Source organism: Jaculus jaculus, chromosome 1 (assembly GCF_020740685.1).
Source record: "Jaculus jaculus isolate mJacJac1 chromosome 1, mJacJac1.mat.Y.cur, whole genome shotgun sequence".
Taxonomy (NCBI): domain Eukaryota; kingdom Metazoa; phylum Chordata; class Mammalia; order Rodentia; family Dipodidae; genus Jaculus; species Jaculus jaculus.
This window is the reverse complement of record NC_059102.1, coordinates 258,321,664-258,444,573: the sequence shown is the minus strand read 5'-3', so window position 1 is coordinate 258,444,573 and position 122,910 is coordinate 258,321,664. Positions and strand designations below refer to the sequence as shown.

General features: G+C 49.3%; 3 protein-coding genes across 7 annotated transcripts; 2 read left to right on the top strand and 1 right to left on the bottom strand.

Annotated features, from left to right (window-relative positions):
- Nucleotides 1–6,912: 6,912 nt before the first annotated feature.
- Meak7 (MTOR associated protein, eak-7 homolog) lies at nt 6,913–26,626 on the top strand. Of its 4 annotated transcripts, none has more exons than XM_004663448.2 (8): nt 6,913–6,984; nt 11,305–11,475; nt 13,052–13,282; nt 13,943–14,087; nt 17,669–18,097; nt 22,217–22,335; nt 24,718–24,897; nt 25,377–26,626. In XM_004663448.2, exons 2-8 carry the CDS (start codon nt 11,326–11,328, stop codon nt 25,500–25,502), a joined length of 1,380 nt encoding a protein of 459 aa, XP_004663505.2. In that variant the 5' UTR covers nt 6,913–6,984; nt 11,305–11,325; the 3' UTR covers nt 25,503–26,626. The 4 variants fall into 4 exon arrangements, with proteins under 4 accessions (XP_004663505.2, XP_044998074.1, XP_044998073.1 ...); XM_045142139.1 differs by having other exon boundaries at nt 6,982–7,000; XM_045142138.1 differs by lacking the exon at nt 6,913–6,984 and adding an exon at nt 7,563–7,582.
- A 38,070-nt stretch (nt 26,627–64,696) lies between these two features.
- Nucleotides 64,697–82,050, bottom strand: Ccdc102a (coiled-coil domain containing 102A). 2 transcript variants are annotated; one of them, XM_045141539.1, is made up of 9 exons: nt 81,973–82,050; nt 76,488–77,198; nt 73,910–74,136; nt 72,235–72,343; nt 70,291–70,407; nt 69,759–69,968; nt 68,529–68,699; nt 67,792–67,895; nt 64,697–65,225 (listed from the first exon to the last, which is right to left on the bottom strand). In XM_045141539.1, the coding sequence occupies exons 2-9, from the start codon at nt 77,058–77,060 to the stop codon at nt 65,096–65,098; spliced, it is 1,641 nt and encodes a 546-aa protein (XP_044997474.1). In that variant the 5' UTR covers nt 77,061–77,198; nt 81,973–82,050; the 3' UTR covers nt 64,697–65,095. The 2 variants fall into 2 exon arrangements, with proteins under 2 accessions (XP_044997474.1, XP_044997473.1); XM_045141538.1 differs by lacking the exon at nt 81,973–82,050 and adding an exon at nt 79,560–79,751.
- A 6,190-nt stretch (nt 82,051–88,240) lies between these two features.
- Nucleotides 88,241–112,715, top strand: Adgrg5 (adhesion G protein-coupled receptor G5). The gene is made up of 12 exons (XM_045141540.1): nt 88,241–88,282; nt 102,633–102,735; nt 102,806–102,890; nt 103,262–103,424; nt 103,935–104,054; nt 104,381–104,497; nt 105,899–106,051; nt 106,731–106,852; nt 107,044–107,315; nt 109,418–109,535; nt 110,961–111,238; nt 111,515–112,715. Exons 2-12 carry the CDS (start codon nt 102,672–102,674, stop codon nt 111,601–111,603), a joined length of 1,581 nt encoding a protein of 526 aa, XP_044997475.1. The 5' UTR covers nt 88,241–88,282; nt 102,633–102,671; the 3' UTR covers nt 111,604–112,715.
- The last annotated feature ends 10,195 nt before the right edge of the window (nt 112,716–122,910 follow it).

Here is a 122,910-nt window from a genome sequence, read left to right as displayed (position 1 = left end):
TTTGCAAGAGAGGGAGGGAGGGAGAGAGAGAGAGAGAGAGAATGAGCACTCCAGGGCCTCCAGCCACTGCAAACAAACTCCAGATGCATGCGCCACCTTGCGCATCTTGCTTACGTGTATCTTGGGGAATTGAACCTGGTTCCTTTGGTGTTGCAGGCAAGCACCTTAACCGCTAAGTCATCCCTCCAGCCCAGGAGGTATCATTTTTAAAAAGAGGTGTCTTACGTATCCTGAAGCTAAAATGTCAGGACTTACTTTCAGATACTCACAGGACACATGGAATCAGGCAAACAAGAGGGTTGCTTTTATTTGTCTCCATCTACACTTAAAACACTTTTCATAATTTTTAAAAAAATATTTTCATTTACTTATGAGAATGAGAGAATGGGTATGTCAGAGCTACAAATCAACTCCAGACACATGTGCCACTTTGTGCATCTGGCTATACAAGGGTACTAGGGTTATCAAACCCAGGCAATCAGACTTTGCAAGCCAGCAGTTTTAACTGCTGAGCAATCTCTCTGGCCCCACATTTTTTCATAATTTTGTTTGAGATAAGGTCTCATGTAGCTCAAGTTGGCTTTGAGTTCAGTATGTAGCCAAGGATGACCTTGAACTCATGATCATTCTGCATCTACTTTCTGAGTGCTGGGATTACAAGTATGCTCCACCACACACAGTTTATATGGTGCTGGAGACCGAACACAGGACATTGCGCATTCTAGGCAAGCACTCTACCAGGTGAGCTACATTCCCAGCCATTCCATAATTCACTTCTCCGAGTGATCGGAGGGTGAATTGGGGCGGAATTTCCAGGAAAGGGGCTGGAGTCAGGCATCGGGGCGTCAGGGGGTTTGGGGAGGTGTTATAAGATGGAGGGCAAATTGCCAGGGCATGCTCTCTATCCCACCCTAGCCCACTGCCCCCAGTGGTCCTTGCCGGGTTTGGCTGCTCAACCTGCCATGTGCCATCTGAAAGAAACCTCAGTGCTCTCTGCCCCACCCCCTTCTTCATCCTGGGGCCATGGCTGGCAAGTGGAGAGAGGTCATGAAGGTCTTAAGGGACACTGGAGCCAAGGCCTGAGGGGTGACAGTGAAAAATAAAAGATAGAAACTAGCTAGGCAGCATAGGGTAACAGGACCCCAAAGTGTACATAGCTTTCTTTCTCCTTGACTAAATGCAGGAAGTGTCATCGGGCCTGCAAGGAGAATCCGTTTTTCTTTCCTTATTTTGTTTCTGGAAAGTTACACCCTCCGGCAAAGATTTCTAAAGTATTAAACTTGCACCCTTCCTAGAGAACTAGGATTTCTGGGAAAATTGCTCTACCCAGAAACCCTGTTCCCTACCTAGATGACTTAAGATTTCTGGGAATGCCGCTCCTGTCCTAGAAACCCTACCTAGAAACCTACGAAGCCTGGTCTTTCTTCCCTAAAGCAGTTCCCCTTCCCATGAAACTTCAGCCAGAGTCACCTGATGCATTTGTCTCCTGTCTCATTGGAGTCCCTCCCTTCTATCAAGTTCTAATACACTCCTAAATTCTACATTTCACCCTCCCATGGTCTAGGAAGTTCATTAGTTGAATTCACAAGAACCCAAAAAGGCCATTCACTCTATTGAAGCTCTGTGTGACCATTGAGTGTCTGACATCACCTCCTGAGTTACTGCCCACCTGAGAACTGAGATAAGGCAACATTGCTGTCAAGGATAGCACCCCCAAACTCCCATATTAACAAAGGCATAAAGGTATGGTAAGGTATTCTAGGCAGAACTGAAGGCTCAGGCCTGGGGGAGAGATGGGGGGCCATAGTTGGGGTCCGCTGAGGTGGAGGGTAGTCAGGAATGACAAGAGCAGGAGAGAGATGAGATCTTGTCTGGTGGACTCGAGATAATGTGACAGATCTGGGAGAGCCACCAACTAAGCATTCCATCAACAGTCACCTCTTTTTTTTAACTTTTCATTAATGCCTTCTACACATATAAACAATATACCACGCTCATAATCCCCTCCCACTACCACCTCTTTCTCCCTCCAAAATCTGCCCTCCACTGAATCCCTTCTTCTTTTTGTTCAGTCTCTTCTATCTTGATGCCATCATTTTTCCCCTCTTGTGTAGCTAGTGTCAGCTGCCATGAGGTCATGAGGATCAGCAGCACTTTGTATCTGCAGGTCCCAGCCAGGTACGGGTCGGGCAGTGTCCCTTGCTCTCTGGCCCTTGGGCCTTGGTGGTCCTAGAGTCATACTGTTTTCCTTGATGTTGTATGGCATTTTTCCTCCAGATATAAAATGATACCTGTTGCAGTCAGGTTCACAATGCTGGCAGAAATCATTCAGCCAAGAGCAGCTTGTGGGAAAAAATGGGGGTTCATTTTTGGCCTACAGGCTTGAGGGGAAGCTCCATGACAGCAGGGGAAAACAGTGGCATGAGCAGAGGGTGGACATAACCTCCTGGCCAACATCAGGTGGCCAACAGCAAGAGGAAAGTGTGCCAAATACTGCCAAGGGGACACTGGCTATAACACCCATATGCCCACCCCCAACAATACACTGCCTCCAGGAGGCATTAATTCCCAAATCTCCATCAGCTGGGAACCTAGCATCCAGAACACCTTAGTTCATGGGGGACACCTGACTCAAACCATCCCAATGCCATTGGAGTAGAGAACACTTTGGTCATGTAAACTTTGGAACAGAGCAGCCAGGCCAGTGGTTATGGTGGTGAGCTATTGACATGAGACTCACATGACCCTCACCTGGAATTCCAGCTACTCTACTCTCCTGCCCTCCCCCAAGCTACAAGTGATCCTAGGACTTGATGATGCAGTCTCCATGAGGTTGTCATCCAGAATGGGGTGGCACTTTGCCGTGATACAGAGTCACCCACACTCCTGGAAGGGACCCCTCACTTGTGCTCTATAAGTAACACCAATAAACTCATTGGTGCAATCATGCTCTGGTCTGTCACCTGAATCCTAATCTAGGGCTTGAATTTATAATCCTCCTGCCTTAGCCTCCTAAATATAGCTGGAGTTTCAGGCCTGACACTAAGCCTGACTAGAATGCAGTCTTTAGCTACTAAATAACACATCGGTACCAGCTTGTAAATGGTGACAATGTACCAAAGCAATGTAAGATGTGGTATCCAATGATTTGAGGTGTGGGAATGCTCTATTGACAACGACCTTGAAGATGTAAGACTATGAAACTCTTTTGAAAAATATTTTAATGCATTTATTTAACATTATATTATAATATTATTATTTTGGTTATCTGAGACAGGGTTTTCTTGTAGCTCAGGCTACCCTCAAACTTTCAATGTTGCCTAGGCCAGCCTCAAATTCTCTGTGTTATGGGAAGCTAGCCTTGAACTCCTGATCCTCTTGCCTCCACCTCATTAGTGCTGAGACTGCAGGCATGTGCCTCACATCCTGTAAAACCACTGTACTCTGAAATCAAGTTTTATTTATAATGCGCTCATGGCTATTTATTTTGCAGCAATCATGAGCGCGCCTTGTGGCCGAGATGGGTCATGTCCACCATAGTGGGAGTTCCCAGGGCAGTGCTGGCGCTCCTCCCTGGGGGTTTCCTGTACTGCTGCTGCCCAGTGGTATCTGTGGAGGGGGCATTGAGATGCAGCCCTGCCCTGCCGCCAGCAGCCCTGGGAGTTCCCTTCCCCCCTTGGTGACTTCCATTCTGGTAAAGTCAGGTCCTTGACGACTGTGCAGAAAAGAATTTCAGCTCGAGTCAGAGTTAAGTAGAGATAAGAGATAGTGTATACACACTTCAGATTGAAGTGCACAGGGTGGAGGAGAAGAGAGGAAGAGAGAGAAATGGAAGAAAAGGATAAGAGTGGGCTGAGGAGATATCTCAGTTGGTAAAGTGCTTGCCCCGTACGCAGAGGAATCTAGGTTCGAGCCTTAGAACCCACATGAAATGCCAGGCATGCTGTCATGTGCCTGTAATCTTAGCACTGGAGAGGTGGAGACAGGCCAGCTCGTCTGTCCTAACTGATGAGTGCTGGGCCAATGAGAGACCCTGTCAAAACAGGTAGCTGACCTTTCTGAGGAAGGACATCCGAGGTTGTCCTCTGGCCTCCTCACATGCACATACATCACATGTGCACGCTCACACACAACACACATTCCCAGAGGACAATAACAAGATGCTTCGGTGTGGGCTTTGTGGTGTGCCCTAAGAAGAGCTCTCTGGGATTCCGTGGCTTTTGAAGTTGGGTTGCTCAAGGACTGTAATTTATAAGCAGGTTCAAAGTTTGAAAGTTAGGGGCATGAGGCTGGGGAGACAGTGTGCAGTTAAAGGTGTTTGCTCCACAGCTGACCTGATTCAATGCTCCAGCACCCACGAAAGCCAGTTACCGACTGGCACACATGCCTGTGATCCCAGCCACATCTACGATAATGGGAGGCAGAGTCAGGAGAACCCCAAAACTCCCAGCGCCAGCTAGACTGCATTCCCAGCAACAAACAACACCACCGTGCCTCACAAAAGATGGAAGTGACTAAGGTGCTTGCCTGCAAAGCCAAGAACCCAGGTTCCCTTTCCCAGGACCCACATAAGCCAGATGCACAAAGTGGCACATGAGTCTGGAGTTCCTTTGCAGCAGCCGTGTGCCCATTCTCTCTCTCTCCCTTTCTCCTCTCTCACTCGATAGATAGATAGATAGATAGATAGATAGATAGATAGATAGATAGATATAGTATATATGCATTTCTCTCTTTCTCAATTAAATACAAATAAAATCATTCTTTTGAAAAAAGATAGAAGACTGACCCCTTTGATGTTGTTCTCTGACCTCTACAAACACATCCTAATGTCATCCTCTGACCTCCACAGTGCACCATGGCACACACATGCCCATGCCCATACTCACACAAACATGCATACACACAGTCATACACACACAGCTAGGTGAGGTGAAGAACAGCCCCATTCTCCTGTGTCATCAGTGTATGCAGGGTGGGGCTGGCCTGGCTTGGGGGTTACTCTTATCTCCTACTGGTATGTCAGCCATGAGGTAAGGCTGCTTTCTCCATGAAGGGCTGTGCCCTGTGAGTTGTCCCTGCTCAGGCATGTTGCTACCATCAGGAATGGTTCCATTTTTATTCTGACCTAAATAACTAGCCAAAAGGTACCTGATTGACAGGTATCATGGGTGCCAACCTCCAACAGCAGCTATGGGAGCGGAGGAACTTCCTAAAGGCGGGCTGAGTGAAGTGAGCAAAGACAGGTGTTCCCATCCTGCACTCTCAAGTCAGGCTGGACTGTCAGATTTTCCTGTCAGTCACTGGGGTGTATGACCATACTGATCGGCTGACTGCAAAGCTCTGGTCACAGGGGACCAATGTCACTGAGAATTGGAAGAATGGAGTGTAAGCCACCCCAAGATCAGGCTCCCTGGCTACACCCCTCCCCATATTCTGCAAGAGGACATGATGGGAGCAGGGTGAGTCCTGGGGTTATCACATGTGTGCTCTGAATGGCAGGTGCCACTCTCCTGCTTTCTTACCCGCGGGGTTTCTCCTTCCCCTGCCTCAGCTGCTCTGGGAGGCAGTGGGGCGGCTGGCAGAGGACTGGGGAAGACTGTGCTCTCATAGGATAAGGAGTAAACAGTAGTGAGGAGCAGTGGGGACCAATAAGTGGTGACCAGGGCCACAGGAAAGGGAGACAGGTGGACAGTGGCCTCCCAGTGATCAGGGTGCACACCACCCAGCAAAGTGCGAAGGTCTGAAGTAAGAAGTGTGGGGCTACTCCGCTCAGACAGGAGCCGGGCAAGGAAGGGCTGAGGCTGCTCTGAGCCCTGGCAGAGGGCTGGGAGAGGAGAGCAGCTACAGCTGCGATTCCAGCTGCGATCATAAATATGGTGCAAGTGAATCAGAAATAGAGCCTGGAGCAAGAGGGCTTTGAGGGACTTTCAGGAGCAGGGCGGCATGATGCATTTTCCTTTAGGGTGGCTCCGGTGGCTGAGCAGAAGCAGAATGAAGATGGCTCCCAGTTCTCAGGGGTCTTCAGTGATGACAGCTAGGAAATGTTGGGTTTAGAAACTCGCTATGGCTCTTCTGGGCTGGAACCCCAGGCAGGCTTCTGTGTGCCCATGTAACATCCTTCCTCCAGGGGGAGCCAGTGGTATCTTCTTTTTTTTTTTCTTCCCCTTTCCTTTTTCTTGTCTTTTCCTCTCTTTCTCCTTTTTCCTCTCCCCCTCCCCGGCGCTTTTTGTTTGTTTGTGTGTTTGTTTTCGTTTTTATTTTTGAAACAGGATCTCACTCTGTAGCCCACACTGGCCCGCAACTCACTATGTAGCCCAGGTTGTTCTAAAATTTGAAGCAATCCTGTCTCAACCTCCCAAGTACTGGGATTACAGTGAACGACAATATGCCCAGCTGGGCTGATGTCATTTTTACAGCTACAATTTCAAGCAGCAGAAACTGCCAATGGGTGACTTAGTGATCAGGGTTCACCGTAGGGGAGCAGCGCCCATTCACTACGAAGCATTGTAAGAATTCCTAGGCCTCTGTCTCCCCTGACATGGCTGTCTGTTTTTTTATCCCACACTCATAAAAAGGCCAAGGCAGATTTTTGCAGTCTGGGGTGACAGAATGCTATCTCATCATCCAGGGAAAAAAACATGACTGTACTGACTGCAGGAGTGTAGAGTCTCTGCAGCCCCTCTTGGACCCTTGCCCCAGCCCAGCGCCCTCCTAGGACCCTGCTAGCCAATGAGGCACCTACTCCTACTCTCCCAACAGCTCCTCCTTCATGACAGCAAGGCCCGCCCACATCCCGCCCACTCCTCACGAACTGCATTACCATTGGTTAACCGGATTCTTGGGCTCCGCCTCTTAGATTTCCCCTTCCTCTATTGGGCCACAAGACCACCCATCAACACCGTTGCTAAGGAACGGACCGGCTGGAGCGGTTCTGGGAAAGCCTGAAGCCGGGGCTTCCATAGCTCGGGAAGGCGGAGCACCAGGGTGAGCTAAACCGGAGGTGCGGCGTCGGCTGCGGTGCGCCCGCGAGGGGACGGGTCCTGAGGTTCCGGCGTTCCCCTTCCGCGCTGCCCTCCTCTCCTGGCCCTGGGGTGGGGACAGCCGGGAAGGAGAGAGGGAGCGGGTGACCTTTGCGAGGACAGCTCGGAAGTGGCCGGCGAGGCCTTGGGAGCACCGAGCACCTCGCCCACCGCCACCCGCGTGGTCGCGAGCTAAGTCCTCCGGTAGCCTTCCCGGGGTCACGGGCCAGCTGTCCCGAAGGGCACGTCAGCGGGAGATGGCGTGGGCTCTGTACTAAAGGGGGTCTTGCTTGTCTTCTGACCACAACCTGCTGGGCTCGGCAAGGGACCGTAGAGCTGCGCACTAACATCACAGCCCAGGGACAGGAAAAGACCGCGCTGGAAGCTGGCATCCCGAGAGTTTGAAGAAGGGCAACCAGCCTGAGGCGGCAGGAACTCCTTGCCCCTGTGCAGAAGGCCCACCAGGCTATGAGACACAAGCAGGATTTGAAGCAAGATTGTCTACGTGGGGTGGTTGGCATGTCCCCCAGAAAGAAGATAGCCCCAGGTTCATGGCCCTAAGGGTAATGAATCCTTGGAGGCAGAGGGTCATAGGCGGGCCAGGATGGAGAGCCTCCGGGATGCCTGGACACATCCCAAGGGTCCCTTAGGAGTCCTTGGAGCGTCCTACACCCCAGCAGGAGCCTGGGGACTACCCTTTCCCCAGTCGCAAGGAATAGCAAGCTTAGGAGAAGCCTGTTTCCTGTGTACCAAGATCAAATTTAAAGGTTGCCTTCTTTTGGTTTATTTGGCCTCCCGACAGCAGGATTAAATGGCTTGGATTACTTGATTCAGTCTGATAACCTCAGCTGGAAGAACTCACCTGGGCAAGAGAGATGGTTCTGTGGATAAAGTGTTTACTTAGCAAGCATAGGGACCTGAGTTCATTTCCCCAGTACCCTTGTAAAGTGGTAGGTTTGGCATGGCATGCCTGTAACCCCAGTACTGGAGAGGCAGTGTAAGACCCCCAAAACGAGGACCCCACGCTCTGCCCGGATATGGCGACACCCCAAATCACTCACGAGAAGCGGTCTTGATGCAAACTGCAAGAGGATTTTATTTCAAGCATGCTGGGGCCCACAGTCGTACACCGCACAGGGGTAGAGGACTGCAGAGCCCCAAATGCAGGAAGGGACAGTTTTTATAGGGTTTCTAACAAAGCCTGTGCATTAGACCAATCAGTCTCCTATGACCTTGGTGGTCAGCATTTGCGCAGGTCCTTAGGTGGGAGTAGCAGAGTGTGGTATCAGTCTCCTATGACCTTGGAGGTCAGCTTTTGCGCAGGTCCTTGGGTGGGGGTAGCAGAGTGTGGTATCAGTCTCCTATGACCTTGGTGGTCTGAGGCAGGCTGCTACAGCTTATGGTGCGGGCTATTTACAGAAACCAAATAAGTGGTTCACTTCATTATTTATTTCCCATCCTTGAGGGCTATCTCATGCCCTTTTTACCTAGTTTTATATTAGGAGCGGGCTCTGATATAATGAGAAGAGGGATTCTTTACTTGCTTTCAACAGAGAGTAAAGCCTGGAGTTTGAGGTATGCAGGGGCCCGCTTAAGCTCCCTTTGGAGCGTGATAGTATTTCTGGGCTTCTGAATTCTTGGCCTTTCAGCAGACAGGTGGATGGATCCCTAGGGCTTTCTGGCCAGCTTGTGTAGCCAAATTGGTAAGCTCTAGATTCTGTTGAGAGACCCAGTCTCAATAAATAAGATGGAGAACCATTAGAAGACACCTGACATTGACCTCTGGCCTCCACACACATGTATGAGCACATACAAGCTCATATATGCACACACATACATGAAAACTAGTTTGCTGGTGCTTGTGGAAGCATGGTAAGGCAGACTTCATTCAAGAGCATGTCCATAGGTGTAAGGACACAGCGAGGGAATTCTGTAGTGGGTGGGAGAAGCCAGGTCCTGCTTGGAATCCAAGATGGATCTATTTTAAGTTGCAGGTGGGGTTGGGAGCCTGGCTAAGGTTTGGTCAAAGAACCTTTGTTCTTTACTGTGGGCTCCTGGATCCTTTACATTGTATTAGGATTGGAAAAAAAAATGTGATAACTTGCCCATTGTTGTGAAACAAAAATCACTATGAGCTCAGATCTGCGCTCCTTTGCCTGTCTAAGAACTTTGGAGCCCAGGACGCTGTGTGAAGGGTGGTAGTGGCTGACTATGGTCCCCACTCTGAAGCTACATACTTCGTTGTGGGTTGCCTGTTGTCCTGTTTCCTGCAAGATATTTAGGAATGTCCCTGGCCTCTGCCCAGTGGACACCAACAGCGCCTCCCCCTGATACGGCAATCCAAGTGGCTCTGATCCTTGACAAAAATGCCCCCTGTTGGCCCCAACTGTGACAAATGTACTGTCATGCAATAACTCCGAGGGGTAGCTTCCTTAAGTGGGCTTGAGGTAGGTAAAGTGGGCAGGAAAGGGCTGTCACATATACCAAGGTGCCAAGATGTACCATGGAAGTCCCTTACAGAGACAGCACATGCCAAGAACTGAGTGATAATGGAGAAGTTGGACACACACCAGGCCTTCATTTCCTTCCAGAAGTTGATGGAAAAGATTTCTGGTCCAATTAAGGGGTTGAGGTCTGAAGGCCTCCATACCGTTGTTTGGGGAGATGAGGTACTGTGAAAGGGGACAGGCTGAGCGGGAAGCCTCAGTATCATTGCCAGGTTGGCCTTGAACTGTTCTGTGGTGGACCTTCTCACCAGCATCCTGCAGGGGCTGGGGTGGCACAGGAGGACAAGCTCTGTTCTAGGGGTAGGCAGTCCCCTCCCTACCTCTCCCTGACGTTACCTGGACTTGAGGCCTGTCTTCCAACCGCAGGCCACCACTTCACGCTCCCTCACCTTGCAGAACGCACATCACCACCAGGGCTTTGTGCTGCCTCTGTCTGCTGTTCTCCTGGCCCTACCCTGTGGCTGCCCCACATACTCTCTCTACCCAGCCCACACATTGCTGTCCTAACCTCCCTGGGACAGCTGGCCCAGCTCTGTGTCTTTCTCCTACACTGTGGGACCCTACTAAGGTCTGGCCAAGCCACATGGGCACTGAGCAGAGGAAGGTAGTGGTGGGATAAGCAGTGCTCACCCACAGGGCTCCTAAGCATGGGACTGAGATGAGGTGAAACCTTGGGGAATCCCAAGCCAATACCCAGGACCTTGTCAGCAATACTCAAAAGGAGCCCTAACAGTGTTAGGAGGAAGTGTTGTTTTTCTTGACTGCCAGGGAGGTCCTCAGAGCAGGTAACCTGGGAGCAGAGTGAAGAGACCACTTGGGGCAGTGCTGGAGTCAATGCAGTCAGGAACACAAGACCTGGGACTTCAGCACCATGAGCATCGAAGGGCTTGTGCTGCATTCCAGGGTGTCATGAACAGTCAGGCATGCTGAGCAGTGTTGGAGATCAAAGACAAGGGGATGGCCAGGGGTGAGGAGGAAGAAGGAAGCTTCCTAGAATAATGCAGTTCTCATGCCCCTAGTGGACCCCACGATGTTCTAGACCACAGGCCTAGAGCATTCAGCCTAACATCTGTGAACCTTTCCCCTGTGGGGCCTCAGGATTACCTGCAGTCACTTTAGTGAGATGTGTTTTCTGTTTTAGTCTTCAGATCTTCTGATACTGTGTGTGAATGAGTGTACACTTCTGGGTACACTTGTGTGTAGATAAGCGTGCATTAGAAGTTGGAAAACAACCATGGGTGTCATTCTGTGGTGGTTTGATTCAGGTGTCCCCCATAAACTTAGGTATTCTGAATGCTAGTCTCTCCAGTGATGGGAATTAACGCCTCCTGGAGGCAGTGTATTGTTGAGGGCAGGCTTATGGGTGTTGTAGCCAGTGTCCCCTTGCCAGTGTTTGGCACAGTCTTATGTTCCTGTTGTCCACCTGATGTTGGCCAGGAAGTGATGTCCACCCTCTGCTGATGCCATTGTTTTCCCTGCCATTGTGGAGCATCCCCTTGCACCTGTTAGCCAGAATAAACCTCTTTTTTCCCACAAGCTGCTCTTGGTTGTGTGATTTCTACCAACAGTGCAAACCTGACTACAACAGATGGAGTCCAGATTCTTTCAGTAGTCCCTGGGAATCTTCCTACTTTCTTTGTGGCTATTAACTTCCATATGGAAACAACATTATGTAGATAACTGCATTTTAGCTGTACTTCAGGGTATACACTTGATGGCAGGATGACAATGTCTGTACGTCTGATGTGTGACCATCTCTGTCTCTTTCCCATCTGCAGAGAGCTGTGAAGAACGGGAAGATGGGAAACAGCAAAAGCCTCTCGGAACAGAAGTTCTGTCCACAGTTCCTGCCCGAGGAGCAGACTGAGGTGGACAAGCTGTTTAACGTTCTGTCTTCGGGTAAAGGAGGCTCCACTGCATATGGGACTTTCTCTCTGGAGGCACTGAAGGCAAGAGTGACATGGCTTTGTGTGGAGTTGGGGGTAGGCGCTTGCCGCAAGTGTGCCATGCCTGGGAAACCTGGTTTTCTGTGAAGGGCCACATGCTTCCTGTTTCTGGCTTTGTGGGCTACGTGTATCCCTTACAAGTACACTACTCTGTCCTTACAGGAAGAAAGTAGTGTGGGTCATAGAACAAATCTCTACCTTTGTTTTCTTCTTTTGAAATGAACAGTTTGGTTGTGATATGGTCTAACCTGTAACTGAGTGTGTCCCAAAATGGAACTCACTTTATAGCCCAGGGTGGACTGAGCTCATGGCTGTCCTACTGCCTCAGCCTACTGAGTACTGAAGTGTCTTATCTGCACTAAAGAAAGGAGCCTGAGTCAGGTATAGTGGGGCACACCTATAACCCCAGCACTCAGGAGGCCCAAGCAGAAGGATTACCATGAACTTGAGGCCAGCCTAGACTACATAATGAGATCCTTTCTTAAAAAAAAAGAGGGAAAGGGCTGGAGAGATGGCTTAGCGGTTAAGCGCTTGCCTGTGAAGCCTAAGGACCCCGGTTCGAGGCTCAATTCCCCAGGACCCACGTTAGCCAGATGCACAAGGGGGCGCACGCGTCTGGAGTTCGTTTGCAGTGGCTGGAGGCCCTGGCGCGCCCACTCTCTCTCTATCTATCTGCCTTTCTCTCTCTCTCTCTCTCTCTGTTATTCTGAAATAAATAAATAAAAAATAAACAAAAAAAAAAGAGGGAAAGAGGGTAGTTACTGCTTGGTGTTGGAGGCAGTTCTAGTTTGAAGTGATACCCTTGATCCCCATGTCTCCTGCCTGCCCCACCAGAGACAGGCTGGCGGTCTAAAGCCAGGCCTGCCTCTGTGTCTCTCAGTGACCACAGCGTCTCAGGTGTCCCATTGAATTTGTGTCTGATGTCCAGGAATTTTCTGGTGCTCCTAACACAATGCTGAAGCCTCACCTTCAAGGAGTTAAAAAAAAACAACAACTGACCATTTCCCCATGGCTTTTGTCTTATTCCATTAACTCATGGTTTGTGTTCAGCTCATATCATGGGAGTAGGAGAGCTATAGTTTGTGAAGCCATTCTAAAACCTCCCCTTCTAGAACAGCAGCTGATAGCACCCCACCTCTCGCTGTAGAAGAGAAAAACAGCTGATGGCCATGTGTGTACCCGTGGTGTCTCCCTGAGATGCGATGGCCCAGTGGACCTAGTGCATGCCCCAGTACTGGCTCTGGGGATTGGCCAGCGCAGAGCCACCTGGGACTGCTACAGTAGGGACCTGTGACTCTGACGTCCTGAGCAGTGGGGAGCAGGTAGCAGCAGAGGCAGGAAGGACAAAACCAATCTGGGGTGGTGGAGGATGGAGGAGGTCAGCTGGGACTACTAGAAGTGTCTAATGATCAGATCAGCTTTGAGTACATGGGTCCTCAGGTGGGGAGAGGTCCTGTGGGAATGCTGTATGGTTTCTGGAGCCATCCAGGAAGCAGTGGCTTATCTTGGACCCTGGCTTGCTTTCCTGTGACTCCAAGCAGTTAGTCTTGAATCCTTTTCTTCCTCTTGTCCCCCAAAGAGCCACGTCAGGGAGGCTCTCCCCGCAGAAATGGTCACCAGACTTTATGACAGCATGCGGAGAGTCAAGCTGACTGGGAAGGCTCAGGGACCCAGCGAGCATGTCTCCCGGGAGCAGTTCACAGCAGCGCTGTCCTACCTGCTGAAAGGAAACTCGGAGGAGAAGAGCCTCGTGGTTCGGAAAATGATCTCTGCTGAGGAAGGTCCTGTGAAAGCCAGAGAGGTCCAAAAGGTAAAGTTCTCTTGGGTGACCTCAGCTGGGCTACTCAGGACAGAGACATAGCTGATGGAGGCATCGTGTCAACATCCAACCTCAGGAAGCCTGGATAGTGTAACTGTTTAGTTGATTACAGAACTCTTAGACCAAAACCTTGGCAAAAGATAAAGGCAAGGGCTGGAGAGATGGCTTAGCAGTTAAGGTAGTTGCCTGTGAAGCCAAAGGATCTAGGTTTGATTCTCCAGGACCCATGCAAGCCAGATGCACAAGGTGGCACATGCGTCTGAAGTTTGTTTGCAGTGGCTAGAGGCCCTGGCATGCCGATTGTCTCTCTAAATTTTTTTTTTTAAAGTTAAAGGCAAGCAACATGTATTATTAGAAGAATGAAAGCACGGCCTTGTGACGCAGGCCTGTCATCCTCGCTACCTGCAGGCTGTCACAAGACTGGTCTACAGAGAAAGGTTAAGGCCAGCTCGGGTAACCTAGCAAGACTCTGTCCCAAAATTAAAAATCAAGAAGAATGAACCCATGTGTAACTGTGCAGGGTATACAACCCCATCCCACACCATGGTCCATCCTGTTTGTCCCTGTAGAGAAAGAACATGGCCTTGACAGTGATGCCAAGCAGGGCTCCAGTCAGTGCACAGCTGGGTCTAACAGCGCATTGTCTTCAAGTTCACAGAGGACCTGGTGTGCTCAGTGGCACACGTGCTGACTCACCGACGGGAGCTGAGAGGCTGGACCCGGAGCCAGGCCACAGCGCCTCCTGCCAGCATGCAGGCGCTGGCTGCTCAGCTGCTCTCCGAGATGAAGTTCCAAGGCAAGTGCCCAGCCGTCCTCTCTGCGGCCGAGGTCCTGCTCTCCACGACCGTGACCTGGCAGTGGTGCTGCGCGGCGGGGAGGGCCTGTCAGCCTCCTGCCGCGGTGCTCCGGGGCTCGGCTGACGGCCCTCAGCGCGGCACGAGCAGTGGTGCTGTCCAGGCCTCCAATTCCGACTTCACAGCTGGAATCGTGCCTCCCTTCCTCTTGGTCAGCCTACCTAAAAGTTTCTCTGTTTTCTGGTATTTTTGAAAAGATGTCTGGTTCATTTTTCTCTACTATCTTTCTAACCTCTATTCCTATTGGATTTCTTTCTGCTTGTATTAGGTTTAGTTTTTAATCTTCTTTTCTTGCTTCTTAAGGTAAAAGTTTAGATTATTAATTTGATTATTTGATTAATTAGATTATCAATACAGATATATTAAAGTTTTAAATTTTCCCTAAATTCTTTTTTCTTTTTTGTTTGTCTGAAACAGGAAATTATATAGCTAAGGCTGACCTCAAACTCACTATGTAGACAAGGATGACCATGAACTTTGGATCCTTCTGCCTCCTCCCCATTCCCCCATTGGTGGAGTGATAGGCATGTGACACCATGATCAGTTTTATGAAGTGCTGAGGCTCGGACCCAGGCTTCATACATGCTACACAGCACTGGGCCGATGGAGCCACATCCCCAGCCTCTGAAATGCTTTTGGCTGCATCCCATGAGTTTTCATGGCTGTGCTTTTGTTATTATTCAACTGAGTATTTTGTTTATTTGTTTGTTATAAAGATCTATTTTTGTTTATTTATTAGAGACAGAGAGAGGGAAAGAGAGATAAAGAGTGAGTAAGAATGGTTACGCCAGGGCCTCTAGCCACTGCAAATGAACTCCAGATGCATGTGCCATGTGCATCCGGCTTATGTGGGACCTAGAGAATTGAACCTGGGTCCTTAGGCTTTGCAGGCATGTGCCTTAACTGCTAAGCCATCTCTCCAGCCCCAACTTAGCATTTTAAAAAATATTTATATATTTGGGGACCAGGGGAGAAGAGGGAGAGGGAAAGAATGAGCATGCCAGGGACTCCTTCTGCCGCACAGAACCTCCAGATGCATGGGCTACTTTGTGCATCTGGTTTTCCATGGGTACTGGGGAACCAAATCTGAGCCAGCAGGTCTTGCAAGCAAGCGCCTGAAACTGCCAAGCCATCTCTCCAGCCCCAGCTTAGTATTTTTTAAAGTCCTTTATGATACCTTCTTTGGTCTGCTGACTATTAAGAAGTACTATTTGGGGGCTAGAAAGATGGCTTAGCGGTTAAGGTGCTTGCCTACAAAGCCTAAGGACCCATGTCTGACTCTCCAGATCCCACGTAAGCCAGACACACAAGGTGATGCAAGTGTGCAAGGTCACACATGCCCACAAGGTGGTGCACATGTTAAAGTATTATTTGGTTATCACATGTTTGCAAATACTTGCCTTCTGCTGTCAACTTTTACCTTTATTCTTTTATGGGTAGAGAATGTACTAGGTTTTATCACAGGCCATGGAAAATGAATCAATAGCTTTTTTGTTTTGTTTTTTGAGATAGGGTCTCACTCTGGCCCAGGCTGACCTGGAATTCACTATGTAGTCTCAGGGTGGCCTTGAACTCACAGCTGTCCTCCTACCTCTTCTTCCTGAGTGCTAGGATTAAATGTGTGTGCCATTACGCACAGCTTTTTTTGTTGTTTTTTGAGGTAGGGTTTCACTCTAGCTCAGGCTGAACTGGAATTCACTATGTAGGGTGGCCTTGAATTCACACCACTCCTCCTACCTCTGCCTCCCAAGTACTGGGATTAAAGGCATGTACCACCACACCCAGCTCCTAAAACTAGATTTTTTAAAAGCAGTTTCAAAATAAGTTATTTTTCAAAAATTAACTTAGAGGGCTGGGAAGATGGCTCAGTGGTTAAAGAAGCTTGATTACAAAAATTAATTTAGGCAATGCATTTGAGACTGAGAAGAAACAAAATTTAAGTAACAATATTTTTATGGGTGATCTTTGTTAGCCTAAACTACAGTTAGTATTTTTTTAGTGTTTTTTTAAAGTTTTTTGTTGTTGTTGCTTTTGGGTTTTTTTGTTTGTTTTTATTTATTTGAGAATGACAGACACAAAGAGAATGAGGCAGAGAGAGAGTGAAAATAGGCACGCCAGGGCCTCCAGCTGCAAACGAACTCCATACGCGTGCGCCCCCTTGTGCATCTGGCTAACATGGGTCCTGGGGAATCAAGCCTCGAACCAGGGTCCTTAGGCTTCACAGGCAAGCGCTTCACCACTAAGCAATCTCTCCAGCCCATACAGTCAGTATTTTTTAAAAGATGTATGACATAAATACAAAGTGTAAGTTGTTGTTTAGGTAGAAAAAAGTTACAATGAATAATTAAAACTACCTGTCAGGCTTAAATTCACAGGTGAGAGACATGAAATATATTTAGTTGAATATTTGATTAGAAATTATAGGAATATTGAAACATTACAGTTGAGAAGTAGATTAAAAAGTCAAGTTTTTACATTTCCAGTAAATAAAATAGGCCTGAGTCAAAGGAGTTGAGTTCACATCTAGGTTTTCATACGTTGGGAATTATAGGTTGTGAGTAGAGCCTTTGCATGTGACAATGAGCTTATTTTTTTTTAACTTTCTCCTTTCCTTATTTATTTATTAGAGAAAGAACATGGTTACTCCAGGATGGACACTTGTACCACTTTGTGCATCTGGTTTTACATGGGTACTGGGGAATTGAACCCAGGCTTGCAGGCTTTGCAAGCAAGTGCCTTTAACCACTGAGCCATCTCCTCAGTCTATGTCAGTGAGTTTAAACTATAAAAGTTCCTCCCATGCCTGTAATAGCCACACAGCATGGGCTCTAGCATTACCTCTGTTTTACAATAGGGCAATGAGACCAAGTCCTAGGGTATCCTCCAATCCTCCAGTGTTACCCTGTCACCTCACTCTTTGGAGGTGGAAGATAAGGAAAGCACTGCAAATGTTGCTGGAAACAAGCACAGCTCATGCTGACAAAACCTACTTTTCCTAGATAGACTAGTGGGATGCCTGTGAGCCACCCCTGCCCTGCCTGGGGGATAGCACATCTCCAGCCCTTCCATTTGCCCTTGGCCAGAGCCCTCAGCCAAGTGATTGGTGAGTGGCCCTCTGACGTACTAAGTCTAATGTAAAGGCCTTGTAATCCCAGCACACAGAAGGTGGAGAGGCAGGAGCAACGGAAATTCAGGGTTATCCTCGGCTACATACCAAGCTCCAAGGATACATCAGACACTATGTCCAAAAAGAAAAAGTAGTACAAAGAAACATAGGAGACGGGTTTTAATAATGCATCCCAAAATGCACTTCGAGTATAAAAAATTTGGAGATCTTTTACTGTCTTTTCTCACACCTTGGGTGTACCCTTTACACTTAAGGCATGTCTCCATTTAGACAAGCCACATCCCAAGTTCCATTATATGTATGAGTCATAATTCCTGGATCAATCATCAGAGGCTCAGATAGCCTCTGAAAGATGACACAGAGGACCCAGTAATGACAATTTCTTCTTTCTCTTAGATGGCCAGAAGTTTCTGGGACCTCAGTGGCTAGGCCAGGACTGTGACCAAACTGTGATTGAGGACTGGCTATTCCGAGTCCCCCATGTGGCCACATTTCTGAGCATAGTCATCCACAAGGGCCTTCTCCTCCTCTGCTCCTCCCTCAACCTGGCCACGCTGATCCCAGAGCGCCAAGTGGACCAGGGGCAGCACTTTGAGAGCGTCCTGGATGTGCTCTCTGTCATCTACCTCAACTCCCATCTGGCCGCGGAACATCGGCAGCGCTGGCGCCTGCTCTTCTCCACGCAGCTGCATGGGCAGAGCTTCTCACAGCTCTGCGGGCGCATCACATACCAGGGGCCCTGCCTTGTTCTCCTGGAGGACAGTGACGGCCAGGTGTTTGGTGGCTTTTCCTCCTGCTCCTGGGAGGTCAAGCCTCAGTTTCAAGGTAAGACTTGGAGACTGGATTACTTACTTTTATTGTCACTGTGACCAAATACCTGTCAAGAAACAAATTAATGGAATAGAGATGTATCCTGGTTTGAAGGGATTTAGTCACTCAGGGTGGGGAAGGCACAGCAAGCAGCTCCCTGGAGGTGGGAGTGTGTGGCACTTGCTTACTCACATCTTTATGGATCAGGAGCTCGAGAAGGTGGGGCGTGTGCAAGAAGTGGGGCTGGGCCCTGGAGAGGGGGCTTAGCAATTAAGGGGTTTGCCTCTTGCCAATGACTCACCAGCTAGGCCCTGCCTGCTGTAGGTTCACAGCCTCTCCAGACAGCACCACAAGCTAGAGACCAAGTGTTCAAGGGATATCCCACATTCAAATCTTAGCAGAGACCTAAAGCCATAGAGATTTGCAGCCCTGTGGGGGGTGCTGGCCAGATGGCTAGTGCTTGCACAGAGCCGAGCAGCAACCCCCCGAGACGTTGCAAGGGCTCCTCTGGTTCCCTCCCAGTGTCCCCCAGGACACAGCTGGGGTGTAGCAAAGAGCGACACCACTCTAGCATCACAGGTCCTTCTCTGGTCCTGGCCGGAGGAAAGTAAGCAGGTGGGTTGACCCCCACCTCCACGGAATGTCACTAGATGTTCCTCTTCTTCAGAGGGATGTTTCTTCTCTCTGCCCCCACCCCATCCCGCAGATAAAGGGACACAAGTAGAGGCTGATAGGTGTCATGAGGTAGGGGAAAGTCCAAAGCATGGTGGAGGTAAGTGTGAGAAGGAGGCCTATGTCACCTCAGGTGCTCTTGTTACTGTCTTTTTGGCTGTCCAAGCCTCCTCCCAGAAGCAGGCTGCTTCCTGCGCTCACAAACATGCTGTGCGGTGCCCCATCTCTCCATGTACCTCTAGACTTGCTTATTCTTTATCACTGAGACAAAGCCCCTGACCACAAGCAGCAAGGGAAGGAGGAGCTTATCTCCACCTACATGGCAGCGGGAGCTTCGAGGCAGCTGCTCACGTCTGTCCACAGTGATGACACAGCAGAGCAAGCAGTACTGATGGCCAGCCAGCTCTCTCCTTTTTAAAAAGGTTTTCTTTTATATATTTGAGAAAGAACGAAAGAAGAAGGAAGGGAGAGAGAGAATGGGCATGCCAGGGCCTCCAGCCACTGCAGACAAACTCCAAATACATGCACCACCCTGTGCATCTGACTTAAATGGGTCTTGGGGAATTGAACCTGGATCCTTGGGCTTTGTAGGCAAGTGCCTTGACGATTAAGCCATCTCTCCAGCCCTTAAAAAGTATTTTCATTTATTTACCTGAGAGAGAGACAAAGAGTCCAGGCGCCAGCCCACTGGGGATGGGGCCATGCACAGTTAAGGTCCTCCCACCTTAACTACTCTAGTCTAGCAAATCCCTCACAGACATGACCAGAGGTTCATTTCCATGGTGATTCCAAATTCTCTTATGTGCACAACCAGAGGTTAACCTTTCCACTGTGAGCAAAGCACCAAGGGGATCCATGCTCAGGTGGGGATGTGGTTCTGAGATCCACCAGCCCGGCTGGTGGCCATATGCCTGGAAGAGCTGTTTTGTGAAGGGTTAGTGCCTCAGTTTCATAGGTCAGGCTTTTCTAGGATTTGATTTAGAATCTTCTGGATCTTTAATCTAGTTCTGGAAATGGCAAGAACCTTCTCCAAGCGCAAGGTCCCACATGCCATTAGCTTGCTAGGTGGGCCTGACTAGAAACAGCCATCTCAGAATCTTCTGCACCCTTGCCTACACCCTGCTCAAGGCTCTGGGGTAAGCTGCACTCATTGCCTCACTGCACCCTCCACAGGCTTTAGAGTTGAGTGAGCCCCAAGAGTCATAATGACAGAGAAGCTCCACTTCGCCCAGAGCCTCCATGTAAACTTCAGACCACGCTGCTGGGCCTCAGCCAACCAGGAAGACTTGCTACTCCTGCTGAAGGTGGCGCAAGCCTCCTTTTCACACTTACCTCCAACCTGCGCTGGATGTGAGAAGGGAGTTCCAGCAGAGGGCAGCTGTGCACCCCACACACCCCCCGCCCCCCCACACACCTCATGGCACTCACCAGCCTCTACTTGTGTCCCTTTACCTGCAGATAACCTGCAGGCTCTGAGAGGTCACATGGGTGAACAGCACTTGGTTTTGGTCTCTGCCCCGCCCTTGCACTCGCGTGCGCGCACACACACACTGAGGATGGAAGTCCAGGTTTGCTCATGCTAGGCAAGCACTCAGTGTGCGTTTTCTTGGTGTGGTCAAGTGGCTTTGGGCTGATCCAGCACTTTGGGTACTAGCTTTGGGCCTCCATTCCTCAGAGCTCATGTTATGGTGATGTGTGGCAAGCAACCGGGACACAGTTGCATGCAGGCTGGTGGTGTTTGCCTGTGATGAGAACTGTCATCTTGCTATTGTGGTTGAGTGTTGCTCTGGGGAGGATCAGGAAGGCACAGGCAGGAGTGGCCTTGTCACCTCGCCTAGCATTGTGGGGCCCCATACGCATGGGTCAAGCAACAGCCATAGGATGGCAGAGCAAATGACACTTCCTGAAGTCAAGTGCCTGGGAGACGGGAGAGGGAGGACATGGACTGAGACCATCCTCAGCCTTCTGGGAAGCCTGTCTTGTTCTAGATAAACACACACACACACACACACATACACACTCCATGCCTCTCCTCAACCTTCTGAGAAGGCCTTCCACTATCTGGTTCTAGATGACCACACACACACACACACTCCCTCTCTCTCTCTCTCTCTCTCTCTCTCTCTCTCTCTCTCTCTCCATGCCTCTCCTCAGGACTTCAGGCCCTGCTATTCCTACATGTCCCACAGCTTGTCCTTGCCTGATGTCCTTTTCCACGACACCTTTCTCAGGTGCCCTTCCCAACCTTGAAGGCTGTGGCAGCAATGGCTTGCAGCACCTCTGTGATCTGGGTTGAAGAGAGTCTCATGGGTTTGTCTGAATGGAGTTAGTATCTGCCCATCCTCTGCCTGCTCAGAACTACCTACCTTCCCAAGCTTCCAAGGCCTCAAGTGTCCCCCTCATGTACATCCTGTGTGTTTGGACTCCCAATTTTCTGCCCATGGCTTCCTTCTCACCAGCAAATAGCCTGGACCTAGGGCCCAATTATCCATAGACCTCAAAGTCTCCTGCTGGCAATCATAGGCATTTTGGGTACCAGGGCAAGATGGGCAGTCCCTCAGGCTCAGCACACTGTGGTGTCTTGTGTTCCTTCAAGGAAAGCTCCCTGAGATTACAGCTGGCCTTTATCCATTAATGTGCCTGTGGAATGCAGGAGTTTCTGCAACCAAGGACCTGCTCATGCCAGGAACTTGCTTGTCCCCTCCCCCTCTCCCTTCTTCCCCTTCATGTCCTTCCATCCCTTGGATTTTCTTTCCAAGACAAGATCGCACACTGTAGCCCAGGCTGGCTTCAAACTCAAGGCCAGCCCCCTGCCTCAGCCTCCTGAGTACTAGAATTACAGGTGCGCACCACCAAGCCCTGCTTGAGGTCTTTCTTTTAACGCCCCACCTGTGCTGTTTTTAGCTCCCGACCTGCACTGCTGGATGACCGTAGGCTGTCTTCTTGCTCTGTCTTTCCTTCCCCCACAGACTGCAGGCATCTCTCCCTGATGAGGATTCTTTATGTGGAGACAGCCCGACAGCACATGACATGTGTGGGCTTACACAGGCTGTGCTGGAGCCACCATTAGTGTCTATAGGACAGCCTCCCACCTGGTGCTCATAAGTTAGAAGGGGGTGCACTCAGGAATTCGATGTCTCTGGCCACCCTGAACAGGGATAGCTCCTACCTCAGCTCATATGTCCAGAGCTAAAGACAGCCTCAGACAGATGCTCCTGTCAAACAGATTCACTGTCATTCAAACCCCTGAACCCCCCAGCTTATCTACCTGGGTCTGGGCTCCCATGGAGCCTGGGGCCCACACACTGATCCCCAAAGCACCCAGCTCCCAGTGTATACACCTCCCCCAAAGGTGGTTGAGAAGGCCTTGCCTGCTGCTTCCTGGATGTGCTTGTGTTTGCAGCTCCCTGTGCCCAGCTCAGACTCAGTGATACTGTTTGCTTGGCTCTCTGTCTCTTCCAGGGGACAACACGTGCTTCCTGTTCTCCATTGCCCCCCGCATGGCTGTGTACACACACACGGGCTACAATAACCACTACATGTATCTGAACCATGGACAGCAGACCATGCCAAATGGACTGGTAAGGAGCTGCAGGGAGTGAGGGCCCCACCAGCCAGGAATGGGTGCTGTGTGGCCTTCGGCTTTACAGGTAGGCCTGACGGTCTGCTCTGTAGTCAGTGCGGGGAGCCTGACTGACCCCAGGGCAGGTCACCTTCAGGAGGGCTCTGACCTCCGCTGGGCTTTTCTGTAGTTTGTATGCCAGCAGTAGCTGGCCTCTTTCTTTGTCCCTCAAATGAAGGATTTGTGTCCTAACAGGGTATCAGTGGCAGATCTGTCATCGGATACTGCTGTCCTGTCTCACAGCCAAGACTGAGCCACTGGTAGAGGTCCCCGAGCTGAAAGCCCTGCACCATTAGGTCTGATGGGTGATAACTCACGGAATAGTGCTTGGGCTCCAGCAGGGTGAGCATGCTCATGCCTGGTCCCTGCTTCCACTTGGTGACCAGCCACAGGAAGGGGGAGAAGAGAGTAGATGCCAGTGTTGCAGAGACTGGATGGGCTGCAGGGAGCCCAGTGAGCTGGGAGGAGGAGCTCAGGGTGGGCACCCATGCAGATGCTTAGCATAGTGAGAGCTGCCTGAACTGCTGGCCCCTTTCTTTTCTCTGCCTCTTGTCAAAAGTCATCTAGAAAGTTCTAGCTCTGTGCGTGCTGAGCTGAGAGCCAAGTAGGTGGGCACCCTGAGCCTGCTAGAAAAGGCCAGGTCTCCTTTCCATACTGCCACCTCAGGGAGCAGGAGGGACCTGGGCAGGACACTGTCTCCCCTTCCGGAATGAGCCAGAGTATCAGGATGCCCAGGAACTGCTAGTCTCAGGCCTGAGGACTGGAAGCAGAGCACAGACACAGGCTCTGGTCCCTGGGGCCTCAAGTCAGAGCCAGGCCACAACACAAGCTCTGGGTCCCAGGGACAAGAGAAGGCATGATGGAGCTGGTGTCAGGACAAAGCTGTCAGAGGAGCAGGAGTAAAAAGTGGCTTAGAGCAGATGCACAAGGTGGTGTATGTGTCTGGAGTTCGTTTCCAGTGGCTGGAAGCCCTGGAGCACCTATATTCTCCCTCTCCCTCTCCCTCTCCCTCTCTCCCTCTCTCTCTCCTGTGCACACACTCTGCCTCTTTCCCTCTTTCAAATAAATAAATAAAAATAAAATATTTTTTAAATTATTTATTTGTTTATTTGAGAGTGACAGACAGAGAGAAAGACAGATGGAGGGAGAGAGAGAGAATGGGTGCGCCAGGGCTTCCAGCCTCTGCAAACGAACTCCAGATGCGTGCGCCCCCTTGTGCATCTGGCTAATGTGGGACCTGGGGAACTGAGCCTCGAACCGGGGTCCTTAGGCTTCACAGGCAAGCACTTAACCACTAAGCCATCTCTCCAGCCCAAATATTTTTTTTAAGTGTCTTAGAGCATGGCAACAGGACAGTGTGGCAGAAAGCTGACTGCATTTAATCACATGCACTGGAGGCAGTTTACTGCCTGACAGGGTAGGGACAAAGCACAGACAGGTCTCTAGTGCCCTGTTAACCATCTGGGTTAACCCTGAGGGACTGAGGATTTTATCGCTTGTGCTTCTATATGACCATATGGGATTCTTTTCCTTCCTTCCTTCTTTCCTTCTTTCTTTCTTTCTTTATTTATTTAATTTTTGAGAGAGAGGGAGAGAGAATGTATATGCAGGACCTCAGCCTGCTGCAAACGAACTCCAGATGCATGTGCCCCCTGTGGCACATGTGTGACATTGTGCACTTGCATCACTGTGTGTCTGGCTACATGGGACCTGAAGATTTGAACATGAGTTCTTAGGCATTGCAGGCAAGTACTTTAACTGCTAAACCATCTCTCCAGCCCCAAATGGGATTCTTAGATTCTTAATTAATTCATAGTAAAAAAAAAATTTTGACTGGGCATGGTGACGCATGCCTTTAATCCCAGCACTTGGGAGGCAGAGGTAGGTGGATCACTGTGCGTTCAAGGCCACCATGAGACTATGTAGTGAATTCCAGGTCAGTCTGGACTAGAGTGAGACCCTACCTCAAAAAAAAAAAAAAAATTGTTCTACTTCCCTGTTTTCCCTGCTATCTCTTATTTGTTCATTTGTTTGTTTCCCCTTTTATTTGAGACAGGGTGTCTCAAAGTAAAGCTGGCCTTAAAGTCAGCATCCTCCTACTTCAACCTTCCAAGTTCTGGGATTCTGGGTCTATATCACCACACCCAGCATTTAGCTAAAAATTTTTTGGAGACCAGGTATATCCCAGGCTGGCCTCAGACTCACAGATATTCTCCTGCCTCTGCCTTCTAATTGTTTGATCACAGGGGAGCATCAGCATACCTAGCTCCCTTCAGCACCTCAGGAGAGGTCAGGCCTGTAGCACCTGGCCCCTGAGGCTTATCTCTGACTCTCTCTACAGGGCATGGGGGGACAGCACAACTACTTTGGACTGTGGGTGGACGCTGACTTCGGGAAAGGACACAGCAAAGCCAAACCCACGTGCACCACATACAACAGCCCACAGCTGTCTGCCCAAGAGGACTTCCGTTTTGATAAGATGGAGGTGTGGGGGGTCGGCGTCCCCTCCGAGACACAGCTGGTGAGTGCAGTGCGGCAGGGACTCTGTGTCGGGCCAGGGTCTTCCTCCCTTTCCTTAGCTTTGCCCCACCTGCTCCTCCACCTAGAGATGGTTTGTCCAGTGATGCTGGGAGGTGCCCAACACAGCTAAATGGCTTATTAGAGCCATCCTGTGAAGCAGTGCACCTGGGCAAGCTGGGCAGTCCTATGCCCTCCCTGTCCATCTGTGAGACCAGAAGGTCTGAGTTCTTTTAGTTGCTTGGTTCTGCCATCCGTCGAATTGCTGCTATGACTCTAATACTATGGGACACCAGTGACTTCATCTCAGTGTGAGGCCACAGTATACCAGGGCCACCTTGTCCTCCTTGAAGCACTGGAAATGTTGGTTCCACTCTGATAAGCTAGATTCTGGCAGGACATCACTGTGTGGCCCAGGTTGGTGGAGCTGCTTATGTCCCTGCATGTTCTGAACATAGCCACTCTCCTCCCCTTTTTCCTAAGGCCAAGGGTAAGAAGAGCATCCTTGACTCAGATCCTGAGGCCCAGGCCCTACTGGAGGCCAGTGGGCGGACTCGACACAGTGAAGGGCTCCGGGAAGACCCCAGCAACTATGACACCAATGAATGAGGAGCTCCCATGCCCTGCAGGCTTCCTAAAGCTGGAACTCCTCCAAACAGCCCACAAATGTCCTTCCTACCAGGTTGGGCTGAGATCCTTGGACACTCTCCTCTAACTCTTGGGTAGCTTAAACATGGAGAGGTATGGTGGTCACATCCAACTCATCCTGGGCATGCTTAATCAGAACAGCCAAGAAAAGTCCCTCTGAAGCCATATGCTGATAGGGGTCGTCTCCAGAAACCCCATGTCAGATCAGCACCTTAATCTTACGTTGTGTTCACTTTGTATCAATGGAACCCAAAGACACAGAGATGTGTGGAACTCTGCTAGAATTCACAGATGTTGGGCACATGAATTCTTGCCTTGTGGGGGACTCTGCCTCCTGGGAGGTACTTGCTCTTTGGCTCAGGCATCCCAGTAAGTGCCTTCGTAGCCCATTGTGACTGGCAAAGGACAGATACATTTGGATAGGGATGTTGACACTTTGTGGGACAGCTTCTACTAGCACGACATTTCTGGGTTTATAAAAAGCCATGTCAACGATGGCAGTAGCTGAGGACTAAGGTGGCATGGTCCCTGGTGGTATGGGTCCTCAGCAGCAATCTGTAACTAGTTCTCCCACCTTAACTGACTTGGTCAGCTCTTTCTAAATGAGTCTGGTGAACGTATGGAAAGACTAGATCTATCTATATAGATGCCAAATTTCAATTGTATTGTTAACTCAAATGTGGAGGCATTCAGAGACCAAAATCTGGGAGGTTGTTTGATAAGTGCATGTGGTCTATCCCATAAGTTAGTGGAGAGTAGCATCCAGTTTTAGATGGGAGCATAAAACCTCCAGGCACTGTTAGTCCTGGTCACTGCTATTGCCTCTTGCTCAGGGCTCCTCCCAAGTGGATGGTGAGTAATCAGTGTAGGTTCACATTAAACAGATCCCAGTGATCATAACGTGCTGAGCACAGCTGCCATCCCTCTGTAACATGCACTGAATCATGGCTGTCGAGAATCCTCCACTAAAAGGATCTGTGAGCGCCTCTCTAAGACTTCTACCTCTTGTCTTTTGCTGTAACACAGACCCTTTGCAGATCTGATGAAAATGATTTCACCTCAATTAAAAGCCATACTAAGCTGAATTGCTTCCATTTTGTTGATTTTGTACTTTCTCCCAGAAGGCTCATCAATTCTCCACTTGGCAATCCTGACTAAGGTAAAAGGTCTTGGGACACTAGCCTTTAAAAGAAAAGTGCAATTTTCATGTGCAGGTGGTAGGGATGTGGTCATTTTAAGTTTCTTGATTAGAAGTCACTTTTCAATGGTAGGAGGGATAGAGGTACAAAATACTCAGTTCTTTAAACATTGGCACTGCAAGTTCAAAGTATTAGGTCACTGGTGGTCACTTTTGGAGATATATATATAGGTTTTTTTGAGGTAGGGTCTTGCTCTAGCCTAGGCTGACCTGGTAATGGAATTCACTCTGTAGCCTCAGGGTGGCCTCAAATCCATGGCAATCCTCCTGACTCTGCCTCCCGAGTGCTGCAATTAAAGGCACATGCAACCATGCCCAGCTTGTTCTTTTTGTATGTACGTGTGTGTGTGGATGTGTGTACATGCACATGGACATCGCAGGACAACCTTGGGTGTCATTCTCAGGAACACCATTCACTTTGTGAAACTAGATTCTCATTTGCCTTATCAATTATGCTAGAATGGCTGGTCCGTCAGTTCCAGGAATCTTCCTGTGTCTGCCTTCTCAGTGCTGAAAAACTACAGACATGTGCCACCACACCTGTTATAGGAGTTACCTTCTTCTTACTGGGACAGAACACCCAACCAGAAGCAGCATATGGAAGAAAAGGATTCTTTCATGCAGTTTTGGGGGAAAGGAATAGCATGAACAGACAGCTGGTGTCATATCTCATCAACAGAGAAAGAGTGAGCTGAGTGTGGTAGGTAAATGAGGTCGGGCTATAACACACAAAGGCCCACCTCCAGCAGTATACCTATAGCAAGGCTGCACCCTCCTAAAGGCAGTAGTGGAAGACATTTGACATCTGCCTCCAGCCTCCATACAGGGCATACTCATCTGCACGTGCACACATGCATACATACATTCTCCACATGCATACACACACTATACATACCCCACATGCAACAACAAAAAAGTGCTGAGTTTGAGAAACCCTGGTGTTGCAATTACCTTCTCACTGCTGGGACAAACACCCTACCAGAAGCAGCTTATGGGAGGGAAGGGATTATTTTGGGTTAGTCTCAAGGAGAAGTTCCATTATGGCAGGAGAAAACAAGGCATGAGCAGAGACAGGACATCACCTCCTTGCCACAGCAGTGGGAGAATGAGCCAAACACTGGCAAGGGGAAACTGGCTATAATACCCAAAAGCCTACCTCCAACAACATGCCTCCTTCAGCAAAGCTTCACCTCCCAAATTGCCATCAACTGAGAATCAAGCATTCACAATACCTGAGTTTATGGGGGACACTTAATTCATACCACCACATTCTACACCTGGCCCCCATAAACTGAGAACCATCCGTGATATAAAATACAATGCATTCAGTCCAATTTTAAGTCTCCATTGTCAGGCATGGTGGTGCATGCCTTTAATTCCAGCACTTGGGAGGCAGAGGTAGGAGGATCACCATGAGTTTGAGGCCACCTTGAGACTACAGAGTGAATTCCAGGTCAGCCTGGACTAGAGTGAAACCCTACTTCAAAAAAACAAAAAAAAGTTTCCATAGTTTTTATCAGTTCAACACTATTCAAATATCCCTACAGTCCAAAGTCTGTGAGCCTGTAAAACCAAAAAAAAAAAAAAAAAAAAGTAATGGTACAAAATAAACATCTGCACTGCAAAAGATGACATTACAAGGAAACGTTGAACCAATGCACAATCTGAAACAAGGCAAATGTCAGATCCTGCACCACTAAGCCCAACATCTCTTTGTTGGTCTTGGAGCTACACAAAGTCTCTGGAGTTCCAATTCTGTTCCTTCAGCTGGGTTACTTATAGCCACCAAATTTGTTTATCCAGGGGGGAATAAAACTGTCTTTGAAGAACAGAATACTCTTCAGCATTCAGGCCGTATACCCTCAAGAGTCAGAATTCTTCCTGCTGTCCCAATGCAGAACAACTGGCCCAATTTCAGTGATGTTAATCTCGCAAACATTTGCAGCTGAATGGGCAATAGTTTGGGCCCAAAGCTTTCAATTCTTTTTGGGGCACAGCATTCTGTTCATCCCAGTACATTTTTATGTAACATATCCCTACACAAGTTCTCAGGATATGGGAAGAAAGCAATAAGCCTCTTACACAAGCTGCCTCTAACCCAATCCTGGAAAAGCTTTCTTTCCCTCATTAGCCAAGCCTGCACAGTCCATATTTCTTTCTGCATCTAGGTCTCTCAACGCTGAGCCAAGTGGTCCATCAAACTCTGCACAGCACACTGGAAGGTATCTCTCAGGCCAGGGTTTCACATCTTTCCATATTCTTCCTGCACATCAGTTCCAAAAAGCCAAAAGCCACACAGTTAGGTTTCTAGCAGCAACAACCCCATTACACTGGTAACAATTTTTCTGTTGTAGTTACCTTCTCATTGCTGGGACAAACACCTGATCAGAAGCAGCTTATAAGAGGAAAGGGTTTACTTGTTGGCTTACAGTCTCAGGGGGAAGCTCCATGATGGTGGAGCAGAGGCTGGATATCACCTTGCCACAGCAGGTGGCAAAACAGCAGGAGGAGAATAAGCCAAACACTGGCAAGGAGAAACTGGCTATAACCTCTGTAAGTCTGCTCCCAACAACACACCACCTCCAGTAAAACTCCCAATTCCCAAATTGCCATATGCTGGGGATCCAGCATTCAGAACACTTGAGGTTATAGGTGACATTTGATTCAAACCACCACACCTGGCTTCAGCCAAACTTAATTTAACCAAACATTTGTCTGCTTGAAATTCAAATGTTTCCAGGACCATTCAGATAACCATCATAACCAATACTGTGTCACCATCTCATACCTGCCCCTCGCCCCACACTAGGGTTTAACCTCTTGGGGACTTCATGCACCCATTCCCACAATGCCTTCTCTTTTTTCCCCTCACTGGAAGGAATTTCAGTTCTTTCTCTGACTCCCTTGAGGACTGGGCTGCTCCAGGGCAGACAGCAAGCCTGACTTCTCAATGTCTCCATCACCAGCAGTATGAGGCCACCCACCTTCTCACCTTGGCATTCGCTCCTTAGTTGACAGTTCACTCCTATTCTCATGATGGTGGTCAAGCTCAACAACCATGAAGTTGGTTCTCACAGACACTTTAGAAACATGGACCCAAGGCTCAGTACAGCTGAGTGCCACCCAGTGGGTGGGTGGGACTCACCACAAAGCAGAACTAGCTCAGCTAGACTTGGTGCCTGTGGCTTTGGCTCAGGGACCACCTAGGCCACTAGCTGGCTGTGTGATTTCAGGGAACTTGTTTACCAGCTCTGAGGTTATATGTGTGATGCTGCAAAATGCAGACATTCACAGCCTCACTGTGAGTCTGAGGTTCACAAGAATCAGTTGGTGCTCTGTGCCAACTAACAAGGAATTCTAAGTATGCCATTCATCCAGCACTTAACGATACTCACCCTTCCTCTTAGAAACTCTGAAGGCAACAATAGTGTCTTGCCCAGAACTGGAACCCATAGTCTCTCCTCAGCATCTAGTATGTGTGCCCTGGAAGTTCAGAGCAAGTTCAGTCCAGACTCTGAATATCAGTGCAGGGCAGCCCACCATCAGGTCACCCCCCTGGGCCTTGAAGGCCAAGGGGTCAGCTTTAAGAGCCCTAGACTCTGCAGCAGGGATGTCCAACCTTTGAACATCATCATCTACAGAGTTCATGCTTGAGAACCAAGGAACTAAGTTTTTTTTTTTAAATCAAAATCTTTTAAGTTAGTTCATAATTTTTATGTTGAACATGTCTGAGAGCCAGATGGGAGGGTCTGACCTGCTGAGACCCTGGCTCAGGCACTTACTTAGGCTGTATGACTTGAGTGATCCCTTTGAGATGGTCTCCTGAGAGATATGCAGTTAGCATGGACACCCACTAACCTCTGCCCATTGAGATGATTTGCTGCTACTTTAAGTCCCTGGCCCTGAAGAGCTGACTGCCAGTAGAACCCCCAGGGCACCTACTAATCAGGCGCTGGACCCCAGTGAACAGAATCAGACCATCCAGGTCAAGTGTACTGCTGATTAGCATTGACCCTGCTCCATGTCCCCAACTTATACCACCCAAGTCCTAGAGGGTTCATGGCTTGAATCAACAGAAAGCTGGCTCTCCAGAACACAGCTTGTCCCTGTCTCCTATGGAATGAGCCATTCTTTCCATCCCCATGAAAGTCATACCCTCCCCTGGTGGTGTTAAATTACCCTATTTCACCTTCTACCCATGTCACCTGCTTTCTTGTTGTTTTACACACACACACACACACACAGAGGTTCACTGGCAAGCCATGAGGCTAAGAACTGCCCAGAAACAGCCATAGTCCTCACTTTCTCCTTGAACCTGAGTGGGAGCACCCCACCTCTCCAGGAGACACAATGTCAGAGGGAAGAAGGGTGCATGTGTGGGTGGGGACACAGAATATAGGGCCTCAGGTGAATCTCCATGCAGCCCATTTTGGAATGAAAAAGATTGACTACAGCTGGGAAGATGGTTTAATGGGTAAAGTGTCTGGGGTGCAAGCATGAGAACTGAGTTCAAATCCCAAGTACCCACATAAAAGCCAGGTATGATGGTGCATGACTGTAATATCAGTGCTGGGAAGGTGAAGACAGAAGGGTCCTTGAGAGTTGCTGGCAGCTAAGCAGATTTGAGCAAGATGCCCATCAAGGCTGTTTTATCCCCTTCTGCTCTACCTACCAGGAGCACCAGACAGACATGTTTCTGCAAAGATGAAATCCTCAACTACCTGAGAAGTCTGAGAAATTTTGTGGTGCCTCTGATTTAATTCCTGACACCAATCGCCATCATGCCCATTTATTATTAATTTATTCATTATTGCAAGCAGAGAGAGAGAAGAGAAAGAGACAGAGAGAATGAGTACTCCAGGGCCTCTATCTACTGCAAACGAACTCCAGATGTATGCACCACTTTGTGCATCTGTCTTTATGAGGATATTGGGGATTCGAACCTAGGTTGTTAGGCTTTGCAGGCAAGTGCCTTAACCACTGGGAAATCTCTCCAGCCCCATCATTATGCTCATTTTATGGAAGGGGAAACTGAAGCTTGGAGAGTTGGGTCATTTTTATAAGGCTACAAGGTGAGAGAGCAGGAATTGGGGGGGATGGGGGGTTGAGGTAGGGTCTAGCTCTAGCCCAGGTTGACCTGCAATTAATCTCAGGCTTGCCTTGAACTCACAATGATCCTCCTACCTTAACCTGAATCCTGGGATTAAAGGTATATGCCACCACACCTTGGAGAGAGAGAGAGAGAATGAGTGCACCAGGGCCTCCAGCCACTGCAAATGTGCTTCCAGACACAGGCACCACTTTGCGTCCGGCTTTAGGTGGGGACTGGAAAATCAAACTCAAGTCATTAGGCTTCATAAGAAAGCACCTTAGGCATCTCTCCAGCCCCCTAGAGCAGAAACTTGGAGCGAAGCCAAGCTTGCCCCACACTCTGTACTTCTACTCATCTCCAGCCAAAGACCTCACGCTGGTCCTTAACCCAGAATCCCCAGCTGAAAGTTGCTGCCTCAGTTGTACCAGGATACACTCCAGAGGTGGCGCCCACCATCTGCAGAAAGAAGACAGGCTGGCAACAGTTACTGTCCCTCTGGAATCTGCTGTTTCTCTTTAAGGTTTTCATGTGCCCCATGAACTGTCAATTTTGGGGGGGGCCCAAGAGGGTTCTTGGGATTGCAGGTGGGAACCCTTTGGTGGCTGCCACCCCACAGCCTCTCCACATGCCTGCACTGCATCCCTCTCAGCAGGCAGCCTCCTGTAGTTCCCCCAAGCAGAGATGTACCCTCCTTGGGAATCCTATTCAGTTCCTCTACCTGACACCATCCTCCAACTGCCTTCCCCCCGTGGTACCTTCTTGTCCTGGGATCTCAGCTTTTGTCTCAGTGTCCCTCCTCCCAGAACTCCCTGACATTGCCCCCAAGTGGCAGCACTTTGCATATCACTGGCCATTCCCTTCAGGTATTATATATCTATAATTTTTTATTGATCTATCTGATTGCTGGTTAGACTCCTGTCTTTTGGGCGCTCTGTAATATTGCTGACAGAAAGAGGGAAACAGGTAAGACTCACGGAGCATTGGAGGTGTTTTTGGCATAAGCTTGAGGCAGCCAAAAGAGACAGTCACCAGCCAGACTACTCTCAAATTTAGGTCACCAGAGACACAAACGTGGTTCCACTTCTGATGATACATGGAACTCAGGATACTCTGGAAATTGTGACTGTCACAGTCTTTTCATGCCCTCGTGCGGTCATTATGGGGATGGCAGCTATGTAGCTACCTGGCTACAAGCCCACTCTGTCCCTAACTTACCTGCCTTTATTGAAAGTGCCTTTGTGTCCCTTCCCAGGTTCTGCCCATTGTCGGACGTAGGCAGGGCCCTGGGTTAAAGCAAACCTAAGCTGTCTGACATGCAGGCCCCAGGCTAGGGAGGGGTCACAGCAGCCTGCACCACCAGTCTTGGGGACTGGACCCCAGGGGAGTGCTCCCCCCATTCTCAGGGGTTGTAGTGAGCCAGGATCCTACTCTTATTCTTGGAGGTCACAGTGAGCCTGGAGCCCTGGGCAAAATCTCAGACCCGTAGATTGGCAGGAAGTAAGGCCACTCCCTCTCCAAGCATGGGTTTGCCCATAACCTTGTAGCCTTTGGCCAGTTGCCTAGGAAACTTCTTATATGGTATCAGCCAGCACCTTTGCACAGCCCTTCCCCCCTGCCATTGCCTATGTGCTGGAATGAATGTTCTCATATGCTAATTAGGCATCAGCAAACAACTTTGTACATCCAATCCCCTTAGGACCCTCAAGTGCTTATAAACCCATTTCCCTGCCAATAAACCGAGAGCTGTTCACCAAAACTGTCTCCTAGAATGATTCTAACGTGCTCACCACGCCGGTTGCCTGAGTGCCTTCGGGGAACTGCAGCCGGCCCTGGAGGGAAGACCTAGGGACTCACATGCCATGATTTTTGTGTCAGCCTTTGCAACAAAAACACAATCTGTCAGCAGGTGATCTAGTGTTCAAATTCCTGCCTGGCTCCGATGACTACCAGAGGAAGTCTAGCAACTGGACTGGATCCCTTCCCCACATAAGGCCACTCAGTCTATGCCTGCAGGAACACCTGCATTTGTTTATTTTTAGTTTCCTTTTTACTGGGAATTGAACCAAGGGCCTTATGCATACTAAGCAAGTGCTTTACCACTGAACCACACCCCAGGCTCTCCTGTCTACACACCACACCAAACCAACCCCCCCCCATATACACACTCATGTTTTTTAAAGATATATTAGATGGCTGGGTGGAGAGGTAGGTAGATGGTAGATAAGCAGGTGGATGGATGGCTGATGGATGAGTCCAAGAACAAATGGATTATCAGATGGGTGGATGGTTAGACAGATGGGGAGAGAATAGCATCAGCTATCTTTTCCAGTTCCTAGAATGAAGGCAGGAAGCATGACCAGCCCCAGCTGCTAACACTCCTCCTGAGTGTGGCTCACACCCTCTCTCCAACCCCCAAACAATAGGGCTTTATTTCTCAAAACTAATTTTCACTTTGTCCTCTTTATCTCAACCCTGGACTTTTTTCTTCTTAAGAAATGGTAAGGGGCTAGACAGATAACTTAGTGGTTGAGGTGTTAGCCTGCAAAGCCAAAGGACCCAGGTTCAATTCCCCAGAACCCAGTAAGCCAGATGCACAAGGTGGCACATGTGTCTGGAGTTCATTTACAATGGCTGAAGGATCTGGTATGCCTATTCTCTCTCCCCCTCTCTCCCCCCCCTCAAATAAATAAAATAAAATAATGAAAAAAGAAACGCTCAGGCTGGAGAAATTGCTCAGTGGTTAAGGCACTTACCTGCAAAGACTGATGACCCAGGTTTAATTCCCCAGTACCCATGTAAAGCCAAATATACAAGGTGGGGCAGGCGTCTGGAATTTGTTCGCGGTGGCCAGAGGCCCTGGTGTGCTCATTCTCCCTCTCTGACTCCCACCCCTCCGTCTTTCCATACAAATAAATAAAGGTTTTAAAAAAAAAAAGAAGGAAAGAAACACTCACTTCTGGGTTGGGGAGATGGCTCAGTGGATCAGGCACCTGCCACTCAAGCTGGACTATCTGAATTTGATCCTCAGCCCCCATGTAAAAAGCTGAAAGCCCAGCTTCTGGAATCCCAGCATGCTGATGCTGATGGTGAAATGGAAGGTGGAGACAGGAGAATCTCCCCCAGAAGGGTGTAGCAAACCCAGAAAACGACAGCAAAGCAAGAATCTAGAGTAAGAAACTCTGCCCCAGATTGAGGTGGTCAGGCAAGGACTGACCCGAAAGTTGTCTTCTGATCTCCACACATGTGCCCACACTCACACCCGTGAATGCACACACATAGATAAATAATAAAATAATTTTAAATATTTTATGTATTTATTTATTTGAGAGAAAGAGGGAGAGAGACAGACAGAGAATAGGGATGCTAGAGCCTCTAACCACCACAAATGAACTCCAGACAAATGTGCCACTTTGTGCACCTGGCTTACATGGGTACTGGAAAATCAAATCTGGGTCCTTTGGTTTTGCCGACAAGCGCCTGCCTGTGAAGCCTAAGGACCCATGTTCCACTCTCCAGATCCCATGTAAGCCAGACATACAAAGGTGAGGCAAGTGCAAGGTCACACATGCCCACTAGGTGGCACAAGCATCTGGATTGCAGTAGTTGAGGCCCTGGTGTGCCAATTCTCTAAAAGTAAAAAAAATTAAGATAAAAAATTAAATATTAATTGAAGAAATGCCCACTTTCCTTCATGACTTCTGTGAAGATAGAATGCCTTTTCTCTCACCTGGTATCATAGTCAGCTTTATGTCACTGGGATGAACTTCCAAACCAAACACAGTTTAAGGGAGGAATGGGATTTCTTTGAAGGTTACAGATCCAGGGGAGGTTCCATAATGGCAGAAAAAACCCCCTCTACACAGATCCACACAGAAAAAAAAAAAAAAGCAACCACCACCCAAAAGTAAGCACATGCCAAGAACCCCAGGCAGAGCTCAAGCACTCTGCAAACCTCAGGCTAGAATTCTAGATCAGTCCCCAGTAACACCTTAGGGCTGGACCACAGGATCCGTCCACAGTGACACCTCCAGGTCTAGAGGGCTAGAGATCTAAATTACAAACTTTAATAAACTGCTAAATCTATTGAGGGGCATCCATTCAAACTACCACACCTGGATATTCCTTGTGAAATTTGTATGGCAAGAGTTTCCCATCTGGAGAACAAGTGAGGAGAGGAAACATTCAGGAGGGTATGAGGCTTAGTCAGCATCTGCTCTCTGACTGAGCCCTGAGAGAGCGGCTACAGGGAGGAAGGACTGGTGTGGGCTCAGGCTTTCAGGGGCTTAGTCTGAGGTCCGTCAGCTGCTCTTCTTTTGGGCCCTAGGCAAGGGTGCAGAGAGGAGAACCAAGAAGGGGCCAGGCTCAAGAGAGACCCTTCAAAGGAATGCCCCAGTGGTCCACTTCACACAGTCAGATCCTTCATTCCACAGCTGCAATGCTTCCAGCAGTCTATTCAAATTTTGAGTCTACCAGGGGCTCGAAGCATTGATTCAAATGATCAGAGCTTTCCTGATCCATTCATCTCTGGTAAAGCCCTCACAGGCATACCTAGAAGTGCACGTTACTAATCTCCAGGCATCTGTCAATCCAACAAAACTGACCATCAAGATCACCCATGGCTGAGGCTGGGGAGATGGGTCAGCAGTTAAAGGCACTTGTGGGCAAAGCCTGACAGCTTGGGGTTGAGCTCTGGGTACCTGTGTGAAGCCAGACACACAAAGTGATGCACACATCTGAAGTTCATTTACAGTGGCAAGAGACCCTGGCACACCCATAATCACTCTCTCTTTCTCTAAAATAAATAAATAAATATTTTTAAAAGATAAATCATTACTGAGGCCACAGTGTTCTCATAACAACAAGGCATTGTATGTCTTTCTTGTTTTCTCTCATGGGTGTACAGTAGAATCTTCCAGAGGTTAGATGATGAGTGATATTAGTTCATGCTGCATGGAAACAGAATTCCATGAATAAAGAGAACTGCAAAATAATAACAATATGATGCCGCTATTCCATTATAGTTTGGTTTAGGAAATATAATTCTTTAAGAAATGTCATGTATAATGGATGTGTCATGGCTATTTTGTTTTATTTGTTTGCTTGAGAGAGAGGGGGAGAGGAAGACAGAGAGAGAGCATAGGTGTGCCAGGTACTCTTGCCACTGCAAAAGAACTCCAGACATATGTGCCACTTTGTGCATCTAGCTTTATGAGGATACTGGGGAAATGAACCTGGGCCATCAGGCTTGACAAGCACATTTAACCATTGAGGCATCTCTCTAGCCCCTATTAGGGCTATTTTAAATGAAAGATGCATGCAATTTTATTAATTTATTTATCTTTATTTTATTTCTTTTCTTATTTATTTGTTTGGGTTTTTCAAGGTAGGGTCTCACTCTAGCCCAGACTGATCTGGAATTCACTATGGAGTCTCAGGGTGGCCTCGAGCTCACGGCGATTAAAGGCGTGCACCACCATACCTCACTTTGGGAACCCACGTGTCAATAGCCATCCATTGTCAGGCAGCTGTGTACAAATGCTTCAACATTAGTGTGAGGGCCAAAGAGGTCCTGGGACTAAAAAGTGTGGGACGCACAGTTTTAGCAGATGAACTGGAAACTAAATGTCTATCCAGCAAATGTCACCAAAAACTACACTCACATGGGGAGCAAACGGTGCTTTTTATTTGAGTCTGTTGAAGAGACTGAAATGTCACTACTGCAAATCACAGAATCACTCAGGTGAGACTCTTCACCGCTCTGCCTCACACCCGTAGGGCCTTAGTTTTCTTACTCAGAATTGATTGGAGCCTTCTACGGTTATTACAAAAATTAAAAGAACTAATTTCAGGACCTGGTAGATAGCTCCATGGATAACAAACATGCTTGCCGTGCCACTGTGAAGAACTGAGTTCAGATCCCAGAACTCCTGTAAAAGCTAGAAGCAGTAGCCTGGGTGTCCCAGCGTGCCCATAGTGAGAGGGGAGGTGGAAACAGAACCCCAAGAAGCTCTCAGGCCAGCAGTCCTGGGGGTCGGTGGGGCAAGACGCCCTGCTCACGCACGGTTGAAGGCAAGACACCTGAGGCTGTTTCCCGGCCTCCTCCACATGTGCACAGAGAGAGGGTGGGAGAAGGAGGACTAAAAGAACCAATTTCAGGGCTGGAGAGATGGCTTAGCTGTTAAGGTGCTTGCCTACAAAGTCAGAGGACCCAGCTTCAGTTCCCCAGGACCCACATAAAGCCAGATGCACAAGGGGGCACACGCATCTGGAGTTTGCAGTGGCTGGAGGTGCTGGCACACCTATTTTCTCTCTATATAAGCCTTTCTCTCTCTCTCTTTCAAATTGATAATAAACAAAACATTTAAAGAAAACTAATTTCATGTCAGACATTTACATGCAAATGTGAGGAGCCATATGCAAATGAATTTCCCATATGCAAATGTGGCCAAGTGATGGCAGCTCCGTGTCCCTGCTGTCCAGTCCCCGCTGCTGTCCATTCTGGATTCTTCCTCCTCTCTCAGCCCCACCTTACTGCCCTGCTTTGAACTCATGTCATCATCTTGGTGATCAATGCTATTTTCTCTGCTTTCATGTTTATTCATTTTAAGACAATGTTTCATTATATATACTCAGCTGGTCTTGAATTTGCAGTAATCTTCCTGCTCAGCTGTCTCCGTGCTGGGACCACAGGCATATACCGCCTTGCTTGCTCCGCTACAGTGGTAATAAGTCATATTCTGTGTTAGCCAGCATTATTTCTCTGGTTTTGTGACCACATATAAAGAGCACCAGGGTGTCTGGGTCCAGGGCTGACATTTGACAACATCCCAATATGTGTGGAGCTGGTCTACGTTCTCAAGTGAACAGCTTATCAGCCACAATGGCTGTGTCCTTCCCAAGCTCATGCTGGGGACTTTGCAGACTCTGGGTTCTCAGAAACACTTCCTGTTTTTGCCTTAGGGATGAATTCTGATCCTTAAGACCACAAGACAGAGGTCTGTGTGGATACTAGATACAATGTTGATGCCAAACATAATTTATTAACAGAAGTGATGGCATCAGGGCTGGGGAGATGGCTCAGTGGATAAAGTGCTTACTGTGCATGCATGAGGACCTGAGTTTGATCCCCAGAACCCATGTAAAAATGCTCAGCGTGGCTGGGGACAAAGGGATGGGAGGAGCCCTGGGGCTCAGTGGCCAGCCAGGCTAGACCACTTGGTGAGAAGCCCAGGCCAGTGACAGAATCATGTGTTCGGGACACCTGAGTTTATGGGGGAAGGGACAGACACCTCATTCAAATCATACAGTCATCCTCAGCTACACAGGAATTTGAGGCTCTATTTTTTTTTTAAGTTGAAAATGTCAAGCGGAACCTTCCTGTTACAATCAGGTTTACATTGCTGGTAGAAATCACCCAACCAAGAGCAGCTTGTGGGAAAAAGAGGATTTATTTTGGCTTACAGGTTCAAGAGGAAACTCCATGATGGCAGGGAAAATGATGGCATGAGCAAAGGGAGGACATCACCCCCTGGCCAACATAAGGTGGACAATAGCAACAGGGACTGGGCCAAACGCTGACAAGGGGAAACTGGCTATAACACCCATAAGCCCACCCCCAACAATACACTGCCTCCAGGAGTCGTTAATTCCCAAATCTCCATCAGCTGGGAACCTAGCATTCAGAACACCTAACTTTATGGGGATCACCTGAATCAAACCACCACACTTCCTAAGTTGGGGACTTTAGTTACACAATCAGCACTTCCAGAGTGCTAAAACTAATAACATGTTAGTATTGTGTCCAGAATCCTAGATGCTGGAAGATCACCTGAAAAAGGATTTGAACCAAGTGGCCATCTTTGTAATTCTCACCATTTTCTATTATTTGTAAGACTTTGTAAGGATGGCAGGGTGAGGTCTCCAGGCAGATGGCTGGGTTCCCAGGCTATATGGCCTTTTGCTTCTGCCTTTTGGAGCCTCATTTTCTTCATCTGTAAGATGGGCTGATAACAGTGGAGCTACCTGTCCAGGCTCTTTGAGGAACAATAGCACAGAATGGTAATAAATGTGAACCACCTCCAGCACTGAGACAGGAAGAGAGAGGAGTGAAGGTCAGGAGCCAGCAGATGATGCACACAGCTGATGTACAGAGTTGGAATCCCAACCTGTCTGGCTGTGCATCGGTACGTGTGCAGGCAATTAAAGGACACTTTGTGGAGCTGTCTCATTCCCAGAGAAACACACCCTCCACGCCCTGCACCCTCACATTTCACACAGTCCCATTCAGGTAGGCTCCCCACTTGCAAGTGAGGGGGTGAACCCGCAGAAATTGCTCAATTTCAATAAGAACGACTCGGGCTGGCCCATGGCCATGTGTCAGCCATCTTTGTGAATTATAGAAATCTGACCCTTTTTCTGAAGAGAGCCGATTCTCTAACCTAGGGTGAGAGCGAACATTCGCTCTCACCCTAGGTTAGAGAATTGGGAGCTTTTAGGCCAGAGAGAAGGCCACGAAGAGGCAGGGGATCTCCGTGTGCTAGAGAAAGGAGGCCTGTGACAGACATGTGACTCAAATGGTCACATCCGCATGGGACATGCAGAACTTCCAGGTGAAGTGAGAAGCTAACAGGGAGTCCTGTGCCCCTTTCTAGCAATAGGACCGACGTTTTTTGAGGCAGTAGACACACAGGAGTCTCTTGAAAATATGACTGACATCAAACCCATAGGCAGGTATCCACATTCTTTATGCCTTTGAGGCCCAGGGCAAAATTGCTGAACCCATTCCAGAATGAATGAGGTGTGTCGGGGTCCAAATGTGTGTTCGGAGGGTTTGGATGCCCACTCACAGGCTCTGGAGGACCATCCTGACCAGACAATGGAAGCAGGTGGAATGAAGGAGCAGAAGGGTAAGTATTGGATAATCACGGACGTGCCCCTCGTTCATTGAGTCACATTCACAGATATCAAGGGAAAGACAGTAAGTACGTAACAAACGGTCCACTGTGAACACAGTTAGAATCTGTTGTGGCCTTCCATGCTCCTCACATCATGAGACGTTCCCATGTGACGTGGAAGAAAAAGAGCAGGCATGACTATGCTTTATGGTGACATTGCAGAGGACACTGCACACCAGCGTCTCCAGTTTTGCAAACAGGTTCCTGTCTTTGGCACTGGAATGATATCTTTACTTGCCAGAAATTGACAGCAATGTCTTTGGGTCAAATGGAAGTCACGTACATATTTCTCTCTAGGATATCCCTGTTGAAGGACAAACGTTTAGGCCTGTTGGTAACCTTTGACCCATCTTGCATAGTTTTCATTGAATCTCTGATTTTCAATGATCAGAGCAGTTGAGTATCATCAACACAGGGAGCTTGAAGTCTGGGCATGCAACTTTACTGCCAGCAGAGATGAGAGGATGACGTGACAAGGCAGCCACCCTGTGGCTCCATCCTGAATCCCAGCTCACCCAGTACTAGAATTCAAGCCTCGCTGGAGAAAGAAAGGACAAAGGAAACCGGCAACAGGCATGGCAGAAAGCGGAAAATGGCTTAGAGGTTAGAGCTTTTGACTCTGAAATCCAAGTACCCCGGTTCGAACCACTGAGACGCAGGCAAGCCCGAGACACAAGGGGGCGCTCGCGTATTCTAGGTCACCTGGTGGGCCCATTCCCTGCACGGATCCTTTTCTCTTCACAATCTCGCACTTTCTCTCTCATAGTTAAATAAGTCAAGTACTTCTTTTCCCCCTTGCGTGTGGGGTTTGGAGGCAGTGATGAAAACGTGCTCAACATGGGATTGTGAAGAGAGAGGGCCTCCTTGGCCGACCCTGTCATGTGTACTTCACAATTTTATTCTGAGAGAAGGTAAGCAAATCCATTCCTATTCAAGACAGGTCAAGAAGGAATTGCAGAGCCTGTGGGAGTGGCCTTCAACGCACAAGCAAGAGTCCTCGTACCTCTGTCATTGGGGGGAAAGAAAACCCGCTCCTTTGAAGTCCTGGAGTTGTCAGGCTCTCTCTCAAGACACCCCGACCAGCATCCCCGCACATTTCAGAAGAGGTGGCACCTAATCATCACCAGTGACAAGGGTAAGTGAGCAGTCCACGAACGTGAGCTCAGATGTTCTCGACGATTTTGGAATCTCTGAACGTTTGACATGTGAGGCAGCCTCTCCTGCTCAGGCAGCCGGCCTGGCGCTCGTGGAGGCCCTCCTCCTGCCGCCGATTAAAGGACACCTTGCGGAGCTGTCTCATTCCCAGAGAAACACATCCTCCGCGCCCTGCTCCCTCACATTTCACACAGTCCCATTCAGGTAGGCTCCTCACTTGTAAGTGAGGGGGTGAACCCACAGAAATTGCTCAATTTCAACAAGAAGGACTCAGGCTGAGCCAGGGCTGTGCGTCGGCCATCTTTATGAAATATATAAATCTGACCCTTTTTCTGAAGAGAGCCGATTCTCTAACCTAGGGTGATAGTGTTCGCTCTCACCCTAGGTTAGAGAATCGGGAGCTTTTAGGCCAGAGAGAAGGCCACGAAGAGGCAGGGGATCTCCGTGTGCTAGAGAAAGGAGGCCCCTGACAGACATGTGACTCAAATGGTCACATCCGCATGGGACATGCACAGCTTCCAGGTGAAGTGAGAAGCTAACAGGGAGTCCTGTGCCCCTTTCTAGCAATAGGACCGACGTTTTTTGAGGCAGTAGACACACAGGAGTCTCTCGAATATATGACTGACATCAAACCCATAGGCAGGTATCCATATTCTTTATGCCTTTGAGGCCCAGGGCAAAATTGCTGAACCCATTCCAGAAAGAATGAGGTGTGTCAGGGTCCAAACGTGTATTTGGAGGGTTTGGGTGCACACTCGCAGGCTCTGGAGGACCATCCTGACCAGACAATGGAAGCAGGTGGAATGAAGGAGCAGAAGGGTAAGTATTGGATAATCACGGACGTGCCCCTCGTTCATTGAGTCACGTTCACAGATATCAAGGGAAAGACGGTAAGTACGTAACAAACGGTCCACTGTGAACACAGTTGGAATCTGTTGTGGCCTTCCATGCTCCTCACATCATGAGAAGTTCCCATGTGACGTGGAAGGAAAAGAGCAGGCATGACTATGTTTTATAATGACATTGCAGAGGACACTACACACCAGCGTCTCCAGTTTTGCAAACAGGTTCCTGTCTTTGGCACTGGAATGATATCTTTACTTGCCAGAAAATGATAGCACTGTCTTTGGGTCAAATGGAAGTCACGTACATATTTTCTCTAGGATATCCCTGTTGAAGGACAAACGTTTAGGCCTGTTGGTAACCTTTGACCCATCTTGCATAGTTTTCATTGAATCTCCGATTTTCAATGATCAGAGCAGCTGACTATCATCAACACAGGGAGCTTGAAGTCAGGGCAGGCACCTTTACTGCCAGCAGAGATGAGAGGATGACGTGACAAGGCAGCCACCCTGTGTCTCCATCCTGAATCCCAGCTCACCCGGTACTAGAATTCAAGCCTCGCTGGAGAAAGAAAGGGCAAAGGCAACCGGCCATGGGCATGGCGGGAAGCGGGAAATGGCTTAGAGGTTAGAGCCTTTGACTCTGAAGTCCAAGGAACCTGGCTCATGCCTCCGGGACGCAGGCAAGCCCGAGACGCAAGGGGGTGCTCATGTGTTTTGGTCACCTGGTGGGCCCATTCCCTGAACAGGTCCTTTTCTCTTCACAATCTCTCACTGTCTCTCTCATAGTTAAATAAGTCAAATACTTTTTAGCCCCTTGCGTGTGGGGTAAAGGGGGGGGTAATGAAAACGTGCTCAACACAGGTTTGTGAAGAGAGAGGGCCTTCTTGGCCGGCACCTGTCATGTGTACTCAGCAATTTTATTCTAAGAGAAGGTAAGTAAATCCATTCCTATTCAAGACAGGTCAAGAAGGAATTGCAGAGCCTGTGGGAGTGGCCTTCAACGCACAAGCAAGAGTCCTCATGCCTCTGGCATTGGGGGGAAAGAAAACCCCGCTCCTTTGAAGTCCTGGAGTTGTCAGGCTCCCTCTCAAGACACCCCGACCAGCATCTCTGCACTTTTCAGAAGAGGTGGCACCTAATCATCACCAGTGACAAGGGTAAGTGAGCAGTCCACGAACGTGGACTCAGACGTTCTTGACGACTTTGGAATCTCTGAACGTTTGACATGTGAGGCAGCCTCTCCTGCTCAGGCAGCCGGCCTGGCGCTCGTGGAGGCCCTCCTCCTGCCGCCGATTAAAGGACACTTTGCAGAGCTGTCTCATTCCCAGAGAAACACATCCTCCGGGCCCTGCTCCCTCACATTTCACACAGTCCCATTCCAGTAGGCTCCCACTTGTAAGTGAGGGGGTGAACCCGCAGAAATTGCTCAATTTCAACTGGACCGACTCGGGCTGGCACATGGCCGTGCGTCGGCCATCTTTGTGAATGATGTAAATCTGACCCTTTTTCTGAAGAGAGCCGATTCTCTAACCTAGGGTGATAGAGTTCGCTCTCACCCTAGGTTAGAGAATCGGGAGCTTTTAGGCCAGAGAGAAGGCCACGAAGAGGCAGGGGATCTCCGTGTGCTAGAGAAAGGAGGCCCCTGACAGACATGTGACTCAAATGGTCACATCCGCATGGGACATGCACAGCTTCCAGGTGAAGTGAGAAGCTACCAGGGAGTCCTGTGCCCCTTTCTAGCAGGAGGACCGACATCTTTTTGATCCTCCTGCCTCATCCTCCTGAGTGCTGGGACTAAAGGCACACACCACCACACCCAGCTAAAGATGTTTTTCTTTTTAGACAGACTTATTAAGTTCTCACTACACAAGTTGGCTTTGAACTTACAATTCTCCTGTCTCCTGAGTGGCTATGGCACCTGTAAGCCCCTTGTTTTGTTTCAGTTTTATTCCTTCTGTCTTTTGTTGCCTTATTATACTGGCTTGAACTTTTCAACACTACACTGAACGAGGGTGGTAAAACTGGCGTGCTTGCCGTCTTAGCCTGTTGGTACTGCTGCAACACAAGGCCTGGGCTGGGTAACTGGTAAAGAATATAAACTTGGGCTGGAGAGATGGCTTAGTGGTTAAGCGCTTGCCTGTGAAGCCTAAGGACCCCGGTTCGAGGCTCGGTTCCCCAGGTCCCACGTTAGCCAGATGCACAAGGGGGCGCACGCGTCTGGAGTTCGTTTGCAGAGGCTGGAAGCCCTGGCGCGCCCATTATCTCTCTCTCCCTCTATCTGTCTTTCTCTGTGTCTGTCGCTCTCAAATAAATAAATTAATTAATTAATTTAAAAAAAGAATATAAACTTATTTTCTCACAGTTCTGGAGGCCGAATAGTCTAAGGTGCAGGAATCAGCAGGTTTGGTTACCTGCTGACGGCTGTGTTCTCCACGTCCATGCTGTGTCTTCACATGGCAAAGACAGAAGCACAAGAGGGCCTAACAGAGTGCCAACCATCCTTACAAGGCCTTAATCCCATTTGGAAGGGAGGAGTCTCCTGGGTTAATTCCCTTGTAAGGACTTCATCTCTTGACACCATTGTATTGGCCATAAATTTCAATACCTGCATGGGAAGGGGACACATTTTATATCATAATCTTGTCAAGCATTCAATTTTTCACCACTGAAAATGTTAGCTATAATTTTTTTTAGTAGATGCTCTTTGTCAAATTGAAACAATCCTCTTCTATTATTTTTTTTTTTTATTTATTTATTTGAGAGCGACAGACACAGAGAGAAAGACAGATAGAGGGAGAGAGAGAGAATGGGCGCGCCAGGGCTTCCAGCCTCTGCAAACGAACTCCAGACGCGTGCGCCCCCTTGTGCATCTGGCTAACGTGGGACCTGGGGAACCGAGCCTCGAACCGGGGTCCTTAGGCTTCACAGGCAAGCGCTTAACCGCTAAGCCATCTCTCCAGCCCCCTCTTCTATTATTTTGAGAGTTGAATTCTATCAAGTGCTTTCTCTGTATTGATTTCACCATGTAGCTTTTTTTTTCTTCTTGAGTTTGGGAATAGCTGGGCGTGGTGGCACATGACTTTAATCCCAGCACTTGGGAGGCAGAGGTAGGAGGATCACCATGAGTTCGAGGCCACCCTGAGACTCCATAGTAAATTGCAGGTCAGCCTGGGCTAGAGTGAGACTCTACCTCGAAAAACCAAAAAAAAGAGCTTGGGAATATAGAGGATTACTTTGCTTCTATCTATTTATTTGCATGTGCTTAATGTGTGTAGTGTGTGGGGTGGCGTGTGTGGTGCATGCACATGCATGTGCTCATGTGGCACCTGTATTTGGGTCTGTGGTGGCCCAAGGAGAACATTGGCTGGCTGTCCTTCATCACAGTTTTTGTTTTCCTTGAGACAGAGTCTCTCACTGATTCTGGACCTTGCTTTTCATGAGCCCCAGCGATTCTCCAATCTCTGCAGAGTTACACACGTGCATGATCACACCCAGCTCTTTAGGTGGGTTCTGGAGATTTGAACTCTGATGGTCTCCAACTCCCTTAGACCTTCAAACTTTTGTAGGAAGTGCACTTAACCACTGAGCTATCTCTCCAGTGTTATTTATTAAATTGTATGTATTTATTTGCTGAGAGAGAAAGAATATGGGTGTGCCAGAGCCTCTTGCCACTGGTAACAAACTTTGAATGCATGCACAACCTTGTGCATCTGGCTTTACATAGGTGCTGGGGAATTGAACCTGGCCTGGCAGACTTTGCAAGCAAGCATCCTTAACTGCTGAGCCACCCCTCCAGCTCCGTGTATCCTTGAGATGATGGGCTAGGGGGATGGCAGGTCTTGATGTGTTGTCTAGTCTAGCCCTGACTCCTGGGCTCTCCTGATCCTGCGTGGTCTCAGCCTCCTGAGTGGCTGGAGCTGTAGTTGTGTAATACTTCAAAGGCGGAGCCAGCTCCTAGTCTCGGAAGTAACCCCCACTGCTGGTGCTTGTGAGGTCCACTCAGTTTCTTGCATCTGGAGGTTTATGATCTTTGCCAAATATGGAGGCTTTGTCAGCAATTGTTTCTAGTTCCGACTGATCTATTTCCTCACTCAGGGACTCTGCTGACATAAATATTAGTTTTTTGGTTATCCCACAGATCCCCAACGCTGTGTTCATCTTTGTTTTAATCTTTGGTCCACTGTGTCTCTGTTGCTCAGACTGGGCAATTCCTATTGTTCTCTCTCAGCTCCCTGATTCTTTTCTGGGTCCTCTTTATTCTGCCATTGTGCCCACCCACTGAGCTTTCACTTGCAATTATTGTGTTTTTTAAGTTCTAAAATTTCCACTTAGAACTCTTTGTGGCTTCTGTTTCTTTGCTGAAACATTTTACTCTTTTTTTTTTTAATTTATTTATTTGAGAGCGACAGACACAGAGAGAAAGACAGATAGAGGGAGAGAGAGAGAATGGGCGCGCCAGGGCTTCCAGCCTCTGCAAACGAACTCCAGACGTGCGCCCCCTTGTGCATCTGGCTAACGTGGGACCTGGGGAACCGAGCCTCGAACCGGGGTCCTTAGACTTCACAGGCAAGCGCTTAACCGCTAAGCCATCTCTCCAGCCCCATTTTACTCTTTTTTTATTTGTTTCCAACATATTTGTAGTTGCTCAATGGAGCATTTTTTTTAATAGAGCCTACTTTAAAATTCTTGCCAGATCATTCTTTAACAACTGTCACCTCAGTATTGAAATCTATTGATTTATCTTTTTTATTCAGTTCAAGATCTTTCTGATTCTTGGTATGGGTGCTTTTGAGAAGCTTGGATTTTTCATCTTACGTTATGCGATTCCAGGTCTGATGTCAGCCTTTTGTGTTAGTTGACATTCTCTGTTATGCTCCAGGAAGAGAAAGATGTGACCTGATCGGATAAGTGAAAGTAGAAGCCCGAGTTCTCCACGTGCTGGGACCTTGAGGGTCTTGTAGCTTGTCACTGTGCAGCAGTGATGGTAGATCCACTGTCATCACTGTGGGGTGCCTGTTTACCATGGGGTGAGGTGAAAGTCTTGACTCACTGGGCCTCCTCTGATTACCTTCCCAGAGGGGAGGGTGTGGGCCACCTCATGATTGCTTGCCTGGTCAGGACCTCACTGGCCTCCACTCTTACTGCAGCAGGAAAGCCCCATTATTAGCTGGTGGGAGGAAGACGGGGTGCTTCATAATAACCTGGTGAGTATGGAAATTTAGGGCCTCTATATGGGTGGAGATTCAACCCTGAATTTTTTTTCTTTCTCTGTGCCTTTTGGTCAGCATAGAGTGATATTATCTACAACTTTTCTGACTTGTGAGGAAGCTTCTTTACTGGGACTTGGACTAGAGGGAGCAGGTTTTGTGTGTGTCTGTTTGTTGTGACCTTGGACTCACAGCTAGCCTCCTACCTCTGCCTCGTAAATGCTGGGATTAAAGGCATGCGCCACCATGCCTAGCTCACTAATTTCTTGTCGCTATGTGTTAGTTTGCATTTTAAAACTGGATAAACTGGGATGTACTTCAGTTGTTAGAATGCTTGCTTGGCATGCACAAAGCCTCAAGTCTGATCTCTAGTACTGGACATATTTGTGCTTGTCTATAATCATAGCACCTATGAGGTAAGACCTGAGGAGCAAAAATTCAAAGTCATTCGCTGTTATATGTGTTCAAGACCAGTCTGGAATACATAAAACCATATTTCTTTCCTTTTTTTTTTTTTTTTTTTTTTTTGGTTTTCGAGATAGGGGCTTGCTCTAGCCCAAGCTGACTTGGATTTACTAAGTAGTTTCAGTCTAGCCTCGAGCTCATAGTGATCCTCCTACCTCTGCCTCCCAAGTGCTGGGATTAAAGGCATGTACCACCACATTTGGCCTACATTAATTTTTTTTTTTTTTTTTTTACAGAAACAGAGAGAAAGAGGCAGATACAGAGAGAGAATGAGTATGGGTGCCTATGGGCCTCCTGCCACTGCAAAAAAAAAATCTCCAGATGCATGTGCCACTTTGTACCTCTGACTTTATGTAGGTGTTGAGGAATTGAACCAGGGCCATCAGACTTTGCAAGCAAGCACTGTTAACTGCTGAGGTATCTCTCCAGCCTCCCCCCAAACCATATTTCAATAAATAAATAAGTAAACAACAAACAAATAAGATTGATGTGGCACAACATGTTTGTAAACCTAGCACTCTGGAAATAGAAGTAGAAAGATCAGGAGTTTAAGGTCAGCTTTGGAGAAAAAAAAAGAAAAAAAATATATATAGGAGGCTAGCCTGGGTTACATGAGACCCTGTTTCAAACTGTGCCCATCCAATGTACAGATCCAGACACATGTTGCTTAGTGACAAGGATATGTTCTGAGAAATTCATTGTAGTTAGCCAAGTTTGGCAAACAGAATTTCCTTACACAAGGTAGACAGACTACAACATCAGGTGGTCTAATCTTCTGAGACCACCACTGCAGATACAGCCCATCGTAGACCAAAATACCACTATACAATGCCTGACTGCATGCACACCTTGGAGTCCAAGCCAGCAATGAAAGGAACTACCTACTTATGAGGCCAGTAACATAGGTAAACATCTCTAAATAATTCTGCTGAGTGAAGTGACAGAAACCAGATAAAAAGGAACATGCACTGAGTAATTCCACACACATCCACACATGCAGACACATGCTTATATGCATACACACAATACATACATATGCTATGGATCATAATAGCCAATGTAACCTATGTATGATATAGATCACAACGTAACCTCTACACTGTGCACATGCATGTATGCATCACATCTTCATACAGAACTGTTTCATTCCTCACAACCTAAAAATACAATATCCACAAACTGCAACTCTGAGCTCTAAAGTTGCATCATGTAGATGGTCATGTGACCTCTGGGGTTGTATGAATGGAGGGTACTGACATGTCTAAGAAAAGACTTAGGAGATTAGAGAGTGTGTCCCAGTAGCCAACTGATGTCCCTGTGCTTGCAAGGCCAATGGCAGGTCATTTCTTATCTCAGAAGGCTAGCCTCTCATGTTTAAAATCATTGATGGGAGCCAGGTGTGGTGGCATACGCCTTTAATCCCAGCACTAGGGAGGCAGAGGTAGGAGGATTGCCATGAGTTCTAGGCCACCCTGAGGCTACATAGTGAATTCCAGGTCAGCCTGGGCCAGAGTGAGATCCTACCTCAAAAAACCAAAAAATAGCCGGGCGTGGTGGCGCACGCCTTTAATCCCAGCACTCGGGAGGCAGAGGTAAGAGGATTGCCATGAGTTCAAGGCCACCCTGAGATGACAGAGTTAATTCCAGGTCAGCCTGGACCAGAGTGAGACCCTACCTCGAAAAACAAAAACAAAACAAAACAAAAATAAATAAATAGATAGATAAAGATAAAAATGAAATCATTGGGGCTGGAGAGATGGCTTAGCAGTTAAGCGCTTGCCTGTGAAGCCTAAGGACCCTGGTTCGAGGCTCGGTTCCCCAGGTCCCACGTTAGCCAGATGCACAAGGGGGCGCACACGTCTGGAGTTCGTTTGCAGAGGCTGGAAGCCCTGGCGTGCCCATTCTCTCTCTCTCTCCCTCTGTCTTTCTCTCTGTGTCTGTCGCTCTCAAATAAATAAATAAATAAAAATTTTTAAAAGATTGAAATCATTGGTGAGTCCTGGGCTGGCTCTGAATCCATAGAGAAGCCTGCCCCCAGTCCACTGAGCAGGGCAGGATGGTGCTGCTCAGGGGTGGGCAGTTGGGCCACCCTGTACCCAGGTTGTGCTTGCTTTAGTAGACCCTTGGGCCTGAGGCTGCTAAGCAAAAACACTGAGTCCTGGGAAGCTCACAGGGCCACTCAGGCCCCAAAGGACCCTTACTAATGTTCCTCATCGTCACCAGGCTGACCAGCTTTACTAATTATTTTCACTTCTGCATTGCTTCCCTTTAGGGCCTATTGTCTTCTCTCTGGCTTCCCTTGGCTGACAGGAAACAGAGGCCCTGAAGCTCACAGTCAGAAAGTGATACCCAGGGAAACAGAATGTATGAATACAGGGCACCCAGCTTCATGTCTCTATCTCCTCCTTGGAGCTGGACGAGTGAGCCCCAGGTCTGCTGAGAGGCTGTGCTCTGGAGGCCAGGTGGACCCAGTCATACAAGGGCAGTACTCACACACAGGGGCTCAGAAAGTCAAGCCCCTGGTCTAACCTCAGGAGATTCACTGTACCCCTATAGACCACAGTTTGGTATCTATGAAACAGAGAGATAATGATGACAATGACAATGGAGTGTCTTTTCTAGAATTTTCTAGAATTTCTAGAATTAGAGGGAATACATTTAAGGTCCTTTATTTTTTAATTATTGTTATTATTTTTTGATTTTTTGAGGTAGGGTCTCACTCTAGCCCAGGCTGACCTGGAATTTACTATGGAGTCTCAGGGTGGCAATCCTCCTACCTCTGCCTCCTGAGTGCTGGGATTAAAGGCGTGCGCCACCATGTCTGGCTTTTAATTATTTTTAATATTTTTATTTATTATTGTCAAGGAGAGAGAGGGGTGGGGAATGGGCACACCAGGGCCTCTTGCTACTGCAAATGAGCTCCAGATGCACACATGCACCACTTTGTGCATCTGGCTTTATGTGGGTATTGGGGAATTGAACCTGGACCATTCAGGCTTTAACTGCTGAGCCATCTCTCCAGCTCCATTTAAAGTCCTTTGAACAAGACCTGGTACATGAGAGGGACACAAAACAGGTTATTGTCATCCACAGGACTTACATACTTTTGCTTATGAGATTGATTTTCTTCATGAATAAAAAACCCAACCCTTTATAATACAAAACATGTTACTTTTTGTTTTGTTTGAGACAAGGTCTCACTCTGTAGACCAGGCTGGCCTTAAACTTATGTCAATCCTTCTGCTTTTGCCTCCAGGTGTGTGCCGCCATATTCCCATTAAAATGTGCTACTTTTAGTTAATTTAATATAATATTGCATAATTACTCCTACTGCCTGGGTAGAAGTTTCCTAAACCTTTTGTTATAAAGGCCATAGCAAGTGCTAGAGAGGTGCACACCCATGCCCCACCTGCAGACACTTCTCCATGACAATGGTCAAGGGATAGGGAGAAGAGAATTTTTTTTTTTTTTTCTCTTGGCTTTTCGAGGTAGTGTCTAGCTCTAGCCCAGGTATGCGCTACCATGCTTTTTTTTTTTTTTTTTTTTTTTTTTTTTTTTTTTTTTTTTTGGTTGGGAGAAGAGAATTTGGGGCATGATGTTGCACACCTGTAATCACAGCGACCTGAGATGCTGAGACAGGAGAATCAAGAGCTTGACTTCCAGCCTGTGCTACACAGAATTCAGGGCAACCTATACAACTTAGCCATGGACATGTCTCAAAAGTGTGTCAGGGGCTGGATAGATGGTTAAGGTACTTGCCTGAGAAGCCTAATAACCCAGGTTTGATTCCCCAGTACACGCGTAAACCCAGATGGACAAGGTGGTGCATGTGTCTGGAGTTCGTTTGCAGTAGCTGGATGCCCTGGTGCGCCCATTCTCTATCTGCTCTCTCTCTCTAATAAGTAAATAAAATTTTAAAAACTTTTTTTAAAATAAAAAAGTGTTTCAAAAGGGCTGGAGAGATGGTTCAGTGGTTAAAGGTGTTTGCTTAAAACCCTGACAGCTCCAGTACCCAATAAAGCCAGATGCACCAAATGGGGCTTTTGTCTGGAGGTTGTTTACAGTGGCAGGAGGTCCTGGTGTGCCCATACACATGCACACTCTGCCTCTTTCTCTCTGTCTCAAATAAATAGATAAAAATACTTTTAAGCCAAGTTTGGTGGCTCATGCCTCTAATCCCGGCACTTGGGAGGCAGAAGTAGAAGGATTGCCATGAGTTCAAAGCCAACCTGAGACTACATAGTGAGTTCCAGGTCAGCCTGGGCTAGAGTGAGACCCTACCTAGAAAAACCAAAAAAAAAAGTGCTGGGATATAGCTCAGCAGTAGAGCACTTGCCTAGCACAAGACCCTGAGCTCAATCCTTTGTGCAGGAGGAAAGGGGGGGGAGGAAAGGGGGAAGGGAGAGGAGGAGGGATGGACGGGCAGGGTCGCAGATGTTCTGGTGGCCTGTTAGGCAGCTTGAAAATGAATACCATTTTGCTTCTCAAGGTGGTGGGAGTCCACACCAGAAATATATGCTGGTGTCCCAGGCCTCCCGGCCATGATCCAAACCAGGCATTCCAGCCTTATTTCACAGGAGAGAAACAGAGGGCCAGTGAACAGAAGAACACCTGCCCAACATGACCCATTCACACTAGAACTGGTGACCACGAGGACCATTTTTGTGGGGCCTTGACATAAGCCGAAAGGACAGTATATCAGTTCCTGTTGCCCCTCTTCCCACCCCAATGGAGCCTCCTTTAGGGTCTTGCCCCCCATCTCCACTCTTGGGAAGAAGGCAGAGCCAGCCTGACTGTGCAGCTCAGTAAATTCTTTTCAAATGAGGCTGGTGAGAGGCAGGTGACTGTGAGAGCTCAGGACCCAAATAGGGGCGCCAGCATCTGGGTCCCTTGGCTAGTTACGATGAGGCTCCTCCTTGTCTTCCAACCCCAGCTGACAGTGACACAAACCAGCCTCTTCAGAAACCTTCACATCAAAGGGGAATGACTCTCAGAGGGCTCAAGAGGAAGGAGATGGGCCCCAGGTTCCTTCTGCTTCCTTCCTCTGAGGAGATTGTGTGGGAGCTATTTCCTATTTCTTTTTTTTTTTAATTTTTTTTTGTTCATTTTTTATTTATTTATTTGAGAATGACAGAGAGAGAGAAAGAGACAGAGAGAGAGAGATTGAGAACGGGCGCGCCAGGGCTTCCAGCCCCTGCAAACGAACTCCAGACACGTGCACCCCCTTGTGCATCTGGCTAACGTGGGTCCTGGGGAACCAAGCCTCGAACCGGGGTCCTTAGGCTTCACAGGCAAGCGCTTAACCGCTAAGCCATCTCTCTAGCCCAGCTATTTCCTATTTCTGATGGGCCCAGAGAGCAGACATCAGGAAGGAGGCCCAAGACAACACCCCAGCACCACCACCACCACCCCCACCCCCCGCCCAGGACTCTGCAGGTCATTGTCTTCAGCGAGCATGTGAACAGAACAGCGGCTCAGACAAGCTGCACCCTGGTACTGATCCAGTCAATGAACACCTGAGCCAGGTTCTGTGCCAGGCACTGGGCACCAGGGATCCAGTTGTCCAGCAAAGGACTCTGGTGCTGGGAGAGATGCGGGGAGGCCTGACTTGTCTGTGAAGGCTTACTGAAGAAGAGACTCTGTTGTCATTATCATTATTGTGTGTGTTCATGTGGGTTAACACATGTAGAGACCAGAGGAGAACCAAGGATGTCACCCTCCATATTGCTGTTTATCTTTTGAAATTTATTTATTTGAAAGCGACAGAGCTGGAGAGATGGCTCAGCGGTTAAGGTGTTTGGCTGCAAAACCTAATTACCTGAGTTCGATTCTCCCGTATCCACATGCACAAAGTGGTGCATGCACCTGGAGTTTGTTCACAGTGGCTGGAGGCCCTGGCAAGCCTATTCTCTCTGACTGTCTCTCTTCTAACTCTCTCTGCTTGTAAATAAATACACACAAATATATATATATATATGTGTGTGTGTGTGTGTGTGTGTGTGTGTGTGTGTGTGTGTGTGTGTATTTTAAAGAAAGAGTCAGAGAGAATGGGCACAACAGGACCTTTTGCCACTGCAAATGAACTCTAGACATATGCACCACTTTGTGCACCTGGCTTTACATGTGTAATGGGGAATTGAACCCAGGCTTGACAGGCTTTGTAAGCAAGCACTTTTAACCTGTGGAGAAAAAGAGCTTTATGTGTTTGAGAAAGAGAGAGAAGATGGGCATTCCAGGACCTTTTGCCACTGCAAACCAACTTCAAATGCATGTGCCACTTTGGGCATCTGGCTTTGTGTGGGGAGTTGAATCTGTGCCATCTGGCTTTGCACTCTAGTACCTTTAGCCGCTGAGCCGTCTCTCCAGCCCTCATCATATTTTTATTGTTTGGTTTATTTTATATTTTGTTTATTTAGGTTATTATTTTATTTTTTAATTTTTTTTAATTTTTATTAACATTTTCCATGATTATAAAATATATCCCATGGTAATTCCCTATTTTATTTTATTGAGAGAAGGTTTCTCACTGGCCTGGGGTTCACTAGTCATGCTAGACAAGCTGGCTAGTGAGCCCCAGCTGTCACCCTACTGTCTGCCTCTCCTCCTCGCTGGGGCTACAAGCACACACCACCATGATTTTCATGGGTACTGAAGATCAAACTTATGCTTGGAAGACAAGCACTTTACCTACTGAGCTATCCACCCAGCCCAGAAGAGACTCTTTTATTTATTTATTTTCGGTTTTTTGAGGTAGGGTCTTACGTAAGCCCAGGCTGACCTGGGAATTCACTATGTAGTCTCAGGGTGGCCTTGAACTTTTAGCAATCCTTCTCCCTCTGCCTCCCAAGTGCTGGAATTAAAGGCGTGCACCACCATGCCTGGCGAGAAGAGACTCCTCTTAAGAGGAGAGCAAAAAGATTAGTGTCAGCAGTGGCATACGCCTTTAAACTCAGCCCTCAGGAGGCAAAGGCAGGAGGATCACTGTAGGTTCAAGGCCAGCCTGGGACTATAGAGTAAGAGGTCAGCCTGGGCTACAGTGAGACTAAAAAAAAAAAAAAAAAAAAAGGATACTGTCCCAGGTGACGAGGGAGGAAGGAGAGTGTTCTCTGGGCTGAAAGAGCTGAATTACAAAGGCCCCTGGCAAAAGACAGCCTGGACAGCAGCACAGGAGGGGGAGAGGGAAGCATTAAAGATCTTCAGGAAAGCCAGTGTCCTTCATTCCTTTGTGATTAGTCACTGGAAGCTAGGAGATTCTATGTAGGTGGAAAAGCCATGACCTTGAAACTACTACCATTGAGGTCATGATCTTTCCACGCATAAGAGAAGCCAAGCTACAATGCACGCTCTTTTTTTTTAATTAATTAATTTATTTATTTATTTATTATTTGAGAGCGACAGACACAGAGAGAAAGACAGATAGAGGGAGAGAGAGAGAATGGGCGCGCCAGGGCTTCCAGCCTCTGCAAATGAACTCCAGACGCGTGTGCCCCCTTGTGCATCTGGCTAACGTGGGACCTGGGGAGCTGAGCCTCGAACCGGGGTCCTTAGGCTTCACAGGCAAGCGCTTAACCGCTAAGCCATCTCTCCAGCCCCAATGCACGCTCTTTTCAAACCTGACTTTCCCCTCCCTCCCTGCCTGTCTTTGAAAAGTGGATTTATGAGCGCCCCCGGAGAAGGACGCTGACACCTGCTTCACCAGCCCCTTGCATTCCTCGTTTCGCTTTTACACATAATGACACAATGAGCAGTTGTGTGGCTGCATATATGCACCCACACTTACAGATTTCATGCGCTCACAGATGACTTCATGGTGGGTGTCTTAACAGTGAATGACTTTTGTTCTTGCCATGCTTTGTTAGGTTGTCGTGTTGCCACCTGAGGACCATTTCCCATGCTTAAGGTCAAGGGCATGGTACATTTACTACATGTATCTGAAAAAAAAGTAAACCCCGATGTGTTGACCAAAAGCCATCGTGATGTGCACAGGTCATTTTGTTTGACTCTGATTGTCCTGAGGACTTGGCACTTCCCCTTAACCACAGTGGATGTGTGAGGGCGAAATAGCACGTGTTCAGGGCCCAGGTGGGTCTTGGGAGCACAGGGATTTGGGGACCTTCAAAGTTATCTGCAGAGGTCAGTCCCTACTAACTGGGTATTCCATTCTCCTGGAGAGGGGGACTGTTGGGAGTTTGGAGACTGGGGAGCTGAGAGGACCTGGCAGGAGGTGAAGGAATGATCTATGGTAAAGTATCAGGGAATCTATCCTGTAGACCCAGCCTGTGGCCACTTCCTGAAACAGCTCTGTCCCTTGACAGCAAGGCCTGCTATGTAACTAGGGACCCAGGGCAAAATGAACTTAAAGGACCCATTTACAAATGATTAGTATTTATTTATTTGAGAGAGAGAGAGGCAGATGAGAGAGAGAGAGAGAGAGAGAATGGGCATGCCAAGGCCTCCAGCTACTGCCAATGAATTCCAGATGTATGCGCTACCTTGTGCAGCTGGCTTATGTGGGTCCTGGGGAATTGAACCTGGGTCCTTAGGCCTTGCAGGCAAGTGCCTTAACTGCCAAGCCATCTCTCCAGCCCACGATTAATAATTCTACAGTAGAAGCACAGGATGGTTCTGACACAAGACCTCCTGCATGTCCCTGAAGCCCACCTTGCCTGGCATGTGCCTACCTCCCTCTTGATGGCCACAGGGCAGGGAGGAAGTAGGGGAGGCCACTCGGGGGTCAGCTTGGCCCTGCCCCGGCCCACTGCCCCCAGGTTGTCCATCCGGCTGAAGGGAGTGGCGAGGTGGGGCGTGGAGAGGAGTGGATGGGGTCAGAGACCTTGCAGACAAGTGCTCACGGGATAAGGCTATGTGCATGTAGTTGGAGGCCTCTGGCAGAGCCAGGAGTGGGGTGTTGGGATGAACTCCACAGATGTTCTTCCCACGCCCCTCTTCCCATTCGCTGGGCTGTCCTCAGCTCCAACCCTTGGGAATGGAGGCCCAAGTCATTGCCCTGGACATCTGAGGGAGTAGTGGTCCAGAGAGGGGAAAGGGGGTGCAGTACGCACCCTGCCTCCCTCTCACCTGCTCTCCTCTTCCACCTGTCAGCTCTCCCAGGGGAGCATGCGGCAGAGGCTGGGAGCAGCTGGGGCCATGGTCGCGAGTGGCGAGTCCTCCCAGCGCTCCACAAGGACTTTGCCTTCTGCTTTCCCCATCTTCATGACGGCGGGTGGGGTATATATCCTGGATTCAGAGGAGGTTCCCCCCCTTCCTTGAGGGCATTAGCTTCAGCCTGCCAACAAGCATCCCCAGCCAAGGCCAGAGCCACGGCCACGGCCCCCAGCTGGGCATCCCTGGTGCCTTTGGTTACTGTTTCTGAATCCGCCGTGCGGCAGCCCTTCCGCTCTATCTGGGTGTGCTCGTCCATAAAAAAATTAATGGTCCCTGCAAATAAAGAAGTACAACAGCAGAGGAAGGCTTTTTAGACAATCTGTTAAAAGCCTGGGAAAGGGCTTATCTCATTGAAATATCAATTTTTAATAGCATTGCATCTTTGAATTTCCTCTCAAAAAAAAAACCTTTGCCCAGGCCATTAGCCTGCCTAGTATTCTGACTCTGACTCTTGCTGCCTTTGACCAAGCTGAGCTGGACTGGTGCTCATCCACCCACCCATCCAGCCCATATGCATTGAGCTCCAGCTTGTGGCATGTGTAGCCAGGGGTACCTGGGTGAGCCAAGAGGAGACGCTGTGCCTGAGCAAAGGGGGCACACAGCATGAGCTACAGACTACGGCAGCAGTTACAGACATTGAAGCCATCTGGAAAAAGAACTATGAAGGGACCGAAGGGGAGAGGCCAAGGAGGACAGGAGAGTATCTGGGTGGGTAGAGGAGCCAGGGAAATACTTGTCACCTCCTTGCCCTTGGGAAGTGTCATATAAAATGAGGCTGGGAGAATAGGAAGAGAAGCTGGGTGAGGCAGGAAGAGTGGGAGGAGTGGGGTACTGGGGGTGTGGAAAGGAGGCCAGAGGCTGGAAACAGTGCAAATACAAGCAGAGGGCACTTGGAAGGGACACTGTGATGGCTCTGGAGGCTCAGGAAGGGGCATGTGGTACATCCAAAGAATCCCATGAGCCTCTGGGTCAGTGGGTGACTACATCTGCTTGGGAGAGTAGCTCTAGTTCATGTCCTGGTTCAGTTGCTATGACACCTGAGGAGGCTGCTGCAGGTCTTGACCTTTGGTTTTTTTCACCTGTAAGGTGAAATAATCTCCGTGATCACCTTTCTGGGCTGTCAGGTGGCAAAAACAGATAACTGAGGCCAACTGCCCACTTGGCACCTCTTCCTCCTCTCTTCCTCTGCCTCCTTGTCTCTCCTCCTCTCTTCCTCTGCCTCCTTGTCTCTCCTCCTCTCTTGGAAGTTTCTGCAGGTTAGCCCCTAGGGACTGCAGGATCAGATAAGCTTCCTCTGATGAAGGGTTCCCACCACCTGAGTCCCCTAGATGGTGGTTACGCACCGGACGCCACTAAACTAGCCAACAAAGTAGGCCTGGGAAGGTACAGCTGCTGTCTCTATGGACTTCCCTTCCCATCCTCCCTGGGACTAATGTACCAGGCACCTGAGCAAACACTGGGGGTTCTAAGAGGGGGCTGCAGTGGGAGGGTGGAGTGGGTAGAGCTGGGTGGGGTGGTCCCTCCTTACCAGCAGGGGCAGATCCCAGTCAGGGTCCCAGCCCATGTAAACAAATGCATGTTCCCCACCTGGACAACTGGTCTCATCCCAGACAGGGCAAAAGTGGACAATCCACCCACTGGTAGCTGGACACATGTTCCTTCTCCCTCACAGGAGATTTGTGAGGCCTGTATGTGTGTGTGTCCTTGAACTTGAATTCTTGGTGAGTCTCATTCCTCAGTCTCCTGAGTGCTGGGATTCCTCCCCTCCCTTCCTTTCTCTTGTAGAGCTGAGGGCACTGCACACCCGAGGAGAGACCTCTTGTCATTGGGCTCCATCCTCTCAAAGTGAATGTAGGGGCTGAAGCAGCAAAGATTTACAAGCTATTGGAAGGATCTGGGATTCCCAGGATGGAGCTGCTATGGGGCCACGGGGCTAGGCCACGAGGATCTTAGCTTATTCCTCTGGGAAGGTGGTTCCTAGCTTGGACTGACCTAAGTTAGAGGACTGAACAAGGCTTGTGAGGAGAATGGGCTGTGCAGAGGGAGGCCGGGCAGAGGACTTGGTGATGGCTGCTCCAGCTTGCATCCTTAGAAGGCCTGCTTCCCTCAGTTCCTTACTCCACCCACCAACAATTACCCAGCAGTGCTCAGAGCCAGCCTCAGGTCTGAGCTGAGGGCTGCGCCACACACGCCAGGCTTTGGGGTCTCCTGGATCCCAGCCCTGACCCAATCACTTACTGACTGGTCCCTCCCTTCTAGGGCTTCAGCTTCCCATCCTGCCACTGTCCCCCTCCCAGACAGTGGTGAAGATTAAAATTCAACACCACAGTTGAGGGGGAACCCTGAGCTCCAAACTTCCCCTCCCCTCCCCTGTTGGAAGACTGAAGGTCCTGCAGGCGGAGTCTCTGTCCTCAGATCTTGAGGTCCAGCTGAGGGCAGATGGGGGTCACATCCCCAAGACCCTGCGCAGCTGTCTGACATCTAGCACCCAGTCTGACTTGCTCGGAGCACAGGGCAGGTGCAGAGGTGACACTTGGAAGCCAGTAGGAGAGAGAGGTCAGAGCTGTTGGGCTGTGTGGTACAGAGGACGGTGTGATGGCGCCTACAGCACGTGGGGGTGTGCTCCAAGGGGAGAGTCCCCTATGTCTCGGGGTGTGGATGGGTGCTTACTCAGCAGTGGATGGTCACGGCTGCTTCTTTGGTGAAGCGGACAGCCTGGCTATGGGAATAGAAAATCTCTGTTCCCACATCTTCAGGTCCCTCCCCACTGGAGGGGGGTGAGCACCATGGAGCCCACCCCAGTGCAGCGGGGACTATGGCTATAGGAGGACTGACGGGCCTTCTGGGGAGCCCCTGCTCTGCTGGGAGGTGCCCGCCTGGGGCCAGGGAGGCAGCTGGCATCTTGCAACCCTGCAATTAGTAGTAGATCAAGTCAGCAGAAGAGCGAGTGGTGATGGTGGCAGTGGGGGTGGGGCAGGGTGCGCTGCAGCTGGCTCCTGGGTGCTGCCTCTGCCTCTGGCCATTACCCAGGGTTTTGTCCAGAGTGGCTGTGGGCCTCCTAGGTGGACAAGGCACTGGGCTCTTTGGAGGATGTGCAGCGCCCTGGTCTCATCGGAGGGGGTTTGTTCAGCCCATTTGCTGTGGATCCTAGTTTACAGATAGGGAAACTAAAGCGTATTAGAAGACACATGGCCAGTAGAAGTGGGCTGGACCATTGTGAAGTCTACAGGAAGAGCTCAATACATTCAGACAGTTTTTGGAAGTCACCTTTCTAGTGACATGAGTAGGGATGGTTCACCTGGAGGTGGGAGAGCCGGTCTAGGGTGCAGAGGTTGGCTGGAGAACAAGGGCAGACTCCAGGGCCCCCAGCCCCTCTCACACTGTAAGCCGGAGGGGCCAGCTGGCCCATTCCAGACCTGGGAGAGGCACTGTGGGCCCACTCTGCCATGTGCTCAGCCCCTGGGCTGCCTGTTCCCTACAGGAGAAGACCCTACACAGACGTGTGTGTGTGTGTGTGTGTGTGTGTGTGTGTTGTGTAGCCTCAGCCAGGATGGGTTCTGGATTCGGCCTTCTGCCATGACTCTCCATCCTTCCTCTACTCCTCCATCCTCATCCCTCTCCTCCTCCAACCCCAGGTACTGTACTGGCTGCTAGGGTTCTCAGCCGTCCAGGAGCGGCTGGTGTGGCTGGGGAAGCAGACAAGTAAATAGTCCACTCACAATACAATGAAGCCTGAGGCTGGATTATGAAAAGCTGCTATGACTTCGAGGAGAAGGCAATTCTCGCTGGCAGTGGGGATTTGGCCTGCCTGGGGAGGCTGGGGATGTGGAGAAGTGAGCTGGGTAGGGTTGCAGTGGACAGGCCCATAGAGGACTTTGCCAAGGAGGGGTAGCAGGCAGGCTGTGGACCACGTGACTTGGGGATCAGTTGGACTGCCTAGTTGCTCCCTGTGAGCTCCTGGACCTGATCATAACCGGGGTGGAGATGGCGGCACATGCCTCATGGGTGGTTGCGAATGACCAGCCAGATCCTGTCTGTGGAGCACACCACGTTCAGGAAACAGATTGTTTTTGGCAGTCACCCCGCCAGTGACTGTGAGCTCTTGGCCTTGACTACACTTCACACTGGCATGGGCTCAGAACCTGGTCACTCAGTCACTCCCTTTCCTATTTAAAGGGAACCTGGACTAGACCAGAGAGAAAGCACTCACATGCCTTTCAGGCTGGGCGGGGGTCAGACTGCAGAGGCTGGTGGGGATTGGTGGCGCAGGGTGCTTCTGTCACACCCCGAGAAGCAGCTGTGACGGCATGTCAACAGGAGCCTTGTGGTCAGAGGTGCAGACGGCTCAGGAGAGGGAAACCCCCATTTTGATGGGCAAGCTTCCCATGACTAATATTAGCAATGCATTAAAGATTTTCCTTAAGGCATCATGTGAGCCAAAGCTAATGCTTCTGCTGGCCACGACCCCTGGGTGACTTTCCCTATCGTAGGTAGAGGGGAGCCAAGGAAGAGTGTTTGCAGTGCCCAGCACACAACTCTTAAGTCCCCCAACTCCTCAAGCCTGGCCTGGATGGTGCCTCCCTCCTCCCCCCCCCCCCCCAGTTCCCAAGAGCTCCCTCTTCCAGGGCATGGCAGAGGAGAGGAGCCGACCCTCTCAGTTCACCACCACTCTGAAAGTAGCTCGGCTGGGGGACAGGGCTGTAAGGAGGCCCTCGCTCCATGCTATCTCGCTGAAGGTGCCAGGGAGTCTAGGGGAGCCAGCCGGGGGCTGCTGTGTCTGGGAATGGCAGCTGGGGGGTGGGTGCCGTCAATGAGGGTCTGGCTCCTGAGGGTCAAAGGGCAGCACTTTCAGCTTTTCCTCAGGCTAATTTACTGTTTGGGAGAGAAAACAGAAAGACCTCTGGCAGGAAATGGTCCCTTTTCTGCTAGCCCTGGCTCTGGGGAAAGCCTTCCTGGGGGATCCTCAAGTCTCTCCCCTTTCTCCTTCCTGACCTCCACTGGGAGCTCAGGAGGGGACCTGGAGCCTTTGCCTTGGCAGCCAACCCCACCCACTAGCATCCTCAGCCAGGCTTAACAAGGACAATTCTTAATGTCTGGTTTGCTGGCTCCTGGGTCTCCTCTCCCCAGCTCAGTCCCCAGGGCTTATAGCATCCCTGAGTCCCAGCACTATGGCCTCTAGGGACTTTCACACAGAGACCACACAAAGAAATAGTAAGGTAGCTCCTTGCTCCCAGCAGGGAGCCCACTTATTAACTGGATACAACTTGTCTCTGTGCCATGCTACATCTCTACCCACAACCCACACCTCAACACAGGGAACTCATTACTTTCTCTGCTGAAGCTATCCTGATGGGAAGTTATAAGGGACCCCAAATGCTCCTTTTCAAAGATCCAAGTTAAAATCGTCTGACTACACAAAGGTTGTAAATTAAGCATCAAAACAAAATTAGGGACTGGGGAGATGGCTCAGTGGTTAAAGGCACTTGCTTGCAAAGCCTGTTGGCCTGGGTTCAATTTCCCAGCACCTATATAAACCTGAATGCAAAAAGTGGTGCATGCATCTGGTATTTGTTCACAGTCGCGAGAGACTTTAGTGCACCCATATTCACATACATAAATAAAAAAATTATAAGCTGGGTGTGGTGACACACGCCTTTCGTCCCAGCACTCAGGAGACAGAGGTAGGAGGATCACCATGAGTTCACGACCACTCTGAGACTACATAGTGAGTATCCAGGTCAACCTGGGCTAGAGTGAAACCCTACCTCAAAAAAACAGAAACAACAACAAAAAAATAAAATTACCAGCTGGGTGTGGTGGTGTATGAGTGTAATCCTAGTACTTGGGAAGGTGAGGCAAGAGGAGTGAAATTGAGGTAAGTTTAGGGTATATAGGAAGACCTGTTTCAAATTAATAATAATAAAAAACCCCTGTAATTTTCCCATCAAGTACAGGAATGAGGATTTATTATTCAATGGGTAAATTCCCAGCAATCACCTGAACCTTATTCCTCATGCTCTGCTGGCAAATCTCTCCTGTTCAAACAGACTTCCAAGATTTCTTTACATTTTATTTTTTTTGGTGTGTGCATTTGTGTGTATAGGCACACTCAGGTCTTTTTTTTTTTTTTTTTTTTTTTTGGTTTTTCGAGGTAGGGTTTCACTCTAGCCCAGGCTGACCTGGAGTTCACTATGGAGTCTCAGGATGGACTCGAACTCATGGCAATGCTCCTACCCCTGCCTCCCAAGTGCTGGGATTAAAGGCGTGCACCACCACGCCCGGCTACACCCAGGTCTTTTTTTTTTTTAATTTTATTTATTTATTTATTTGAGAGCGACAGAAACAGAGAGAAAGACAGATAGAGGGAGAGAGAGAGAATGGGCGCGCCAGGGCTTCCAGCCTCTGCAAACCAACTCCAGATGCGTGCACCCCCTTGTGCATCTGGCTAACGTGGGACCTGGGGAACCGAGCCTCGAACCGGGGTCCTTAGGCTTCACAGGCCAGCGCTTAACCGCTAAGCCATCTCTCCAGCCCCACCCAGGTCTTTTGACTACACTAAACTGCATCAATGCAGTTAAATCAGATGCATGTGCCATGTTGCATCTGGCAACATGGGTCCTGGGGAACGGAACCCAGGTTGGCAGGCTTTGCAAACAAACTTCTTTAACTGTGGTTGCCATCTTCTAGGTCCCTCCAAGAATTTAAATAACCTTTACTGAGCTCTGCAAGAACTCATCTAACTTCCCTGATTGCTCCACAAGACATCTTAACTTACAGAAGGAGAAACTCAGGCTCAGAGAAGTCAAGATACTGCCATGAAGTTGCAAAACCACTAAGGGCAGAGCAGAGATTTGAATCCAAGAGGTTTTAGAATTGATCTCCTTGTCTGATTAGATGGTACACCACACCTCCTTCCTCCCCCAGCCTCTCCAATGTTCATTCCTTCACTGCCCCCTTCTCATACTCACTCATTAAGTCAATCAAGATCCTGAGGTCCGGTTCAGTGTTAGGTGCAGGTTATGGTGACCCACTACGACCCCGTCCCATGTCTGCTGCACTTTCAGGACTCTGCCCTGAGAACTTGAAGTCCATTTATTATATAAAGACCGGGTTCACTGCACCCTATTATGAACAGTTCGCGCTAAACCATCAAGGCTGAGAGAGAGGCAGCGTGGGTTAGGACCCCACGGCCCGCCATCAATGAGGTCCACCCATGAATGATGCTCTGGGTGAGTGGTCCCGTGTTTATAAAACCAAACGGGTTCAAGCAGTGCTGGGCATATCTATGATATACATATCCAACAGGCTTTCTCCTTCCTGGAGTGCGGGCAGGTGGGACTGCTGCTCTCCTGAGAGAAGGAAGTGGTCCTTGGCAGAGACCAGGAGGGGGACCCCCAGCGAGTGCTGACAGCTGCATCAGTTCGAGTGGATGGCCAGCTAGGCATCTCTGGTTTTAAGCCAGTCCTGGAGGCTCTAGGCCACCTGGATTTGTAGGTCCTCATCCTCATCCAGGTCGCTGGCTCCATCACCGGTCTCCTCAGTACCAAATCGAGTGCTTCGAATCTTCCCAAAAAGGGGAGCATTTTGCTGTTGCCTGCGGAGCCTGTGGGGAGGGGGAAGTGTGTGACAAGTGACAGTCAGAGCAGGAGCCACCTCCTGATAGGGGCTGCATGTGTGTTGGCAATGGCCACATCTTTCCTAGCTCTTCCCAGCTACCAGGTACCCTGTGCTACCTGCGTGAACACGGGGGAGGTGCTACTGTCACATTTAAGTAAAAGGGAACTTAGGCATAAGGAACTCAAGTGGCTTGTCCCAAGCCACCCAGACAGGGAGCCATGGGCTGGACTCTAAGCCGGAGTGCAAGCTGCGTGGCGGGCAGGAGACTGCACAGAGTCACGCCACTGGGATGGGGGTTCCTCACAGGGTGTGCTGGTACGGTGAAGTCTGAGCACCCCCACCTATGTACCTACTTCTTCCCATTAAACTTCCTAAAGCCAAAATGTGCCAGGCAAACTTCACCTGTGAGAAAAGCTGGTAGAGGAAATGCCCCGCCCCCAACAAAAAGACTGCTGGGTGCATCTTACTGGAAGGCATGAATTATTAACACGGCAGGGAGGGGCACGAGCTCGGGCTCCATTACTGCTCAGTGATTGAGTGAGCTGTCCCAGAATATTAAAGCAAGAACAGTTGCAAACTAAACTGAGGCAGTGGTCCTGGGTGGCACTGCCCACCCCAAAAGAGGCGCTGGCTCTGGAGGCTGAGCAGAACTGGCCTGCCCAGTCGGAGTGTACGGCTCCTGAGGAATGTGGCTGAGGCTTCAGGAAACCCCAGGCTAGATGCCTGGTGAGGGGCATACACAGTGCTGGACTCGGAGACGGCGGACATGCGCTGGGCCTGACTTGGATCTGCGGCTGGGGACTGTATCCACCTCAGGTGTCACCATAGACAAATGGGGGAACTGAGGCTCAGCTGGCCAAGCTACACACAGCAGTTAGGCCCGGTTCCCTGATCTGTTTAACTACAGGGTCTCAGTCCACACTAGCACTCACTAGATGCCTACTAAACACAGGTGCTGTCGGCCGGCCAGGGCCATCCTGCCAGACTAACCCCCAGTTTGGATAGCCATCGAAGGCCTTGCCCCCAGAGACTGATTTCCTTGTCTGCCAGCCTCCTGGAGCCAAGATTTCTCCACCCTTTATCTCCCAGAGGTGGATGCTTCGTGAGGCACAGTATCTAGCACTGCCACTTCCGTTTACGTACAAAGAAACTGAGGCAATAGGAACTCCAGTGACTTGCGCCAAATTTACCCAGACAAGAGCCAGTGGAGTTGGGCTTTCTCCCCAGGGGAGGCAGTGACGGCAGTGGCAGCACCTGATGCCGACTCAGCATTTGTTGGTCCAAGAGCCTTTTTTTCTTCTTTCTTTCTTTCATTTTTGACACAAGAGTCACTCAAGTAGCCCAGGCTGGCCTCAAACTCTATACGGGCAAGGATGACCTTGCACTTCTGATTCTACAACTTCACCTGTCAAGTGCTGGGATTACAGGCATACACCACCGTTTCCTCATTATTTGGTGGTGGGGACTGAATCCAGGCTTTGTGCATGGAACCCCGACTTGCTCCCAGGCAAGCACTCCACCAACTGAGCTATGTCACCAACCGTGTCTAGGTGCTTTCTGGAAGCATATATCAATTAACTTCTCTCGCAGTGATCAAGAAGTAAGAAACAGTCTGGAAGGATCGCTTAGTGGTCACAGCGCTTCTCTGTGAAGCCTAAGGACACAGGTTCGATTCCTTAAAACCCAGTAAGCCAGAAGCACATGGTGGCACATGCATGTGGAGTTCATTTGCAGTGGCTAGAGACCGTGGCATACCCATTCTCTCTCTTATAAATATATATACTTAAAGAAGAAAGAACCTTGATCAACCCCATTTTATAATGGAAAGTTGTATTCCAAGGTCATCCAGCCTTCTCCACCCAGGCTCCCTGGCTACAGACCCTAGCTCCCTTCCATCTACTAGACAGGAAAAGGCAGGTAAGGGTGTGGCCAGGAAGTGGGTCAGTACTGTTTCCACGTGCCCCATGGGAGAAGCCTCTGTCTGAAGTGCAGTGAAGTGCAGGGAGAAGGCGGGATCCCCGTGTTCTGAGTGTGGGGTGGGGCAGGGGAGCAGGGCACGTGCCAGGTGGACCAGAGAACGTCCCCTTCCTGTAGGGGATGAAGGGTCCTGCAGAGTTAAAGCAGTTGACTGGTCATCTGGGTGGGGTCCTTCTGCCATTTCCTGCTCTTCAACCCAGTGTTACCCAGCCTGGCGACGCGAGGGGCTGCTGCCTCCTGTCAAGGATTCCTAGCCCCGCTGACTCCGCCCACTGCCACACACCTCTGCCTGACCTCCTTGGTAACCCTTGGGGATGGCAGGGAGCTCAGTGGCGGCCCACTGGAGGAGATCATTCCAAAGCCACAGCCAGTCTGGCTTCTGGTACCTCCTCCCAGTTTCCTGGCCCTGGCTCTTCCTGCCTGGAGGGGCAGGATCCTGTCCCCAGGAGCTCTTCCTTCTTGGTCTTTCCCTCTGATCCTCTTGGGGGTTCCAGCCCTGAGGCAGCTGGTTTCCTTTGCCCGCCCTCCTCAGGCTCTGTGGGTGGTTCTTTCCCTGCAGGGCACCCCCCGCCTACCTGGACTGCAGGTGCTCCAGCTGCACCTGCAAGTTCTCGCTCTGCTCCGTCTGCTCATCCAGGGACCGCTGTAGCTTCCGCGCCTGGTTGTGGGCCTCATCCAGCTGGGGGTTAGCAGAGCCAAGAGCAGGAGGGTCACCCTGGGCTGGGCAGCCTGGCCTGGCCACATGCCCCGTTCCACTCTGGGGCCCTGTTCCACTCTGGGGCCTTCTATTGAGAGCTTTGTTCCTGAGGCCGTAGCCCAGGACCACATTTACAGGGAAGAACCCTTCTGCTTTCCATTGCTGTTGCCCCTCAGCCTCCAAATCTACCCACCCCTCACTAATTCAATCAGCACCCGCCCACCCACCTGCCTGGCCTCATGTCTTCTAGCCCAGGTCACCCACTTTCCACCACGTGCCCTTGTTCCCTACCCATTCATTCTTCCATGCACTTGGGCAGTCAGCGGTCCATTCATCTGTCCCCGATCTACCCACTCCGTCGTCCATCCGCTAGTACACCTGCCACTCACCCAGGGCTCCCTCTAGCCAGCAGACATCCGTTGCTCTGCCTCTTCTCTCCGCCTTCCCTCTCCATCTGTCTACATAGCTCTCCGAGCATCTGTTCATCCGTCCGTGGAGTCCTCCTTCTGTCCTCCCATTTAACCACCTACACATTCATTCATCTCCTCTGCCCCTTCACCTTGCCAGCTTCTCTTACCAGGCACCGGCCCCACAGCGGGCTCCCTGGGTACTTGCCTCGTCCTCAGCCTGGGCCAGCTCTTTCTTGAGCTCCTCCACCCGGAGCCTCAGCTTCTTCACCTCTGCCTCGTGCTGCTCCATGCGTCGGTGGGCGTGTGCCAACTCTGCCACCTTCTCCTGAAACTGCTTTTTCAGCTTGCCATGCATGTGCTTCAGGTCGGCCAGTTCCTACAGGGATGGCAGGGAACTCGGGCTCAGTGGGCACTGTGCCAGGGAGGCTCATGGACCAGGAAACGCTAAGGGAGCCGGGCACCTCTTCCTCCCAGGATCCCCTACATGCAGTTGGAATGTTAGGGTTTGGTAAGCAGATGGGGGGGGGGTCTGCAAATGCCACCTAGTGATGTGAGAAGGTCGGTGGCAGGGTTGATGGCTCCACTTGGAGGTGTGACTCTGAGGCACAAAGGTGGTAGCCAGCGGATGGTGGGAGCTGGCAGTCAGGATTTCAGGAGATGCATGGGGTCTTTGGTGATGGACACATAACATTCAAAGTCCTGGGTCTGGGAGTGAGCTAGGCTGGGAAGTGGGTGGTAGAGGAGGTCACAGTGGCTAGGAAGAGGGACAGCCCCTGGGCATCCTTTCTTCCTGCCATAATCTTGGGACTGCATGATGGGCATAGCACATGTGGTGGAGAGGGCAGTGCTTGTTCTCTCTGAGCCAAGAGCTCCGTGGCACGGGTGGGTACTTGTCCACTGTCATGTCACTGGCAGCACAGTAGGTGCTTAATACATGCAGCTCCTCGAATTGTCACCAGATCCAGCATCCAACAAGGGCTCAATAAGTGCAGTACAGTCGGAATATCTCATTCCAAATGCCCAAGATCAGAAGTATTTTAGACGTTAAGAGTTTTGAATAATGTAGAAACACCTGGAGATGCCTTGCAGATGGGACCAAGTCTACACAGGAAACCCATTTGTGTTTCATATATACTCCATACCAGGGCAGGAAGGGGTGTATCCTGGGCTGACCTGGAGTTCACTATGCAGTCTGAGGATGGCCTTGGACTCACAGTGATCCTCTCTATACGGTATTTTTAGTGTGCCTGTGTTTTGACTGGGACTCATCACACGCTAGGTGTCAAATTTGCTAATCTTTTGGGGGTATCATTGATGCTCAAAGTTGGGAATTTTGGAATCTTTCAGATTTCTGGGCTGAGGAGGCACAGCCTTGTCCTGTGCTTATCTGCAGGGTAGCTGAATGGGAGGCCCTGGCCACCACCCCCTGCTTCACCTTGTTCTTCTCAAAGAGTGCAACCTGGCTGGCCCGCAGGTCACAGTCCAGGGCGCTAGCCGTCTGTCGTCGCCTCCTGGCCAGCGCCTCCTCCAGATCCCCAACCTGAGCTCGCAGTTTCTTGTTCTCCCGTTCGAGGCCTAACTTTTCCGTCTCCAGCCGCTCCCGACGGCCCCACTCGGCTGCATTCTCTGCCTGCAGCCGCTCCATCTGCAACGGAGCAGGACACAGTGAGACTCCCCGGGGACAGGGAATGCAGGGACGAGCTGAACACCCCCACTTCCACCTCCTACAACCAAAAATGGCTCCAGGAAGCAGATCCAGCTGCAGTAGCTATAATTAAGCTGGGCTTCTTTCATAGTGTGCAGGATATAGGGGCATTTCTTGGCCTGTGCGTAGGAGAGGAGGGGCCTTCAGCAGGCCGAGGCCCCCTTCACACAACACACTTGGCCCCTGCCTTTCTCCCAGTGAGGATCTAATTGAGTCCCTGTCTCCCCCCCCCCCAACCCCCAGACATCTGCGGCCATCTCACCTCGCCCCGCAGCTCAGCCATCTTCCTATCCATGCTGGACCGGGCGCCCAGCTCGTCTTCCAGGTCTTCGGACATGCGGCCCAGTTCGTCCTGATGTGTCTCCTTCAGGATGCTGAGCTGCAAGCATTCAACCTGCTCGTGAGGACCACCAGATTGTGTCCCAGGAACAGTGCCAATTGGGGTGCCCAGCTGGGAGCCCAAGGCTGGGCCCAAATGCGGCACCAGAATGGGCTGAAGCTGACCCCTCTGCCATCTCTGGTACCTCTTGCCTTTCACTCCTCCCCACCTGGCCTCCTGGTGCCTGTTCTCAGCCAGTCAGCTCAATCAAGGAGTCCTATACTCCCTTCACACCTAAGTCTCCTGAGGGCTCCCAGTTGTTTTGGGATGAAACTCAGCTCGCATGGCTCACCAAATGCTGCCCAATGGGCTCCCGGGCACTTTTCCTCCACCTCACTCACTCTGCACCCTTGGTCCTCTGAGCGCAGGCCATAGATGCTGTCCTATTCCTCAAATACACCAAGGTCCTGCCCACTGGACAGGGCCTTCACATGTGCAGTTTTGTGCTGCTTGGGACAGTGACATATTTTGCAGAAGTGACCCTTATCTTCTAGCCTTGGCCTAAATGTTCCGTCCTTGGAGGGCCTCTTCTTTTCACCTGGCCGAGAAGAAGTAGCTCCCCCTCCCACTGCCCACCAGCCTGCAAGCTGTGAGGTGAGGGAGCTCATGGCCTTCCCCAGGCCCTCAGCACACACTGATGGGTCTGACTGAACACCTGTCTGCATGCGAGGACGTGAAAACTGGGGGGGGGGGGGGGGGGGGGGGGAGCTTGTCCCACTGCGCAGCTGTGGCTCCACACAAGCACGTGGGGCGCCTCCACAATATTCTGAGGAAGGATGCCAGGCTGCATCGAGAATGTTCTACACATTCGTGTTTTGCTGTTCTTTGAATGATAATGCTTGGCAGTCTGAACAGTGAGGAGCCAGGTTCCTGGACCCGATCCCCGAAGATGACAGATGAGTCAAGGGGGGCTGAAGGGGTCTTGGACGCTGGATTTTAGGTGTTTTAAGAGATTTCAATGGAAGACAAGGCTTCAGCATCTTTGTGACTGAGGTCTCTGGTCTTTCATCTCTGGAAACCCAGTGGATTGAGCATGGCTTTCCCAGGGTTGCTGAGCCCCCTAGTGGCCACACCCAGATTGCACAGGGGCAGAAGCGCAGCAGTCCTGCAGGCCCCTGAGCCCCATACAGAAGTTAAGCCCTCTCTCTTAGCTTCGGTTTCCTCATCTCTAAGATGGGGACTTGAGAACCCAGCTCCCTTCACTGCCACGAAGCTGCATCTGACACACGTTAGGAATCCAACAAATGTCACATCCAACTCCTTTCTGGTCACAAAATCTTCTGAGATTTCGCCCCCTCACCTCTCATGATTCTCCAGTCACCCTGACTTTCTCTCTGTCCAGTACACACTAGGCCATTATCTGACCCTCCAGGACCTTCACATCTGCTGCGAACCACTGTGCTCCCATATCTTCTCAAGGAAAGCTGCTTTTAGCCCTTTTAATCTTGCCTCAAATGGCATCTTTTTGCAAGAGGGATTTGAGAACAGGGCTTCACTCTGTACCCAGGCCGGCCTTGAACTTGTGGCAATCCTCCTGGCTCAGTCTCGAAAGTACTGAGATAAGGGGTGTGAGCCACCATGCCCATCTCAAATATTATCAGATAGAGGCCCACCCTAACTCCCCACTCCATTTCCCTCGTTTTTTTTTTTTGACTCCTTCATTACTCACAAATTTAACTGCAGGGTTCCTATTATTTCCCTGTCCCAGCCTCACCCCGGTGCTGAGAACCACCACTGAGTGAATGAACTCCATCTTCTTCTGCCCCCACTGCTGGGACTCCATAGCGTGTGGCTGCCGCCTCCAGGAAGGCCCCAGGCTCTACTCACTTGCTTGAGCATCTCCTGCTTGGTCTTGCTCAGTTCCTCATACTTGATCTTCCACTGGCTGAGCTCCCCCTCCAGCTTCTCAATGTTTCGACTCAGGGCCAGTTTATCCCTGGGGAGGTGACAGGCCAGCACACGTATTTTATTACAGACTACCTTTACTTCTATTGTATAGTTCAGGTAGTGTGCAGGTACGACATTAGAAGTCCAAGATCAGGGCAGGGAAGTTTACACCTCAGGCTGTGAGAACCTGCTTCACCCCCTCCCTAGCTACTGATGATTGCTGTCCACCTTTGGGTTTCCTTTGCCAAAGATGCAAGTACAAGGATCACCGCGACCTTAGTCATAGGGCAAGCCTGCCCTCCTGTTCCTCTCCATGGTACAAGGCCTTGTGCATGCTTCCAAGTCTTTATCTTAAGAGTTCCACCCTCAGTCCCTATGTTGAATTTTGCTTATATATATATATATATATATATATATATATATATATATATATATATATTTCATTTATTTATTTGAGAGAGAGAGAGAGAATGGGCATGTCAGGGCATACAGTCACTGCAAACGAACTCCAGATGCATGCACCCCCTTGTACATCTGGCTTACATGAGTCCTGGAGAATTGAACCGGGATCCTTTGGCTTTGCAGGCAAATGCCTTAACCACTAAGCCATCTCTCCAGCTCCAAATTTTGCTTTTAAAATAAAAGTATATATCTTAGACCAATCATTGCCCTTACACATTTATTTTCTGGACATCAGAGTTTCAGAATATTCATGAGCATCGGGCTGTGTCCTATATAGGGACCTGAGGAAGGTCACTGGTGGCCTCCATGTTCTGAGCTCTCTGGTTAGTGCTACGTCCAGAAGCCTTCTCTGTCCTGTTGAACAGTCTGTGTTGCTCTTCCCTTCTCTTTCCTCTTCCCCTTCTTCTAGCCAGCCTATGAACTTGGCCCTACCTTTTACTTCTGCACACACACACTTCTCTGACCTCCTGGGTTTCACTCCTGACTCCCAAACGGCCTCCTTCCTGTGCTAAAGGCAAAACTCCAATGCCCTGACTCTCCCCCAGTTCCTGCTTTACCTCAACCTACTGCCCTCTCTGCCACTAAGACTAAGTTCAGGGATTTTTGTCTTCTTTACAGCTGTGACTTTAGGGACAAGCAGATGCTCAGTGACAACCTGTTGGAATGAATTAAGCTGGGCATGGTGGCATATCCATGTAATCTCAGCACTTGAGAGGCTGAGACAAGAGGATATAGAGGTTGAGGACAATCTGGATTTCCAGGTGAGTCTGGCCTGGGCTAATGTACAGAGATCTTCCCTGTAATAAAAGGAAGGAGAGGGGCTGGAGAGATGTCTTAGTGGTTAAGATGCTTGCCTGCAAAACCTAAGGACCTAGGTTTGACGCCCCAGAACCCATGTAAGCCAGATCCATGTGGTAGCACATGTCTGGAGTTTGTTTGCAGTGGCTGGAGGTCCTGGTGCATCCATTCTCTTTCAAGTTAAGTAAATAAATAAAGGAAGGAAGAGAATACATCCTGCTCTAGGCCCACTGCTCTAAAACCCAGTACCACACCTTAGCTGTGTCTGTACCTTGGCAGACAACTGTGACACCAACTGCCAGTCTGGGATTCTAGAGGTGCCCGGACCCCAGCCCCTTTCTACCCAGGGACTCACTCTCGCTCCTTGAGCAGCACCTTCTGGGACTCATCCAGCCGCAGCCGCAGGGCAGTCAACTTAGAGGCGTCCTCCTCTGTGGGAACCGGGTCCTCCCAGGGCAAGCGGCTGCGTTCCTGGCGGCCTGAGCTGCCCCGGGAGCCCCCAGCTGCACTACTGCAGGCTTCCCAGCAGCCCTCAGGCTCCTCTGGTCTGTTCTTCAGCAGGCTCTCCACCAGATCCAGCTCCTGTGGGGACCAAAGTAGGGGCTGTACCCAGCTGCCTTCCTCATGGCCTCTGGAGGCTCTGCTCTGCAATGAGGGTTCCGTGTAACCTGGGCAAGCCACACAGTGCCTCGGGGCCTTGGTTCCCTCTTCTGGGCATGGGATTCGGGCCTTATGCTTGCTATGCAAGTGCTCTAACCCCTGAGTTATATCCCCAGTCCCACCGTTCTCCTCCTCTGAGCCTCTCAACTTTACCTCCTGGAATGATGTTGCCAGTCACCAGTTTCCTGTATCCTGGGAGATTTCCCAGGAGAGGGGGTGGGCCCCTCTGTCACTGCAAGTATGCACAGTGGATTCCTACCATGGCTTAGGACTAGATTGAAGCAGTTGTGGAAAGATGACCTCTACTCTCCTTGTACCTAAGACTGTCTAGGTGGGGTACCTTGGATATCACCTTGTCCAGGCATGGTTTCACAGGTGATACAGGTAGGGAGGGTCACAGAACAGGCAGGCTGGACTGGTGTCAACTCAGGCTGTACACCTGGGGCTCCCCACACTGTTCTCGAGGGCTCCTGGCCTGTGATGACAACCAGACCAAGGAGAGGGCAGGGAGAGTACCAAGAGACCTTGGACACGGCCAGGTACCAAGAACAGGCTTTATACCAGTCCACAGGGAAAGGAGGCTGGGCTGGAAAGAAGGGGCAGCCAAGAATCTCATGGGAGGAGCTGGTCTCCTGGACTGAGCTGAGGAGCTGAGCCTGGGTGCTGTCTGGATGACCTTCTGCTAACAGGCCTGCTGGCTCAGGAGAGGCTGCCTCTGCACCCACCATTCCTGTCCATGCCAAACTGTTAGCACCTCAATGGCTAGGGTACAAAGCCAGCAGCTAGTGAACAGCACAGATCTTGAAGCTCCCTGTGCTTCAGGGACGACTTTGGGGTACAACTAGACTGTGGAACTGCAGGCTTAGGGGTGCTGGCTCCCAGTGAGGGATGGGATTGTTACTCCATTCCCCACACTTATCATCAACTGGAATAACTTCTGGCACTTTCCAGAGTGAATCTGCATGCACTGTTCCAGCCTTTGCTTAAAAGTGACCTCTCCTGACCTGGTTGGAATCCTGATGAGAGCCAGTCCCCAGACAATTAGCCCATCTAGTGCTAGAAGGCGCCACATGAGCTACTGGGGAAAAGTGGCCAACATCTGTCCCAGCAACTCAAAGCCTAGGCTACTCAGAAGTAAACAACCGGATGTGATGTTCATGCAAGTGCAATAGTGGCGCACAGCCATGGTGGGTAACCAACTGCTCTTGGAGTAGCTAATGGATCCGCTCAGTGGAAAGGTAACCATATCTGGAACTGGGAAACAAGTCAGAAACATATCCAGATGATTTCTGCTTTCCAATGTCAAGCTCCCACTAACCTTGGGCTATAAGAGGGTCTACACCCTTCAAATTCTCTCTCAATTAATAATGGATATCCCATTTAACTGGTGCTGACTTCACTCTCTGTTGGAGATTCTGCTTCTCTTTTTCAGATGGGAGCGGACCGAGGCGATAAACGACCCACCGCACAACCCAACTGAAACCACAAAAGAATTGGGGAAATGAGCAAGAGTGCTGGTTTTTCCATGAACCTGATATCAGCACAAGGATGAAGGAGAGAGACACTGAGGACACACAACACCTAACAAACCAAAGATCCAGAGGCTCTTAAGAGCCCATCACTGAAGTAGATCCAACATGGCTCAGAGAATTTTGTGGAAGAGTGGGCAGAAATATTGTTAGAACCACAATGTCACAGACACATTGCCTCTTCCCCCATAATTGATGGACACCCCCACAATACATAACCCACAATCTCCATGGGGTTGACCTGCATGGCCAACGAGGAGGGCCTCTTTGGAAAAGGGGCAGGGAGGAGGGAAAGAATGGTACCAACATGTGTTGTTCACATACTAAGTATGTCCATCTGTAATAAAAATAAATTTTTAAAAAAGTGTTCTCTCCTAAAAAGTGTTCTTGAAGCCTCTCCCCAAAGACCGGCCCCTATCAAGCTGAAATGGATTCACCTCTATCACTAATCCATGACTTGCGGGCAAGACCTTATAAAGGGGCGATTCCTGGGTTCTATAGACTTCTCAGGTGTGGGGGGTGGATGGGCCACTAGAACTTGGGGACTTCCGAAACAAGGTGATCGGCACCCCTCCCCCCACCAGTGAAAACTCCCAGGCGACCAGGCCCTTGCTAGCTCCATTCGGAGCCCTGCTTTCTGCTTGGCCCATGCATCCAGTCCCTTCTAGACCCAGCGCCAGGCTGGCTGGCAAACCAGCCTCCTCCCGGACTCCACAGCGGGGTGGACTCCACAGCCTGGCGCACCTGGCTGCCCTGTGGCCTCTCCGACCCGACGTCGCGCACCGGCTCGGGCTCTGGACCGTCGTGCGTCTTGTCCGCCGCTTCGCGCGCACCCCGCAGCCTCGCCAGCTCGCGGCCGCGCGCCTCGCACTCGCCCTGCGCCTCCTGGCGCTCCCGGCGCGCGCCCGCCAGCTCCTTGGTGAGCGCGTCGAGGCGCTGGCGCAGCTGGCGCACCTCCTCGCGCGCGCGGTTGCGCTCGGCGCGCACCTTGCTCCACTTCTCGCGCCAGTTGGCCGTGCAGTCCGACCACCAGCGCATGGTCTTCTCCATCTGCGCGGCCCGCGCGCGCGCCTCCTCCAGCTCCCGCAGCCGCAGCTCCTCGCGGCTCTCCCAGTCCCCGTCGGCCAGCAGCGCGGGCGCAGGCGGTAAGGACAGTGCGGGCGGCGGCCCTGGCGAGGGCGTGCCGCTGGACGGTGTGGGTGGCAACGAGTCGGCAGGGCCCATGCGTTCCGGAGAGGGGCTGCCCAGGATGGTTAGCAGGCTGCTCTTGGACAGCTGTGGGGACTCGGCCAGCCTTGGGCTTGGTCCGTGGCTCATGATGAGGCCGGGCAGGCCCTGGGCGCAAACTCGCGGCCGGCTCAGGGGCGACGCGGGGATGACATAATACAGCCGTGCGTGATGACCACAGCGACCCGCTGCTCTCCAGGACGCCGAGTGGGGGATGTCTCCTCGGTCCTATGGGAGAACACAACCGTTATTAGGCTGCGACCAGCGACAGTCGACACGATCAGCTGTGTTTGTGTGCATATGTAATACAGAGGGCACAGGATACAGAGGGCACGGGCAGAGGTGGAGGAGAAAGATGTTCCAGAAAGGCCTGGGAAGGAGACTGGAGGAAGAGCAAGGGCCTTCAGCCACTTCCTCACTGGCTTCGGATACCACCCCCTCCCCCATCCCAGACAGGGGCTAATTGAAACCTTGCTTTGATGTCCTTGACGCCCAAGTAAGCCACAGGACTTTCTGAGCCTGTTTCCCCTCCTATACAATGGGGGTGAGGAAGCCCAGAATGCCTTCCTCAGGCCTACTTCAGATTCCCCTGGATCCTTGTTTAACATGCAGTTCCTTGGCCCAGCCTCAGGAGCGGTGCTCTACAGGTGTGCACCTGGCAGTTTGCATTTTTAGAGTTCAAGTTTGGGACATGAGAGTATTCTCACAGTAGCAGAAGCAGCAGCCTCCTCCGCTTCCATTTTTGGCAGTGCTGGGGATGGAACTACAGCTAGACCAGTGCTCTACCACGGACCCAGCCCCATTGTTGTCCTCATGTTGTCCACATTTTTTTAAATTTTTTTATTTATTTTGCACACACATCCCAACCCCAGTAACACCTTTGTGGTCACTAAACATAGCCACACAAACTCAAGCTCCAGTTCCCAACACTCCAGGGCAGGTTTAGTGCCCGCTCTGACTCAGTGTCTGTGCCTGTGGGATGAGCTGGTGGCCTTGATGCCAACCCACACACACGGGCAGACATACGTGCAACCGTGCCCATACAAACAGGGATAACAGACCCATGTCGTCATGACCCCACATGCACACAGCTCTATGGAAGGACACAGGAGACACTCATCTGTAGACACAGATACACCTGCACACTGATGTGCCCAGAGACAGGCAAAGGCAAACTCACCCTTAAGAGAAGAGGAAACACACCCACACACACTTAGACTCCTCCCTCATTTTCCTGGCCCAGCTCCACAGGACTAGCTCTTGGAGGAGAGAAACAAAGTGAGCATCCACAGGGGGTGGGGCACTGGGGAAGACCGGGAGGCTGCAGGAAACCCTGCCTGCCCCAGGGCTGGCTTGGCTGTGTCTATGGGGCCTTCTTGCAGCCCTACAGAAGTCAGGAGTCAGCAGTCAGTGGGGGCTGACGCCACATCCTCTGCCTCAGAGCTGCCAGGCCTGGCGTGGGGATCCGCTCAGAGGGAACGCCAACTGGCTCCTTCCAGGAATCCCGAGCCTGTTCCACTGGGGCAGGGAGGGCGCCACCCAGGCCCCTAATAGCTTCCAGGCACCTACACTGATGCTGGGGTGGAGGCTTCAGAGTCAGCTCTGATCCTCTCTTGGGGCTGGGGTGGGGAGCAATGAGGCAGGGAGACTGCTGACATCCCCATTTTCCCCTTAGGCCCTGGAAGGGCGTGCACATGCATGAGGGAAGAGGTGGGGTAGTCCACCCCCTAACAACGGGTATAGATCTTTGGGCAGCTGGCCCCTGCTCAGCAACATCTCACTCCCACCTTACATAACAGCCTTGGGGACACACACACAGAGCCCTGGTAACCCAGACTCACACAGGCTGCTGCAAGAGGCCCTGCTTACACCTCACACCCTACAGCCAGGCCCCAGCGGCCTGATGCCTGCCCCTTCCCCACCAGGCTCAGTGTTTTCTTCCCATGAGCTCATGGATGGGAGGGGTGGCTTTCTGATTTCCTCAGGCTGTCACTGCACCGCAAGGTGTATGTTAGGGTACGAGCAAAACCCACATATCCAGGGTCTCCTCATCCTTCCTCAAGCCAGACAGCCCATCCTTCCGGGTCAGTTGCCACCACTTCTAGGAAATGTCCTGATGTCTCTTGTCCCATCTTCCTGGAAAGTACAGTTTACAGCTTCCCACAACCAGCCCTGGCCGGCTGCCCGCTTACAGCATGAGAGCCTCCCACCCAGAAAGGACACTTCGGCCAACCACAGCTTCCAGGGCAGTCCCTACCTACAGTATTTGCTTAAAGTTGACTGACTGGACGGAGGACAGAGAGCTGAACTTTGGCTTTCCATCACCTGAGATGGGCAGCAGAGCTGAGTGGGACTTAGAGGGTTTGAACCCCAGCCATAGGTCTGTCACTGCCTGTTCCAGGACAGAAACAAGGAAGCTTTGATTGGATACTTGCTGCAGGCTGTAAGCTCCCCAGCGCTGCCCACACAAAGTGGTCAGTAGCGCCTTTTCTTCTGTCTGGAATGTCTCTCCTTTTGCCATCCACAAACTCGTACTCATCCTTCAAGATCCACCTGGAGAATGCCTTCCCTTGAGAAGCCTTCCCTGACCTTGTTTCCCAAAACACCAGGCGCGTCCGTCCTTGGTTTTCAGCAGCGGCCACACTGTGAAGCCCTCCGGCATCTATTTCGCTGGCTGTCCACACAGGGGCCAGCACGTAGCAGGCGGAAGTGGTCTTCTATGTGACCAGGAAGAGTTTGGGAGGGTTGAGTCGTCCTGAGGATCAGAAGTCAGTTTTCAGCCAGGCTGTGAAACGGATAGTTATTTGAGACCATCTGTGGTCAAGGTCAGAGTCTGGCCTCTTGCCTGAGGAAGCCTCAGTGAACTACAAGGGAACAATCTTGTGTCTTCTCAATATGTTTGGATGTCTCTCTCCATATCCACGGAGAGGAGTGAGTGATGTTAAGACCTGGATGAGTCTGAGTCCACACTGAGACTACATAGTGAATTCCAGGTCAGTCTGGACTGGAGTGAAACCGTGCCTGGGGGGGGGGGGGGAGGCTGGTGTGGTTGCACACGCCTTTAATCCCAGCACTCAGGAGGCAGAGGTAGGAGGATCACTGTGAGTGCGAGGCCACCCTGAGACTACATAGTGAATTCCAGGTCAACCTGGGCTAGAGTGAGACCTTATGTCGAAAAACCAAAAAAAAAAAAAAAAAAAGCCCTAGATGAGGGCCCAGTGCCCCCTCAAGCTCAGAACCCTGTCATGTCCTCCCAGCAGCTTTCAGGTAGGCTCTAGGACAAGCCAATGGCCACAGGCCTGGCTGTGGGTAGGGATCTGAGCCCAGCAGGAAACCACAGGGGGACAGCCTGATTGGATAAGTGCAGGGCCCAAGGCTGGTCAGCCCGCAGGCTGTGGGCACCTGTTCTTCTGACTTGCTCTAGCCATTGGACCTCCAAATAAGAACTGAGGAGGGGGGAGGAGAGGAAGGCTGGGTTCCCTACACTGGAGCAGAGCCCAGATTCCTCATCTTGGACTGAGGTCATCGAGTCTAGTGCCTTTCTTTACAGCTGGGTCAACGGAAGCCTTGAGAGACAGCTATTTGTGTACTGCTGCACACCATGCAACAGTTAGCAGAGCAGGGAGGCGGAGGAGTGGGATTGGAGACCACCCCTTGTGGGTGGGGACAGCCTGAAGAGCCTACTAGAGGGGTCTTCAGGTACCAGTCCCAGCAGACACAGGTGGCGGCCGTCTTCATGGGCACCAGCCCAGAATTCTCAACAGCTTGTGGAGTTCCACACCTGATGGCAAGCATCAGGAAGCACTTGCTGTGCGCTGGACCTCTGTGGACAGCCGGTAAGACCAAGGTGTCCTGCAGGGCTTTACAGTAATGTCCACTGCTGGAAGACAAGGAGGCGCCCCTGGGGCTTTGGGAGAACTAGCGTGCAATACCCAGAGGTTAGAGAAGGCTTCTCAGGGCAGGGCATTCCGTAGATGGCTCTTGAGGATGTGTAGGAATAGGCGGATGGAGAAAAGAGGGACAGACCTAACAGACGGATCTGTAAACAAAAGGCGCCATTGGTCACTTGATGTGGGCAGCGCTGAGGAGGTTGATAGCTTGCGACATGTGCCCAATCAAAACTCCCATTAATCTCAGTTTTGCCACAGATATGCTGCGTGGTATGTGTAGGTCTCTGGGCCTCGGTTTCCTTAACTCTAGGATTGGGAGAGGATCTAACAAGATGGACAGACTTTGTGCCAACATGAACTAATTCAACTTCCACAAAAGCTCGCAGAATGATGCCGGGAAGGGGACATACCCCCCACTTAGGAGAAACTGAAGCCGTGGGTGAGGAAGGGACTTGCGGTCATCCCCCCCCTCGGCACCACCCGAACGGTGGTCAGCCAAGGTCCACTCTCTCCAACTGGGCCTTCGCTCCACCTGCCCCGATTCCTTCCAGAAGTTACTTTGCTGCCTTATAACAGTCGTCTTAGTGCCCACTTAGTCGCCCCATCCCGGCCCCCCCATTCCAGCTGCGCCGCGCCGCCTAGCGGCCCACGGTGGGGGTCTCCCAGCCTGCCCGGCGCAAGCCCGCCCACCCCACTGCGCGGCCCCCATTGGCAGCCGAAGCGGGTTTGGGCGGTGGCTCCGTGCTCTGATTGGCCAGGGTTGCCCGTCCATCCCGCATTCGCCATGGTGACCACGTTGGGTCCCCCGGGAGAGTTCCACATTCCGCCCCCGCCCGTCGCCCGCCGCCCCCTCCCGTCCCGCCCCGGCCAGAGACATTCCGCGAGTGCCCCCTCCCCCCAGCGCTCCGCAGCCCCTCCCGGACCGATCTGAGGGTCCCCAAGAGTTGGGAGATCCCGGGGATGGGGCGGGAAAGTTTGGCTGAAAGTTTTGGGGGGCTGCGGCGGGAGCCCCCACTGTTTCCCTCTCCTGTACGCCCGCCCGCCCGCGGGAGGCTCCGGGCAGCAGCGCGTCCCCGGCCGCAGCGACTCCGCGTCCCGCCGCCCCCGCTCACCTCGGGTCGGGGATGCCGGGCTCCGGACGTCCGAGCCGCCGCCGCCGCGGCTGGGTGGAGCGGGCACGGCGCGGGCTGCGCGGCGGCCGGGAGGGCCGAGGGAGGGCCGCCGAGTCTCCTCCTCCCGCCCCGGGGGAGGGGAAGGGAAGGGGGAGCCGGCGGGCGGGGGCTCCTGGCCCGAGCACGAGGGTGGGGGCGATGCCTAACTTGGGGCTGGTGGAGAGCCAGCCGCAGCCCCAGCCCACCTTCCCACGGGACCCCCCCCCACAGACCCGAACGGAGGGTCTGGGAACGTGGGCTCAGGTTTCCCCCAGCGCCATCGTTGTACTAGGTGCCCAGCGACAGAAGTGGGCACCGCGGGTCCACGTGGAGTTGCTTAGCAAGCACCTCATGCCAGCGTTGTCGCCGAGAGAACTGGGCCAAGGAGTCTACGCGTTCACCGGGCCTCAGTTTCCCATTTTTGTACAACTAGAGATTGACCAGAGCAATTCCACGCCAGTAAAGCCTGGCGGGAAGTCAGAGTGGTAACTCAAGCCTTTAATCCCAGTACTGAGGAAGGAGTATCATCGAGAGTTCGAGGCCAGCCTGAGCTAGAGTGTGAGCCCCTGATAGGGACCGGTCCCCCCACTGGTGGAGTCTTTTTCTCTGATATGCAGTAGAGCTTGGTGCAATCCCCCCTCCCAAAGTGACTACCTTCCTTTTTGGGGTTAGGGTTGTCAGTAGTCTTAGCAAGAAAGAGCTGGTGTCTAGAGAGTATCTCTCCACCACATCATGCTGCCTTTGTTGAACCAATCCTACCAAGAGGACCAAAATTCACAGAGTTTGGGTATGGGGAACCAGGCTGGGTTGGATAGCTGACTAGAAAAGCTCAGCAGCATGATGATAGTCTCGCTCTCCTAGGTATTTATTGTTATTTGTATTCTAATTGTAGTCATGGACATATTTGAGTGAGTGAAGAGTGAGTCACATGCTAATACCCAAAGACGTTTTTTCATCCTGATAAAGCTGTGTTTGTAGCATCCTTCTGGTGAGGCTGGTTTTTGTAAGAGCTTCCTCAGACCCAGGAATCATTCTGAATCCTCTGCTAGCACAGTTTTGAAGTCGGCCACTTCTCTGAAAGATGTTCTCTTTCTGTCTTGGGTTCCCTGCATTGCTTCTATCAGCTTCATGAAATCCCAGGGTTTGTTTTTTTTTTTTTTTTTTTTTTTGCAAACTTTGTAGTTTCACTAGTCACTTCCTCTGCTGTGTGTGCTGCTCTGTCTGCATGGTTGACTGTTGACGCGAGCAGGGGACGAATTTTGGTGGAATCTTCCAGGCTTGGTTAGTATTTGCAGATCATCCATCTGCAGATGTTCCAGTGGCTGGCCTCAGCTTCCCGTGCAGGTTGGATCTGTGACATTCACGCACTGAGAACCCAGGACAAGGACATCTGCCTTTGGGAGCTGGGGAAATGAAACAGAGACAGGCAAAAGCCTCAGACTTGCATAAGGTGCCACGGGCATCAGTGACCCCCTTGAGCCAAGATTTGGAGGTGGGGAAAGGTCTGGAAGGTGGTACAGGTGGAGTTCATGGTGTGTCTAGGTTCTGGCTCTAACTGTTCACAACTGGGCGCTCTCTCTTAAGATGGAATGCAGTTGAAGACTGTGCTGGCCTTGGAACCCAGTTGAATGCACAAGCATAGGCTAGATTACCTAGCTACATGTCCACCACCTATGCTGGGTGTCATTACCACCATGTGATGGTGAGGATAGTGAGGAGCAGAGGCCCATGGTCACCTTGGGAGGTCTCAGAGCCTAGATCTGACCCTCAGTCTTACCATCTTCAACCGTCCGGTTAACTCTGATGTGGCGCTAATCTGGTGTAGGCTGTTCCAGTGGGCCCAGCATAGGTATCACACCCAGCTGGAAAAACACTGTTACAGCATATCTGAACCTTGAGGGCATTATAAGCCAGTCACAAATATGGGACAAATACTGTTTACTTCCATGTGTAGGAGGTCCTTAAAGCTGTCAGATACATAGAGAAAGGAGGGTAGGCTTTGGAGCAGAGTGGTGGAGGGGTTGTTTGATGGCATAGCATTTCAGCCTGGGAAGATGCAAAAAAGTTTGGCGGTCATGACTGCATTGTGGTGTGGATGTACCTCATCTGACAGAGCTCTGTACCACCTAATGTTTAAAATGGTAAAGTTCATGTTATATATGTATTTTGCCACAATAGAAAATTTAAAAATAAGATTAAAAAATTGGTGCATGTGTGTTCATGTATGGGTGTGGAAAAGTCTATGACACAATGCACGTGGAGGTAAGAAGACAGCTCTTGGGACTTGGTCCTTGCCTTCTACCTTCTCTGAGGCAGAGTTTCTCACTTTTTTTTTTTTTTTTTTTTTTTTGGTTTTTTGAGGTAGGGTCTCACTCTAGCTCAGGCTGACCTGGAATTCACTAGGTAATCTAGGGTGGCTTCGAACTCGCAGCAATCCTCCTACCTCTGCCTCCCGAGTGCTGGGATTAAAGGCAGGCGCCACCACACCCAACTTTTTTTTTTTTTTTTTTTTTTGGTTTTTTGAGATATGATTTCACGCTGGTCCAGCTGACCTAGAATTCACTATGTCGTCTCAGGTGGCCTTGAACTCATGGAGCTCCTTCTATCTCTGCCTCCCTAGTCCTGACATTAAAGGCATGCACCATCACGTCTGGCGAGGCAGGGTTTCTCTCATTCCTTCCCGTGGCTGTTCTTTGCTTTGAGGGCTGCAAGAGTTTCTTGGGAAACTCTCATGTCTCTGCCTTCCATTTCACCATCAGTGTGCTGGGATTGTATTACTCCACCATTAACTTTTGTTGGATTTTTTTCAAAAAAATTATTTATGTATTTGTTTATTGAGATCAAGAAAGAGGGGGGAGAGAAAGAGAGGGAGGGGAAGAACGAGGAGGAGGAGGAAGAAAATGGGCATGCCACGGCCTCTAGCCAATGCAAATGAACTCCAAATGTATGTGCCCCCCACCCTTGTGCATTTGGCTTATGTGGGTACTGGGGAATCAATCCTGGGTCTTAGGACCACTAAGCCATTTCTCCAGTCTCAACTCTGGCTTTTTATGTAGGGTCTGGGGACCAAATTTGAGCACTCAGTCTTGATCAACAAACACTTTTATCTACTGAGCTGTCTCCCCAGTTTATTTTATTTTATTTTATTTTTTTGAGACAAGGTTTCACTATGTAGCCCAGGTTGGCCTTGAAGTGAAGAACTTCCTGTATCAACCTCCTGAGTGTTTAGATTCTAAGAGTATACCACCATGCCTAACTCAAATATGTTGTTTTTGATATCTAATAGATGAGTAAAGAATTTTACCAAAGAGGGGCTAAAGACTGCCAGACATGGCAGTAGTTCAGCGACTCTGGCAGGTTGAGGCTGGAGGATTGCTTTGAGGCGTCCTGGGCTGTTGTGTGCTATGCTGATCAGTCCTCCCCATCAAGTTCTGCTTCAGTAGGTGACTGGCAAGGAGTGGGGAACTACCGGCTTGCCTAAGGAGGGATGAACTGGCCCAGATCAGAAGCAGGCTCCAACTCCTATGCTGATCAGAAAGAGATTAAAGATGTCTCTAAATAAAGGCTTCTCCTGGATGCTTTCAAAAGTGAGAAAGGGGCTGGAGAGATGGCTTAGCGGTTAAGCACTTGCCTGTGAAGCCTCAGGACCCCGGTTCGAGGCTCGGTTCCCCAGGTCCCACGTTAGCCAGATGCACAAGGGGGTGCACGTGTCTGGAGTTCGTTTGCAGAGGCTGGAGGCCCTGGCGCGCCCATTCTCTCTCTCTCCCTCTTTCTGTCTTTCTCTCTGTGTCTGTCGCTCTCAAATAAATAAATAAATTAATTAATTAAAAAACAAAAAGACTTGGAATATTGATTGAATTGGTAGGGTATCTTTAAAAAAAAAAAAGTGAGAAAGAATTGAAGTAAATGTCTCACAGTGTGGCCTAGTTGCTCTAATGTCCTGTCAGGGGTCACACTTACAATCTTCTTGCAGATTGCCCATGTGGGAGATCCTTGGCAAAGGGATGGCAGTAGCCTCCTCTCCGCCTGGGCACTGGCTGGCCTCCTTAAGCCGCAGTCAGTATCAGAAAGGTTCCGCAAGAGGCTGGACTTGGGCTGAGCTTTGAGGGTTGGAGGGGGGCTAGGGGGCTTCCCGGATCAGTTCATGTCATAGCCAGGACAAGGTAGAGGTGGGCATAAATATGGCCAGTACGTGCAGAACTGGGTAGAAACTAAAAGGGGTTAGGCCATGAAGGCAATAGGCAGCCACTTCCTGCTTTTGAGCAGGCGAATGTCTGGAAGTGAGTTCCAGATGTGGAGTGCAGGGCTAAGTAACTGGCACCCCTATCTGAAGCAAGGCAAGAAGGTAGGTAACAGTGGAATCCTGGGGTCCAGGGAGCACATGCTTGAAAGCAGCTTCTTGACTCACATGAGGAAGGAAGGCCTGGCAGTTCAGTCTTAGAGGCAGCTAGCAGATCTCAGTGGGACTGGGTTAGTATGGTTGGGAAAAATCCAAAATTTAAGAGCTAGGGGTGTGAGTCAGTGGTAGGACACCTGCCTTACATGCCCAAAGCCCTGGGTTTGAGCCTCACACCACAAAATTCAACAACGAAGGAAAAAATAACTTAAAAAGGCAAGGGTTAGCCCAAGTTACTCAGTGGGACCATAGCTAAGGGGTTGGGACACATCTCTGCTGGGCTCCCTTCAAAGCCTTTAATGTCAGCTGGGGAGGGGCCTCTTTTTCCACGGAGCCCCTTTTGCATCCTCCACTCACCAACTGGCGGCCTCCATGTGTGAGCAGAGGGGAGTGAGACCATGCTGGGACCTGTCTGCTTTCTAGCTCTCACCAAATCTCCATCTCCCCCTGAGGTGGAAGGGCACATTCCTGACTTACCGTTTCCCCCAGGGAATCTGGATGGGCTGGGGCAAGCCACAATACCGTTCCCCCCTGTGCACATGTGCACACACATGCGCATGCACAGCCCACCTCACCTCCTCCCTCTCCCCAGGGCTTTGCAGAGCATGTGGCTGGTGTAGGACAGGTTTGTGGGCTCTCCTGGCTGAAGGAGGGGTTGGCTGGTTTTGCCACCCTGCAGTTCTGGCCACTGTATCTGAGCTCTGCCCCAGGCCATGTGAAACCTTGGGCCTTGTCTTCTCTGGACTGTAGGCTCTACGTTTGTGACATTTGACAGTTTTTTGGGGGAGGGTGTGGGGAGTTCAAGATAGGGTCTTTCCCTAGCCCAGGCTGACCTGAAATTCACTATGTAATCTCAGGGTGGCCTCGGACTCACACCAACCCTTCTACCTCTGCCTCCCAAGTGCCAGGATTAAAGGCACGGGCCACCACGCCCAGTCTGACAGTTTTCAGGAGCACTCCCAGTGACTTTACTGGCCTTACTTCTTTTTTTTTTTTAATATTTTTATTCATTTTTTTAAAAAATATTTTTGTTCATTTTTTTAGTTATTTATTTGAGAGTGACAGACACAGGGAGAAAGACAGATAGAGGGAGAGAGAGAGAATGGGCGCGCCAGGGCTTCCAGCCACTGCAGAGGAACTCCAGACGCGTGCGCCCCCTTGTGCATCTGGCTAGCGTGGATCCTGGGGAATCGAGCCTCGAACCGGGGTCCTTAGGCTTCACAGGCAAGCGCTTAACCGCTAAGCCATCTCTCCAGCCCTACTGGCCTTACTTCTACAAAGCTCCACACTCAAAGATGCTATTGCCAGCAGCTCCATCTTATGGAGGGGAAACCAAGACTTAAAAAGTTTAAGGTCCTCGACCCAAGTCGCCCAGCCCATGAATGATGCCAGCCTTTGTCTCACGTCCCTGCCATCATCAGTACTGGGGTAAAAGCAGGGATCATTTTTCCCCTTTTCTACAGAGGGGAAACTGAGGCACAAGAGGTGCTGTCACTTGCCTGACAATGCAGAGGTGTGCCTTGAAACTTGCAGGGTGCCATGTTGCCCTTTCTTACACACCGCACCTCCCAGAGGGACAGCCGCCCCCAGGAAGTGTCACCGAGGCTCTGTGGGTGAGATGAAAAGCAGTTTGGTATGGCCAAGAGCTCAGAGGAAGCAAAGACTCTTGCCACGAAAGAAGAAGTGGGGCGAGAGTGTGGGCTATGGGGTGGAGAGAGGCCTGAGAAAAGTCGATAGGCAAGTGGGTGTGGGGTGAACAGAGAGGCGCCTCCCAACTTCCCCTTCTTGCAGAAGCAGCGAGATAGCAGCGAGATTGCAGTGAACAGAGGCGAGAGCACGAGTGAGCAGCGGACTGCAGCAATCTCGGCTTGGCAGGTTAGTCCCGCAGCGCTCCCCTCCCTCCCACCTATTGGTCCTTTCCATAGCACACCACAACTGGGTGATAGACATGCCCCTGCCTGGGTGGACAGGACTGGTGACATCCTAGGAACATCAAACTAGGGACCTACCTCCTTCTCACTCCAAAGCCAGGACCCTACTTTCAGAAGAGGCTGCTGAAGTCGAGTGGGGTTAGGTGTTGGGTTCAAGTTCTAGCTTGCTCACATGGCCTGGGGTCAAAGTATTGGGCCTACCTTTCTTTATTATTATTTATTTATTTATTTGAGAGAGAGAAAGAGAGAGGGAGAGAATGGGCAGGCCAGGACCTCCAGCCACTGCAAACGAACTCCAGATACATGCGTCCGCTGTGCATCTGGCTTATGTGGGTTCTGGAGCATCAAACCAGGATCCTTTGGCTTTGCAGGCAAATGCCTTAACCACTAAGCCATCTCTCCACCCTCCCCCTACACACCTTTCTTTTTAAAAATATCTAATTACTTGCAAGGGGAGAGAGAAAGAAGGAAAAAGAGAATAAGAGAGAGGAAATGGGCACAACAGAGCCTCTTGCCACTGCAAGTGAACTTCAGATATATGTGCCACTTTGTGCATATGGCTTTACACAGGGACTGGGGAATTGAACTTGGGCTATCTCAGGCTTTGCTAGGAAGCACTCTAACTGCTGAGCCATATCTCCAGCCAGGGCCTAGCTTCCTTGAACCTTAGTTTCTTTATCTTTAAAATGGGGTGAGTCCAATAACCTAAACCTTGACGCTGGAGGATGGACAGAGTGCCAGATGTCCCTCATGGGACCTGGCATGGAGCTTGTGCCCAGAAAATGGGAACCACTGAAGTTCCCAAGCCATCATGTCTCTTGAGCGGTCAGAAAAAAGGCACTGAGGCCAGCTGGGTCACAGACTTCCTGCTGGGCTTTGCTGTCTGCCCGGCATCAGTGAAGTGGGTTGATAATAGCATTTCTCCAGGCGGTTTTTCTGCATCCCACTGGCTCACTCCTCACTTACAGCAAGGCGAGCCTGAAGCAGGCCCCAGGATGTGGGCCTCTGGGGCAGCTGTTTGGTGGAGTCAGGTGGGGCCTGGTGTGAGAGCATGTCCATCAAGGCAAGCCCTGGAGCAGCTGGGGGCACCTGGGGATTCATGGTCAGTGTTGGGGAGGAAGGTATGGGGTCCCAAGCCTCATGTACAGTTGTATTCCTGGCCAGGGTCTTTGGTTAGATAGCCTCAGACCTGGGTCAGGACTTGATTCCAACAAGTGTGGATCCCGGAAATGGTGATTTGAGTCCTTTTCCCTGGGAATAGATCTACTTGGTGTAATTTTACAGATGAGATAAAACTGACACTCAGAGAGACCAAATTCCTTACCCAATGTCACACAGGCTAGGTGCTGAATACTAGAGCTGGTTATCAGATTCACATAGCAACTCAGCTGCCCAGCTGTCTGTGGGAAGCTATACCATTCACTGAAGCGCTGAACTTGGAGTCTCGGTGGGGTTCTGGCTGCTACCCAACCTCAAGAAAGCCTTTTGCTTGCATGGTATTCTGCTTGCCTGCAATCTCCTGGAACCATCTTAGAAATAAGCTGAGGGATTCTGGCTTCCCAGAGGGCTCCATGTAATGAATTGTAGGGACAGGAACCTGAAGGCTGAGGGCAATCTGAAGGGTCAGGAGGGCACCTGAAGCTTTCGGGCAGAAGTGAAGGTGGTGGTTTGCCCCTGGGAGGGGGGTGGAAACCACAGCTTCAGTCTTGGGTGCTTGGTGTGTGTGGGTCACTTCTGCTTTGGCCTTGATTTCATTTTCTTTTTTAAAAATATTTTATTTTTATATATTTATTTGAGAGAGAGATATAGAAATAGGGACATACACACACACACACACACACACACACATACAGAATGGGCATGCCAGGGCCTCTAGCCATTGCAATTGAACTCCACATGTATGTTCCACTTTGTACATCTGCCTTTATGTGGGTATTGGGGAATCAAACCCAGTTGTTAGGTTTTGTTGGCAATCACCTTAACCATTGAGCCATTTCTCTAACCCCAAGATTTTGGACTTTTAAACAATGTTTTAAAGTTGGACTGAATAAACTGGGCGTGGTGGGGCATGCCTTTAATCCCAGAACTTGGGAGGCAGAGGTAAGATGATCGTTGTGAGTTTGAGGCCACCCTGGAACTACATAGTGAATTCCAGGTCAGCCTGGGCCAGCGTGAGACCCTACATCAAAAAAAAAAAAGTTGGATTGAATGCATTTTTAAAACATATTTATTCATGAGAAAGAGAGAGAAAGATAGAGATGAATAGAGTGAGAAAGAGAGTGTGGGCACGCTAGGACCTCTTCCCACTGTAAACAAACTCCAGACACATTTGCCACTTTGTGTATCTGGCTTTTCATAGGTACTGGAGAATTGAACCCAGGCCACCAGGCTTTGCAAGCAGGTGCCTTTAACTGCTGAGCCATCTCTCCAGCTCCTGAAATGCATTTTCTTATGATATGGTCCTGAGTTTATGGGGAACCAGGGTGTAATGCAGTGGTTTGAAGTAGATGTCTCTCATAAACTCATGTGTTTTAAATACTTTGTCATCAGCTGGTGGCAATTTGGAAGGTAGAACCTTGCTCAGAGAAGTGTGTTACTGGGGGCAGGTTTAGGGGTGTTACAGCCAGCTCCCCTAAGCTCACTCTGCTGCTATTTTCCACCTACTTTGGCAAGAAGTGATGTCCAGCCTGTGCTCTGCCATCTTTTCCTGACACCATGAACTTGCCTGGTATCAGCTGCTGGGTTTTGTGTGTGTGTGTGCGTGTGTGTGTGTTGTTTTGTTTTTTGAGGTAGGGTCTCGCTGTAGCTCAGGCTGACCTGCAATTCACTATGTAGTCTCACTCTGGCCTTGAACTCACAATGCTCCTCTTACCTCTGCCTCTTGAGTGCTGGGATTAATGGCATACAGCACAATGCCTGGTTAGATTTTTGTACTTATTTGTTTATTGTTTATATTTGAAAGAAAATTTCTTTTATAAAAAAATTTATTTATTTATTTGAGAGAGAGAAAAAGAGACAGATATACATAGAGAGAGAATGGGCACGCCAGGGCCTTTAACCACTGCACATGAATTCCAGACGCATGTGCTACCTTGTGCATCTGGTTTACATGGGTTCTGGGGAATCAAACCTGGGTTCTCTGGCTTTGCAGTCAAGCACCTTAACCACTAGGCAATTTCTCCAGCCCCCCCCCCCTTTGTATTTCTTTTATGAGAGAGAGAGAGAGAGAGAGAGAATTGGCACACCAGGGCCTCCAGCCACTGCAGTTGAACTTCAGACATGTGCACCATCTTGTGTACATGTGCAACCTTATGCACTTGCTTCACCTTGTGTATCTGGCTTTTGTAGGATCTGGAGAGTAGAACACGGATCCCTAGGCTTTGCAAATGCCTTAACCACTAAGCCATCTTGCCAGCCCTCTCCAGCCCTTTGTAAAAATCTCATTCATTTTATTGAAAGACAGATTTCTAAGTTGCCCCAAGAACACACAGATATTGAGAAGTCTGCGACTGTAGCATATGGGGCAGCCTTAGAAAATAGAGACACGAACAAGATATAACCGTGCTTCCCAGTGTGGATATTATTGCTCTTGGACATATTAAAATAAAAATATATGATTCATTTGTAGGGATGTTACTGGGATGTTACAATATGCTTCCCCATTCCCAGTGCCGAGACTTAAACCCAGAGTCTTGCATAGGCTAGGCAAGTGCTCTACCACTGAGCCACATTGCCGTTTCTTTTTTTATAAATTTTTATTTATTTATTTTCTTTTGAGGTAGGGTCTCACTCTGGTCCAGGCTGACCTGGAATTAACTGTGTAGTCTCAGGGTGTCCTCGAACTCACGGCAATCCTCTTACCTCTGCCTCCCTAGTGCTGGTATTAAAGGCGTATGCCACCATGCCCGGCTCACATTCCCATTTCTTATGTGTTATCTTCATCTGGCTCTTTTAAACTAATGATATATCATCTTCCTTTATCATATGGCTACATATGCATACTCTACACACTTACTTATGTTGTGTATGTGAATTTGAGTGTGCATGTGTACACATGTGCCTTGGTGTGTATGTGCTTGGTGTGTATGTGGCACCCAAAGGTGTTGGTTCCCTCTTTTCATCTTATTTTGAGACAAGGTCTCACTTGCTGTTGTTTTTGTCCCTGGGAATGTCAGGCTAGCTGTCCCCTGAGCTTTGAGTCTCCTGGCTCCGCCTTCCATTGTCATAGCTATGTCGAGATTACATGCCCTGCCCGGTTGCATCTGGATTTACGTGGGTGTCGGAGGTTGGTAGGTTTATGAAACAAGCACCTTTAACCACAGAGATACCTCCCTAGTCCCGAGGCATAATTTGAAGAAGTAAAATCCTCATTCACTGTACTTTTTTGTTTTGCTTTGTTTCGCAGTACTGGGTTTCAAACCTAGGGTCTGGTGCATGCTAAGAAAGTACTGTTCCACAGAGCCACATGCCCAGTTGTGATGGGTGTTATCAACTGACAGGATCTAAAGTCACCAACGAGACAAACCTGGGCATGTGTGTGAAGGTGTTTCTGGATTGGGTTAATTGAGGTGGAAAAGGCCGCCTTAAATGTGGGTGGGCCCATCCCATGGGCTGGGGCACAGGACGGAATGAAAAGGGGCAAGAGCAGAGCACCAGCATTTACTGCTCTCAGCCTCCTGACTGCAGACGCCATGTGCCCAGCTGCCTCACACTGCTGCCTTCACTTTCCCCACTATGCAGGCTGCACCCTAAACCGCGAGCCAGGATGACCCCTTCCTAAAGTTGCTTTGCCAGATCCTTGGTCATAGCAATGAGACAAGTAACTAACATATCATTCCTTCCTCCCTTCCTTCCTTTCTTTCTTTTTGGCTTTTCGAGGTAGGGACTCACTCTAGTCCAGGCTGACCTGAAACTCACTGTGTAGTGTCAGGCTGGCCTCAAGCTCATGGTGATCCTCCTACTTCTGCCTTCTGAGTGCTGGGTTTAAAGGCACGCACCACCACAGTCCTGTCTTTTTAAACTTTTAATTTTGGGAAAAAATGACAAATTCAGGGTCCATTGTGGAAGAGGTGGAGGAAAAAATGTAAGAGCCAAAGGAAGGGTAGGACTACTTACAATGTGCTCCTTCAGACACAAAATGGCCTGGATATCCATGACCTCACTGTGCCTGACACTACCTACACAAGACCATCATAATAGGAGGAAAAGATCATCCCATCAAAATAAAAGAGAAACTGATCGAGACGGGGAGGGGATATGATGGAGAGTGGAGTTTCAAAGGTAAAGGTGGTAGGGAGGGAATTACCATGGGATATTGTTTACAATTATGGAAGTTGTCAATAAAAAGATGACAAATTCAGGGCTGGGGAGATGGCTCAGTCATTAAAGGTGCCTGCTTGCTTGCAAAGCCTACCAGCCCAGGTTCACGTCCCTCGTACCCACATAAAGCCAGACGCAGCAAGAGGCGCTGGTGTGCCCATTCATATTCTTCGCACAAATCTTGCAATGCAATCTTTCTCTCTCTGCTTGCAAATAAATGAAAAAAGAATATTTTTAAAATTATAAATTCATAGTTGCTTGGAAAAAACAGTACTGAAATATTCTGTGAACTCTTCACACAATTTTCTCCTACATATCCACAGTACAATCTGAAATCTGGAAGTTCACTTTGGAACAATTCAGACCTTATTCAATGTTCACCAGTTGTTTTTTATTTTTTATTTTTCAATGTTCACCAGTTTTATACATACTTGTTTATGTGTGTGATGTGGGTGTGTGTTTAATTCTATGCAATTTTATCACATGCGTAAATTCCCACAGCAGCCACCACAATCATGACACAAGACTATTCTGTCACCACAGGGCCATGTACTCCCCCTTCATAGACACCCCCCAACCCGTGGCAACCACTAATCTCTCCTCTGTCTCTGTAATTTTCATTTCAAGCATGTTATACAAGTCACATCACAGAATCTTAACATTTTGAGATTGGCTTTTTTTCTTTTGTTCATAGTAATTCCCTTGAGAGCCATACAATTTAAATATCTAAATTTTAAAAGATATTTGTTTCTGTAAACTGTTGAGTTACAGCTCATAGTATGAATGCACCACAGTTTTTAAACCATATACCCACTGGGACATTGAGGTTGTTCCCAATTTGGAGCTATTATGAGTAAGGCTGCTATACAAGTTCATAGCTTTTATTTCCCCCCATGAACATGAGTTTTTATTTTTTGGATAAAAACTGCAGGGTTGGGCTGGAGAGATGGCTTAGCGGTTAAGCGCTTGCCTGTGAAGCCTAAGGACCCCGGTTCGAGGCTCGGTTCCCCAGGTCTCACGTTAGCCAGATGCACAAGGGGGCGCACATGTCTGGAGTTCGTTTGCAGAGGCTGGAAGCCCTGGCGCGCCCATTCTCTCTCTCTCCTTCTATCGGTCTCTGTCTGTGTCTGTCGCTCTCAAATAAATAAAATTTAAAAAAAAAAAAAACTGCAGGGTTAGCTGGGTGTGGTGGTGCATGCCTTTAATCCCAGCACTCAGGAGGCAGAGGTAGGAGGATTGCCATGAGTTCGAGGCCACCCTGAGACTACTTAGTGAATTCTAGGTCAGCCTGGGCTAAGGTGAGACCCTACCTCAAAAACAAAAACAAAACAAAACAAAAAACCCCAACCAATCAACTAAACAAACAAAAATTTGCAGGGTCATATGGTGGATACATATTTAGCTTTAGTTTTGTGGTTCTAGTTGAATCTAGAACATTGCACATGCTAGCTAAGTGCTGTGCCACTGAGCTATACCCTAGATCACATGTTTAGTTTCATATGAAACTGCTATTCTTCAGAGAGGCATTGAACCTGACTTACTGAGCTATTCTATTATTGATAGATATTTACATGGCTCCAGACTTCTCTGGTGCTGAGGATCAAACTGGGGTCTCACACATGCTTCACAAGTGCTCTTCACTGAGCTGTAGCCCAGCTCTTGTGAAAATTTATTTATTTTTATTTATTTATGAGAGAGAGAGACAGAGAGAGAGAGAATAGGCATGCCAGGACCTCTAGCCACTGCAAATGAACTCCAGACACATGTACCACCATGTGCATCTGGAGTGGGTTTGGGGGAATGGAACCTGGGTCTTTAGGCTTTGCAGGCAAGCATCTTAACTGCTAATCCATCTCTCCAGCCCTATTTTTATATTTTAAGTGACTGCAGGCACACATGTGCCATGGCATGTGTGTGTGTGTCGATCAACTTTGAGGTTGGTCCTTGCCTTTCCCCCTCATTTGAGGCAGGGTTTTCTCTCTGGATCTCATTCTGCTATCTTTTGCCTCTCGTGCCATGAGCTTCTGGAAAATTCTCTAGTCTCCACCTTCTTTATTGCCATCCAGGGATTACAGAGGCCTGCCTCAGCTTCCAGCTTTTTACATAGGCCTGGGGATTGAACTCAGTACTCAGCTTGAACAGTGAGCACTTCGTCTACTGAACCACCTTCCCAGTCCTTAGCCCTTGTCTTTTTTCCTTTTCCTTTTTCTTTTTGTCTTTTCGAGGTAGGGTTTCACTCTAGCTCAGGCTGACCTGGAATTCAGTATGTAGTTTCCGGGTGGATCACAGTGATCCTCCTACTTCTGCCTCCCAAGTGCTAGGATTAAAGGCCTGAGCCACCATGCCCAGCAACACTTATTTTATTTATTTATTTATTTATTTATTTATTTATTTATTTATTTATTTGAGACAGAGAGAGGGACAGAGAGAAAAAGAGAGACAGAGAAACAGAGAGAGAGAATGGGTGTGCCAGGTCCTCTAGCTACTGCAAACGAACTCCAGGATGCATGCACCACCATGTGCATCTGAGTTATATGGGACCTGGAGAATTGGATCTGGGTCTTTAGGCTTCACAGGCAAGCACCTTAACCTCTAAGCCAACTCTCCAGCCCCCACTTTTTTTTTTTTCTATTGTGAGTAAAGCTGGTAGTTTTCACTTTCATTTGGTAAATCCCTAGAGGTAGAATTGCTAGTGTTCTGGTAAGTGTGTGTCTGACTTTATCAGAAATTGCTCAGACCTTTTCATTGCCTGCTTGTCAGAAATAAGGAAGCATTCCAGCCATTCTATATCCTCAACAATCCTTGGCACTTCTAGTCGTTTCAGTTTGAGCCATTCTAGGTGATGTGTGGTGGTGTCGGACGGGTTCTCATTTGTATTTTCCTTTCTAAAATTTTCTGTTTATTTATGGTTGCCATGGCGCACCTGTGGAGGTCAGAGGATAACCTCCAAGTGTCTCCGCACCTCCTTCACAGTCAGGGTTTCTTGCCACTACAACAGCAAGCTATAGATTACATCCAACTTCATGCAGGTGCTGGAGAGTCGAGCCTGGGCCAACAGGCTTTGTAAAGCAACTGCCTTGAGTTGCTGAACCATCTCTCCAGGACCCCCCTTTTTTTTTCTTTTGCATTTTTCTTTTCTTTTACTAAAAAACATTTATTTATGCATGTGCATGTGAGCAAGACAAAGGTGGAGGGGGAGGAATAGGGAGAGAGAGAAAATAGGGAGAGAGAGAAAATGGACCTGCCAGGGCCTTCTGCCACTGTAAACTCCAGACACATGTACTACTTTGTGCATCTGGCTTTACATGGATACTGGAGAATCAAACCTTGGGCCCTCAGGCTTTGCAAGATAGCACCTTTTAGCCACTTAGCAACATTGCCGGGCCTTTTTTTTTTTGTATTTTTCTAATGCATAATATTGAGCTTTTTTGTGCCCTTATTTCCCATCCATAGATTTTCTTTGATATAGTTCAAATCTCTCCTCATTTTTGTTGTTTTTGTCTTCTTAGTGGCTGTAAGTGCTCTTTGCATATGCCACATACAAGGAAAAAACTCGTATTAGCAATTTTTTTTTTTTTTTTCAGACTGTGGCTTGTCTTCTTATTCCCTAACAGTGACCACCAACGCGCAGAATTGGTGAAGGCCAATTTGCTATTTTTTTCTTTTATGGATTGCAGGTTTGGTGTTGTTCTAAGTACTCTTAGAGTAATCCAAAGTTAGAAAGATTTTCTCCTTTTTACCTCCAGAAGTTTGTTAACTTTACTTTTGATATTTTGATTGATGAAACATTTTGAGTTTTTTTAACCTTTATTTATTTATTGTTTGCTTTATTTATTTATTTGTTTTTGTTTTTTGTTTTTCAAGGTAGGGTCTCACTCTGGCTCAGGCTGACCTGGAATTCACTATGTAGTCTCAGGGTGGCCTCAAACTCTCAGCGATCCTCCTATCTCTGCCTCCTGAGTGCTGGGATTAAAGGCATGCACCACCACGCCTGGCTTATTTATTGATTTTTGAGGTAGGATCTCGCTCTCACCCAGACTGACTGGTTGGTAATTCACTATGTAGTCTCTGGCTGGTTTGGAACTCACAGTGATCCTCCTGCCTATGCCTCCTGAGTGCTGGAATTAAAGGTGTGCACCACCATATCTGGCTTGAGTTAAACATTTTTTGAGGTAGGATCTCGCTCAGCCTAAATTGACCTGGAATTCACTATGTAGTCTGTGGGTGGCCTCCAACTCCCAGTGATCCTTCTACCTCTACGTCCTGAGTGCTGGGATTAAAGGCATGCACCACCATGCCTGGCAAATTTTTTGAATTTTGCCAATTATGGATCTAAACTTTTTCTTATTTTGGCATCAGATAGCCAATGTTCCAGAACTGTTTGTTGAAGGCTGTGCTTTCTTCAATGAGTTACTTTTGCGTTTTTGTTGGAAAAATCTTGATTAAAAATAATAATAAAAGCCAGGTGTGGTGTCGCACGCCTTTAATCCCAGCACTCGGGAGGCAGAGGTAGGAGGATTGCTGTGAGTTCGAGGCCAGCCTGAGACTACAGAGTGAATTCCAGGTCAGCCTGGGATACAGTGAGACCCTACCTCGGAAAACCGAAATAAATAAATAAATAAACCAATGCCTGGATATATTTCTGACTCTTCAGTTATGCTCATCCGCATGTCTTATCCACATGCCAATAACACACTAATATCATAGCTTGATTGCAAGCCTTGATATGATAAGCTAGTGTGAATCCTCTGTTTTTCCATGTGTTACTTTGTGACTACAGCAACCTAGGGAAGGAGGGGAGGGGTTAGCTCAGCTCATGGTTTCAGGGTGCTGTCCACTGTGGAGGGGAAGGCACGGCGGCAGGAATGTGAGGTGGCTGATCACATTGCAGTCACAGCCAGGAAGCAGAGAGTGATGAATGGTGGTGCTTCATTCACTTTCTCCTTAGTAGTTGTTAGGGGCCCAGTCAACGTGCAATGGTGTCACCTACATGCAGGGTGGGTCTTCCACTTCAATTAACCTAATCTGGAAGGTCCCCCACAGACATGCCCAAAGGTTTGTCTCTGAAACAAGTCTATAACCAAGATTGCACAAACACAAATTCTAGAACTGGCTTTTAGTATTCTCTTCTGTCCCACTGTTTGAGACAGGGTCTCATATGGCCAGGCTGGCCTTGACTTTCATTTATAACAGAGGATGACCTTGATTTTGTTCTTCCTGTCTCTACCTTTACGTGCTTGGGTTACAGATGTACAGCCCTCACTCCACCCCCACCCCAGAAAGAATGGTTAGTTTTTCAAAGACTTTTCTCTTGGCCTGGGGCATAACCCGAGTTGAGTAGTGTGGGGGTTTGATTCAGGTGTCCCCCATAAACTTAGGTGTTCTGAATGCTAGGTTCCCAGCTGATGGACATTTGGGAATTAATGCTTCCTGGAGGGAGTGTATTGTTGGGGGCGGGCTTATGAGTATTACAGCCAGTTTCCCCATGCCAGCGTTTGGCACACTCTCCTGTTGCTATTGTCCACCTTATGTTGGCCAGGGGCTGATGTCCACCCTCTGCTCATGCCATCATGAAGCTTCCCCTTGAGCCTGTAAGCCAAAATAAATCTCTTTTTCCCAGAAGCTGCTCTTGGTTGGGTGATTTCTACTAGCAATGTGTACAGAAAAGTGGTACTGAGGAGTGGGATTGCTGCTAGATACCTGACTGTGTGGCTTTGGCCTTTTGGAGCTCATTTTCAAGAGGAATTTGGGAGGATTTCAAACCTTGGCCTAAGAGATACCTTGCAATGCTGTAAGTACAGCTTGATGGACTATTCTGGTTTGAGCTGCAAGACCTGAATGTAGTAAGACCTATGGACTGTGAGGTTTGGCTTATGAGGGTGAGAAAGAGCTTTGCTTGGACTGGGCTAGCAGTTTGAGTGACAAGCTTGCTCTTATGCCCATATCCTGAGAAGTTGTGCAGGGTTGCTTTGCATAGAAATGAACTAGTGTGAGCAGAGGGATATGGCACAAAAAGAAAAATCTTTGGGTGAGTTGTTGCCCATTCAGCTGCAACTGAGAGATTACAACCTATGAGACAGGGCTAGCTGACCTGCGCTGGGGCAACAAGAAGAATGTAGACTGTTTTGAAGAGGCCTGAGTGTTTAAGGAGTGCCCTGTTCTTCAAAGTCTGTTTTATTTCCCCCTGGATTAACAAATTGGCACCCTACCTGCTACTGTGGAGTATAAGAAATGCAGGAAAGAGAGGGTCATTGAGTTTGCAACACAGTCTTGTGTTTTGGAAATGGCCATGGGCAGTGTCAAGCAGGTTTGCTGGATGCCTGCACGGAGACCCCATGGAGCCATGAGGATGAACCGTGGCTTGCAGTGGAGACCCAGTGGAGATGCCGGGACCATGAGATGGCTGCTAAGGAGCTGCCGGCCCCTATGAAGTTTTCCAGGACTGTGAGTAGCCTAGCTGGAGGGGCGGACTTGGAATGCCAGAGACTTGTTGCTGGTTAGAATTATCAGACTTGGAGATTTGTCACTGGCTAGAGTTGTTGGACTTGAAGCTACAGAGTTTGATGTTTGCCCTGGTTTTTTAAATCTTGTGTTGGTTGAATGTTTCTTTGCTATGCCCAATGCCATCTCTTGCAGTGTGAATATTTATTCTGTGCCATTATGGGTTTTTTGAGGTTATTTTTTGGTATTATGGCTCAGTTAAAAGATCTTGGACTATGGGGATGTATGAACATCATTGGAATTGATAAAAACTATGAGACTTTTAAAGTTAGATGAATGCATTGCATTTTACATCATGTATGGTTATATCAGTTTATGGGGGCCAGGGGCAGAATGTGGTGGTTTGATTCAGGTGTCCCCCATAAATTTAGGTGCTCTGAATGCTAGGTTCCCAGCTGATGGATATTTGGGAATTAATGCCTCCTGGAGGGAGTGTTTTGTGGGGGCATGCTTATGGGTGTTATAGCCAGTTTCCCTATGCCAGTGTTTGGCACACTGTCCTTTTGCTATTGTCCACCTTATGTTGGCCAGGGGGTGATGTCCACCCTTGGCTCATGCCATCCTTTTCCCCTTGAGCCTGTAAGCCAAAATAAATCTCTCTTTCCCAGAAGCTGCTCTTGGTTGGGTGATTTCTACCAGCAATGCGGACTGGACTGCAACAAGTAGGGAATGTGGTGATAGTGTGCCCTCTTCAGGAAGTGCATCTTGCTGGAGGATTGAGGATGGCAATTGGTGCTGAGGGCTGCTGGACACTCTAGGTGGCAGAGAAGTCCTGGGGAAAGCTGGACATTGTAATGACACATGACCAACATTTTTGCCTCATCTTCTGCAGCCTTCAGAGGCCCGATGCCTCCCATTAAGTGCTTCCAGAGTCACAAGGCTTGAGTTGATTGGCTTCTTCTTGTCCTCATGTTTTCAGCATTTCTCCACTGTAGGTACTTAGGTTCAACTTTTTAAAAAATTACTTACTTGTTTATGAGAGAGGTCGGGGGGAGAGGGAGAGAAGGGGAGAGAGAAAGTCCACAGGTGTGCCAGGGCCTCCTGCTGGTGCAAATGAACTTTAGACACATGTGTCACTTTGTGTGTTTGGGTTTATGTGCATACTGGAGGATTGAACTCAGGCTGTCAGGGTTTGCAAGCAAGCACCTTTTCTAAAAATTTTATTTATTTGCAAGAAGAGAGAGATGGGGGGTGAGAAAGAGGGAGGGAGAGAAAGAATATGAGGTGTGCCAGGGCCTCCAGCTGCTGCAAACAAACTCCAGATATATGTGCCACTGTACTTTACATTGGTACTGGGGATTTAAACCTGGGTTCTTAGCTTTGCAGGCAAGTGCCTTAATGGCTGAGCCATCTCTCTAGCCTGTAAGCAAGCACTTTTAACTGCTCAGCTCTCTCTTTAGTTTGGGTTCAATTTTTTTTTGTTGTTGTTAGTTATGGACATACTCAGTATGTAAACAGCGCATGTTGGTACCATCCTTTCCCTCATCCCTGACCCCCCTCCAGGTTCAATTTTTTTATGGTCTGAAAAATTTATTACCATGTGGTCATCTGCTTGGTAGACTCCAGGCTTTGCTGTCATCAGAGAATCTTGGCTGGTTTCTTCTTTTCTATTGCTCTGTCTTTGTGGCTTCATGCTAATTTGATTCATCCAGTCTCCTTTCAGTCGGGTTTTGGGCTAGACATAAACTTGCTATGTTTAAGCAGAGTTCTATTCATTCATTTTTTATTTTCTTTTAAAAATATTTTATTTATATTTATTTGGGAGAGAGAAGGGAGAGAGAGAGAGAGAGAGAGAGAGAGAGAGAGAGAGAGAGAGGATGAGAATGGGCACACCAGGGCATCCAGCCACCACAAACCAACTCCGGACTCATGCACCACCTTGTGCGTCTGGCTTACGTGTGTCCTGGGGAATTGAACCAAGGTACTTTGGCTTTGCAGGCAAATGCCTTAACTGCTAAGACATATCTCCAGCCCCACTCTTTTCTTTTCTTTAGAGTGCTGGGGATTGAACTCAGGGCCTTGTGCATCCTTGGCAAGAGCCCTCACCATTGAGTTACAGCCCCAGCCCCTAGTCATTCATTTTAACACTGAGGAAAAGGAAAGCAGAGAGGTTCTAAGGAGTGGAGAGTTAATGCCAGGACAAGACAGGGTTGTACCTTGCTTACTCTTAGCAGTTATAGGGTGAGGCTGGAGCCCAGGGGAGCCCCCAGAGTGAGCTTGTTTTGGGAGAGGCTATCCTAGGCTGAGTGGCTAATGGCAGCTAGTACTCAGTGGTCAAACAGTCTGGAGTTAGGGACAACTGGCTCTGAGCAAACCAAGACCTTTGCCGTGTAAGCCTTGCTTTTCTCAGCTGTGAAGTGCAGAAGTGGGTGAAGCTGTTCAGAAGCTGTGGGTCCCATTCCCAGGGTCTTGTAGGTGCCTGGAAGGCAGAAGTGGCTCTTCAACTATACTGATGGTGGCATCCCCTTTCCCAGGGCTGGCACCAGCACCTGGAGGAGACGTGAGCACAGGGCATGGATCACTGCAGGACCCTTTTCTTCTTCCTGTGTCTCCTGGCATCTCAGGGCACCATAGCAGGTAAGAGGCCTCTTCAGGGGGATGGGGTGCTGACCTGCTGGCTGAGGGATCTGAGTGTCACTTCTCACAGAGACACCACAGGAACTTCTGCGCTGGATGGAGAGCATGGAGCCCCGCCAGGGGCGCCGTGGACAGCACTTGGTGTCTCACGCTGGGTGAGTGCGGTGTCAACTGTACCCCTTCCCTGGCTGCACCCCAGTCAGTGATCCAGAGCTAGTCTATGGCAGACCTTCAGCTCTGTATGGAGTAAATATCCATTGCATGCCTGGTTCCAGGCTCTGAAGATGTAGGAGAGAGATGCTGCTGCCCTCCTGAGCTTATTGTTTAGAGGGTGGGGCTTGACTGTGGCATCATAAAACTAAGTGGGTCCCTCGAATTTCAGGGGATCTAAGACTCTGGCTGAGGATAGGTGGGGAAGGAGAAATAAGGGTATGATCTGGTGCAAATGTGGGGAAGACAGGGTGGAGAGTGGGAGGCCACATCCTCTCGGCTGTTTAGAGTTCCCTCTCACCCCACTCCTCTCAAGCCTCAGGAAAGTCCACCACTTGGAGCAGATGCTGCTGAATACCAGCTTCTGTGGCCACAACCTGACCTTGCAGACCAGATCCATCCAGTCTCTGGTCTTCAAGCTGACTTGCGATTTCCCGGGCCTCTCCTTGAGCAGCAGCATGCTGGAGCATTCCCACCAGGTCAGAGGCCACCAGGGGATGGGCTGGCCAGCTGCCTGTGTCCCTGAAGCTCTGCCTTCCTCTGGATGCTGCCCCAACCTCAGTGTGTGCTCTGCCCCAACTAGTAGGGAGTTGACTCCTTTGCTTTTACAGTGTGAATAACAGGAAAGAGGGGTGCTCTGTGGCCCCTCAAGAACAAGGTCTTCCTCTTGATTGTGCCCAGAGGCAGGTAGAGGGAAGGTTCTGGGGCTGGAGGCAGTGGGATAGGCCAAGGATGCCTATATCCTTTTAGGACCCTGGCATGATATTGGCTGGATGCTTATCAGTGTGGGGTGCTAGGTCCTGAGGTGGCTCCATTCTCAGGGGCCCCAGATGGGTAGAGATGGACACCATGGTGTCTGGGGGAAGGTGTGGTCTGAGGGTTCTTCAGGTAGACGCCTAGAAGGTCTCATGGGACAGGAACAGGGAAGGTGTTGGGGCTGGGTCTGCAGGCCCCAGACGCCAGGCTCACCCTGTCCTGGCCCTCTGCAGGCCAGAACCCCACATGCCATGCAGTTCCCTGCTGAACTAACCCAGAACGCCTGCAGGACCTCCTGGCCTGCAGAGCTTCGGCTCATCTGCATCTACTTCTTCAGTGCCCACTTCTTTCAGGTCAGGAGAGGGTGCCCAGGGAGGGTGGGTGCTGGCTCCTTCCCAGGGTACTGTGTCACTGGGGCATCTGTGTCATTAGTGGGGACCAGCACCAAGTCAGTCTGTGCAACCCTAGCCAGTCATTGCCTCTCTTGGGGTCTCAGTTTCTCTAGAGCTTTAGGAAGATGTGATTGTAGTCTGCAAATGAGACCTAAAGAATTTAATGTGTCTGAGTTGGAGACAGACAGATGGCGCATTAAGAAGAGGGCGTTGGGAGGGAGAGTTCTGACCTCATTCATGGTCTCCCAGATCCCCTGTTCTCCATCTTTCTTCCTCTGCACACCCAGGATGATAGCAACTCTTCACTGCTCAATAACTATGTTCTGGGAGCCCAGCTGGACCATAGACACGTGAGCAACCTCCAGGAGCCCATCAACATCAGCTTCTGGCACAATAAAAGCCTGGTACTGTGAGGGACTCCATCATTTCTTTCTTTCTTTTTTCTTTTGTTTTGAGGTAGGGTCTCTCTCTAGCCCAGGCTGACCTGGAATCCACTATGTAGTCTCAAGCTGGCCTCAAACTCAGGGCGATCCTCCTACCTTTGCCTCCCAAGTGCTAGGATTAAAGGTGTGCATCACCAGGCCAGGTGAGGAACTCCACTTGTATCCCACCTTCTGAGGTGTTCTCGTTCAGCATTGGGACCTATGGGACCATCTGGAAAGTAGGTTTTAAATCCATCACACCTTGAAAAGTCCTGCAAAGAAACCAGCAAGAAGCTTGTTGCATTCCTCATGATTCTTTCAGTTGCTGGTGGTAGAGAACCATAAGCCAGCATGAGCACTTATGGGCATTGATTGGTTCCCATCCATGAAATTTCCAAAGGAGTTCACCTTCAGGCATGGGGAGGTCCAGGGACTGATGCCATATCCTTAGGGCTCCATTCTCAGCAGTGCTGTCCTGCCCTGGTTGTCATTGCTATTACAAGATGGTTGCTAAGATACCAGGCTTCCTCCTCCCGCCCCCTCCTAGGAGGCTTTTCCCTACCAGTGCAAATCAGGATCACAGCATCCTAAAGGTTCAGCTGGGGCACGTGTCTCTCCTTCAATCAGGCTCTTTACCCAGGAGGATGGAATGTATGGATTGACCAGGATCACATGAGGTAGAGGGTGAGCCCCCAGGTGTAGAGCAGGTGCTGAGGCTGGAATGGGGAAGGGCCATTCAGTGGGCACAAGCCTGACACCCCTGCTTCCAAGTCCATGGCATCCCTGCAAAGTGCAGATAGCTACCTTCGGGTTCCATTGTCTGCCTCCAGTCTCAGCAGGATGCCTTGAGCTCTTGACTTCAGCTCACTCACTCTTTCCTCCACACCCTGGGCTTTGCTTTACCTTCCTTCCAGAGCTGGACTGCAGGGACCTTCTTCTCGAAGGCCTCCCTTCCCTCTGCCCTCCCCGTACCCCATGCCGCATGCCCACCACCACCACTGCGGGGCCTGGCTGCTAGTGAGTCTCCCACACCGGGCTTGGATCTTCACCATTACAGTCCCCCACAGAAGAGGAGAGAGCAAGGGGCGCAAACCACCAGGGCTGTGCCTTCAGGATGCCATATGGCCTTTTGTGTCACCACCAACTCTGTGACTTGGGTATACAGGATCCCACTTTGCAAATGAATAAACCAGTGTTCAGATTTGTCCAGGACACTGCGAGAGTCTGCTGGAGGTGGAGCTGGCATCCGGGATCAGTGCAGCCCAGCCAGTGCCTGCAGAGTGTTGACAAGGGCGCAGTCGAGTTTCCCTTGGTCTCCTGAACCTCTGTACTCTAGCCTGCCCCCCCCCCCCCCCACTGAACTGACACCGCATCTCCCCTCAGGAAGGCTACTCATTGACCTGTGTGTTCTGGAAGGAGGGAGACAGCCAGCTGCCCCAGGGGGCCTGGAGCCCAGAGGGCTGTCGCACAGAGCAGCCCTCACCGGTCCAGGTGCTGTGCCGCTGCTACCATCTCACCTACTTTGCGGTTCTCATGGTATGTGCGCATGCGCCCTGGGGGCAGGGCAGGAGGCAGAGCTGCGGGGGGTCTCTGATCCGGTGGTGGGTGGTGCAGGTGCAAGGCTATAGGCAGCAGAAAACACCCAACTCTACCAGGCGTAAGCCATGCACACGCAAGTCAACTTAGGGACATGTGCTCCTTAAAAAAGGCTGGGTGAGTTTTCACCCATGGCGTGATCTAGGGGCTGACTGTCACTACGACAAGACCCTACCTCAGTTTCTCAACTGGGCTCTGTGCTGGCCCTCAGCTAGGATGGCCTACGGGACACAACAGCTCATATGCTGTGGGCTTTCAGACCAGTGGGATGAAAGCCTCTTATTCAGCTCTGCCAGCCTCAGTCTTTGCACTGAGCCACCTGAGTCAATCACTATGGGTGGGAGGAGGAAACCCGCTCACAGACCAGGCCTGCGCTCGCTCGTGGTCATGCAGTGGGAGGAGTGGTGCCTCCCGGCGAGCCAGGGAGGGAGGTTTTCACGGAGGAAGCGGTAGGAGTTGTAGGAGGCAATGTTCACGGAGAATGCCGTGGTCTTGTTGAAGCCGGGACTGAGCTATGGGGCAAGGACCCAGAGATCTACTCTGGGAGTCCTCTATGAAGGGTCCTGGGGAGGGCCAGGGGTCTGCACACATCCGGCCTCCAGCCCCTCTGCTTCTGCAGCAGCTCTCCTCGGCCCCCATCCCAGCCCAGCTGCAGGTGCCTCTCCAGTACATCTCCCTCGTGGGCTGCAGCGTCTCCATTGTGGCCTCACTGCTCACCATACTACTGCATGTCAGCTCCAGGTAACCCCCTGCCTCCGTGCCTGCTACCCCCCCACTTCCTGGTCTCCTGAAGGTGGGGTTCTGCACACGGCTAGGCCACAGCTTTGCAGTGTGGTTGCTGTTGGACCCCTCCCTGCCAGCCTCAGTTTCCCCATCATTGTGCGTCTGTAAGCCCAGGGCATGGCACTGTCTAGGTGATGTCCCACCCACAGGAAACAGAGTGAGCCCATCACACCGCGCATCCACGTGAACCTGCATGCCTCTGTACTGCTCCTGAATGTCACTTTTCTTCTGAGCTCCACGCTGGCTGTGCCCGCCGCGCCTGGGCCACTGTGCACGGCACTGGCCGCCACCCTCCACTACGTACTGCTCAGCTGCCTCACCTGGATGGCCATCGAAGGGTTCAACCTCTACCTTCTCCTGGGCCGTGTCTACAACGTGTACATCCGCCGATACATGCTTAAGCTCTGTGCGCTGGGCTGGGGTAGGAAGCAGACACCCATCCCACCTCCAGAGCTGCGGCCACACAGGCTGCTGACCCCTCATGTCCTGTATCCCCATCGCGACAACCTCACGAGTGAGCTAGTCGTGGTCAACACTCACTACTACTCTCTGTATTACTTCTTCCTTTACCGTCCCTACCTCCAACACCACCATCAGGCCATCCCTCCACATGTACCTTTGCCTCCAAAACTGTCACCACAGCTGGGATTGTCACCACTCACACTTCTAACAGCATCAATGCCACCAGAATCACCTCCTCCTCCAAATCCCTGTCCCCATCACTACCATCACTAGCATTGGAATTCCCTTCTTTTTTATTTAAAGTCTATTTTATTATTTTATTTATTTGAGACAGAAAGAGACAGAGAGAGGGAGGGAGAGGGAGAGAGAGAATGGGCACGCTAGGGCCTCCAGCCACTGCAAAAGAACTCCAGACGCATGTGTCCCCTTGTGGGTTCTGGGGAATCAAACTTGGGTGTTTTGGCTTTGCAAGCAAATGCCTTAACTGCTAAGCCATCTCTACAGACTGGAGTTCCCTTCTTGTTGCTGCAACAAAACACCTGGCCAGCAGCAGCTTATGGGAGGCAAGGGTTTATTTCAGGCTCACAGTTTCCAGGGGAAGCTTCATCATGGCCGGAGAAGCTGGCTCACTTCATCACACATCCCTAGTTCAAGTTGGCCCTGAACACACCTTGGGACTGGACTCCAGATCAACCTCTAGTACTATCTCCTCCAGGAGGGCTCTGCCTGCTGGAGACTAAGTAGAGAGCTTAATGAAAAATACCTGAGAGATTCCAGTCAGCCTGGGCTAGAGTGAGACCTTACCTTGAAAAAACAAAAACAAAAACAAAAAAAAAAGAAAAAGAAAACAAACAAACAAAAGTTTGTGTGGTGGTGTAAACCTTTAATCCCAGAAAAGGTAGGAAGATCACTGTGAGTTTGAAGCCAGCCTGGGACTACAGAATGAGTTCCTGGTCAGCCTGGGCTACAGTGAAACCTTATCTTGAAAAAAAAAATACCAAAAAACAAAAACAAAAACAAAACAAAACAAAAACCCCCCAAACCAGTCTGGGTTGGAGAGATGGCTTACTGGTTAAGGCACTTGCCTGTGAAGCCTAGGGCCCAGGTTCAATTCCACAGAACCCATGTAAGCCAGATGCACCAGGGTGCACATGCATTTGGAGTTCATGTACAGTGGCTAGAGGCCCTGGCATACCCATTCTCTCTAGTAAATGAATAAAATAAAATAAAAAACCATGAGGGTCTGGGGACATTTACATTCAAACCACGACAACCAGTGCTGTCATTACTGCCACCTCCACCATCGCTGTCTCTCCCTTCACACTATCTCCCCCTTCACCACCACCATTGCCATCAACCCTGCCACGTCTACCTCCACCTCTGTTTACAACCCCCATCATACCCCCACGCTCACCGTGCCAACCCTACCTCTGCTTCCACACCACCACCATCATCCCCAGCACCCCATCTCTGTCATAGCCACCACCTTTGTCATCTTTGTCACCACCCCCATCTTCACCATGTCACCACCCACATGGATGTCTCCATCACCACCTTCGCCCCTCTTTTTTAGATGCTTTGTTTATTTATTTACTTATTTATTTGAGAGAGAGAGGGAGAGAGAGAGAGAGAGAGAATATGGGCATGCCAGGGTCTTCTACCCATTGCAAACAAACTCCAGATGCATGTGCCACCTTGTGTATCTGGTTTATGTGGGTCCTGGGAATTGAACCTCGGTCCTTTGGCTTTGTAGGTAAGAGTCTTAAAATGGCTAAGCCATCTCTCCTTTTTTTACTATCTCTGTCCTCACCGGTTACCCCGTTCCCACTTCCTGTTAGCTTCCTGCCACTACCTCCTAGGTGACCACCGTGACTGCCACTCCCATTCTGCCCTACAGCCTCACTGATGTCCTCTTGGAGTAGAACCTCCTCCAAGACTGTCAGGCTCTTAGGTCTGAATGAACAGATTCTGTCCCTTCCCTTGCCCAGTAGAGCTCTCTGTTCTTGGGGCCTGATCCTCCGGGGCAGAGAGAGGTCTCCTGAGCCTTTGTCTACCCGTCAGGTTTCCCTGGCTTTCTGGTGCTGCTTCTCCTCATTGGCAAGAGCTCTGTGTATGGACCCTATGTGATCCCTCTCTACAATAGCCAGGAAAACAGCACGGGCTTCCAGAACATGTCCATGTGAGTGTCTCATTAGTTAGAAGGGCAGAAGGGCCACTGGGGCCCATCTACCTGTCTGTCTCCATTATCGATCTGTTTATCTATCCAACATCTATTTACTTATTCATCATCTATCTTTCTTTATTTCTGGTTTTTTTTTTTTTTTTTTTTTTGAGGTAGGATCTCACTCTAGCTCAGGCTAACCTGGAATTCACTATGGAATCTCAAGGTGGCCTCAAACTCGTGGTAATCCTCTTACCTCTGCCTCCCGAGTGCTGGGATTAAAGACGTGCACCATCACACCAGGCTCTTTCTTTATTTCTGTCTACCTATCTCTCCATTCATCGATCCATTGATCATCTATCTAAATCCCTAAACTCAAATAATTATTAATTAATTAATTCATTTATTTTTGTGTGCCGCTGTGTGTGTGTATGTGATGCCCAATATGATTCCCTGCAGCGGGGATGCAGAATGTCGGGTGTTCCACACCCAGTTTTGTTTTGAGCTGGAGTATCTTTACTCACTTTGGTGGACCTTTCAGGTCTCCAATGAGACTCAAGTCTCTGCTCCCTTGTGGGACCTGGAGGTTTGAACTCTGGGGGTCATGCTTGTGCAAGAAGCTCATTTAACCACTGAGCCATCTCTTCATATGACAACTTAAGCAATCTGCCTTGAGTATAGTCAGCTTTTTTGCCAGGTGCAAGAGTGATAGGCAGGGCAGCCGCAGCGCTGGGTCATCAGCAGAGAAAACAGATGACATGCATCATGCTCACTGGCATGGTTACCCCAACACTGAAGACCCTGTAACCACTGTCAGGGCCCATGGGGAAGACCTGGGGAGGTCATTGTGACAGGGTCTCAGATCGGTGGGCTTCACATTTCACCCTTGCCTGGAACCAGTGCGTGTTTCCTTGTCTTTAGCGTAAGGATGCTTAGATGCCTGCGCCTGGGCCATCTTGAGAATTGTCTGTGTAAGGCACGGGACATGGGGTCCAACTCAGCCTCGAGACAACATCTGTCTTGAAGGTGTCCTGGGGAGGAGAGACTCAAAGGCTTCTGGGAGGGCCTATGGACAGGCTGTGTGTTGAGCCCTCAGTGGGGGTTTTCTGCTGCCCCGTCTGCTCCCCAGCTCTCGCATGAAGAGCACACCCCTACTCAGCCACACAGTAGCATTCTAGGATGATGTGCCATTGCTCAAAGGTGGTGATAAAATGGTGACCATCGTAAGAAGGAAGTTTCCAGGAATGAGGTCATGGGCCAGTGATCTACTAGAACATAGTTCAAGTTGGCATGATGCTGGCCTGGGAAGGAAGAGGAGGGGGAGGCAGGGGAAGGAAAGGAAGGGTTTCATGAAGGCATGAGGGAGGCATGTGGCTGAGAGGTGGGTGGGGGCACTGCAGAAAGGCGACTGCAGTGACTTTGGCCTTTACCCCTCTTCTGCAGATGCTGGGTGTGCAGCCCCGTGGTGCACAGCGTCCTGGTCATGGGCTACAGCGGCCTCACGTCCCTGTTCAACCTGGTGGTACTGGCCTGGGCGCTGCACATCTTGCACAGACTGCGGGTGCGGGAGAAGGTGTTGAGCTCCTGGGCTTGCCGGGACACAGTCACTGTACTAGGCCTGACCATGCTCCTGGGCACCACTTGGACCCTGGCCTTCTTCTCCTTTGGCATCTTCCTGCCCACCCAGCTCTTCCTCTTCACCATCTTCAACTCGCTGTACGGTAGGAGCTGTGGGAGCTCATGGATGTGGCAGATGCTGGTAGGGTACTCTCTATGAAGGGTCAAAGGCAGAATGGGGGCTGAGCACAACTCCACTAAACTGGTTTAGGGTCACATTGTCTGTTGCAGGGGCATCCTCTGGGCTAGGTGAATCTCCTCCAGCTGCTAGGGTCTCTCTGTCCTATGATTATTTGGGGGACCAGGGAGGCCAACCCATCCCAGGGGTAGAGGTCCCTGGGTCCCAGAGGATGCTCCCATTGACCAGTCTCATTTTGCAGGTTTTTTCCTCTTTCTGTGGTCCTGCTCCCAGAGGTGCTACTCGGCGGCAGAGAGGGAGGCGCTCAGCTCCTCCCAGGTGACGCATTAACCCGGCTCCCGGCCTGTAGCCTCAGACTCTCGAGCTGCTGGCACTCTGAGGGCCTGGCTACCACCCAAGAAGGTAGCATCTGAACATCAGAGGCCCCTGAGCCCTCCAGAGAGCCTTTTCTGCCTCTGGATCCCAGCTCCCAGATGCAGAAGGCTGGGCATTCCCCACCTTCCCACCTGGGGGCAGACTTGCAGGGCACTGGCCTGGGAGTCAAGTCAGGACGCCGCATTCCAAGGCATGGCTCTGGGTCTCATTGTGACCCTGGGCCTGTCATTTCTCAGAGACCCTCACTGCCACAGTGGCGATGGGGCAAGAGACTGATTCTGTCTCACCCAGCGGCTCTGTGATGAGCGAAGGCCAGGGAGAAAGCATGTCAGTCCAGCCCTGGCCTTAACCTGTGACCTCCATTTGTCTGCTGGAGGACAGACCTCTGCCTTCCTCCAAGGGAAGACCTGATTGCACCTGGTCTTCCATCTATGCCCAGTGTTTCGACATCCACCTGGTGGCAGCCCACACCAGCCTACGCCCAAGGCCACTTTAGCCCCGTGCAGTGATGACAACTCTAACTCTGAGCCCACCTTCCCAAAGGTCTGAAGCCCACTCCCTCCCAAGCCTTCTTGCCAGCGCTTCCAAGGCCTCTACAGGTCTTGTAGATCAACCAGTAGCCAAGGCCACAAGGATTTTGCTTCCTGCAGCTGAGCCAGCGGGGCCTTGGGGATCCAGATACTAGATCATGGAGTAGGATTGAATTTCCCAAGCAGACATCACAGTGTGGGTTCAAAGCCACAAACTATCTTGACCACAACTGAGAGAATCCCCATTGCCTTAAACCTACCTGTCAAACCAGGTGGAAAACACCCATGAAGTCAGTGCGTTTCTCATGATAAACACCAGGAGGCACTGTTGGCATGTGCGCAAAGACATTGGCTCCAAAACTGCCCTTGGAAAAGCAGCTGTCACCTGTCTGTGAATATGTGGAGCAGCTGAAGAGGTTGGGACCTCCAGGACTATGCCTGCAGGGGAGATTGGCATGAGGAAACGCCAGTCCTGTTCACGTATTCATTGTCTCTTTCTTATGTAGCTGCCTGAGGTCACTCTTGGGAGCTTGTGTCCCAGACACCACAACAGGTAGCTGGGATAGACCTATCCCAGAACATTACAAGAATTTTATGAGTTCGAAGTTCACAGTGAGGGACTTGTTGCTGAACTCCCGTCCTCCCAGGGGGACTCTCTGCCTTTCTGTGCATTTCTGGATATGCACATGGCTCCTTACCAGCTGGTGAGTGGAACAGGCTCAGGTGCCAGCTTTGCTACTTGACAGCCATGCGGCTCGGACAAATCATGCAGCCTTTCTGTATCTTAACGTTCCCATCTGTGCAACAGAGGCAATAGTACTTCTTTTCAAAATGCAGTAAAATGGCTATGATCAGTAGTATTTTTGTTATTAACAGTGTCCACTGAGTCTGAAACAAGCTGTCCAGGGAAGCTTCAGGCCTCAGGCTGTTCAACCTCAGACTCCCTCCTTTCCTGTTTTGTGTCCTCCATCACTGTCCCTCTGGCTTCCTGCCACTCTAGCCTTGTTCCATCACACAGCAAAGCTCCAGCCTGTCCCCAGGTGCTCTCCTCAAGTTCCCCAATCATTCAGTGGCTCATGAAGCTGCCCTAGAGAAGGCTATTTTTCTCACTCTGTTTCCAGGCATTGTCCTTCACTCCCCTCGGGGTGACATCAACCCCATCATAATTACCTTGGTTAGCCTGTTTCTGAGTCCAGCAGGCTCCCCAGGCTTTTGTCTGGGTCTTCGGGTAACAAGGGTACTGTGAAACCATGGGAGCCTGGATGGATAGGTTTAGAGAAGGTGGCCCTGGCTTCTGCTGTGGCTGTCCCTAGCCCACTGAGGCAGGGCCTTATTCCAGCCATAGCCTCTCAGACCCAGCACACCCAGGGCCACACAGAGGAGGATGTGGCCATAGTGATAAACATGGGTTTGAGTGTTCCAGGAAACAGCCCTAAGCCTGTGGTTGTAAGCCTCACTGGGGTCCAGGCTCTGGGGGAGACCACTTCCTGGAAATACCCTGGCAGGGAGTAGGCAGTGGGCCCAAGGCACTTACGGGCTTAGTCTAGGCCCCAACCCTTCTTCAGCGCTTCCACAGACCCAGCCTAGGCTGATGGGGTGATGGGCCAGCTCCTGGGGGCTTCCAGAGTAGCATGAATATAGAAGGGACCCAGGTGGCATCTGTTAAGGACAGGACCCTTTGGAGGCACTTAATAAAAGGCTAATAAATGGGTAGCAGAGGGCCCAGATTAGTGTTTGGTCACTGTTATTTCAGCAGCTATGTGACTGTGGGTGGATGGGGGAGGGGTTGTTGAAAAGAGAATTTCAGATAATACACAGGAAGCCCACATTTGGAAACATGGTTACATGAAAAAATTATTTGTGTTTATTTGAAATTCAAATGCAGCTGGGTGTCCCATATCTCTATTTTTAATTTTGTTAAATCCGATCCTCATTAACAAGCACTGGTTCAGGAGTCTAGGTTGTGGGTGCTTTATCTCAGATTATCCCAACCAATGCCCCCTGGGCAGTCGCTCTATCCACTAAATGACCCCTCACTCACCCACTCAGTGTGTTCTCCTATCAATAGCTGAGGCCATCAGCAGGACCTTCAAGGTTTCTTCACCCACCTCCACCAGCCTTAACTCAGAACCAATTTCCCTTCCATTCATGTAGGACCTCTCACAGGCTTTCCTGCCTCCCCAGAAGCCAGAGGACTCTCCTGCCCTACAGCCTGACCATGGCCTCCAGTGCTGACGCCCTTCTACACTTTCTTCTTCCTCTGCCAACCTCCTCATGAAGACTGGGGAGGGGAGAAGAGGGTCAGCCCGTGTTCCTTTTCTAGCCAGTTCTCTTCCTGGTCCTTCTCAGTCCCCCACTGTTTTCACTTCCTGCAGAGTATCTTTCTTACCTTTGGATCAGTCTGTCTCGAACATTCTCCCTTTGGCAACACACCTGCAGCACCTCACCTCTGCATGTCCCCATCCTCTGCAGTAACTGGTGTGGTCCCTGACCTGGTAGTCTGTGGTGGAACCTTCTTTCTGCTTGCTTCCCTCACAGGAGTTATTTCTCTATCTTACAACTGTCTCTGTCTGGCTCCATTGCCAGATACACCATTTTGGAGACAGGAGCTGTGTCTCATTTACTCATTCACCCATCACATAATGGCTCAACAGTTATATTTCAGGCATTGCTGTAGTTGCTAAGAATATATAAATGAACAAGTCATCAGATTCTAGTGTGTGTGGATGTCCTACAAGAAGCAATTTGACAAATGAATATAAAATATGACAGATGGTGACATGGGCTTGAAGAAAAAGGAGGGTGGGGGTAAAGGGGGGGCTACAGACCAGGTTTCCACAGAAGGGTGCTGGAATAAACCCACAGAGGAGGGTCAGTGATCTGTTCTGAATTGGCTGTTTGGTATGGAGGAAGGCTGGCCCCAAGCCTAGAGACCTATAGCAATTTTCCATGTGGTGATATTGAACTTTGGGAGAGCTAGGGGTAAGAGGGATGGGAAGGTGAACCTCATGTGAGATTAAGCACTTGAGGGGACTGGGTGATCCTGGGCTGGCGAGAAGCAATCTCAATGTGGAGGAAGACCACCCCTAGGCTCAGCCAAAGGGACATTCAGAGAGTCAGATTAAGCAAGAGATTTCCATAGAAATCTTTCCAAATCACAGGGGAGTGAGCCACCATGAGGGAGGGTCAGCAAGGTAAGAAACAAGAGATTTAGAACCAAGCAATAGAATGGTAAGCACCTGTGTAGGAGAGTTTAAAGAGGTGAGAGAGGCAGTGCCAAGAGGCACCTACAGGACAAGTAGTGATGGAGAGAAGGGGGATGGAGAGACACATTTGGAATCAACAAAACCAAATAAAAGAAAATAAACACAAATAATTGAGGCTGGGTGTGGTGGCCCACACCTTTATTCTCGGCACTCAAGAGGTAGAGGTAGGAGGATTGCCATGAGTTCAAGGTCACCCTGGGACTACATAGTGAATCCAGGTCAATCTGGCCTAGAGTGAAAGCCTACCTTGAAAAAGCAAAACAACAACAACAACAAAAACACAATTGAAACTTCTAGAAGTAAAACACCAAATTCTAAAATCTAAATGTCAACAAACAAGACACAATTGAATAGAGGATTAGTGAGCTAGAAATCACTTATAAAGAAAACAGTAAACAGGTAGGAAGGTGAATGTAGTGGTTTGAATGTAAACTCTCCCCCATAATGGCCTCAGGTGTTTGTGATTAGGTCTCCTAATTGGTCCTCAGCTGGTGGAGCTGTTGGGAGGTGGAGCCTTGCTGGAGGAGGTGTGTTGCTGGGGTTCTTAGTTCAGCTCATGGTGTGTTCAGAGCTGGCAGGCTGATTAGGACACTTTCTGTCTCTGCTGCTAATGTATAAAGATATGAACCAGTTGATGATGAAGATTCCTCTCAAAATTATAAGCCTGAACTAAACCCTTTCCTCCCATAAACTGCTCCTGGCCAGATGTTTTGTCCTAGCAACAAGAAGGAGACTACTGCAGTGACTTACATGGAGAACGATTAAGAGGCATGGAGAATAGAATGAGAAGGTTTTATATAATGGATTCTCAGAAAAAGAAGATAAAAGGAATGGAAAAGAGGAAATATTTAAATGCAGAAGAGTGGCACTTTTTTTTTTCTAGAGGTGATGAAAAGCAGATCCATAGCACCAGAAGCACAAGGCATTTCGACTACAATATATAAAAGTAAATCCATGATTTCTACATTTTATTGGAACTACAGGATGCCAAAGGCAGAGACATGATGAAAGTAGTCATTGAGAAAGGACAGATGGTCTACAAAGGGAGACAGAATGTGAGCTGGCTTCTCAACAACCACGACAAAGGCTAAGAGACCAGAATAATATCCCTGACTGAGGAGAGCAAACCAATGTCACTTTAGAATTATGTCCAGGGAAAAAGACCCTTTCAAGAGCCAAAACAAAAGAAAAAAAAATACATTTCTTTGAACACTGAAAGGAAGATAAAAGTTGAGAGTAATCTAAAGAGACTTCAAGAAGAATGTGCTTCAAGAAGGAAAATGATTCCAGAAGGCCAACCTGAGATGTGAGAAGACATGGTAAGCATACAACACTTAAGTTCAGGAAGAGCCCATTAAAACCATTTGTATGAAATCGAGCTGGAAAGATGGATCAACTGTGCAAGCATGAAGGTCTGAGGGGCGCCCGACACCGCTGAGTTCAATTCCCCAGAACCCACATAAATAGCTGGGTATGGCCATGCATGTCTGTAACCTCCAGTCCTGCGAGGAGCAGGGACTGGAGAATCGCTGGGCTTCACAAAAACAGCAGCTCTGGAATCAGCGAAGAGACTCCGTCTCAAGGATATAAGCCAGTGAACATTGGAGGGGGACACTTGGCATTCTCCTCTGGCCTCTTGAGGTACCACATCAATACACACATGTATGTACAGTGCACACACACACATCACACAAACTACACATATGTACACACACAAAAACCATCTATATGAAATAATAACTTCATTTGTGATGCTAAAGATAGATCTGGGATTCTGGGAAGAGTAGGGAAGTTGAGAGGTAAAAATGGAACCACAGTGTTCTAAAGCACTTGCATTTGGAGGCTACAGAGGTTGTCAAGAAATTGTTTGCCATTAGTGTGGTGGTTTGGCTAGGATTTCAGTGTGTCCCTCAAAATTCATGTGTCAGAAGCTTGGTCCCCAGTATACTGTGACCCTTAAGATAGGGAGGACTGTTGGAGGGTATCAGATCATAGAGGCCTAGTTCTCAAATGGGTTCATGGAGCTCTCAGGGAATCCAAATTAATTCCCAAGAGAATGGATGTTGAAGGACTAGAAGCTGGTCTTGAATTTTTAAACTTCTTGCCTCCACCCCCTGAGTGCTGGGATTACAGGTGCGAAGCACCGCACCTGGAGAGTGGATTGTTACAAGTGGATCTTTAGTCTTTGCTTCCTGTCTTGCCATGTGGCCCCTTCTGCATGTGCTTCTGTCATTGTGATGTTATCACTGTGAGACCCTCATCAGAGGCCAAATCAATTGGACCATCCAGTTTTTGGAATTTTAGTTCCCCAAACTATGAGCTAAATGAACCTCTTTTTTTTTTTTTTGGTAAAATACTCAGACTAATGTATTTTGCTATAATAGTAGAAAACAGACTAACACAACTATGTGTTATTTAAATGTACATAGTAAAACTTCAAGGGTGACAATGAAAATACAATGGCTTTGTTTCATTCCAGTGGAGGGAAAAAAAGTGGCACAGGAAAAGAAAAGAAGTAAAACTCAGTTAAGATAAGGAGGCAAGGAGGGAGAAAAAAGAACAATACAAAACCAAACCAAAAAGTGAGGCTAATAGAAATCCAAAGGTAGGATGATTAAAAACATATCTAAAATGTATCAATAACTATAATAAATATCAATGGACTAAACTGACTGCACAAAGGTAGGCGACATTAAGATTAAATGCAGCAATAAGACCCAGGTGTTTTGTTTTTGTGCCTGTTTGTTTTTTGGGACAGGGTCTCATTATGTTGCCCAGGCTGGTCTCAAACTCACGATCCTCCTGCCCCAGACCTCCAAGTAGCAGGGACCACAGGCATGAAATAGGACACTTTTTGAAACAAATGTGTCAATAGGTGATTATAAGAATGATAAAGAAATTGTTACACAGGAAGATACAATAAATCAGCTTCACAAGTTATAAGGCAAAAAGTATAAGGAGAAAGAAATAAAATAAATAATTGGAGAGCTGTACCAGGTACCAGGGCTTTCTAAACCTTTTAAACTTATCTGTTTTTTTTGTTTCTCAAGGTATGGTCTCACTCCAAAATGGCTTGGAATTTACTATGTAGTCTGGGGCTCCCCCTTAATTTACAGCAATCCTCCTACTTCTGCCTCCTGAGTGCTGGGAATAAAGGCATGTGTGCCACCATGCCCAGTTTATGACTTCTTTTTGCCTGAGAAAAATTTTATATGACATCAGGTGTATGTGTATGTGTGTATTAGATATACAAATCAAACAATGATAATCATAAACAATTATTTTAAAAAATCCTTTGGTAAACCTGTAATTTTATCATATATTAAAGGTGAAAGCAAACTTACATACTGATGATGTAGATGTGCTGTTTGTCTGACATAACACAACACAAAAATACATTAATTTGATACTTACATGCTTGGTGGTTTGAATCAGATGGCCTCAATGGCCTCATCTGTTTGGAGTGCTGGGTCCTCAGCTGGTGGCAATTTGGGGAAGTTGTGGACCTCTCATGAGGTGGAGCCTTGCTGGGGGAGGTGTGCTGGCGGTGGGTTTGGGGAAATAGAGCCCAGCTCCAAGCCCAGTATATAGACTACTTCCTTCCTCTGCTGTGGAGATGTGACCCAGGCTTCCTGCTCAGGCCTGTCATGCTTCCCTTGCCATGATGAAGCTTCCCCTGGAGACTGTAAGCTGAAACAAACTTTTTCCTCCCATTCACTGTCTGCTTTTTGTAACCAGGAATTAAAACGTAGTTGCCATATGATAACATCAAATTAAAAGAGAGACTAATGGAGAGAGGGAGGGGATATGATGGAAAACAGAGTTATGGAGGGGAAAGTGGGGAGGGGAGGGGAGGAAAATACCATGGCTTGTTGTCTGTAAGTATTGAAGTTGTCAATAAAAGATATATATATGTATTTTTTTTTCCTTAACGTAGTTGCAACACATGCTGAGAAATGACAGTATAAAAATTTTTGGAAGTTTTTTTCATCACGAAATCATTATGTTTTTATAAGAACAGAAAACTTTGTACAATAAAAACACCGCAACCCTGAACATACAGTAGTCTCGATTCTGAGCTGAGGTGTTTCGGGCAGCATTAGTTGGCATTGCCTGGCATGACAGGCTTGCATAATACAATGTGCACATGTATTCAGAAGCAAGGCTGCCGAGAAGTAGCATGATGTGTCAGAGACATCTTGATTCATTGTGTTTGATTTTTAATTAATATTTGGTCCTTATGTGTTCACAAACCTTTTATTGTTACCAACTTTCTTTTGCAACACCTACATTCAGTTATGCAATAGGGGTCACAGTCCACAATTGTAAGCAGCTTTGGGTATATCATGTCTGTGGATTAGAAACCTCACTGATTGAACTTAAGCCTCACTGATTGCACTTTCCCCAAAATGGGAAAGTTCAATTAAATTCCATTCAAAATCACAACAAGGCTTTATTGTTCTCCTTACCAAATTACAAAGGCAATTTAGTATAGATAAAGGATGTTGTTTTCAACACATGGAACTGGGACAAATGAAAACCCAACTGCAAAAAAACATGAGCCTGGGCTGGAGAGATGGCTTAGCAGTTAAGGCACTTGACTACAAAGCCAAAGGACCCAGGTTCAATTCCCCAGGACCTACACAAGCCAGATACATAAAGTGACGAAGGTATCTGGAGTTCGTTTGCAGAGGCTGAGGGCTTGGAGTGCTCATTTTTTCTCTCTCTGTCTCTTTCTCTCTCTCTTAAAAAAACAAAAAACAACAAACAAACAACAACAACAAAAAACCAAGCCACGAGCCTCGACCCCATCATAGACAAAAGTTAACTTTAAATGAACCGTAGACCTAAATATAAAATCTAAAACTGCAGAAATTCCAAGAGAAAAATATAGGCAAAATTCTTAGTGACTTTAAGATGGGAGTTGTGACCCCTACCTGTAATCCCAAAGGCTGGGGCAGGAATTTCATGAAGTTGAGGCCAGGCTGGGCTGCATAATGAATTGTTGGAGGCCAGCCTGGCAATGAAGCAAGACCCTATCTCAAAAAACCCACAAAAACCCCAAAGAATGCACAAACCCTTAAAAAAAGTTTTATTGCTTATTATATTTTATTTGCTATTATTATTACTTGTTTGAGAGAAGGGGGTGAATGAACACTGCTGTAAATGCCACTTTGTGCCCCTGGCTTTACATGGGTAACTAGGGAATTGAACTGGGAGGTAGGCAGGCTTTAAATTAGCACCTTTAATCATTGAACTATCTCCCCAGCCCTCAGTTATTTTTTATTTTCTGAATTTTATATTTATAGTGTTTTTTTTTTCTTGCTTATTTGATGGGATGATATATATGGAGAGAGACAGAGAAAATACCTGGATTAAAAACATGTGTCACCATGCTTGGCTTTCATTGTTGTTGCTGTTATTTATAAGAAGAAAGAGAGAGCAAGGGAGAGAAAATGGGTGTACCAGGGCCCCTTGTCATGTCAACAAGCTAGTTTTTGCATCTGGCTTTATGTAGGTGTTGGGGAATTGAATGAATGAACCTTTGCAAGCAGGTAAGGTGACCATCTCCCCAACCCTGAGAAGTGATTTTTTTGGTCTGTTTGCATAAACAGACTTAGTGATTTTGATATGCCGAGATTATTTTTTTGCAAATTAAATTAAAAATTTTTAAATATTTTATTTCTAAAGATATTTTATTCATTTATTTGAGAGAGACAGAGAGAAAGAAAGCAGGACAGAGAGAGAGAGAATGGACCTGCCAGGGCCTCTAGCCACTGCAAACAAACTCCAGTTGCGTACGCTACCTTGTGCATCTGGCTGATGTGGGTCCTGAGGAATCAAACCTGAGTCCTTAGGCTTTGCAGACAAGTGCCTTAACCACTAAGCCATCTCTAGCTCAAATTAAATTTTTATAGTTAGCATACAGAGATTTAAGTATCATTCATCATGGCAGTTTTCAAATACAAGTTATTTCAGTTACTTTTTTGTTCCTTCTCCTCTCCCCAGCCTCCCCCATCCCTCCATATTTTCCCTCCTCACGCCCAGTATCCTCTGCCTTTTGTTTGCATGTCTCACAGTGTCCTTTTACCCTTCCCTCACCCACTTCTTACTCAGAAAGACCAAAACCACATATTCTCTCTGATATGTGGGCTCTAGCTTATAATGCCAAAGACAACCTGTGGTTTTGGTTTTTCTGAGTGTTGGCTTAATGTATATGTATTTCAGGTCCATCCATTTTCTTTTTTCTTTTTTTTTTTTTTTTTTCCTTTTTTCGAGGTAGAGTCTCACTCTGGTCCAGGCTGACCTGGAATTAACTCTGTCATCTCAGGGTGGCCTTGAACTCATGGCAATCCTCCTACCTCTGCCTCCCGAGTGCTGGGATTAAAGGCATGCGCCACCACTCCCGGCCCATCCATTTTCTTACAAATTTCATTTTTTTCATGCTACCGAATAGACTTCCACTGTGTATATATACCACGTTTTTATTTTCCACTTATCTGTCGATGGGCATCTAAACTGATTTCCACTTCATAGCTACTGTAAATGGAGCAGCAATGAATGTAGACGTACCAGTGTCTCTGCAGTACTGTGTGGAGTCCTTAGGGTCTATGCCCAGGACTGGCTAGTAAATATTTCTTATGACTCAAAATCATACATACATACAGTGCTAAATCGGACTTTCTCCAGTGGCGCTGCTCTCCAAGATACACTAAGAAAGTGAAGAAAAGCCATGAACTGGAAGGCAAGATTTGCAAAATACATCTTACAACACCTCAAAGCCACACAGAACTCTGGCAACAGAAAGATGAGAAAACAACTCAGAAAAAAGATGGACATCGAGGCTAGAATATCGCTCAGGAGAGGACCTCCTGCTTAGCATGTGTGAGGCTTTGAGTTCAATAGCCAGTACTGCAAAAAAGAAAAAAACAATGAGCAGAAGGTTGACTGGGAATTTCAGCCTAAAGATTCAGATGAAAAAACAAACAAATGGAAAGATGTCGGCCATCATCGGTCATAAAGGAAATGCAAATGAAAGTCACATGGTGTCAAAACACGGAGAGGAATGAGCTCCGCATCCTGCTCTTCAGCAGGGTTACCATTGGATACAGCAGCCCCCGCTAGATTTCAGTGACTAGAAGAGAGAAGGAACTTCCCAACATGTGAACACGATTGGCATTTGAAGTGATGAACACGTTCATTGCCCTGATGTGAAGACATGCATCTCAGCATAATATAGTCCATGGTACATACACAGTATATTTCAATAAAAACCCATGACCCTCTGTACATCCATCTTGTAGTAAACTGCCCCAGAAACTAACAAGAAACCCAGACTGACTATACCAAGTGCTGATTAGAATGTGGAGTGATTAGAACTGTCATCTTTTGCTCCTTCTCTCACTCTCTCAAATAAACAAATAATTTAAAAATATTTATTTTTATTTACTTGAGAGAAAGAAGAC

What these genes read in the sequence shown, in the direction of transcription:
- Adgrg5 (XM_045141540.1), top strand. Translation starts at nt 102,672, where the DNA reads ATGGATCACTGCAGGACCCTTTTCTTCTTCCTGTGTCTCCTGGCATCT. An exon ending in TGCTGGAGCATTCCCACCAG is followed by an intron (nt 103,425 to 103,934) that starts GTCAGAGGCCAC and finishes GGCCCTCTGCAG; the next exon opens with GCCAGAACCCCACATGCCAT. An exon ending in CTACTGCATGTCAGCTCCAG is followed by an intron (nt 106,853 to 107,043) that starts GTAACCCCCTGC and finishes TCCCACCCACAG; the next exon opens with GAAACAGAGTGAGCCCATCA.
- Ccdc102a (XM_045141539.1), bottom strand. Translation starts at nt 77,060, where the DNA reads ATGAGCCACGGACCAAGCCCAAGGCTGGCCGAGTCCCCACAGCTGTCC. An exon ending in TGGCTGAGCTGCGGGGCGAG is followed by an intron (nt 69,969 to 70,290) that starts GTGAGATGGCCG and finishes GCTCCGTTGCAG; the next exon opens with ATGGAGCGGCTGCAGGCAGA. An exon ending in TGGCCCAGGCTGAGGACGAG is followed by an intron (nt 67,896 to 68,528) that starts GCAAGTACCCAG and finishes GCTAACCCCCAG; the next exon opens with CTGGATGAGGCCCACAACCA.
- Meak7 (XM_045142138.1), top strand. An exon ending in CTCCGAGATGAAGTTCCAAG is followed by an intron (nt 14,088 to 17,668) that starts GCAAGTGCCCAG and finishes TCTTTCTCTTAG; the next exon opens with ATGGCCAGAAGTTTCTGGGA. An exon ending in TCCCCTCCGAGACACAGCTG is followed by an intron (nt 24,898 to 25,376) that starts GTGAGTGCAGTG and finishes CTTTTTCCTAAG; the next exon opens with GCCAAGGGTAAGAAGAGCAT.